Source organism: Nelumbo nucifera, chromosome 1 (assembly GCF_055504915.1).
Source record: "Nelumbo nucifera cultivar China Antique chromosome 1, China Antique-T2T, whole genome shotgun sequence".
Classification (NCBI taxonomy): Eukaryota; Viridiplantae; Streptophyta; class Magnoliopsida; order Proteales; family Nelumbonaceae; genus Nelumbo; species Nelumbo nucifera.
Window position 1 is genome coordinate 42,937,256 of NC_142649.1, and position 144,179 is coordinate 43,081,434.

Consider the following 144,179-nt stretch of genomic DNA (forward strand, 5'->3'; position numbering starts at 1 on the left):
TTGTTAACGCCAAGGTATCGTGAGAGAGTCTTCCATTTTAGGATAGGCCCCTCTCACATCGGTTTATGATGCCCCTATCATCTTATGAAACAATCCAATAGATCTAGTAGCAAATGGATAGCCCAATTTTATGGCAATTTCCTCATTACTGAAGGATCCATCTTCATGTTAATGATGGAAGGCCTTTAGAGAGTTCATCATATGAATCTCTCTATCACATGCACTCATATTTTAGTGGAGGGAACGAAATATTATGCCCTAGTTTTATTTAGGTCAAACCAAAGTGGCTCCCACTGACTTTCTCAAAGCTAGATTTAAATGGGCCCTAAACGGTTAGGGTTCCGCACGATTCCTCTTGGGAAGGAAGCCGATGTGGGGTCCACTAAGCGGGGAGATCATCCAATAATCTTACAGACACCATGGCAATGATGTATATTCAGCCATGGTGTGCGAAAGAGCCACTATCAAAATAATCATGGGCCAAGTACTTATGGTCCATGTACGTAGCACACCATACATCCATACATCACATGCATGAAATAAATTGATCCAATCAATTAGAATATCTATAAAAACCTTAATTAATTATATTAAATCAGTATCATCCCAATAGAGCCCATAATGTCATCATATAAAATTATCTAGGTACGTGGACTGTATTGCAAAAGGCAGTTCGACCCATGTAGCTAATTTAGGGCTGATTCAATATTATCATATTAAAATTAGGTTTTACAAAGGTGGGCTGAATTAAAGCTTGGAGTGGGCCATCAACCCTCTGGCCTAAGTCGAATTAGGGTTAGAAAAAATAACGACATCGAACCAATCAATTTGGTCCAACCAGTTTGGACCAAATTTGGTGTAAATCAGCCCAAGTTTTGGTGTCCAATTCAATATTTAATTCAAGAACAATGATTTGAAAATAAATTAATTCAAGATAATCAAATTATCAAGATACTAATATCAGAGGGTTGCACTGTGATTTTCTTGGATATCCTGCAAACCTGCAAAGAACAGTTAATCGTAGATTGCAGAATCGGTATCTGCAAAATTGCAGATTGCAGAACTTGTTTTTGTGAAAATTTCTTTTCCTCCGTTGCGCACTTCAGTGATCTCCAGATGGAAATGAAATAGAAAAACCTAATCTTTCTATTATTACATCACATCGAATTCCTATACAATTTGTCTAAAAATAAAGAAAAATTATTTACAGACCAGAATTGAATAGAAAAGAAATTGCATGGTGTGCCATTCTTGGCACCATAAAGATTCGACCTCCATCACATGTGCAGCCCAAAATTCAAGAAAAAATTCATAGAACAATTCTATAAATTTTAGAGAATAATAAAGATTTATTTTCCAGATCTTTTACCCATAATCTAGGAACCAATTCCCAGAAAAAATGCTAATTGCGCAAATCGGGTAGAACGCCTTTTTCCCATTTGCGTAGATTCAAATCTGTTCTAATTTGGTTCAAGATTTGAACTTGGCTTTGATACCACTAAAAGGGATGGGAGATCCATCATATGGATGGCCAAACCTTGTAGGAAGGTTGGGCAAAATTTCAAAATTTCTTTACTTCCATCCGAGAATGCTATTTCTAATTTAGAAAACTGCATTTTCAAGGTTCATTCTTGTAACCAAACCAGACCAAATCAGATACCAAAATGAGAGAGGGATAAACCTGATATAGAATCCATGCAAGAATGCTACTTCCAACATAGGTGTTCACGCCCAAAGAGAGTACCAAATCCTCCTTCCACTAAAGATGACATAGCTTAAGGTGAGGCAGGATCAACAGGTAGTTTTTTACCAAGAACTAGTGATTCTTCAACAAGAATTGAATGGGACAGTGAGCACAACTTTTAAATTGTTTCTTCTAGCAAGAAACAATATCAAGATCAAATCTTGATCCAATCCAAGAACTGGAGATCGAATAGGGTGGGGTGGCAAGAGCAGGAAGAGAAAGAGCAGAAGGCAAGAGCAGTCTAACTGTGTTGTCTTTTCTTTGTATTCAGCGAATATGTCTTTGGAGGTTCATCCTACCCTCTTATTTATAGCCTTAAAGAGAAAATTTCCTAATTCCATTAGGAGTTTCTAATCCAAATCTTTTATTTGGATCTGGACTTTTTAATTAATAAGGATGATCCCTTATCTTATCTACAGATAAAAAAACAACCTTCCTAATCAAATAAGGAGTTCTTTTGATTTAAATCTTTATTTGGATATGGACTCTTTAAGTGGATAAGGATAATCCCTTATCTTATCTGCTGATCCAAATCCCAGATCCACCCCTATTTAAATAATCTAATTAACCCAGTTTGAAATGGGCTTTTAGGCCCATTAAGCTTCCAGGCTCACTTCCACTTTAATGTTGGCTAGCTTGGCTAGCTTGGCTTTCTTTATATGGTGTGGGACATTATCATTGATCTACACATCAGCCACATGGGTTCAGCCTAGCCTTTGTTACAAGGCCTGGCCGAATTCACTACTGAATGCAGTGAACCCCTGAGTCCATCACTATGGGTTCTTAATGGGCTCAACATTTACACTAAATGGTCATTGGGTCCAGCCATCTTATAAAGGCCCAAGGACTGTGGGCAGATGCTAGATTAGCCCATCAGGTATAATCCTCAATGGTCTTACACTTAACCTCTCAGTCCCCGACAAGAGAGGACCTCTCCCTCGACTGCAAGGTGCAATGCTGCACTCTCTACTCACATGGATCCCAGGAATTAAAAACTTTTGCAAACATTTTGAAGCCATAATATACATATATGTATGTATGTATGTATGTATATCTCTATATAAATATATTTTGCAAACCAAATTTCAAATACATTTGAAATCCACTGGCGGCAGTTTAGGTTTCTATCAGAGAGATTGCATTTCCTGACAAAGGGGCTGATCTTATCACTATGATCAACCACTTATATGAATTCTCGGACTGTCCCAACATACCTAGGTTTTGACCCCCTCTAAGGATCTCACTGATTGACACATCAAAGACAGCCCAATCTGACACCTAGTGCAGTATCATAATCGAGTCTATGGGTCAAGTGTAACATTCCAGTTTTGCCCATTTATCTCTAAGGTCAGGGAAATACTGGAATTTTGGTCCAGTTCAGGGTTTCAAGAAAACCCACACTGCATGCATTTCTAGTCTCGCCCTGTTAGCTGAGACAAGCCACTCCAACCAACTTGGCAGCACATCAGTGTCAGCCTTGGCAGGATAAATCTCCCCAGATCTATCCAACGGCTGTAAAGATTTTAAACTAACACGAGTCTCATATGTGTCCAATTTAAGGGTATTACAAAAAAACACACTACAATAACATGAATCAAATATGTACTTTATTCATTTACAATAAATGTCATAATGTACATCATACTAATTGGAGATAAGGGCAATACACTGTCTAACATAAATCAACTCCTATTAAAAAACCCAAAATGAAACTTGTAATTTTCCAATGTGGAACATGTTAAAAACTGGTTTTAGTAGGAGAAAGGCTATTTTTCAAAACATGTGTACAGGTGAAAAATCTCATGTAATTGACCAATAAAACCCATTGAATTTAATCTGTAATGAGATTAAAATCCGACAGACAATAATCATAAATGATGAGATGGGAGAAAGTGAGTTGGTGGAGAAGTTGCTAGAGAGAAGGAAGAAGGTACTGGGAGAAAGGGGAAACCAAGAACCCGTTTCTGAGATGAGTATGGGTGTTTTGATGTTAGATGTACACTATAGTTGGTATCGAACGGCCACCAATCCTCCCCCGTTCATACGTTGGATACAAGGGTCGAAGGGCAGTATGACATTGCTATTCAAAATTCAAATCCATCTCAAGGAAAGGTGGGCTTTTCAAAAGTGGAAGACAACCAACCGTGGTTAAAAAAGAGGGGAACCTATGGGCAGACATAGGGATGGGGTCAGAGAGGCTCATTGTGGTGACTGGAGGGGGGAGGGAAAGCAATATGGGGTCGACAGATAGGAAAAAGGTTCCAAGCCCGATGGGATCGAGATTAGAGGGAAACCTATAGAGACTGCCAAAGCAACAATCACTCAATCAGGCTACAGATTTGACTCTACATTGTTGAACCTACCATTGGAATGGAACTGATTTGCAGCAGCGACATCAGCAAAAGAACTATTCTCAGAAGGCTCGAAACCTATAGAAATAATCCCCCTAGATATAGTTGAAGACAGGGAGGGGTATCACCCCAACGTTGTAGTTTCCTATACAAAGCTCATGCCGCCAGGTATGTAATGCTTAGTTGGGTGTGGAGGGACAAAAGAGGTTGGAAAAGGAGGTGGTGTAGGGGAGATGAAAGGGGAGGAAGGTGCAGAGAAGGAGGCAAGATCGACATCATCGTGGGTGAATTCAAATTGTTAGGGTTGGGCAAATTTTTGGGCATTTAGATATCAGGGTTGGAAGAGGAATCAATTAAGTATCTGTAATGAATAGAGAAGAGGGTTTTATTGAAGAAAGGAAACCTCAATGCAAAAAAAAGGGGGATTTCTTTGAAGAAAAACTGGGAGATGTTGAGGTTGTTGTGGGGGCTAAATAACAAGGCAATGTTGAGGTTGTCATGGGGGCTAAATAACAAGGCAGGGAAAGGGGAGGGGGAAAAAGGCTAAGGGTAAGGGGATGGGGAGAGATTTAGGGGGTCTAATTCTTACTCTGCTTGGAATGTCAGGCGTTGGGGTTGGGGAGAAGGAGAATGGTGAATAGTGATATGCCGGGGTGTAAACAGATTGAATTTGAATCAAATTAGGCAAAAATCGAATTTGATTAAATATTCGAATACTCGATTTGATTTGAATTCGGTGAATTAAATATTTTAGATAATTAATAAATATATAAAATAAATATTTTGTTTATATAAAGTATATAAATATATAAATCATTTATATAATTTAATTATTATATATAAAAATTATATAAAACATTTAAATATTTTGTATCTAATCGGTCAAATTCAGATATTTATTGAATCGAATCAGGTCATATCCAAATTCGAATTTGATTAACTATTTGATATGAATGGGATATCTAAATTTCACCGATTAAATATTAGAATTATCCGAATTTGATTTGATTTGATCAAATCTCAAATTCGAAATCAAATTTTCGAATACCATTAACACCCCTAGTGATATGTTGAAAAGATGGAAGTTGGAAGTGGTGTTCCTTCAGGAATCCAAGCTGGAAAGTGGTGAAGGCAGAAATAATAAGTGTTTGGGGTCCAGGGGAAGTTAGGTGGATTAGTAAACCAACAAGAGGAAGCATGAGGGGCCTGGTAACTATGTGGGAATGATCAATTTGTAAGCTGATTGAGTCTCATATTGGGGAGTTTTCTATTTCGATGGTTCTAGAAATGGAGGGGGTGTGAAGGGTTTATTCACAAATGTCTATGGACCGTCGGAAGAGGCAGATAAAGGAAGATTGTGGGAAGATCTTGGTGAGGGAAGAGATTATTCTACTATCCCTTGGATGCTGGGGGAGGAGATTTTAATGTTACAATAAGGTTTTTGGAGGAAAGAAATGATGGTAGAAGAGGAGTTAGGGACATGGGACGGTTTGCAGATTTTATAAACCATTTCGATCTTATATAGATCTGTCGTTTTCCAGAGCTCAATACACTTGGACAAACAATAAAGAATTCCCAACATTAGTTAAGCTTGACAGATCATTGGTTTCCCTTGAATGGGAAAACCTATTTCAAAACCTGAATCAAGTGGCTTTATCAAGACCGGTTTCAGCTCACTCTCCTATTCAGCTTAGTAGTGGTGTCTTTGCTCGCAGGAAGTATACTTTCAAATTGGACACGCCTGGTTCGACGAACAGGATTTCTTTCCCTTGATAAAATCTACTTGGATTGAAACTTAGGTGGGGCCGAGGAACAAGTTCTTTTGTTTTAACTAAAACGTTGGGAGCCATTAAGGAGGTCTTAAGAACTTAGAAGATAGAGAAATGGAACAAATTAGAGGCAGAAAAGAAAATATACTTAGAAACTATAAAAGAAATTGATGTAGCAGAAGAAAAGGTCCCATGCCGCAAAAAGAAAAGAAAAAAAAGGCAGACTGCAAAGTTACTTTTGGACAAGTTAGCTTATAAGGATGAACTATAATGAAGATAAAGTGAAAAGGTGAAATGGCTCAAGGTTGGGCACAAAAATTCCAACTTATTTCATAAAATGGCTAAGGCAAGGAATAGAGTAAACAACATAGAAAGGCTGGAACATGGGGATGAAGTTGGAGATTCCTGACCGGGTATGAAGAGATTAGAAATTGGCTTAAGGTTGGGGATAGAAATTCTAACTTCTTTCAAATATTTGAGGATCTTTAATACAGCTCTTCTAGGAAAATGGATCTGGAGGTTTGTTCTAGAAAGAAAGGTGGAGAAGCTTAGTTATAGACAAGTACAACACAGATAGAGGTGATTGGATAATCACTTCTTTTACAGCTCTGGGCTGATTCATTTGGAAGAAACTTATGGAAATTCTTCCTAAATTTTGTATAGGTTTAAGTCCCAAGCTGGGGAAGGGGGATAAGTTGGCCTTGCGGGCGGAAAGACCCATGGTGTGGAATGTCTTCTCTCTCAAATCAATTCCTGTAGTTATTCCAGATAGATGAGTCCTAGGAGGCAACCATTTCTGACTAATATGATGTAAATGACATCACAATAATTTGGTGCCCTGCTTTTAAAAAAAATTTTCAAGACTAAGAAATTGATAAATTCTCAGAAATGTTGGAACTAATCTCTCTTCAGCCATTGAAGATAGTTGGATTTGGAAGGGGAGTTCAGATGGCTAGTTTTTAGTCAAATCCTTTGCTAGTCATATGTTTAACAACAACTTGGAAGCAAATATGCCTGCAACTAAAATTTGGAACCTAGGTTGCCCCTCAAAAGTCAATGCTTTGGTTTGGGATGCAATCCTTGACAGATGCTTAACCAAAGTTCAACTATCAAAAATAGGTATAACTCCAAGATCTGTTATGTATGTTATTGAAGGGATCAGAGATCCATCATATGGATGGCTGAACCCTATAGGAAGGTTGGATTAAATTTCAAAAATTTATCTCTCTCCCATCTTGGAATCGCATTCCCTATTTTAGAAAACTACATTTTCAATGATCATTCTTGAAACAAAACCAGACAAGATCTGAAACCAATAGGAAGTGAGGGATATACCTGATACGAAGTAGTAGTAACTCCCAATGAAGGTGTTCACGCCCAAGGAGAAGACCAAAACCCGCCTCCACTGAAGATGACACAGTGTGTGGTGAAGCAGGATCAACAGGATGGCTCTTCAGCAAGAACCGGGATTCTTCAGCAAGAACCTAACAAGGGCTGGTGAGCACGACTTCAGATTGTTTCTTCAACCAAGAAACAATATCAAGAACCTTATTTAATCAGTTCCACAAGTGGAGATCGAACTGGGAAGGGGTGGCATGAACAGGGGAGAACTCTATAGATTGTTATGTGTAGAAACTAAGGAATTTGCCCCCTATATAGCCTTCTCAGGATCAGCCTCCTAATCCAACTAGGAGAGAGTTTCTTGATCCAAATCTGATATTTGGATCTGGACTCTTAAATGGATAAGACTTATCTTATCCTTCAGCTAATCCTAATCAGTTCAAAACCGAATTCGCCCCCTTTTAATTAACTAACTTAAGCCCGGTTCGAATTGGGCCTTAGGCCCATTAAGCCATCACTTACTCCTTAACTTACTGCTCAGTTGGCTCTCTTTGTATGGCATGGGACCCTAACATTGATCTACACATTAGCTACATGGATTCAGCCCAACCTTTGTTACAAGGCCTAGCCGAATTCATTGTAGGAGACAATGAACCCCTGAGTCCATCGCCATGGGCTCTTAATAGGCCCAACATTTACACTAAATGGTTCTTGGATTTAGCCACCTTATGAAAACCTAAGAACTGTGGGAAGATGCAAGATTAGCCCATCAGGTATTACCCTCAATGGTCTTACACTTAACCTCTCAGCCCATAATGATCATACACTACCCGACAAGAGAGGACATCTCCCTCGGCTGCACGATATAGTGTTGCACTCTCTACTCACATGGATCCTAGGAATTAAAACCTTTTGCAAACAATTTGAAACCATAATATATAAGTATATATTTATATAAATATATTTTGCAAAACCAAATTTCAAACAGTTGAAATTCACTACCGACAGTTTAGGTTTCCATTAGAGAGAGTGCATTCCCCCATCATTCACTTTGTCCGACAAAGGGGCTGATCCTGTCACTATGATCACCCACTCAGGTGAATTCTTAGACTGTCCCAACATACCCACGTTTTGACCCCCTCTAAGGATCTCACTGATTGGCATATCAAAGACAGCCCAGCCCGACACTTAGTGCAGTACCATAATCGAGTCTAGGTGTCAGGTGTAGCATTTTAGTTTTGCCCATCTATCTCCAAGGTTCAGGGCAATACTGGAATTTGGTCCGGTTCAGGGTTTCAAGAAAACCCACACTACATGTTCCTCAGGTCTCACCCTGGCAGCTGAGACAAGGCACCCCAAACAAATGGCGGCACATCAGTGTCAGCCTTGGCAAGATAAATCTCCCCAGATCTATCCAACGGCCATGAAGATTCTAATCTAACACGAGTCTCATAAGTGTCCAGTTTAAGGGTATTACACAGAAACACACCAAATCACATGAATCAATTATGCACTTTTATTCATTTACAATAAATGACAACAAGTACATCAATCTGATTTGAGCTAAGGGCATACACTGTCTAACAGTTATGTGGGGAAGAACTGGAGGATATCAATCATTTGTTTATCCATTGTCCTTTCTCGACAAAGATCTGGAATCACTACATTGTAGCTCTAGGTTATGTTGGTTCTGTGAAGAAGTTACTGAGATGTTGGGAGTTATACGGTTTATCATATCTGGCTAGAAGTCTGTGGAGCTCTATTCTAGTTGTAATTAGTTCTATATGGACAGAAATAAACAAAAGACTTTTCCATGACATATCCAAGGATCCAGAAGATATTAGTCTTTTCTTTTGGAAAATTACTCTCTTGGGTCTCGTTTGTAAAGGGTATTTAGGGGGCGTTCTTTTTTCGGATTTTGAGAAGGGGACCAAGAATCATATGTTCTTTTTTCAGATTTATGTGGGGACCAGGGAAAGTTTATTTGGGTAAATAACTTTCCCAACTAGGGAGAAAGTTGTCAACACTTGAATGGGACAAAAATTCCCTTTTTACTAATAGATTTTTACGGTTAAAATGGGCATTACCTTATTTACATGAGAAATAAAAGAACATGGGTAAATGCACTTATCTGGGTAAGTATTTCCCAAAAAAAACTTACCTAGGGAACTGCATTTACCCGAGTAAATAATTTACTGAAAAGCAAACAGGGCCTTAGATCTCTCATAGTGGCTAGACTATCCTCTAGGAACTTCTGGAATTTGTAATGGCTTTTGGTCTGTTGGCTCCTTCCCCAAGAGTTATGGTGGGGGGACCCTCTTGTATGTTTATTTTTTATTACTAAAATTACCTTCATTTTTTCAAAAAAATGAATAATGGGGTCTTAGATCTAGCATCTCTTCCAGCTCTTTATTAGTGCTCTTAGTTCATAGTTTTTAGTATGTGTAGTTACTTTCTCTACCAGTTCTCTAGATAGATGGGACCTACCCTTTTATGGAAAGACCTGAGGCAATTTTCTAACCCCATAAAGGAAATTGATCAGCCAATGGTGATTTGCCCCAGAGAAGATGCGGCTTCGAGTCCCAAATACCAAATTGGTTATTGATGTGATGTTGTAGTGTTCATAGAAAAAGTAACAGCCCCTACAGGAGTCTTTTGTTTCTTTCTGTCCATATAGAACTAAGTACAACAGCCGGAATAGAGCCCCACAGACTTCTAGCCAGATATGATAAACCGTATAACTCCCAACATCTCAGTAACTTCTTCACAGAACCAGACATAACCTAGAGCTACAATATAGTGATTCCATATCTTTGTCGAGAAAGGACAGTGGATAAACAAATGATTGGTATACCAAATTTGTAACAAGTTCTTATAATGCAAAATTCTTGTACTAAGTGCCGGTTCATTAAAAAAAAAAAACCTAACACTGTAGAGTCCTTTCGGTCAACTTTGTAGGAGATAAACAAGCTCCTATACTACTATTGTGCCAAATAGTTTTATCATGTTAATTTTTGGGGTGCAACATGGGTGGATTGGGCTGGTTGAGGGTTAACCCAGGCCCAACACTAAAAGTCAAACCTTGGGTTAGGGTTTGGCACAACCTGAGTTAATAATAAACCCAAGCCTAACTTTTGCTTAGTCCAACACAATTATGGTCAGGGTCTCACTCGAGTTGGGTTGAGCTAGACTTGGTTGGGCTTGGGCGGATTAGTCAAGTTTGAAAGAATTTATGAATATCATACCCATTTTAATTGGGCTGTATAGCCCATTTTAAGAATAGAATTGATTAATATATGTACAAATTTCATTTATGTGCATATACATATTCTATACAAATGTACATCCATATATAGTCAGATGAAAAAAGATATTTTTATATAAACAAAATGCACGGATGCATGAATTTATTCGGACAGGCTTAGGTTGGGTTGGACACAAGTTAGCTTATTAGGCTAAGCTCGAGCTACTCACAGACTCAATCCAAGTTTAGTTTAGGCCCAAGTTTTTGACACAGGCTCATCCCAAGCCCTAAATTTCAGGCCCAATCCATGAAAAAACTCAGGTTGTTTCCACCCTAATTAATCTAATAGTTAGTTTCTTTTTTCACTACAATTGAAATGAGACCGGATTCAATCCTCACAAGACCATGCTCACACTGTCTTCATAACCATTTACAATTATGTATTGAAAATATCTCCGTATTTATATGTTTTTATTCATGAGAGATATTCCCAAATCCCTACGCACATCAGCACGATTTTGTGAAGACTGAATCCGAGTCCAATTGAAACTTCTATTCAACCATATTTACATCTTATTAGTTGATCTAATAGTTATCTTCTACTCCAACCACATTTACGTCTTATTAGTTGAATGGCACGTACGTGCAAATTGCACATTTGAAAGGGGAGAGAAGAGATAGTGGAGACCGGAGAGGGAAAATAAATGGACTAAAATATTTTATGGTTGATATCCATGAAATAAATGAACATTTTATATTCAATTGAAGTAAATGTACATTTCACCATTGGTTTGCATGCATTATTGTCAGATTTGTTAGTAGTGACAAGTATGAGCCAAATGGGTGTCTTCTCACAAACCAAACAACCAATTATTCCTTTTCTACTGTCACTACAACTTTTAACTTTGACAGGTTTCATCTTATAAATCTCCTTTTTTTTTGTTTTGTAAAACCCTTTATGCTTTTTTTCATTTGCATTTATTGGTAATGCAAATTTTGCATCAAACTGATGTAAAATTTGCACAACTTCCCACCTACATCAATTCTCTCTCATATAAAATAGGGACCACAGAATCTTACAGCCCCCCGAAAATGTTTTTTTTTTTTTTTCAAACATTTTCTTTGTAATCTAACAATACACACAAGTTGACCAATATTAACCTTTTGTGTCTTTATATAACAAACCCATTGAGGCTACTAATGAACATGCTCCAAGTGTACAACCTAAGTGCAAATATTCAACTATGTTCAAACATCATGCTGCCAAGGAGATAAGAAAGTAGGCAGAAAATAAGTAGTCCTAGGGAAAGAAAGGGAAGATTAGTGTACAACATTCAATGATATTGTGAGCATTTTAAATGACTCACTTGGGTTGGATTGGAGTCGCCACCCATCAGATTAGAAAGTGGAGGTAATAGAATCTTTGGGAATTACATCAAAATTCATTTTGGTTCAATAGTGACTCCAAAACTCAATGCACTGGCTACATCAGTCTGAGGAAGACTCGGATCGAAAAGGGAAGGGGTTAGACATCCCTCTCCTGGGTCCAATAGGTGGGACATACATGGTATGTCCAAACAAGTATAATAAAAAAATACAATATCAATCAAGAAAAAAGAATAATAAAAAAGGAAACTGAAGGATAAACCTACATAAAAGAAAAACCCATTTTTATTTACCTATTTTTTATTTCTATTATAGTTTTTTTTTTTATTTTTTATTTTATTATTAGTTTTATTTATTACTTTTTAATTATACCTTTTATTATTTTTATAATTTATTCATTTTCTATTTATTTATTTTTGTTATTTTCTTATAGAACCCTACTTGTATATTCATTATATCTACGACTCATTTGTTCAAAATTTTCTTGTTACTATTTTTCATTTATTTTTTTTTTCATTTTTTTCACTTCTCTTTAACAATGCCCCCACTTCAATGTCTTATTTTTCATTCTACCCAGATCTGCCAAACCCAACGCCTCAAGTTCTTATTATCTCCTCTTATATTTTTATTCCCCTCTAATTTTTACGTTCATTCCTTTATCTCCTTTTGCTCATCAGAATCAAAGAAAGAACCAAGCGACTTTCTATGCAGTTGAGCGAAGGCTAAAACCCAATGAAATAGTTAATAAAACTGAATGAACTCAACACTCAGATTGTAGCAAAATGCGCAAACATGTAATGATGTAATCTAGAAGCAGGAAAGGGCATTAGGATCTAAAGATTATCAATCCCACTTAAACGATGAAAAACAATACGATTGAGACTCTTTCAACTCACATTGATTCTATGCATCAATAAAGATTAAAGATAATAGAAGAGATTGGCGAACGACCTTGGCCGGCGTGCATCAAGCCAAAGACCTCAGCTAGACTAAGACCGAGGCTATGGGGATGAAGACCTCGACTAGCATAGGGCCAAGTGCCACCGAACCTTGAAGTATGATAACTAAAAAAAAAGGAGAGTGAATAGTGCACAACAAGAAATCTGCTCGACAAAGAAAATATTCGTTAATAAGAAGGCAATACAATCATAAGCCCGACATATCGAGCCGCATACAACAAAAAAAAAAAAAAAGGGGAATGTAACTCTAGGCCAACTGTGCTATCCGCGGGGATCACCTCCTCGAGAGTTGGCTCATTGTCATTCAGGGCGGGCTTCTCAGTTAACGACTCCTTGGTATCAAAAGGATCATACTGCTCTACTGCCACGGTGATCTTAGTGTGCTCACACATCACTCTCCTTTGGCAGTGAGCAAAAGGAGTCTGCCAAGAATCTGTAGCATAGTCATCGAGGGCGATCTAGAACTCCTCGGACTCCTTTTACCTCACTACCGCCTCCTCCTCGGCATGGAGCAGCTTCGCCTCCACCTCCTCGGCCGCCTTTCATGCCTTATCGCAGCCCTCCTTGAGCTCACACATACAACTCTTCAGATGCCATAGCTTCTCGTCCTTGGTCATTGCCTTTTTCCTCAGCTCGGCCATCTCGGCATGTAGATGGGAAAACTTGCCCTCCCAAGCCTCAACCATCTAATGGAGGGCACACATCTGGTCAACCAGTGTCATCACTGCGTAGATAGCCTACAAAAAGAAAACTTAAGTTAACAAGCTCTACAAAGCACACCGAAGAACAGGGAAGGCAGTGCAAAGGACCTTATCGCAATAGACCCTCTGATGGTCGCACTCTCCAACACCCCGTGTAGGATGGGGATGTAAGGATAGGTTAGGGAGCGATCTCTTTGAAAGATGAAGAGAAACCTCGAGAGCGAGGGAAAGTGAAGGTCTTTAGGTAAAGGGCTTAGAAAATGAAAGGGTCGAGGATACTCGAGAGTATCAATAACAGGTGCTTAAGATCAGATGAGTTCTAATGTGAGGAGGATCTCTATTTATGGAGGAGGTCCCTAGATCCTAAAAGGTAGGAGATTAAGATATTCGCTCCGTATCAAGGAAGGGAATATTTGATTCGTTGTCAATCATTGGGTGCGCTATTGAGGTATCACCACGTGTTTCATGAGGATCTTCTCAAGGATTGGCTTTCCTTATCCCTGAGATTCCTCATTACTTACGTGTGCTACTACCTTTTTAGGCGTCGTAACTAATCCTATGTGGCAATAGTGACATCATAGTTCGACGGTCGGTACTTCGTCAGTTCTACGTGGCAGCTTGCAAAGTCCTTTGTTGTCTTGGGTTCGCGTGTGTTTGGGCACATGCGGGCCTTGCCGTTGGCTCGACCTACTGTCCTTTCTATTAGTTATCCAAAGCGGGCTTGCAGGTTATGAGTTCATCGCACGTTGTAGCGGGTGTGGCTTCATCGCACACTTAGGTGTGTTTGGGTTTCTTGGACGAGTCTTTCTGAGGTTTATTTAGGTTCGGGCATTAACTGAACTTGGTGAGCTGCGGGTTTATCATAGCTTTGCTTAATGTTTTGCAGGTTCATTGCAAAGGTGGCGGTGTACCGCAAGTTCATCGCAGCATGGGGGTTGATTGCAAGCGGCTCATACTACATCTTCTGGTTTTGCGGGTTTGGGTAAGATGTACATACCTACATTAACCCCCCTGCTTATTGGTAAGCGGGAGCTTATCGTTAAGCATATTGCCTCTACATCTTCTGGTTTTGCGGTAGTTTCGCTTGTGTGTGTTGGGTCTGGTGTTTCTACCTGCTTTGTGGTTTTGTGTCGATCGCATGCACCCTGTGTTCGTGTTTGGCGACTCGTTATAATCTGAGGCTTAGCCCCCTGTCTTTTGGTGATTTATTTTCCGGCAGCAGTCAGTGTTGCTCGTCAATTGTGTGCTCTAGTAGTAGTAATGAGTGTAGCCTTTTGACGGTGGGCATGAGAGGTGGTTGATGACTAAGCTTCGGTCATAGTTATCAATTCGTTGATTCCAGTGTAAGAGGTCGGGTGTGGGTCGATTGGGTTTCTAGTGTTTAAATGACGGCGCTAGGCGCATTATTACATCTTGGTAAGTGTTTCGTAGCGTCCCATTTTCTTTGGGGCATAATTATGAGCTGTGCTATGTTGCCTTTCACAATGATCCGTCTGGGTGTGCCTGTTCGGTTCCCTCTCACCGGGTCATAGGTTGTTTATAATGTTAGATAGTGTATGCCCTTAGCTCCAATCAGAATGATGTACATTATGACATTTAATGTAAATGAATAAAGTGCATATTTGATTCATTTTATTATGGTGTGTTTCTGTGTAATACACTTAAACTGGACACATATGAGACTCGTCTTAGTTTAGAATCTTCACAGTCGTTAGATAGATCTAGGGAGATTTATCCTACCAAGACTGACACTGATGTGCTACCAAGTTGGTTGGGGTGGCTTGTCTCAGCTGCTAGGGTGAGACCTGAGGTACATGCAGTGTGGGTTTTCTTGAAACCCTGAACCGGACCAGAATTCCAGTATTACCCTGGACCTTGGAGATAGATGGGCAAAACTGGAATGTTACACCTGACCCCTAGACTCGATTATGATACTACACTAGGTGCTGGATTGGGCTGTCTTTGATATGCCAATCAGTGAGATCCTTAGAGGGGGTTAAAACCTAGGTATGTTGGGACAGTCCGAGAATTCATTTGAGTGGGTGATCATAGTGACAAGATCAGCCCCTTTGTCGGACAAAGTGAATGGTCGGGGATGCACTCTCTCTGATGAAAACTAGAACTGCCGACAGTCGATTTCAACCGTTGAAATTTGTTTTGCAAAATATATTTATATAGAGATATACATATATATTATGGTTTCGAAATGTTTGCAAAAAGGTTTTAATTCTCGGGATCCATGTGAGTAGAGAGTGCATCACTGTACCTTATAGCCGAGGGAGAGGTCCTCTCTTGTCGGGTAGTGTTTGATCATTATGGGCTGAGAGGTTAAGTGTAAGACCATTGAGGGTAATACCTGATGGGATAATCTTGCATCTACCCACAATCATTGGGTTTTTATAAGGTGGCTTGACCTAGGGACCATTTAGTGTAAATGTTGGGCCCATTAAGAGCCCATGGTGATGGACTCAGGGGTTCACTGTCTCTTACAGTGAATTCGGCCAGGCCTTGTAATAGAGGCTAGGTTGAACCCATGTGGCTGATGTGTAAATCAATGTTTGGGTCGCACGCAATACAAGGACATCCAACTGGGCAGCAGTTTGGAGGATAAGTGAGCACATAGACTTAATGGGCCTAAAGTCCAATTCGAACTGGCTTAATTAGATTAATTAAAAAATGGGCGGTTCTGGGATTTAGATCAGCAGATAGGATAAGGGATTGTCCCTATCCACTTAGAGAGTCCAGATCCAAATAAAGATTTGGATCAAGAAACTCCTAATTAAATTAGGAGGGCTGATCTTTATCTGCAGATAAGATAAGGGATTATCCTTATCTCTTAAAGAGAGTCTAGATCCAAATACAAGATTTGGATTAGAAAACTCCTAATGGGATTAGGAGAACCTCTCTTTAAGGCTATAAATAGAGGAGCAGGGCAAACCTCCAGTTCATCCTTCATTCTACTGAGTCAAGAGAGAAGATAGCATACATTTGGACTGCCTTTATCTTCTACTCTTGCTCTCTCCTGCTATTGCCGCCATAACAAGTTCCATCTCCGCTCTGGGAGCGATCAAGAAAGGGTTCTTGATATCATCTTTTGGTAGAAAAGGTGATATGAAGTCGTGCTCACTCGCCCTCTATTAGATTCTTGCTAAAGAATCAGGTTCTTGCTGAAGAGCCATCCTGCTGATTCTGATTCATCCTACACCGTGTCATCTTCAGTGGAAGCAGTCTTTGGATTCATCCTTGGGCGTGAACACCTTCATTGGAAGTTACTATTACTTCGTATTAGGTATAACCCTCCACTCCCTTTCGGTTTCAGATCTGGTCTGGTTTAGGTTCAAGATTGATCCTTGAAAATGCAGATTTCTAAAATAGGGAATGTGATTCCCACATGGGAGAGAGAGAAATTTTTGAAATTTTGCCCTACCTTCCTGCAGGGTTCGGCCATCTATATGGTGGATCTCTCATCCCTTCATATAAAAGGGTGCGGTGTGGCTTATTTCTTATCATTGTCTGTGTTTGACCTATCTTTTTTGTTTTGGTTCTCCTCTTCCCTTACGATTTGCGGTTAGTGATGGCTCTTAATCAGAATGATGTGCGGATGGATATCAACGAGTTTGTGGTCTCTAATTCGCCATCTCCGACGGGGTCGGTGCCTAGTAAGGTGGACAACGATCCGGAGCTCACCCTGGTCTATCGGCTGCTTATGCAACATTGTGAGGAAAATTCCATAGCTCCTTTGGGGTATGAAGCTGTTGATGAGGGCAGTAGTGAGGTTTGTGGAGGCAATTATCTGCTTTGGCTGGCTGCCACTGTTCGAACTTCCCTCCGTCATCGTTGGTCCGACACTAAATATGCTTGCAACAGTGATGTCTGAGGTTATGAACCTTCCCCCTGACCAAATGTCATGGTCAGTCCTCACACAGTGGTTGAGGACTTGCGAGAGTTTTTCTGCGATCGGTTTTCAGATTGCAGATATTGAAGAATGCATCATTTTAGTACCGGCGCATGTATTCTGGAGGGCCGGTCTTGGGGAGTTGCCATTAGTTTATGGGTGGTCTCTAAGGGACGTGCACCATCGTCTGGAAGCAGCAGAAGCAAGGCTGGCCGACGCTGGTAGGAGGCTCGCGGACCTCGAGACGTAGTGTGCTCGCCAATACCAACTGGTGGCAGAGCACGAAGCGGAGGTGGGTGAGTTGACAGTGTATGAGGCTCGGAGACCTCTGCTTGGGAATATAAAAGCCATGAGGGATGAGTGGGCCACTCTATGAAACCTATATTTTTTGTTTGTAGTCATGTAAATTAATTTTAAATGAAGTCGATGAGCTTCTTTGCATTCTAGTGTGCTTAATTTACTGTCTTTCACATTGTATTATATTTCTGAGAATGGATTGTGGGTAGCTTTAGTATTGTTTTAATTGTTTGTGGCCGGATGACACCCATGGTATGTCATTGTTTATCCAAATTTGAGCAACGCTCATTTCGGTTTCCCGGTTCAGCTACATTGTTGCCCTCCGCTTGGGTGTTGATAACGTCGCTGCCCTCTTTTGTTGTGTTCTTCGGCCTTGTTAGTCGATCTAGATATGGCTATTACGTCGTTAGTCCTTATTGGACTGTTAGCATTTCAAGGAGGGAATAGCGTGTAGGTAGTGGGCTTCCATGTTTGACAGCTAGATCGATACTGTGTCTACCTCTTTGTCGAGGACATATGATTTAGTTTCCCGTCAGTGTTTGGTGATTGATTAGGACTAAGGGGTTTATTTGGGACAGCCATGTGGCACTCGTTGGTAGTGGCCTTTCAACTATCCCTCTGAAATCATTGCAGTTTAATCGCACGTGTAGGGTGAATTCGATATTCGATATGATTCGATGGCGGTTATTGCCGTGGCATTTCATTTGAATTAAATGTGCTTCACTGGTCCCGCTTTTGGAAGGGTGTTCGGGTAATTTTCCATGGTTACTTTTCCACTAAGCATCGCTTCGGGTATTGCACAAATGTCTTATCGTCTTCTTCGGCACCATTTGGTCTACTGCACGTGTGGAACTCGGAGATCGCTATAAAACGAGGGAGAGTAATCGCGTTTGTTCTTTCTTCAGCTCTTGCTATTGTCTCTGCCTAGTCATTTGTTCCTTGAATTACTACGAAAGACCCTTTCCTTTCCTTATTGTCTCCCGTTTTTGTGTCTGTTACGTCTGCCTCCATGGCCACTCATCAGGGAAATCTAGACTCCTTTTTTGCCAATTTCATTAGGCAAGTCGATACTGCATCATTGTTGGTGGAGAGTGAGGCGACCACGGCCGTTGATGGTGGGAGGGGTTTTTGGCCCCCTGTGCCTGTGTCTCGGGGTGAAGGTGGCTCTTTTGATGTCATTACCGACACGGAATTAATGTTTCTTTGCGACACTATAGATGTTTCTATGTCCTACAAGTGTCAGGAGCCCTGAACCACTAACTATGCTACCTGGATGCAATACATCCTTGAGAACCCCATGTATTGTCGGATGCTTCAAGACACCAGGCTACTTAGATTCGTGGATTGCTACACAAATCTCCAAGGTTAGGAAGGCGTCAAGTATGTAGGGCACCTTCTAAGTCATTGGTGTTCTCGTACCCACACCTTCGTGGGTGCATTTGGGGAGTTCACCATCACAGTGGAGGATGTGGCGGCATTATTAGCATTGTCGGTTAGGGATTCTGGGTCTGTGCAACATTTACAACATGTTGAGTCCGCTCCTACAGAGTTGAAGAGGTTGTGTGAGAAGCTTGTTGGGGAAGTTCTGAAGGGATGAGAGATCCATCATATGGATGGCCGAACCCTACAGGTAGGTTGGGCGAAATTTCAAAAATTTCTCTCTCTCCCATGTGAGAATCACATTCCCTATTTTAGAAAACTACATTTTCAAGGATCAATCTTGAACTCTAAACCAGACCAGATCTGAAACCAAAAGGTAGGAGAGGGATATACCTGATACAGAGTAGTAGTAACTCCCAAAGAAGGTGTTCACGCCCAAGGAGATCTCCAAAGACTGCTCCCACTGAAGATGACACAATGTAGGGTGGAGGAGAATCAACAGGGTGGTCCTTCAGCAAGAACCTGATTCTTCACCAAGAATCTGATGGAGGGCGAGTGAGCACAACTTCAGATAAGTTTTTCTCCAAAAACTGATATCGAAAACCTTTCTTGGTCGCTCTTATAGGTGGAGATCAAACTGGCAATGGCGGCAGCAAAAGGTGGCTGATCCTGTCACTATGATCACCCACTCAGATGAATTCTCGGACTATCCCAACATACCCAGGTTTTGACCCCCTTTAAGGATCTCACTGATTGATATATCAAAGACAGCCCAATCCGACACCTAGTGCAGTATCATAATCGAGTCTAGGGGTCAGGTGTAACATTCCAGTTTTTCCCATCTATATCCAAGGTCCAGGGAAATACTGGAATTCTGGTCTGGTTCAGGGTTTCAAGAAAACCCACACTACATGTACCTCAGGTCTCACCCTGGCAACTGAGACAAGCCACCCCAACCAACTTGGCGGCACATCTGTGTCAGCCTTGGCAGGATAAATCTCCCCAGATCTATCCAACGGCTGTGAAGATTCTAAACTAACACGAGTGTCATATGTGTCCAGTTTAAGGGTATTACATAGAAATACACTATAATAACATGAATCAAATATGTACTTTATTCATTTCCATTAAATGTCATAATGTACATCATTCTGATTGGAGCTAAGGGCATACACTGTCTAACAACTCCCACTTGCACTTAGGTCCAATCGGGTACAAGTCGGAGTCTCAGACTTTCCACGTGTTTCTCAAACACTTTCTGTGTCAATGACTTAGTCAATGGGTCTGCTACATTCTCCGCTGATGCTACCTTCTGAATCAGGACATGCCCTCTTCCAACTATCTCCCGTAGTATATGGTACTTCCTCTCGATGTGCTTTGATTTCGAGTGGGCTCATGGCTCCTTAACCTGAGTGATATCTCCAGCGTTGTCACACAACAGTGGAATGGGTGATGTGCTGGATGGAACTACTCCCAATTCATAAATGAACTTTTTCATCCATACAGCTTCTTTGACAGCTTCACTTGTGGCAATGTATTTGACTTCGGTTGTGGAATCCGCCGTGGTCCCCTGTTTGCTGCTTTTCCAGCAAACAACACACGATCCTATTGTCAAAACATACCCAGATGTAGACTTTCTATCATTTGGATTTGACTGGAAGTCGACATCAATATACCCTTAGATCTGTAGTGAACTACCATCAAATACCAGACAAAACTCTTTTGTCCTTCGAAGGTATTTTAGTATGTTTTTCATAGCAATCCAATGCTCCTGCCCTAGGTTGGCCTAGAATCTGCTTACTACACTCACTGTCTGAGCGATGTCAGGACGAGTGCACAGCATAGCATACATGATGCTCCCCATGGCTAAGGCATAGGGAACGCCCTTCATGCCCTCAATCTCCTCGGGAGTCTTGGGAGACATACCCTTGGAGAGAGTGACTCCATGCCTGAAAGGAACATTTCCTTTCTTGGAGTTCTCCATTCTATATCCCTTGACTATCTTTTCAATGTAAGCAGATTGGGATAATCCTATTATCCTCTTCGATCTATCTCTATAGAGTCGAAGACCTAGTATATAGGAGGCTTCTCCAAGATCTTTCATGGGGAATTGTTGTGAAAGCCACACTTTCACCGTAGTTAACATTCCTACATCATTCCAATGAGTAGAATGTCATCTACATATAGAACCAAGAACGTAACCTTATCCCCACTGGATTTCCTGTAAACACAGGGTTCATCCGGATTCTGCTCAAAGTCAAACCTTTTGACGGCAGAGTGAAACCGGATGTTCCAACTCCTAGCAGCTTGCTTAAGTCCATATATGGATCTATTTAGTTTACATACCATGTGTTCCTGACCTACAGCTATGAAACCTTGCGGTTGCTGCATGTAGATATCTTCACTAAGATCTCCATTCAAGAATGCAGTTTTGACATCCATTTGCCATATCTCGTAATCATGGTATGCTACTACAGCTAGCAAGATCCTAATGGATTTAAGCATGGCCACTGGCGAAAAGGTTTCCTCATAATCGATTCCCTCTTTCTAAGTGTACCCTTTCACCACAAGATGAGCCTTATAAGTCTCAACCTTACCATCGGGGCCCTTCTTCCTCTTATAAATCCATTTGCAACCAATTGCTTTTACCCCAGGGGGTGGATCTACTAGAGTCCAGACTCCATTGGTCTCCATTGAGTCCATCTCAACTCATGGCACCTACCCACTTCAAGGAATCTATGTCCAACATAGCTTCCGTATAAGTCACGGGATTCTCCTTACTGGTCGTAGCTTCCACCAAGTAACTATCCTGGTCATAGCCAAAATGAACTAGAGGCCTGGAAACCCGGATAGATCTTCTAGGTTGGTCATTACCTAGAACTTGTGGGACACCTCCCACTACCCCTGAGCTCTCCTCATCAAGAACAACTTCCTGACGATGATAGTTCAAGATGTAATCATCGTCCAAAAAATGGGCATTTCGACTACAGAACACCTTCTGTTCTCCTGGGTCATAGACTAGGTAACCCACAAAGCCTTTGGGGTAGCCTACGAATAGACAACGACTGGTTTTGGATTCCAATTTGTCTGCACTCGTTCTTTTAACATGTGCCGGACAACCCCAAATCTTCAAGTGTCTCACACTTGGTTTCTTACTGGTCCAAAGCACATAAGGAGTCTTCGGAACTGGTTTGGTTGGAACCCGGTTCAGTACGTATATCGCAGTCTCTAATGCGTAACCCCAAAAGGATGTGGGTAACTCTGAGTGTACGAGAAGTGATCGGACCATATCCAATAAAGTCCGATTCCTCCTCTCTGACACACCGTTTAGCTATGGTGTAGCAGGAGGACCTAGTTGTGATACTATCCCATTAACCTTTAAGTAGTCCATGAATTTGTCAAAGAGATAATCGCCACCTCGATCCGATCGATGGGTCTTAATTTCTCTCCCTAACTGCTTCTCGACCTCTTGTCTGAACTCTTTGAACTTTTCAAATGATTCAGACTTATGTCTCATTAGGTACACGTAACCATACCGAGAGTAATCATCGGTGAATGTTATAAAATAAACGTGTTGGTTACGTGTCCTAACACTCATGGGACCACATACATCAGTGTGTATAAGGTCAAGCGTGCCTGTACATCTTTCAAGCTTACCGTTAAATGGCCATTTCGTCATCTTACCTTGAAGGCAAGGTTCATAGGTTGGAAGATCTTCTACAATTAGAAAATCCAAAGGACCATCCTTTACCAACCTTGTGATATGATCTATGTTAATATGGCCAAGTTGGTAATGCCACAAGCACGTGGGATTAACTGTATCACGGGTTCTTTTCTTGGGGATGTCATCCGACGTAGTTTCGGCTATGTTAGTTTCCAGAGAAGGATGAAGAACATAGAGACCATTCTCAAGTTCTCTGTATGCGAGGAATTTGTTATTTCTTTTAATAGTAATTGTATTACTAAAAAGAACAGAATATCCATCCGCACACAGTTTTGAAACAGATATCAAATTTATTCTCAAATTTTGTACATAAAGACAATCTTTTAGTACAATAATTCCTTCTCTGAAAATTAACTCTACAGTTCCTATAGCTGTAGTTGCAACACTTGTAGAAGTCCCCAAGTAAAGAGTTACTTTTCTGTCACTCAGTCTTCTGCTTATCCTGAACCCCTGCAGTGAGTTACACGCATGATTCGAAGCCCCGGAGTCAATACACCAGGAAGCAGAAGTTACCAACAAATTGGTTTCTATGACACAGGATTCAAAATTACCTTGTCTCTTGGATTCCAGGTACTGAGGACAGTTCCTCTTCTAGTGGTCGGTCACTTTGCAGAAGTGACAAGCATCCGATGCTTTATCTTTCCTCTGCTTCTTAGACTTAGTAGCTTTCTTTTGAGGCTTTCTCTTTGCCTTCATCTTCTTCTTGCCCGATTTGTTGGCTTCAACAAGCATGGCAATGGGTTCATCCTTCTTAATCAGTTCCTCGGCCCTCTGCAACATATTGTTGAGTTCCTGGATGCTAACATTTAACTTGTTCATGTTATAGTTCATGATGAACTGATTGAAGGAAAGAGGCAAAGAATTTAGAATGGAATCTACCTTCGTGACATGGTTAAGCCCGGATCCAAGAGCCTCAAGTTCATTGATATAGCCCATCATCCGAAGACAATGATCCTGAACTTGTTGGTTATTGGACATCTGAGAGGTCATGAACTGTTTCAAGACCTTCTGCCGAGTAGAATGATTCTGCTCTTCATACATCGTCCTTAGACTATCCAAGATATCCTTGGACAATTCGATCTGATCGAACTCTCGCTGTATCGGACTATCAAAGGAGGCAATGATGAAGCAGCGGGCTAGGGAATTGTTTTCTTTCCATTCCTGGTAGTCCCTCCTACGGGCCTCAGAAGCCCTATCACCCGGACGTTCCGGGGTAGGATTCTTAGCTACTTTATCCAACTTCTCTGAAGTGAGGACCAGCATAAGGTTACGGTACCAGTCAACATAGTTTGGGCCCTTTAGTTTGTTGTCGTTCAAAAGTTTAGCAAATTGTCCATTTGCCATTTCTGATAAAAAGCAAACATTAGTCCACAACCTAATTTGATTCATGTTATCTACATAGATATGGCTTTTAATCTATGTTCCATTTCCATTTATTCATCTCCTAGATTTTCCTCTTATCACAATAACGGAGACTGCGAATTATGTCTCTGGAAATGTGGGAAATCACATAGGGTGCATGGAGCCAACTGTTTCAGCTGCATAACCCCACCACCTTTCTGTGAAGGATCATATCCACTCATCATATGAGCTTTCCCTTTGGCCTCTGTCAAACAAGGTTCATTACCATTTTAGGTTAAACCTTTCTGTCCAGTGAGTGCTCACCCATCATATTTATGAACGCCAAGGTATCGTGAGAGAGTCTTCCATTTTAGGATAGGCCCCTCTCACATCGGTCTATGACGCCCCTATCATCTTATGAAACATTCCAACAAATCCAACAGCAAATGGATAGCCCAATTTTATGGTGCGTTTCCTCATTACTGAAGGACCCACCTTCATGCTAATGATGGAAGGCCTTTAGAGAGTTCATTATATGAATCTCCCTATCACATGCACTCATATTTTAGGAGTCAACAAAAGTTATGCCCTAGTTTAATTTAGGTCAAACCAAAGTGGCTCCCATTGACTTTCATAAAGCCAGATTTCGGTGGGCCCTAAACGGCTAGGGTTCCGCACGGTTCCTCTTAGGGGAGGTGTGGGGCCCACCATGAAGGGAGATCATCCAATGATCTTTAGGGACATCATGGCAATGATGTGCATTCAGCCATGGTGTGCTTAAGAGCCACTATCGTATCAGCATGGGCCAAGCACTTATGGCCCATGAACGTTGCACATCACACATCCATACATCACATGCAGGAATAAAATTGATCCAATCAATTAATATTTGTAAAACCCATTATTAAAGCCCATAATTATCCATAATATTACTGTTTAATATTATCTAGGTATATGGGCTGAATAGCAATGAGCAGTTCGGCCCATATAGCTTTTATGCAGTTTGATGGGCTTAAGCAGTTTTAACACATTAAAACTGGGCTTTACAGGTGTGGGCCAAATTAGATCCTGCAATTAACTATCAATCCCTTGACCCAAGAGTGAAAAAATTGGGCTGAGAACAGCCCCCATCGAACCACAGATTCGGTCCAACCAGTTTGGTCCAATCTAGATTGAATGGGTCTAGGGTTTGATTTTTAATTCAAGAATTGATCTGAAATTAAATTATTGATAAAAGACATTCAAGAATCAGTACTAGGGCTGTTCGCAGACTTGCTACCCTACAAAACAAAGATTAGTTCGCAGCTTGCAGTTTCTCAAACTGCAAATCACAGATGGGCCAACCCTAATCTGCGAAAATCCTTACTTCTGCGCAATCAGCTTCGATCTTGATTGAAATAAAATAGAAAAACCCTAATTTTCTATTAATATTACATCAGATCGAATTCCTATACATTCAGTGTAGAAAATAAAAATAAAAAATTAATTACAGACCAGAATGTAAAAGAACTACAAAGCGCAGATTTCTTGTGCCAATCAAGATTACGATCTCCACCATATGAACATCCCATAAATCAAAATAAATATAAAGAATAGCTCTAAATATAAATCAGATTTAAAAGATTTAATTTCAGATCAGTCACCCTTAATCTGAGAACCGATTTCCCAAAAAATCTCTTATCTGCGCAAATCGAGTAGAACGCCTTCTACCCATTTGCGCAGTTTCAGATCTAGCCAATTTCGGTTCAAGATTTTAACCTGGCTCTGATACCACTGAAGGGATTTGAGATCCATCATATGGATGGCCGAACCCTGCAGGTAGGTTGGGCGAAATTTCAAAAATTTCTCTCTCTCCCATGTGGGAATCACATTCCCTATTTTAGAAAACTGCATTTTCAAGGATCAATCTTGAACCCTAAACCAGACCAGATCTGAAACTAAAAGGTATGAGAGGTATATACCTCATACAGAGTAGTAATAACTCCTAATGAAAGTCTTCACGCCTAAGGAGATCTCCAAAGACTGCTCCCACTGAAGATGACATAGTGTAGGGTGGAGCAGAATCAGTAGGGTGGTCCTTCAGCAAGAACCTGATTCTTCACCAAGAATCTGATGGAGGGCGAGTGAGCATGACTTCAGATCAGTTTTTCTCCAAAAACTGATATCAATAACCTTTCTTGATCACTCTTACAGGCGGAGATCGAACTGGCAATGGCGGTAGCAAAATGAGGAGGCAAGAGCAGAAGATGGCATCAATCCAACTACAAATGTCTTCTCTCTTGTATCAGTAATCTGATTGGATGAATTGGGGTTCACCCTCCTCCTCTATTTATAGCCTTAAAGAGAGTTTCTCCTAATCCCATTAGGATTTTCCTAATCCAAATCTTGTATTTGGATCTGGACTCTCTTTAAGAGATAAGGATAATCCCTTATCTTATCTGCAGATAAAGATCAGCCCTCCTAATCTCATTAGGAGTTTCCTAATCCAAATCTTTATTTGGATCTGGACTCTCTGAGTGGATAGGGATAACTCCCTATCCTATCTGCTGATCTAAATCCTAGAACCGCCCCTCTTTAATTAATCATATTAAACCAGTTTGAATTGGGCTTTAGGCCCATTAAGTCCATGTGCTCACTTATCCTCCAAACTACTGCCCAGTTGGGTATCCTTGTATGGCGTGGGACCCAAACATTGATCTACACATCAGCCACATGGATTTAGCCCAACCTTTGTTACAAGGCCTGGCTGAATTCATTGTAAGAGACAATGAACCCCTGAGTCCATCGCCATGGGCTCTTAATGGGCCCAACATTTACACTAAATGGTTCTTGGATCTAGCCACCTTATGAAAACCTAAGAACTGTGGGCAGATGCAAGATTATCCCATCAGGTATTACCCTCAATGGTCTTACACTTAACCTCTTAGCCCAAAATGGTCATATACTACCCGACAAGAGAGGATCTCTCCCTCGGCTCCAAGGTACAATGTTGCACTCTCTACTCACATGGATCCCAGGAATTAAAACCTTTTGCAAACAATTTGAATCCATAATATATAAGTATATATTTATATAAATATATTTTGCAAAACCAAATTTCAAACACATTTGAAATTCACTGCCGGCAATTTAGGTTTCCATCAGAGAGAGTGCATTCCCCGATCATTCACTTTGTTCGACAAAGGGGCTGATCCTATCACAATGATCACCCACTCAGATGAATTCTCGGACTGCCCCAACATACCTAGGTTTTGACCTCCTCTAAGGATCTCACTGATTGGCATATCAAAGATAGCCCAATCCGACACCTAGTGCAGTATCATAATCGAGTCTAGGGGTCAGGTGTAACATTCCAGTTTTGCCCATCTATCTCCAAGGTCTCGGGCGATACTGGAATTCTGGTCCGGTTCAGGGTTACAAGAAAACCCACCCTACATGTACCTCAGGTCTCACCCTGGCAAATGAAACAAGCCACCCCAACCAACTTGGTGGCACATCAGTGTCAGCCTTGGTAGGATAAATCTCCCCAGATCTATCGAACGGCTGTGAAAATTCTAAACTAACACGAGTCTCATATGTGTCCAATTTAAGGGTATTACACAAAAACACACCATAATAACATGAATCAAGTATGTACTTTATTCATTTCCATTAAATGTCATAATGTACATCATTCTGATTGGAGCTAAGGGCATACACTGTCTAACAAGTTCCTCCCAATAAATCGTTGGTGGACCAATCGACATCTCGGGGTAAGATTCCATTGGATTGGACGACACTGTTCAACAACTTAACAACCCCAGTTGCAGGAGGCATGTGAGCTATATTTTTGTGCCTTTTATTTGGATGTTTATCTGTAAGCGGTTTAAGCTCAATGTGAAGCCACGGAGCCTGTGTCCTTTCCGTCTTCATGTCGCTACTCTCAATGGTGACGATTCGGAGGAGAAAGTTTTCGAAGTCTGTAGGGGAAAGCGCTAGCTTCAGGCTAAGAGGCACAAAAGCTTCAAACTGAGTCAGATTAGAATGAAGTTGGCCTCTTTGGACGGCTACATGTGGAGGCCATATGCTCAGACAGTGCGCCACTCTGTGTCGTTCTGCATCGGTGTGCCTATCTTGGAAGGTGGAGATAATCAGTGTGCTCTCGATATGGGAAGTGCTACTATGAGTATGGCACAGTCGATCCTATGGCCTAGTGTTATCGGCTATTTAGATCGCTCAGGTGAGGCACAACTCTTTGTGTACCGTTCGGATCAGGTGCTCCAGCAATCCGGGTATGATGACATGGGCGCCCAATTTTTTAGGTCTGGCATCACAACCATGCTTTCCTTGGGTGTGCTTGGTTTCCATTGGCTAGGTATGGAAGGGTACAAGTGTGTAGGTCTCTCTACTTGTCATATCTCTGCACATTGTTCGGGGGGTTCCAGGAGCTACTGTGGACGAACCCCCATCTGCGTCATGTGTCAACCCCTCCTGAAGGTCACGCTGCTAGACAGGGGGAGTGGAGTTATTGTTCGCCCTGGTCTACTGAAGAGGTCGCCGTCCGAGCATACTGGGAAATGGTCGGCTGCCGATGATGGGGAATGTAACCATTCCCCTCCAATGAAGAGGGATAGGTCTGCGAGAGTGCCCCATTCTTTTCATTATGATAGGCCGCCAGAACCTTTGCTTGCAGCTTCATTGTAGGTTCGTGAGGGTGGCCAGGGGTCTCCGGCCTTGACTGCTGTGGGTGGGACTATGGTGGCCATAAAGTTTATAGGGATGCCGATTACGGTGGGTGCCATTGTTTGTTTCTCTAGCAGGTGGATGAAGAGGAAGGCCTCCCCTCGCCCCAAGCGAGGTCCTGTGGGTGATGATTCAGTAGGTTTTTCTTAATTTGTGCTCTACCATTCCATTTTATGTTGTGTTGGACAAAAAATTTGCTAATTTTGATTGCCCTTTCCTTTTCGTAGTTTGTAGAGAGCGAAGGCGTTCGTGTGGACACGGAGGCTCGGGTGGTGTCTCCGGAGCAAGTGACAGAGGCTCTGGTCACCTCCTCTGTCGAGGCGGGTTTGGTGAGCACTTAAGTGCATGTTTTAAATTTGAATTTGTTATTGTTGTTGTTAGTATATATTGTGAGAACTGATCATAAAACAATCCTTTGTTCTGAGGCAGGTTAACCACGATGGAGCTCAACCTGGCATGGATGTCTTGGGCATCGATGGAGTGGATCAGAAGGTAGATCATAGCTTTGTTTCATTACCTATTCAGTATGTGGCATATGGTCAGTATCGTTAATCTGACTATTTGTATCTGGCTTTGTTGCAGGCACTCCTCTTCAGGCGATTGGCCGAGGAGTTGAGGGCAATGCAGCCTCCCAGCGTCGATTCCGCAGTTGCTGAGGTTACCGTGGGTGACAACATAGTTTCTGTGGATTGGACCAATCAGCTAGCTGTGGACACGGGAGTGGCGATCGATTGTGCAGAATCCTCTAGTGCAGCCACTGGTGATTCTGAAGGCTCCGAAGGTCTGGAGGGTGTGGTTCTTGTCGAGCCTCAGTCCCCTGTTGCAACTTTTGGCATCACCAAGGATGCTTCTACGTGAACTGGGGTAAATGACTTTGTGGGGCGTAAGGTCTTGGCTGAGGCAGAGCGTCACTCAGGGAATGAAGAGGTGGAGCTTGGCTTTGTCTTTCCCTCCAAGGAGTTGTCAAATGAGGAGGAGCTGCTTGAGATACGGTGGGAGCTATTAGAATATTGCGACAATCACAATATCCCATTGTTGCACTTCCCATTGGTGGAGTCGGTACTAGTTTAGGGCAAAGGCCTGCAGTACAACATTTCCAGCGCAGTTTCCGAGTTCACGTTGACTGCGATTCATGCGGGGTGGCTACTAGAAGGGAGGCTGCATCCCGAGATTGTGGGTCATGCCCTTAACACTATTGGTACCCTAATGAGTCGTGTGATGCGTCATCCGTCAGAGGATTTGTCGTGGACTGACTTTGCCTGCTGCTTGGAGGCATGTCGGGTGTTTTCATCGATGGATTTCTTTGACCCAGATCGAGTAATTGGTTGTGATATTAGTGCATGCCTTTTGGAAGGCCAGCCGGGACATACCTTAGAATGACTTGTTCTGTTCCATGAAGGATGTTCGCGGGCGCTGGAAAATTGTTGAGGCAAGCATTGCTAGGGTCACGGACAAGCTCAAGGGTCTAAGGGAGGAGTGTGCGCAACAGGAGCGGATCCTTGATGATTATAAGGTGGAGTTGGAGAACCTGAAGAAATTTGAAGAGTCCAACCACGTGCTAGAGGCCATATCCACAATCCAGGAAAAGTGGGCCAAATGACCATTGCTTGTTTTTTTGTTAGATAGTACATAATTCAATTGTATTCGGTATTAATCAGGTCATATATTGTAGGGAGATTTTTGGCTTTCAGTCCTTTGATCACCAATTGCGTTATGTGTTTTTGGTCCTCATGGTTCTTGTGAGGCTACTAGTGTGCTTATAGGACATATGTAGTGTGGCATTCGCTTAGGCTCAGCCCTCTGGCTGGACTCTGTGAGTGATACTCTGTAATTCGGATATGTAGGAAACTTGATCGTGGTATGCTACTCTCGTGTTCATACTTGTCATGCAATAGAGATGTAGTGGTGATCATAAGTTAACGAATTCCTGGTCGGCTTTATCATAATTGTGGACGAGAATAATGTCGTTTTATCGCGAGTTATTTAGAGAGGCCAAGTGGTGTGGGATATCGCCTTATTGCAAACTATTGATGAATTGTGCTAAGTTTTCCGCGGTCGTTAGTGCAAATGGCATATTATTGTCAATGTTCCATGGGTGAAATTTGGTCTCCCAGATTTTGCTAGGGGAGTGGGTATCTGTGTTTGTGAATTTCGGTGGAGGGGTTCATGCGTTCTGTCAATGGGGCCCCCCAATGATTTCATGGACGTGTGCCCTTCTTGTGTAGGAGTCATGCCAATCATCCTTGTATCGCTCTAGTTTTATCGTGAACTAGGCTCGATCATGATATAAGTAGGTAGCATAGGTAGGACTTTCATCGCAACTATGTTTGAAGGAACAAAGTGTTGTTTTCTAGCGGAGTTTTATTGTCGATGTAGAGACAGATGGGATTTATTTTCCATTAGTTCATCATGATTAGCTAGAGTGTTTGTATGAATTGAGTAGAAATCACCTCTGCCATCGATGAAGCCCCCCAATGGCTACATAGGGGTGTTGTTGTGCCTAAGTTCGCTAGAACTTTAGCTGTGCTTGGAGTTGCTAGGATTTTGTCTATGCCTGGGGTTGCCAGGACTTTGTCTGTGCCTGGGGTACCAAGGCTTTGTCTATGCCTGGGGTTGCTAGGACTTTGTTTATGCCTGAGGTTGCTAGGGCTTTGTCTGTGCCTAGGGTTGCTAGGTCTTTGTCTGTGCTTGGGTTGTCAGGGCTTACTGATGTGCCCGGGGTGTCCAGGGCTTTGTTTGTGCCTAGTATGCTAGGGCTTACTGAGATGCCCGAGGTGTCCAGGGCTTTGTATGTGTGCCTAAGGTGCTAGTGCTTACTGAGGTGCCCAGGGTGTCCAAGGCTTTATATGTGTGCCTAGGGTGTCGGGGCTTACTGAGGTGCCTGGGGTGTCTAGCGCTTTGTTTGTGTGTCTGGGGTGCCAGGGCTTAGTAGAGTGCCTAGGGTGTCCAAGGCTTTGTAGTGTGCCTGGGGTGCCGGGGCCTACTGAGGTGCCTGGGGTGTCCAGGGCTTTGTATGTGTGCCTGGGGTGCCAGGGCTTAGTAGAGTGTCTAGGGTGTCTGGGGCTTTGTAGTGTGCCTGGGGTGCCGGGGCTTACTGAAGTTCCCGGGGTGTCCAGGGCTTTGTAAGTACAACGAAACTGCTTATATGGCTATAAGTAAGATATGTATGTAAGCGAATAAAAGATTGATCATTCATTTTGTCACAAATTATGGTTATTACAGATGCATGTATTCTTAGTTGAAGGGTATGGCAACTTTATCGTAATGATAATGCTAGACTTTATCACCAGCAAATAGTCGAAAGAGATCATGTAAAACATAGTAGATTTATTCATAAAACATGTACATTAGCTTGTGTAGGTATAGAAGTATACAACTAATCAAAGTAAGGTTTCAACTAGTAACCATTTATGGTTTCATCATCTTCACCAGTATCTATAGTTTTTAGTACATAGTAGCTCGAGCAGTGGGCTTCTTTTATCAAATAGGGCCCTTCCCATGTTGGTGCGAACTTTCCTGCAGATTTGCCTTGTCTAATATTGAGAGTTGTCTTCAATACTTTATCCCCTTCTTTGAAGCTTCTAGGCCTTAAGTGTCTATTGAAGTTGTTAGCTAGGGCCTGTTTGTATTTTCTTTCCTTCTACAAGGATGCATCTCTAATTTCATCTACCACTTCAAGTTTGTTTGCAAGTAAGGCATCTAAGTCTTCTGGCCTTATCTTCTTACCCATTGCGAAGGCTATTCTAGTGGATACAACTTTTATCTCAGCTGAGAGTACTACTTCTTGACTATAGACTAAGGAGTAGGGTATCGCATGTGTGCATTTTCTGATAGAGGTGCGATAAGCCAAAAGTGTTTCTGATAGTTTATCTGCTCAATCCCTTTGATTATCGGCCACTGTTTTGCTCAACATTCTTAGTAGTGTCTTGTTTGTGGCCTCTGCCTAACCATTGCCCTGGGGGTAATATGTTGTAGATGTTCCTAATCTCGCCTCATACTTCCCTAGGGGGTCACAGACTTCCTGGTTTTTGATGGACATGCCGTTATCAGTCAGTATCCGCATTGGTACCTTGAATCTATGGACTATGTTTTGTCGCAGGAAGTTTGCTGTGTTGGCTGCACAGATCCGTCATAATGGAATGGCTTCTGCCCACTTAGTGAAGTAGTCTATGGCTACGATGATGAAACAGTACCCCTAGAGGGTGGGTGTATCTTTCCGATGAGGTCTACCCCCCAAGTGTGAAAGGGCCAGGGTGTGATGATTGGATGCAGGCTGTTGGCAGGCTTGTGGATTCTTTCACCGCGGATTTGGCACTTGTCAACATCGGTGCACATTTCACTACGTATCTTCCATCATAGTCGGCCAATAGAAACTGAGGTGTAGGATGTGGTTATGTAGGGCAAGCTGGCCTTGGTGGGATACAGGTTCAGAGCTATGGGCTGCTTCTAATACATCATCAATCTCTTCATTGGCTAAGCATCGCAGTGGTTTTCCTCCTTGTGATTTCCTGTACAGCACCCCATCTTGGAGGTTGAACCTCACCTTAGATAATAGCTTCCTTCGCAACTGGATATCGATGGGGAGTGTGTGTTCCAGCAGGTACTCTATGTACATCCTCCTCTAGTCCTCATCGCAGACTATTAAGCTGTTAGACAGTTTTGTATGCCCTTAGCTTCAATCATTTTGATGTACTTTTGTTGTTTAGTGGAAATAAATAAAGTGCATGTTTGATTCATGTTGTTTGGTTTAATTCTGTGTAAAACCCTAAAACTGGACATTTGTAGAGACTCATGTTAGTTTTAAATGTTCACAGCCGTTGGATATGTCTGGGGAGATTTATCCTGCCAAGGCTGATACTGGTGTGCCACCAAGTGTTGGGATGGCCTGTCTCAGCCATCAGGGTAAGACCCGAGGCACATACAGCATGGGATTACTTGAATCCTTGAACCGGACCAGATTTCCAGTCTTGCCCTGGACCTTGGAGATAGATGGGCAAAACTGGAAAGTTACACCTGACCCCTAGACTCGATTGTGACACTTCACTAGGTGCTGGATCAGGCTGCCTTTGATATGCCAATCAGTGAGATCCTGAGTGGGGATCAAAACCTGGGTATGTTGGGGCAGTTTGAGAATTCATCTGAGTGGGTGGTCATAGTGACAGAATCAGCCACTTTGTCGGACAAAGGGTAATGATCGGGAATGCACTCTCTCTGATGGAAACCAAACTGCCGACAGTTGATTTCAATCGTTGGAATTTTGTTTTTGCAAAATTAATATATTTACATATATATATGTACGGTTTCAAAATGTTTGCAAATGGTTTTAATTCCCGGGATCCATGTGAGAGGAGAGTGCGGCACTGTTCCTTGCAGCCGAGGGAGAGGTCCTCTCTTGTCGGGCAGTGCTTGATCATTAAGGGCTGAGAGGTTAAGTGTAAGACCATTTAGGACAATACCTGATGGGCTAATCTTGCACCTGCCCACAGTCCCTGGGTTTTTATAAGATGGCTTGGCCCAGGGACCACTTAATGTAAGTGTTGGGCCCATAGGGTTCATACGATGGACTCAAGGGGTTCATTGAGATTTTCAGTGAATTTGGCTGGGCCTTGTATTAAAGGCTGGGCCGAACCCATGTGGCTGGTGTGTAGATCAATGCTTGGGTCCCACGCCATACAAAGAAGCCCAACTGGGCAGCAGATTGGAAACTAATTAAACACTGAATACTTAATGGGCCTAAAGCCCATTTCGAAGTGGGCTGATATGATCACCCATCAATGGGGCGAATTTGAGATTGAAGTTGGCAAAAAGGATTGGGCTCTTAGCCTTATCCACTCTTAGAGACCAAATTCAAATCAGATTTGAATCTGGTAACCTCCTGATAAGATCAGGAGTAAGCTAACTCTATCTGGGAAAAGGATTAAGAGTATCCCCTATCCAAATACTGATTTGGATTGGGATAACTCCTAATTAGGAGATTTCTTAATCAAGAAGAAAGGAGGAGATTTCGAATGTACCAAGAGGGAGAGAAATCAGATTTCGATCCAAGGGGTTTTGGTAAGCAAGAAGGGTTCCTGCGATTTGAGATTAGATCTCATACTCTCCAGAAAAGAAAACAGTTCAGCCTTTTCGTTTCTGGAGATCTCCTCCTGCCGCCGCCATCTGCATTGTTGCAAGATTCGATCTTTGCAGAAAAGAAAGTCAAGAAACCAGTTCTTGACATCAGTCTTGCAAGAAAGACTGAAAGAATTCAGTGTTTAGTACATCCAGGGGATTCTTGTGAAGGATCCAGTGTGTAGGACGCACCCTGCTGGTTCTGTTCCATCCACAGCTGTGTCATCTTCAGCGGGGACAGATCTTGGAGCATTCTTTGGGCGTGAACACCAACTTTGGGAGATACTGCTTCTCCGGATCAGGTATAATCCTCCCATTTATCTTTTGGTACAGATCTGGTTTGATTAGGGTTCAAGTAGATCCTTGAATATTGTATTCTAAATTCAGGGAATATGATTCCCAGTTGGGAGAAGGTAGGAAATTTTTGAAATTCGCCCCACCCATTCCGCAACCTTTATGGCGTCCATTAGATGGATCCTACCATTCTTTCATAAGCATCCTCTGATGTCTATCTGTGGGGCACATTTATCACATTCTCTTTGTACCTTAGTAAAGTCCCACTACATCGCAGGCCAATAATACCCTAACCGTTGTAGTTTACGGAATAGAGTACTTGTGACATCCCCGCAATTAGCCTTGTGAACTTCGTCCAGCACCACTTCTGCCTTTGGTTTGCCTAGGCACCTTGTCCTTACACCATCTGATTAATTGTGATATAGCACCCCATTGAACAGTTGGAACTTTGCGATTAGCCTAATGTCTTGCATCCCTGTGGCCTGCCTTTTTAGCTTCTGTATTACTTCATACCTCCAATCGTCTACTGCTATTTGTTCCTCATCTTCCACTCGGTCTCTTAGGGTAAAAGTTGATTGTTTGTCGACCGATTGGATAGTAATCCATATTAGCTCTAGATTGGCTTGCATCTTCGACCCTAAGGATGCTAGTGCATCAACGAACCTATTTTTAGCTCTGTTCTAATGTTTGAAGTCTACATCCAGGTTACGAACTAGCTTTTGGATCAGGGTCCTATATGGTAGGATGGTTATCTCCTTCACTATCGTGCTTCCATCAAGTTGTCCAATCACCAGCTTGGTGTCACCAATTACCTTTATCTTTTTTGCGTTGGCTTCTATGGCTTTTATCAGGCCGATGACTAATGCTTTGTACTCTACTATATTGTGGGAATAGGGGAATTGAAGCTTAAATGAGTAAGCAAAGGTTTGTCCGTCGAGGGAAGTTAAGGTTACTCCAGTGCCAGCCGAAGTGTTCGTGCTGCTCCCATCAAAGGTTAGGGTTCACTCTCTATTTTCAGCTAGTGCAATCATAGGTATGTCTCCAGGAACCTCTTCTGATATGGGAAAGTCAAAGCTTGATGGGAAAGTGGCCAATAGGCCTGTTGCTACTTGGCACTTAATGTCTTTAGGTCGTGTATACTCTATCACATACTCATTGAGTTGCATCATCCACTTGACGATTTTGCCAGAGAGAGGAGCCTCACCTTTTGCCCTAGGATGTAGTGCCTAAATTTTTGTATAGCAAAAACCAAGGCCAGGCACTATTGCTCAATATGGGAATAGTTCATTTCCGTCGGTTTCAAAGTTCTACTGGTGTAATAGATGGGGAGTTCCACTTTGCCCCCATCTTCCTATGCTAGTAGGAATCCTATGGCTTCTGTTCCTGTTGCGATGTATATTCTGAATCTGGCCCGTCTTTGGGCGGTGACATCGTCGGTGCCTTAGCTAGTGTTGCCTTTAATTACTCAAAGGTAATTTGATGCTCCTGAGCCCATCTACATTTAATAGATTTCTTGACTAATTTCATCAATGGCAAAGCTGCATGCGCAAGGCCGGGGATAAACCTTCTTAAATACACGACCTTTCCTAGGAAAGTTTTCAGCTGGGACTCATTCACTAGTGGTGGAAGATCTAAGATGGATTTAACTTTATTTCGTCCGGATATATCCCAGCCTGATCTACCCGATATTCTAGGAACTTTCCGGACTGTACTCCAAATGCGCACTTTAGTGGGTTCAATCTTAACTTGAATTCTCTACATCTCGCGAACACTTTTCTCAAAACTTTTGAATGTTGTTCTCTTCTTCTAGCCTTGACAACTATGTCATCCACGTAACACTTTATTTCCTTGTGAATCATGTCGCGGAAAACACTAGTCATCACTCTCTGATATGTGGCTCCAACATTCTTCAAGCCGAAGGGCATCGTCTTGTAATAGAAGTTCCTTATGGGTGTCCTGAAGGCTGTGTGGGGTGCATCTGCGGGGTCCATGAAAATTTGGTTGTACCCACTCTAGGCATCTAGGAAGGAGAAAAGCTCATGTCCCACGATTGAGTCTATCAACAACTCCATGTTGGAAAGGGGGAACTCGTCTTTCGGATAGACCCTGTTCAGGTCCCTAAAATCGATGCAACATCTGCGACAAGGTGAAGTTAGTACTTGGGTGTTTGACTATTGTTGAGGGACTAGGTGGGAAAGGTACTAACCTCAGTTGCCCGTTCTTCTTCTTTACTGGAACTACAATAGTGAGCTACTAAGGGTGAGCTGATGAAGCCTACTTTCAAGAGTCGTTCTACTTCCTCTTTGATCTTTAGAGTTATTTCCAGCTTAAAGATCCTTTATGGCTGCTTCACTGGCTTGAATTTTGGGTCTATGCATAGAGAATGGCGGACAAGCTCTAAATCAAGTCTTGGCATCTGGTCATATGACCAGGCGAATACATCTTGAAATTCTGTGAGAGAAATGTGGGTTAGACTAGTTTTGGTCTCTAAAGTTTCTATGATAAGGATGTCTCCTTACCTTTTAGAAGTGTGATGAGTTTCCCTCTATCTTTGGCTGCTGGCCTGGTGGATATGTATAAAGGTCTTTTATCTATTCCGTCAGTTGCTAGGTTAATCTCCTCTAATGGTTCCACGACCGTATCGATGGAATCTGTCATGCACCTCGGAGGCGCTTTGACTTCATCGCAGTATTCCAGTGCATTTTCTTTCAATTCCTGAAGTTGTCCAAGTTGTTATTTGGTTTGAATTTTGGAAAATTCGTGTCTATATAGGTCTATGATTTTAATGTTGTACCTTTGTGCCATGTTCAGTAGTTGGATTTTTGCGTGATGGTAAGATCGTAGCGACATCAGTTTGCAATGTGGTGAAATGGTACTGGTTAAGACATTACTTAGAGTCTTCCGTTAGAGAAATGCAAGAAAAATTTTGGAAGAAAAAAAGATATATTTGATTTGGAAAATATAAGTTAAGTTTTGAATCTTCTTTTGAAAAAAATTAAACTTTATTTTTTTTAATACAAGCTGCAATAAGGCTACGTGAAATAAATTGTAAAATCATACCTCAGGGATTGCTTTCTTAGCTACAGGTGGTTCATCATCCTCATTGTCCTCGACGATGGTGTAGTATTCCTTCCTGTCGTCCCCTGTCATCTGGACGCATTTGCTTCTCTCCCGACGTTCCGTTGTTCCTATGGGTTTGTTCTCAAGTGGGTACGGCATCTCTATTCCCTTGACTTTGGCTATCCTTGTTTTGTCGTCTTCTGCTAACTCCGTGAAATAGATGGGGTCTTGGAGGTGCATTTTGGACTTATCGAACAGGGCTCTGGTGGCTGGGATCCTTATCGATCTCCCTCGGTATTTGCCATTGATGCATTGGTGGTATGTTGAAGGGACGAGGGCAAGGTCATTGATTAGTGGATGCCCCAAGAGGGCGTGATAGCAGGTTTTTCTCGGGATTACTTGGAACTCTTGCATTATGGTAAAACGGCCTAATCACAACCTTCAGCTCGATGGACCCTTCGGTGACAGACGGGTTCCTGTTGAAGTTTGTTACCTCTAAAGGCAATCCTTTGATATCCTCTTTTCAAACGTTCATTAATTCTAGTGTATGGACGGAAATGAGGTTAACAAAGCTTCCTGGGTCGACCATCGATCTTCTCATGTCAAAACCTCCTATCTTCTCCATGATATCTATGGGTTTATTGTGATGAGGGTTAGCGTCCAACATGTCCTCCATTGTAAACTCGATGCTGCTACGGTCGTGGTTGTATGGTTGCAGGGGGTGCCGGAATACTTCGGCCAGTGCCTTGATGACCAACTCCTGTATTGTTGTGTTGGCTCCTTGTTTGGTGAAGAACTATCATAGCTCTTCACTTTGCTCCAGTTTTCTATCAGAGCGTCAGCCTGGTACTGTCCGGACGCCCTTACCATGTTGTTGCTGCTTCCTTGGGTATGGGCCAGGAAGGGTCAACTTCCATGTGAGCCTGGTCTTTCTTTACAAACTACTCTAATTTTACTTTCTATGCGAATATCCTTCTCAAGGTGAAACTGTCCATTAGGTCGTGGTGAGGCGTCTGATGGTAGTTGAACCACCTACCTCCGCGCTTGTCTTTCTTTGGGTATACTCCAAGCGGTGGTGGCGAAAGGCTGATGACCCTGTCCTCCACCAACTTATTCATAATCATGATCACCTCCTCCCTTGTGCAGGGGAAAGGAGGGGGTGGTGGTGGGATTCCCTTCCTCTGGGTACTGTCTTGCTAGTATGGCCCTTGTCTAGCTCCTCCGTTATTCTTGGGCTTCCTGTCAATGGTTGAAATCGGCTACCGGCAGTCTTGGTTTCCATTAGTGAGAGTGCATCCCCGACCATTACCTTTGTCCGACAAAGGGGCTGATCCTGTCACTATGATCACCCACTCAGATGAATTCTCGGACTGCCCCAACATACCCAGGTTTTGACCCCCGCTAAGGATCTCACTGATTGGTACATCAAAGACAGCCCGATCCGACACCTAATGCAGTATCATAATCGAGTCTAGGGGTCGGGTGTAACTTTCCAGTTTTGCCCATCAATCTCCAAGGTCCAGGGCAATACTGAAAATCTGGTTCAGTTCATAGATTCAATTAATCCTACACTGTATGTGCCTAGGGTCTCACCCTGGCAGCTGAGACAGGCCACCCCAACCGACTTGGTGGCACCACACTGTCAGCCTTGTCAGGATAGGTCTCCCCAGATCGACCCACTGGCTATGAACATTCTAAACTAACACGAGTCTCATTAAGTGTCCAGTTTAAGGGTATTACACAGAAACATACCAAGGGAACATGAATCAAATATGCACTTTTATTCATTTACAATAAACTCATAAAGTACATCATTCTGATTGAAGCTAAGGGCATACAAAACTAATAAGCATGCACGTACTTTTGTACATAGTAATTCTAGATGATGATAATGATAGTAACTTTGATAATGATGATGATAATGATAGTACTTTTGTACATAGTAATTCTAACAGTCTAACCATCACTAAATAGAGAGAATTAACTTTGATTTCTCAAAAGAACATATTCAAATGACCACATTTATTATCACTAATAAGCATGCACGTACTTTTGTACATAGTAATTCTAGATGATGATAATGATAGTAATAATGTATAAAAAATTTCTATAAATATGTATTTTCTATTTTTTTATTTTATTATTAATACAAAATCCTCCCCTAAAGTTTTTGTAGTTGTATTGTTACAAATACCTCCCCTGAACTTTTGATAAAGAAAAATAAAAACCTCCCTTCCGTCACTAACCCGAACAAAAAGATTTAGCTGATGCATCAATTTTGCAGTGATATATAGAAATTGAAGGTGATGATTCTATAAGATTGTTTTGGGTTTTGTAGTGGTTCTCGAGAGAAAGGTGTGTTGGCTTCACTTCTCTGCTTCTTCTTCCTCCTCTCGCTTATAAAAACCCACAAAGTTGGATCTAAAGAGTCCAAACCCACAAACACCTTCTAGGCTTCTACCACCCTCCTACTCTATTGCCCCCACACCACCTCCTATGTTCTCTGGCAGGCCATGTTGTTTCTGACTATCTAGGATGGAAATATGGAATGGAGAGCACTAATGTTGACAAAGACATTACTATCATATTTGCAAGTGCCCATAAGCAATTTGTTTCTTATCTGTTATCTATGTAGCTCTACCCCCAACTCAATCAAACTCTTTTATTCAACTTAACAACTAAACATATCATTTTTTTCCTTCTCTCAATATCATTTTAAAAAGAATAAATTTTAAGTGCAGCTACGAAAGAAGAAACACATATCCTAGCTAATTGTAGGTTTAATTTCTGCATATAGCCTTCAGTTTTAACTTCAATGGTTTTGATAACTAAACATTAACTGAAATTTCTGCAGTAAACTCACACAAGCTAAAGTGCTTTCTAGTAGCCCTATTACGAAATTGCCGACTGCAAAAAAGTGCTAGGATTTTGAAATCGAAGCTTTTGCTAAGAATGCTTGGAATTTATGAAGGGAGGGGATACCACTAGACAACACAGCGACGTCAAGAAACATGTAACACTGACAACTTGGAGTTGGCCATTATCAAATATTCTCAGCCTCTCAGGCAACCACAGTGCTGAGCCCTAGTCCTGGGTCTTGATAAATGGCTCAGGCGTGCCCCAAAACAGAGAGGACTGGTATCTCTTTTATTTCTCATCTTTTTCTGTCAAATCACCCAGATATTTATAAGGGATTCTAGTGGAGGAGGGCAACTTTTAGGCCCTAATATCAATATAAATAATCTTTTTAACATAATTTCTAACATATCTTAACTTTTTTGAAAAAATATTTCCTCCTCCTCCTAAACTACCGAACAAATCTCCCCCACCTCTGGTCTTTCTCTCTCTCTCTCCCTTCTTCTTCTTCATCTGAGTTGTTCCAAATTCAGAACAAATTCTCACCATTCACAACAGAGAAGAGTAGAGGGGGAGAGGTAAGGTGATTTCTCACAGTGGCCCTTATTGTTGGTGGAGGGTCCATGTATGCGAGTTCAAGAACCAGCGTGGGAGTGTAGAACTCAACAAAACAGATACCTTGTTCCCAATTGCAGGAAAACCCTAACTCCTCCTCTCTCATGCTCAATGCAACCGGAACCCCGCAGAGGTCTTGCAGCTAAGCAAGCACTCGATGCCCAGATTGGTTTTAACTTTTGATCATCATTCCGACATTGGCTCGGTTTGGCATTGTAAGTTCCCGCCAACACAGAGTTCAATTCAATCTCTTATTATTCTCAACGATTCAATTTCATCTTTGATTTTTCTTTTTCTACTTTTTTCACCTTAACAGTGAAAAGGTCTAAGTTCTATCTGTAATCCATCTTAGCTTTAATGTAAGGGTATTCAAGATTCAAGTTCCAATGCTAATACAAGTCAAGATTGTTCGCCATGATTCAATCTTTATCTTTGCATCTATTTACTTTTTAGTTCTCGACAATTTAAAATCTAAAGTCCATGGTTTGCATCTATTCAAGATTCGGCAGGTCTGATGCATGTAGTGTCAAAGGCCCACCAATCGTTGTTGTAGTTCATTACCATCCCTTCATTGGTGCTCGATCGAAGGAGTATCTCAGTCTTGTTATTTTGGAGGTTCGATGGCTCGGAGAAGGAAGGAGGTGAACCGCCCTTATTTGATATTTTTTTTAGAAAAAAATTAGCTTATTCTAGAAATTATATTAAAAAATGTTATGTTTTTGATATTAGGGCCCAAAAGTTTCCCTTATCTGTTAGAACCCCTATTTATAAAAGGAATTTAAACAAAAGCACTTCAACTTGCCATGGAATGATTTGAGCTATAGAGCATACAAAAGAAAAGAAAAGCAACATTCAAGCACTTGGCTTACTTTGCGTTGAACTGAAGACCTAGGGTAGAGCTCAATTTGACTTTACAAGCTCTATTTCAGCCATGGTGGTAAACTATTGGATGGAACTTATCGTTATCCATCTAGTTCAATGACAGAAGGGTAAAATAGGTATTTAAAATATTGATGCATCAGCTAACGTTTTTCGTCTAGGTCAATGACAGAAGAGAGGTTTTTGTCAAGTTTCTCAAAAGTTCAGGAGAGGTATTTGTTACAATGAAACTATAGGGGAGGTTTCTATGATTGTCAGAAACTTCAGATGAGGTTTTTGTATTTACCCTATTATTAATCAGATGCAAATTGCAAAATCCAAATCTAATTACATAAACACCTCATCTAAATAGGTGATAATCATATTGAGTTATAAAAGTTTCAAGTATCATTGACAGGCCTACCTTCTTGGTTAGATTCTTCTTTTGTAATGTTTGATTTTTGTTGGTTTATCTTTTTTTTTTGTTCATTTATTAAAAAAATGTAAGATTTTAATAGAGGGAATTGAAAGAGGTGAAAAGTAATAGCTCAATTTCCAATTTAAACCTCACAATTAAATAGGGACTAAATTCAAAAATGAGTATTTTAGTTAAAAGAAAGTTTCACAATCTTATTCATATTTTTAATAGTAGTGTAAATATAGAATTGTAGATGTGTTCAATTTTTTCTTTAATTTTTGTATTTCTGTGTATAAAATTTTATTTTTTATTTAATATGCCACATTTACTTTTTGTGTAATATGATAATTATTATACATGTGCCTGAAGTTTTTTTTTTTGCAAAATTTATATTTTTTTAATTTTTTATTTTTATATTTTATCAATGTTTGTTATTTATTTATGACATTAAATGTTAACACGTTTGACCCCAAAAGTTGAACTATTGATTTTTGACAAATAGTAAAACGATTTCATTTTTGGTCAATTTTAAATTATGCATTTCATTTTCATTATCAATAAAAATAATTATTATTTATTTCACTTATTTTTTATTTTGATTAACAAAAAATATCATAAATGTGTCTATTTTTTCTACATTTTGTAATTTTCTATATTTCTTTCTATTTTAAAAATTTTATTACCTTACTATGACTTGATAGGTTGGTCAATTTGATTTTGATGGTTGAATTGCTTAGCCACCACATAGAACTAAGTAGTAGCTTTTATTAGTGAAAAATAACTTAAATATAGGATTTAATAAGAAAAAAATGGAGCTAATACCTTAAGCATAAGACTTAATGAGAGGGCATTAAATGAAGTGGATAATAAATTGAATTTACATTTTCAACACTTACAATTAGAGATTGACTAAATAGACAAACACGGGCATTCTAGTAGCCATTAAAATGACATCAAATATATAATAAAATGACTATTATACACTTTTTCAAACAAAGAAATGGAGAGTAATTTTAGTCAAAAAAAATTTCACTCTACATCCGCAGTTTTATATATAGTATAAATAATGGAAGTTTCAAGTATCTTTTACATGCCTACCTGCTTTCTAGATTCTTCTTTTTGTAATGCTTTATCTTTTTGTGTGTCTTTTTTTTTATCAAAAATATAAGGTTTAAATAGAGGGAATTGAATGAAGTGAAAATTATTAATTAAATTTATAATTTAAACCTCACAATTGAATAAGGATCAAATTCAAAAATGAGTAATTTAGTCAAAATAAAGTTCTACAATCTTATTCATATTTTTAATAGTAGTGTAAATATATAATTATAGTTGTGTTCAAATTTTTCTATAATGTTTTCTTTTTGTATTTCTGTGTAAAAAAGATTCTTATATGTCAAACTTACTTTCCGATTAATATGATATTATACATGTGCCTAATGTTTTTTATTTTTGCAAAACATATGTATTTTTCTCATTTTTGTGTATTTTTATATTTTATTATTTATTTATGACATTAAATGTTAACACATTTAACCCAAAAGTTGAACTATTGATCTTTTCCAAACAGTAAAATAATTTCATATTTGGTCAGTTCTAAATTATGTATTTTATGTTCATTATCAATAAAAATAATTCTTGTTTATTACACTATTTTTTTAATTTGGATTAATAAAAATATCATAAATATGTCTAATTTTTTCTATATTTATTTATATGTTAAAAATTTTGTTACCTAACTATGACTTCCTAGGTTGATCAATTCTATTCAAATAGTTGAATTTCTTAGCCAACACTTGGATAAAGAACGGTTTTGTTTTTTAGTTAGTTTCAAAATATATGTGTTTATATTGTTAAAAATATTGACATCATCTAATTAGTAGCATTCATTAGTGAAAAACAACATAAATATGGGATTTAATGAGAGAAAATAATGGGAGGTAATACCTTAATTATAAGACTTAATGAGAGGGGATTAAATCAAGTGGAAAGTAATAATTGAAATTACATTTTCAACCCTTATAATTAGCGATGAACTAAATAAGCAATGAAATAAAGGGTAATTTTAGTCCAAAAAAATTTTCACTTTGCATCCACACTTTTATATATAGTATAGATTTGAACTTATGTTATAAAATTGAGAAATGTAAAGTTGAACTTGGTGAAAAATCTAAGGAAAAAACAAAAAGAAAAGAGAAAATCATTTATATACTTTTTAAGAGAGAAATCATCATCTTAGCTTTTTTTTTTCTTTTTTTTTTTTTTTGATATCTTTTAAAGGGTTATACAATAGGGGATACCCCCCCCCCCCCCCCCCCACCCAGGTGTAGACGGGATTCGATCCCAAGTCTCTGCTATGACCACCTGGAGACCCATAACCCCCCAACCAGTTGATTGACACCACCTTGCAAGAGAGAAATATTTTTGAAATCGTTGAGCCCTAACTTACCATAATTACTATATGTTGAATAGTGTTGCTTTTATTATTTATTATCAGCCTATTGAAAGGTTATAATACATATATGGTACTGGAAAAACTTGTAACCAATCAACTAATAAAAGTAATAATCAATCAGGTTGTATTTATCAATATTCATGAGAGGTTTGGATTGGTCAAAGCTATTTCGGTATCATATCTTTCTAACAGCAAGGATTTTTTTTATGTACATACATTACTTATATGATATTCATATAAACAAATATGGCAACATGGTGGGTTTGAACAGCATTTTTTTTCCTACAATTACTTACATGCTGGGTTCAGCTTGCCCAATGCCTCAACCCTAACCTACCGATGTCAACTTAACATTTTCCAACCTTGTATTTTCTATTATTTTGTATGTATTTGTACTGTAAATATTTGTATTTATACTCCTTCCACAATAGCATTGAAACACTTATTCAATCTCAAATTGAGCTTAATAAAGAAACTCAAATTTCCATTTCATTTTAGGGGGTTCAACTTTTAATCAAGGAGGACCATCCGGCCAGTTTTGGTTGCATCCGTTAAGTTTTCTTTTTGAAAGCAAGAATTTATTTTTTATTTTTAGTCCTTTGGTCCATCTTCTAGCACTATACCCTATTAGTATTAGTGAGGACCTGTGCAATGCACGGACTTTGTCAAATGTAATTGTGGCAAAATGAGTCTTGCAACAATTCCAAATGGATGGGTAAAGGGAAATCGAGCCAATTCAAACATTATATTTTGATTATGTATTATTATATAAGTCAGTGTTAGAATTACTTTTTTGTTAAGTTATAACTAATAATCTTCTTCCATTATTAATTGTATTAATAGATTCATAATAGTATTTTGTTTTATTATTTTTTTTACTAAATTTTATTGTTTTTATTAGAATTTATAGTGTTAATATTTTAAATGGATTTTAAATTCAATAATCTTTCAAATATATTTATTTTTCTTATTAAGTGTACATTTTATTTTTTTGTTATCATATTTATTAAATTTTATCATGGTTTTCAAATGTAATTTTAGTGGATATTAAACTATAAAAATTAATTCCAAAACTAGTAATCTCTTAATAATGTTTTTTCTGTTTTATTAGTAGACTTGTATTTATTAGAATTAAAATGGATGGAAGCTAAGTAGTTGTGATCATGGGCCAAGTTGGGCTGGGTTATATTATAAGGCTATAGCCTAAGTCCAAGCCCGACCTAGGTTTTGGGCCAGAAACATAACCCGCACCAGCCCTGCACGGATCTAGGATGGGCTTACCAATTGTAATAAGAGCTATAGCCTAGCCCGAGTAGCGATAGACCTAATTCCGAGCCAATGAATTTTATAAAAAAATTATTTTATACATTTTGTATTAAAAACACCATATATTATATGTACTATAAGTATCATTTTATAATATTTATATATAAATAATACAATTATGCATAAATAATATAAATATGTGTGGACCAAGTGAGGCTTAGGCTAGGCTTGAAGTGTTGGGCCCAAGCCCAACCCTTCAATTTCCGGTGCTAATACAAGCCAAACTGAAAATGATCACCCCCAAGGCCAAGCGAAATTTAAATTAATAAATACTATTTTTAAAACTAACAGTTTTGTTTAATTTTAATTTTACGAAAGATTTTTCTATATATATTATATTATCAATTAGTTAAGATTAATGAAATTGTTAAGTTTATTTAATTAAGTTATAGTTAATTATGTACTATTTTTAAATAAAATTTTTTTTCATATAAATATAACCTATTAATTATACGTGAGTAATAAATTATCTTTAATTATTAGTAACCTGTATAATACAATCGGTATAATCAAAGAACTTTTCTAGAAAGTAATACCCACCTGTCAGGCTATCACACCCTTGAATCCAAAAATACAACGGATTAGTCTACTTAATTATCCGTTTAAAACTGTGGAATCGGGTCGTATTAAATGGCGGATTGGAAGTCTCCACTTTCTTTTCGATACTGTTTGGAAGACACATTAAACAGGAAAATCTCTTTGACTAAAATACAAAAACCTTTTTCCAATCATAAAAACCTCTCCTATAAATTCATTGTAATAAATACCTCCATAAACTTTTGAGAAACTCAACAAAACCTCCCTTTTATTGACCTAGACGGAACATGTAAGCATTTATAAAATTACCTACCTCCATTCGGTTTGTGGGATGGAGATGGGGATGGGAAAAGGGAATATTCTAAAAATAGGAAAATAGGGGAATATGATGGGAAAAACGTGGGATGCAGGACCCCCAAAAATAAGAATATGGTCAATGCGACCCCACTGAGACCTCTGTGGGAAAAGTTATGTCAGACACAAAGCTCCTTCATCTTCTCCATCTACTTCAGACATGTTCATATCTCCAGTCACTTTTTCTGGCGTTTTTGAGTGGTTGTGGTTGTGGTTGTAAGAAGACCACACTCATTTTCTTCTACATGGCCCATTGGACGATGAGGCCATCAAGATTGATGGCTCGTTGCCTGAGTTGCACTGCAGAATCTCAGTACCAAGAGCAACGTCTTCCATTTTGGGATCTACTGTTGGAAATTATCAGGGGCAGGAATGCCATTGACGTGAACTACAACCTGCCTTCTGTTGTTGATTGAGCCCTGCCACTTACTTATCAAGCAGTTTGAGTTCACTCCTCTATTCGATCCCTGGATCGGGCTGCCACGGGACCCGCATCAGTTGGCGGTGTTAGCGGCTTAGTGTGTTGGGAAGATTGCCAAGAAGAGGTCATTGATGGTAAAGGTGGTTGACCTCGAAGAAAGTTTCCTCTGCAGTTTGGAACCACCTTAGGAGGCAAGTGAGGAAGCCATCTTTGGTGATTGACCTTGAAGAAGAGATTATTGTCAAGGCCTCCAAACTTGGAAGTAGAACGTTGTCAAGAGGAATAAAAAGGTATCCAGTGTTCAGGTTGGTGTTTGTTCTACGAGAGAAGCAATTAGTTCAACTAGTGCTGCTGCTGAGGATTTTGGGTGATGACTAGAAGCAAGTAGTTCAGTTTGTCCGGTTGGTATTCGTTACATTCGATCTCAATCAACAACTAGTTCGACTATTGCAACGAAAATTGCCTCTGCCACAAACCATCTTACACTAATTTAGAGAAAATCAAGTTTAGCAATGAGAATGCATGTTGCCAGATTGTTGAATAAATTCATATCTGGGTGTGTTGAAAACCACATGATTGGTGGTGCAAAGTAGTGAAAGAGGATTCGTGTTTCAGCTGGTGAAAAATCCTCAATTCAGAGGGTTGAGCATGCCGAGATGGGTAGTAAGTGTTGGAGAAAGGTTCCTAGAAGAAAATACTGGATACTAGATAGGGATTGATCAACAGCTGCATCTGTAGAATTTAAATGAAAGCAAGAAAATTAATTAGGTAATTAAATTTCCTCACACCAATTTATTGTGAGTGGTGGTTCACCCAAAGTTGTTTTTTTTTTTTGGCATATGGCAAAGATGACTATATAAATAGAGAGAGAAAGAGTTCTACAAGGATGAAAATCTTAAAATAAGAAAAGCAAACTAGGGGGAAAAACAAAGGTTACAAAAATTTCAAATCTACCTCTAATTATTTTCCCACAAAACAAACATGGGAAAACGAATTTTCCCATTATTTTCTCTTGTATAACCAAACGGTGGAAAGTGAAATTTGCACACTTTCTCATCCCATCCAAATTTTCCCACAAACCAAACGGAACCTTAGAAATCATAAAATACCATATTTGCCCTGAGCAACATCTCCCAATTTCCTTCATTTCCGCTAACGAATAAGCATGAGCTAGCTACAACCATGGCCATTAAACCACTCTCATTCTAATGAAAGAGAGGATCCTCAGCTGAATTCATTCATTTTCATTTGAATGAATTCTTTCTCCCACTTAAGCCCAAACATCTACCGTCCAAAAGGTATATCAGAATACCTTTATCATTGATGTCACATGTTTGCACTTTCAGAATTTCAAAATCTTCAATCCATTTGGCATCATCTCCATTTAATCTGAGCCTATGAAGTTGCTTTCTTCAGGGCTAACCGTTACTCAACAATTTTGCTTCATATTTTTTTTTGAGCTTCAAAAAGACGATTAGGGCTCTGATGATAATTGATAAACTCAACGGGAACTGATCAATTAGTCATTGTAATCAATACTAAACCCAAGGGCTAATTTAACTAGTTTGCTATGCAAAGGAGATTTTATGAGCAAATAACCCAAAAAAATAGACACGATATGGTGTATATCCTTAGTAAAATGGTAACTTGACAAATTAGAAGATGGTTCTCTGTCTCTTGTTAGAGATCACATGGAAAAGTTATAACAAAAGCATTATCTTTACTTTGGACTTCAAATATAAAACTTGTATCAGGAACAAAGAGGCTAATACTCACCAAACAATGAATCTGATGTAGTTGTATAAACTGTTTGGACCCTAGGAAATTGCTTACCTAGGAGTTGTATAAACATTCAAAATTAAAGAGGAATTGAGATAGTGGTTAGGAAAGAATGATATGGTTTGGAATTTGAAGCCATAGTTGCAGGTTTAGTGTCTTCCTTACTCCATTATCTTTTAGAGTTGGAAAAACAATAATAATACAGGGTCATTACTTTTAAGTCAATAAAAACACAAATTGATTCATATGAACTCTTAAATTGTTATAGTGCTTTACTGCTTTAGTCTATTTAGTCTGTAGAAGAGAAGAAACAATTTATGGTGGGCATGACCTTAGGCAGAGACAAATTCAACTAGTTGGCCATTGGGTGAGATATCAGTTCCCATGCTTACTCAGCACAGGAGAATAAAACAAATGCAAAGAAAAACAGGGTAGTGTGGACATGGCAGAGGAGACGAGGATGTAGATTTGTTCTCTCGGCAATAGAGTTCAAGAGGAAGCTTGCGGTCATTGACGTCATTTATAACAGTGGAGAGACAGCAGGCAAGCTTTTTCTTTTTGGGCTTGGACAAGCCAACGAGGAAGTGGTTTGTGTTTTCCGAATGGTTCAGCGAGGAAGAAGAAACATATCTAGGTCTGAGTCTCACTTAGCCAATGAGAAGGAATAACACAAAGACCTACCTTGATCTTGGCAGAAGCGATGGCACCAATGCCGTTGATGTACGGGTGGTTAGTGTCAATGATGTTTTCCATTTGGGTTAGTAACAAAAGGGTAAAATCGATATTTAAAAAAATTATGCATTAGTTAACATTTTTTGTCTAGGTTAGTGATAGAAGGGAGGTTTTTGTTGCGTTTCTCAAAAGTTCAGCTATTTGTTACAATGAAACTATAGGGGAGGTTTTTATGATTGTTAGAAACTTTAGGGGAGGCTTTTGTACTTTACCCTAAAGAAAATGACTATGTGGAATCATGTAGAGTTAAAAAAAAAAAAATCCAAGCAAAAGATAAATGCTACATCATTTTCTTTCCTCCGGGTGGATGGTGGGTAAGCAATTCAACCATTTGGGGTCAAATGGGTTAATAAATAATATTATAATTAAATAATAAAAATTTAAAACAAATAAAACATATAATACAAAAAGGAGAATTGGGCATATCTCTAATATCGTATATTCATTATACTAAACAAAAATAAGTATGAAATGTAAGAAAGCATAAAAAAAAAAGAAACCAACCTATAAATGAAATGATGTCAAAGTTAAATAATAATTTTTTTAAAAATAAAAATACAAAGAATCACAAAAATAAAAAAAAATTAATCTCAACCTAGAAATCAAACCATTTTTCTTTTTGGGTGCTGAGTTAGTGGGTTGGGTCAAATGGATGGATTAATTGATGATATGGTAGTTAAATAATAAATCTTTAAAAAATAAAACAATACAAGTAATCAAAAGAATATATAAAAAATTATATATTAATTATGTCAAATAAGAAATAAGTGTGATAAGTAAAAATTATTTATATAATGTAAATGAAATATGTAATTTAAAACTGATCTGAAAGCAAATTCATTTTCTTATCTAGATGGTGGGTCAATGATCCAACTTTTTAAAGAAACTCATGATGTTATAATTAAATAATAAATATCTAAAAAAAGATAGAACACAAAAAATGAAAAAGTATAGAATTTTGTCGAAAACATTTGAGAACATTTCTAATGTTATATATTCATCATATTAAATAAAAACAATTGTTAAAATAAAAATTATTTTTATTTATGGTAAAAATGGAATACAAAATTTAAGGGTAAATACCATGTACTTTGGGTAGTGACAGATAGGTACTCTGAACTTTCAATTGTAACACTTGGGTACCTTGAACTCTCAAAAATAGACACAGGTCCATCTGTTAGTATTCCATCAGTTAAACATTATATAAGACTAAAAATACCCTTCTCGAGTATCTTTGAGGAAGGAGTTTTGGCCCCTGGAGTCGATATGATTGTAGGTTTAGCTGTGGACACTTTTTGCATCACAAATGGCTCCTCAGGGACCTATTGTGCATCTTGTGGTGCATTTGGCTTAATTCCAACAAATCCCTCTCTTTTTACATTGCTGTAACTGAGATCTGATGTTTAATGTTATATTGTCTCTACCAAAAACTTTAGATAACCATCATCATTCTCCATTCTTTCCTCCGATCTCTGGATCAGCAAGATGTCACGATCATCGTCCAGAAATGCTTCTGTGGGTTCTAGCATGAACTCATGGATGTCATCAACAAAAATACCAAGATATCGACATGAATTTTAGGTTTGATTGGCCCTGTAATGTCGGAACACAGGAGACAGAGGAGAGCGTGAGCCGAGAGAGTGGTCGACATTCTAGGCGTAGCGGGTGTTGATTGGATTCGTAGCTTTTGTACAAAAGTCCTATTGGGAGAAATAAAGAAACACAACCCAGAAAAGAACCCAGAAATCAGAGAAATATTAGAAACCCCCAAATCTTTTTCAGTTCACTGGGTCCATTAGAGCTGAACGCTGGTTTGTTCAACCATAGATTTCCAGAATGCAACCACGAAAGCGGATATGGTTTGTTCAACCATCATCACTACAACAGACTTTCTAGTTTGTTCAAACGATTACACGTTCTCCATTTTCCTCCATTAAAGTGGTTCTGAAGTTCTGGATAGGTTTTTTTTGTTAGTACTTAACTACATGTCAATTATCAGAAAACTTAAGAAGTGCTTTAAGACGATATGTATACTGTAAGGATAGAGTTAGTCAATTAGCTAAACCATAAAGGTAGTTTAAGAAATTTACCTTTTTCAATTTCTATTTTAATTATGTTATATCTAAAATTCAAATAATTAATATAAAGAAAGTTTTCTCACCTGCAACTAGACATGTTCATGGGCCAGGCTCGGGCTTGGCTTTTGCCAAAATTTGAATAGGCCCGAGTGTAAGTCAGGCCCAAAGCCCGGTCTGTGAACAGGTCTACCTGCATCGCACGTAATTATTACTGAACCACAAGAAAAATAAGAAAAAAAAGAAAAGAATACTCCCCAAGGACCCCAACCATTGTGCTTTATCTTAAAGTGGACAAAAACTTCCTGATCAAAAATGTACATTTCTTATTTCTATATAAGAAGCATGTTTATCATTTAGCATACACCATGAAATTTTATTCAGCTTATTTTAATTTGTTTGTATAATATAGCAATAAGAAACGTAGGGGCTTGACAATGACAAGTACAATCATGTGGGAGAATCACAGGCAAATAAGATCTTCCTCCTGCACTTGCAAGGTATTCTGCCAATTTATAATAACTACTGGTTGATGCATGCTAACGATGCGATGCTTAAAATAATACTCTGTTGAAAATGCTTCAGAAGGACCTGATTTTCATTGCCGATTTTTGAAGAGCGAGAATAGAATCTGGAAGCTCTTACAAGGGCTGTGGTCGTGTTTGCACTATGAAGATATCTTTTCCAACAACACATCCTTCCACGTCCTGAGGGCAACCAAACTTCTGCTCCAGGAAGAAACCGACAGCACATAAGCGCTGACCAAGCTGCCGGCGGAAGATTGGGTCCACCGTCAATGGCTTCTTACTGTAGTCTACTGTCAAGCGCATTACTTCTCCATCAGCAGGGCCTGCACCGAGCACCAGCAATTCCTCGCTGAAATTTGCAAATGCCAGTGTACTCACTCGGCCATCGAATTTTCCAGAGGATAGACGCCAAGGGGTTCCTCGAGTGCCTGAAGCTAGGGTTTCACCAAGACCTGGAGCAATTTCAGCCTCAACCAAGTTTTGGTCACGGTCTGTTGGACTTAGTGTGTGGAGCACAAAGGAGAGGTCTGGTGACAGCATTTCCTGCACCAACACTGCCATTGCAGCCTCCCTTTGTGGCACACCAGCAGCTCGACGGCTTAAAACTGCTCTCCGAGTATACAATGAAGCCCATACACGGCCAACAGCAGCTCCAAAAACCGTTGGATTCGAAGAAGCACTGACATTTGGAATTGATTCATATAACCCAGCAGCTGACATCCCAGCCAAGTCCTCTACATTGGCGCTTGAGCGGACTATTAGGCGTGCATTACTAGGAAAGAGTTTTGCTATTTCCACAATGGTTGCTTCAGAGGGACATTGAGCTGAAATCAGTTCCTGTAGTTCTGAACATACTTTGTCCAGAACGCCATCTTCAATTTTTGCTGTCTCTATCTGTTCAATGAGCAATTTGAAAGCTTCCATGGACCCACTTTCCTCTATTGCTGATTCCATTGATCCAAAGGGTATTACCGCCCCAGCAGGTACACGAAATGATGCTGGAACTCCCTGATCACTGTAAACTGATATCAGACAAATCACATCAGCAACCAAATATAAAATAAGAATCAATGAACAGTCACCAGATTACATTTTTTTTTTTTAAATTAGTAAGAGGTTCTAGAATTGAAATAGCCAATTGATAACGTGGAAAAATTACCATTGTGCCACACCTTTTTAACACCTTGAAATTACAAAATTACTCAAACTGCCACCTCCATGTTTTTGGCATAAATCACCAGCTTTTAGCCCTTTTCTTATCAAGACTGGTTACATATTAAAAGTAGCTTGAATAAGAGTATTCTTGTCCTTTTCCATAAAAGCTTAAAACAAGAGTTGCAAATCATGTACAAACTTTGAGCAAGTTATAATTGGATCATACTGTAAGTACATGGATTTAAACATCGCATCCCCTATGACAAGTGACAGTAACACAATGAGATAACACCGCGTTAGCACAGAACCACAGCATAGCTATTTTGCAAATTTATATCAGCCACCTTTTAGCCTTCATCACAGTGAAACCTCATAATAGTGCATCGCATCACAAGTCCTTGTCACTTTCTCACAATGCGATATCGCAATCACCTCCCACCTGGCGATTGGCTATCCATCTCTAAGTTCTTCGTGGCTCTCAGCGCATCCATTGCATGTATGTACTCAACTTCCCCATCGCACTCCCTTATCACATCCTACATTGTGGCAAAAGCTCTGTGATATCTTATCACGCTTAGGATCCGTATTGCCGCACCAGCAGGATTGTCAGTCCCATGTCGCTAGGGAGCCTAAGCTTGTGTAGGCTCTGCCACTACGGAGCCTAAGCTTTCTCTGTTTCCTGATCTCAACTCTCTTTTCCAATCTCAGATATCAGATCTAAGACCTTCTACCATCTTTCAGGTAGACCACTGAGGTTCCTTTCCCCTAGACTCACACCTAGAAGTAATTTTCCAAGATAACTATTGTTTTCTCCTTTTATTGCTTTACAATTATTAGTTTCCCTGTAAATAAGAATCTATACTAAATTCTGTGTGAACCAATGTCCAGGGTATCACCAGACATTGGATGTTCTGATCCCCCCTTTTTATCCATAAAAGCTTAAAACAAGAGTTGCAAATCATGTATAAACTTTGAGCAAGTAATCATCGGACCCTAGAAGTAATTTCCCAAGATAACTATTGGTTTTTCCTTTTACTGTTGAGCAATCATCAGTGTCCTTTTAAATAAAGAACCTATACTAAATTCTGTTTGAATTAATGTCGAGGGTGTCACCAGACATTGGATGGCTTGCATAATGAAACCTTGAAAACATTAATGATTTGAAAATCTGAATGGTGGCATATAACCCACTCAAGAGTCTATCATTTTGTTACCAGAGGATAAAATGTTTATGCATACTTAAGGTATTGTTCCACGAATTAGTTTGTCTTGAACTTAAAGCCCACAAATATGAAAACAGTTAGACAACAATGACAATTATTTAGCAGAGAACTACAGAACAGCAAGAATTAAACACCTTTTATACTCTCAACCCTCCCCATACATCTCTTGTGCATTCTTTGCCTAAGCATTTTTCGTTTATTTTTATTTATAAGTAACAAAGCATTATGGTATTTTCCTTTGTTGCCTGAGTTGATTGATTGGTAATATCACTTTGCTCAACACGAAACAAATATAAATAAAGAACAGAGAATCAAATATATTGAATGGTAAAATCAGAAACAAGTGCATCCATAGGAACATAGGAATTGGTCCAACAGTTCAAAAGCAATGAGAATCTCTTTGGAGACGACCAACAAAATTGGAAAAATACAGATAAAATTAACATGATCCCTGTGCAAGGATGGTATTTGCAAATTAAGAATAGTTTAACAGCAAAAAGATGGCTTGGATGGTTCACTCATGCATAATGAATACTCCTCGATGACACCACCAGACGTACTAAAAGGAATTTTGGATGCTCAAGCATGGTTTAAAATGTCACAACATTTCGGTAATGTCACCCAACAAATGTCGCCTATGTCATTCAACAAAAACAAAGAAAAAAAGTATAATATTTCAAAATATTTCATCCAAATGTCGACAACTCGGCATATATTTGAAATACAGACAGAGAATCAAATTTCAAATCAAACACAAAGAGAGATAGAGAGAGATTAAACGGGAAAAAAGAAGATTTCAGTTTACTTACCTGAAGCTGGAAGAACATCTTCAGGCTTGAATAGGCACAAGAGTGGCTTCTACCCTCGGTCTTGCACTGAAATACCTTCTAGGAACAAGAAGCAGGACGTTGGACATCTAAAGCTCTAAAGAAATTGCTCTTATCTCACTCTCAAGTCTCAGCTCGATTTAGGCATGCAATACTATCCCTATTCCCCACTCACAGTGAATATCCATGAAAAATATGGGAAAAAAAGAAGAAAAATAGAAGATAAGGAGTTGAGGACCCAAGGTCAAGGAGAATGCTTGTCTTCACTTCCTCTTCTATTTCTTCATCTTCATCTTCAGATTCCTGAAATTCTTGCACACTCATCACAATTCACACTGCATCTTTGTGTCTTTGTAGCTCGAAATTTCAGGTTGAGGGTTCGAATGACCAATAAACCCTTAAGTATAAATGTTTATTGCGATCGCAAACAAGATGACCCTTTTCTTCTGGTAAGGTGATTGTTCTATTTTGAAGACCTTCTACTCTTCTAGTTAGTTCCAGTTTTCACTTCTGCTTGATTTGTTTGATGTGTCTGTGTCTGTTGCTCATTAACTCCTTAGTTGTTTCCCCGTGTTGGGTTCCTTGTAATTTGGGGTCTCCCTATTGGGTGGACTTAGTGTAGTTTTTTGTCTCTGTCAGGGGTCTTTTAGTCTATTTTCTTCCCTTATTTAGTGTCTTTCCCTCAGTTGAGTTCCTTTTGTTTTAGTCCTTTTCTGGTGCTTGTGTTTAGCTTTGGTTTCTTTGTCCTTCCCTTTTGTCTGTGTCTGCATGGAGAACCTGTATGAACTACAACAGGCATTCGAACAAGCAGTTCGAGAGGAAGTCAATCTAGGTGTGGACAGATTGGACTTTAGAGGTAGGCCTGTCCTTGCCTGTTTGAAGAATGGTTTCACTGTGTTATTGGGTGCCTCTTCCCTAAAACCATGTTCCAGTTTCATGATTTGTGCAAGGCGCTGCATACAACCTGGAATATTTGTGTGGAGGAAGTTAGGATCTTGCCTCTTCAAAGAGGTTATTTCTGTGAAGGAACTTAGTGATCTTGGCAATGTCATCATGGATGGTCCCTAGTATGTTTTCGAGTAATGGGCTTTACTAAAAGAGTGGAGTGCTGGTCAGGTTCCCTCCTCCATTTCATTTAATGATGCTGAGGTGTGGGTGCAGATCCATGACCTCCCTTATGACTTAATGGACACTGATGTAGGAACTACTATCAAGGAAAAGATTGGTGTTGTCTATGGAGCTCAGGAAAAGGATTTCTTTCTTAGGGTCAAAGTTCAGATTCCATTGGATTGCCCTTTAAAATGTGGCTTGTTTCTTTCACCCACTGTTTGGGCTGTGTTTAGATACAAAAAGATTCCTTATGTTTGTTATCACTGTGGTAAAGTTGGTCATCATTTTCACAACTGTAACTCCGGCCCCATGCTTGCAGTAGATGATTTAGATGTGTTTTTTAGCTCTTGCACCATGGATCATCCTGGGCCCTGGCTGAGAACGCAAGCTGCGGAACAAACTCTGAAAGAGGAATGGAGGCGACCTGTCTTTCGCAACTTTGCTCTGCGCCTAGTGGAAGCCTGGAAAGTATTGGTGGAAGGGGACAAGGTACAATGGACGACAGTTCTGGTCACAGTTCCAGAGGGTTCAATCGCTTCCCGGAGCAGAAGGTACAAGAGATGATTGGGGGAGAAGGTGCAAGAGATGATTGGGGGTGCTGCTGAGAGGGGAGTGGGTGGAGATTTTTCGGAAGTTGGGGGAGATGGGACGGGGGAGGGCAGTAGTAACGATAGCAATCTAGGGGTGACAGCGCTTAATCTTGATAAAGAATATGAGCAGTTGAAATATCTGGACTGGCGATTCCCCTGTATCCATTAGAGAGCTGATTGCCTAGTCAGAAAACTGGGTTCACCTAGGGAAAATAAGTGTGGTGCTCTGGCAAACAACAACAAACAGAGTCAGGTATTCGGATTCGGGAAGGTGAGGGCTCTGTGGGTCATGGGGCGGGTAAGATCTTTCATAAAGATACTGGATCTGATTATGGTGGCTTTGGTAGTTTTAGCCTTTTGTATGACTTTCGTATGGCTTATTTTCTTCCTCTGTTTGTTGCACATTTCTGTGTTTATCATCTTATAGATGGGAACGACTTCACCCTACAGGTGGAGAAGCTACTGGGGTAGAGAAACTTTTCGCTGCTCAGGTCAATTGCTTGCTCTCTCTTGCTTGTCTTATGGGGCGATAGTAGCTGCCCTCAACAGCCACACGGGAGCTGATGAGGCTTTGTAGATGGAACTGTCGAGGGGGAAGCACCCTCTGGCAGTTCATGGTTTAAAGGACTTAGTTTCTAGGTGATGCCCTGACCTTATCTCTCTTAGTGAAACTAAGATCCCTTCTTATCAAACTTCTCGCCTGAGTCAATCTATTAGATTTCCCCATTTTGTTGATGTTCCCCCCAAAGGCTTAGTTGGAGGTTTGTTGGTCATGTGGAAAAGAGCTTTTGATATTTCCATCATGTTTACCCACCCAAAAGGTAAAAGTTTTCCTTCCTGTTTCAACTCCCAGGATGTTAGTCTGCTTGTATGGTGAACCTGATCATGCTAGGCATCAACCTAACCATGCTAGGCATCAACACCTGTTCATAAAACTTGGCTGATTATGGTTCCTCACACCATGATAATGCACATAACCACTATTTAAAGGCCATTTACAGCTTTATTCATGAAATACAACTATTTATGATCCCTATTTGCATTTTATGCATAAAAAGTTTACTTATTTATATTTGTTGGTTTTTTCTCAAACAAAGAGCGATTATATACCAGAAGTTTTGAAGGAAAATTTTGTAGGAAAATGCTAGTTAGTTTAGTGTATTCATTTATACTTCTAAATCAGAATAAAGAGGTTTCTTTGCCCCTAGTAGAGATGTAATTAAGGGAACAACTATGTGATTTCCTGAATGGGATTTACCCAAATATAAAAAAAGAACCCTAGTTATTAGTCTAATTGGGTGAATTATGTTATGTGAGAAATTATACTAAAAAAATCTCCACTAACAACTGGATACAATCCTAACCTTTGGCATTTTTTGCACAAAGTGGCTACTTTGAACCCGCATGCTCATGCTTATCAGCCCAAGATTTACCATTACACCAAGTAACGATTCCTTGATAATTGAAACACAAACTTATTATGGCTAAACAAATCAAACTACTAGGTTGGAACCCTTAGAGAACACATAAAATAATAAATATACTTATCATTATCATCATCCAATTCTCATCCCAGCCATATGGGGTTGGATACATGAATCCTGTTTTGCCATTCTGCTCTGTTTAATTCCATATCCGTTGTTAAAGTATGGGTGCTGCTGATGATCTCCTATGCACATGACCAATCCATCGTAGTCTACTTTCTCTCATTTTATTACCTATTGGAGCTACTCATCGGTTCCTTTGAATGACTTCATTTCTAATCCTATTTGGTATTTTCACTCATCTATCTCAATACAACTGTTTTATATAATTTTCCTTTTAATCTAGGTGGTATTTGCCTATCATATAAAATTCTAGATGCACCCCTCCATTTTGCGCATCCTACTCTAGTTCTATTGGCAACATCCTCCTCAATCTCTCCCTTGTTATGAATTATCAGATGAGTTATCTCTTGGTTTTCAATCCTAAGTTTAACCTGATCTGTGTGCTATTATTATTAAACTTATATATCATATATTCTGTTTTAACCCAGATAAAGGAGGAGGGTTGCATTAGGTTGGTAGTCAGCAAACCTATGATCAGGCTTGAGCTTAGCTTTTTGCCAAAAATTGAATGAGCTCAGCCCGAAGCAGTGTAAATGTTCATGGACCAAGCCCAAAGCACAACCCGTGAACAATCTAGCAGCCGATACTAAAACTTTTGCCAAACTCTCGTGATCATGGATCTTGAAAATGACCAAATTGTCCTTACTGTCTAAAATTACAAAAATAATAAATAAATAAATAAATAACCAGGAATTTCCAATAGTAAACTTTTTGTCAGTTGCATCATGTATAGAAAATATATTCTAGGAACTTGACTTTATTACTTGTTTCAATCCTCTTTTACTCTAGTAGGGAGACAAGATACTTGAGGACTACTACTTCGAGACAATGGGATTACATGAAGAACTAACCAATGTTTTGAAAGCATAAGGAACAAAGAAATGCATAAAGGAAAAAAGAATATTATACATAAAATATGAATACCTGAACTTTGAAAAAAAAATTATATCTTAAAAGCCTATTAGGTTAATTAAAATACATAAGCATAACATATAAAACATATTCAAAGTGAAAATGTGGAAGTGAAGGACAAAAAATGGAGGTCAGGAATTAGAGATGTCAAATGAAGAATGAACTGGAACTATTGTTAAGAATGGAGCAAACATTATAGACTGAAAATCATGATCATTATAGTTGTCAAGGCAATTCCTAGGTGACAAGGTGCCCTTGGAGGCTCGCCTCACCTAACCGCCAAGCAGTTTTGTACATTGTGTATAAAATACTTTTATATTCTTAATTTTTTGAGATTAAAATGGTAAAATAGACATTATTAAACTAAAATGTTCATTTTGTGTGTTTATATACTAATTTCGTTTTATTATTTTCTTATTTGCTAGGGTTTAATTAGGGGTGCAAATGGATCGGATCATAATCCGATCCAATCCGAGATCCAATCCTATTTGGTCAAATTTGGATCACCCCTGGTCGGATCAGATCCTATGATCAAATCAGAAATCGCATTCAGATCACTCCCTATCTGATCCAAGAAGATCCGATCCGATGTGTTCTATATTTATAAATATATTATTTATTTTTTATAAAAAACATGTATATATATGATGAAAATAATTAAAAAATACTTGTATTTTTTGTTTTTTTCTTTATTTAAATTAGTATATTTTATTTTTTCTTTTAATAATTTATTAATTTTTAAAGAAAACAAGTCGGATCAAATCAGATCCGAAGATCCGATAGGAATCAAATTCAGATCGAGTCCTATCAAATCCGGTTGGATCTTCGGATCGGATCGGATCCGACGTGAATAGTGTCGGATTGGATTCGAATATACCCTGATTTGAATCCGGTCCGATGCGTTTGCATCCCTAGGTTTAATCAACACAAACATTGCTAAATGTTGTATTTAACCCTCAAAAGACTTCAAAACCTGAACCAATAAGTAAGGAAGAACTCAAAATTTTGTCTAATCAACACATTATCTTCCTCCTCATGCACCTCCTTTCACTTTTTCCTTTTTGCTTTTCCTATAACAAAATAGGGGTTCAGCCCCCATATTTCTTTTCTTTCTTCTTTTTCTTATGAATATGTTGATCTTTCATACTTAAACATGAAGTTTATACTCTTCTTATGAAAATTATGGATAATTATTAAGGAAATATGTATGGAATCTAGGGAACTACCTTAGGATATATGTTTTGTAGTTAAAAAAAAATCCATTGCCATGGCAACTAGGCAACAAGGCACCCCCCATCCTCTAGCCTCGCCTTGGTGCCTTTTTTTTTGATAGATAATGATAATGAAAACTTTATTAATTAAAGAACTAAGTATACATCATACAATTCCCCACTAAGAGGCACGAGGTGCAGCCTCCAGACTACATCATAAAGCTTACAATTGAGTCCAAAAGAGCTGATTCCTATGTACTCCTTGTTTAGCTATGAAGTCTGCTAGCCCATTTCCCGATCTTCTTCCCATTGAACTGTGACTGAAATATTTGAAGTTAGCCACTTAAATCTTCTCAAAGCCCCCCTGTACGGCCAGGCTGCCATCTCTGGTTCTTTTAGCCATCAAATAACCAATTTGGAATCACCTTCAATCATTAAATGCTCCACTACCAACTCTTTTGCAATTTCTGCTCCTTGTAACACAGCTTGGAGTTCTGCATTTACTGAATCTCCCCACCCTATAGGACCAGAAAATAGAGCTACAATCTGACCCTCATCATTTCTAAAGACTCCCCCTACTACCATCAAAATTTAGTTTAATGATGCCTGCATTAGGAGGCTTCCAATCCACCACCGGCTTGCTTCTAACTGTGGAACTTTTAGCTAGTTGTTCCCAATTCCTCCTTATGTCATCAAAAGTGTAGGAAGAGAACAGATCAAAGGATTTTACCCAACTTATGGCCCTACATAAGATACTTTCTAACACACATGTTTGATCCCTCTCTTTGTCATTAAAGATTTTAGCATTTTGCTCCTCCCACACAGTCCACACCAAAGCAGCTCTAACACACCTCCACAAAACTCTTCCTCTTCTCTTTGGCCACCTAAAAGTTTTAGGATCAAAAGGATTGCAAATCTGCACCAGTTCTGTCCACCTGCACCCAAAAAGATCAAAAAGCTTTTCCCAAAGGCCTACAACAAAGGGGCAAGTGATTAGTATATGGTAGCAACTTTCCTCATTTGCTTTACATAGGGTGCACCAGTTAGGAAGATACAAAGACTAGGTCTTCTTTTTTGCAAAGCATCCAAAGTGTTGATTTTCCCGAGGGAAACTTCCCAACAAAGGGCTCCCACTTTAGGAGGGACAGGTTTGGACCAAACTTCCTTGCTATGAAAAGGTTGAGGCAATGGAGAGGAGCACAAGGAAGCACAAGAAAAGGTTCCCAAAGGTAAAGGCTTCCAAATACGGGAATCTACCGAAAGAGGGTCCAAGCAAATGGGATCAATAGTTTTAAGGAGCAAAGCAACCTGGTCAAGCTCAGAATCTCTCAAATCCCTTCTAAAACCGAGATTCCAGTTTATACCAAAAGAAAAGGATGAGGATACAAACCATTGAATTGGCTCGTTTTTAAAACACAAGATGGAATACAAGGAGGGAAAAAGGTCCTTGAGGGCATAGTCACCAATCCAAACATTCATAGTATTCAGGAAAATGGGAAGAATACAATGAATAGCCTTCCATGGGGATTTCAGCGTAGTATGCCGAGATACACCAGCATCCCAACCATTGTTTGCAACACCATGCACACTCCTTACCACTTTATGCCAAAGCCTCTCCCTTTCTAGAGGCCACCTCCACAGCCTCGCCTTGGTGCCTTGAAAACTATGATGATGATCATCATCATCATTCAAGCCTTATCCCAACTATATGGGGCTGGCTACATTAATCCTATTTCACCATTCTGTTTTGTTTAGAGAAAAAAATCAAGATACAGATGATTTAAAGAGGTGGATGGTGGCAACAGAAGATTTTTCCATGCATTGGAAAATGGAAAAAGAAAGAAAAATTACATATCGAAGTTGGTAATAAATGGAGTATTAGTAGAAAATAGAGTATCGATAGAAGGTGATGTGGACAGAAAGACAAATTACATGCAGTACCTCAAGTATACAGCAATAAACTCAAGAAATACTAAGCTGAAGACAACAAACAAGTTGGATGTTTAGGGATTTCAGACCTAAACCTGAAGTAAAACTCCTCCTGGAACAGTTCTGCTACAATAACAATGGCAACAAGCTGGCCTCCCGCTCGGACACACAGCGATAGAGGGATTGGAAGGTGACAAAAATGGGTCAACTCCTCAAAACCCAAGCTCCCAATACTTGAAACCCTAACTGGGGCTGAGCTACAACTCAAACGAGAGAAAGAACCAAAAAGGCCCCTACAGAAACAGCCCCCATCTCTTTTATAAGACTAACTGGCTTACTGGACAAGCCATTTAAAATATTTACACATAAACCCCTAGAATGCTTCCCTCTCACAAACAACTCCTTAAGAACAAAACTAACTTCAAATGAGCCCTCAAAAGATAACTTTTGTTACAAAAAGACCCAAGAGACCCAAAACCCAACAGATATGCACTCAACTGCCCCTGACCAAAAATCCGACTTATAAAATGACAAAAATACCCCTCGTCCCAAACTGTCAACAGAGCTACCCAAAAATAACAATTTGGGATCTTACTACAAAAAAAAAAAAACATGCAAAACAGAATACATTCACACATTTTTTTTCATTTTTTTGTTTTTTTTTTTTTTTTTTTGCCTCATCAGAAGGGCTGGATTGGCCTATGCTTGAGGGAGACCAAATCAAGAAGTTGGAAAAGGAGTTTGAAATGGAAGAGATTGTTGAGAAACCATAAAAGAGGGCCATAAAAAAGGACCTAATTGTCGGAAAACCATAAAAGATGACCTAATTAGGAAACCACAATGCAATAGGTATGAGGTCTTGATGGTTTCCTAATGTCTTTTTGTCAAGATTGTTAGGAAACCACACTACCTATTTGAGGTAGTTATAGAATTCTTTGATAGAGGTTTTGTTAACCATAGAGACACTGCTACTTAGAGCTTATCAGAGCATGCCACCTAGAGATTATAAGCCAATTAGCTTGGTGGGGTGTTTGTATATGATACATGCAAAGGTCCTATAGCTGAGGTTAAAGCAAGCTCTACCAACCATCATGACACAATTTCAAGTGCTTTTGTAATGAACAGACATCATAGAATAGATTTTGTTTGTAAATGAATGTTTTCAAGAATTGAAAAGATTTGGTCAATGGGGTTTTTGTATGCAAGTTAGATTTGGAGAAAGCTTATGACTTGGTAGAGTGGGATTTCTTGGATGAGGTAATGGAGAGGTGTGGCTTTGGGGAAAGGTGAATGAAGCAGAAAAGGGTTGATCAAACCCAAACTGGGGGGGAAGATTATACAGTGGGCATCAAGAGTCATGATTAGTAGCTCTTTTGTGTCAGCCACCACCACCACCACAAAGTTCACTTTCCTTTGGTAAATGATGACAAAGACAAGAATGGTGAATCTAGTATGACAAACATCCACAACAGCCTCTCAAAACTCTCATCCACTGGTTGTAGTCCAAAACTCAGGAATATCGTGCAGAACCCACTTTCCAGCATCTCCAGCACATGGTGTGACTTGCTGAATTTGATGTAATTAGAAAAGTTTTCAACCAAGAAAATGTAGGCCATACTTCTTTAACCTTCTTTATTCTGAAACTAGATTGAATCTGATATAGATTTTCTAGTTTCTGATTCCAGAATAGAATAGATTTTGATGATTTGGATTGGATTTTGACGATGACGATAATGATAAATTGGATTATTATTAGATTGAACCAAAATTCGGTCCATTGACAGAACCATCCATAAAGAGTATTCCAAGCAAAAACACCTTTATCACACAAGCACAGGTTTTCTGCAACATTCTCCCTAGTAAAAAATCATGCTTAAAAATTCATGCTCTTAACTCTTATACAAGTTTATACTGGAACTAACCAGAGCATTGAGCAGGAATTGGTTGGGAGCAGAAACAGGGTACTTGGAGTTGCAAACTTGAAAAGTCCCCAGCTTAAGAGCAACTTGCAAGAAATACATAAAATAATCATCTAAGCCTTGTCCCAACCATATGGGAATGGATACATGAATCTTGTTTCACCATTCCATTTTGTTCAGTGCCATATCCATCAAATAATTATGGGCACTTAAATCATTTTTAATTACTTTCACCCAAGTCATTTCAGTTTTCCCCTAGCTCTTTTAGCCCCTTCGACTTGCAACAGATAACTTTTCCTAATAGGTACTGTAGATTGTCTTCTGTGCACGTGAACAAACCATCTCAATCTACTCTCTTCATTTTATCACATATTGGAGCTACTCCTATGTTCCTTTGTTGACTTCATTTCTAACCCTGTCCTTTATGCTATGCATCCTTGTGTGTATTTATCCAATGGAGGTGAGTAATGGGAAAGAGACTCGGAGCAAGAAGTGTAGCTTAACTATTTTGGTGAATGATCAGCAACGTTTGTGTATACTTACTCTATAAAAGTAGAGTTTTGCTTATCTAGGCATAAGTAGATGGTAGCTCATAGTGCAGAAATAAAGTGCATTTAGTGTATCTCATAGAATCAAAGTAGAGTTTTGTGTCATGCATAACATGCAAATTTAAGTTGAGAGAGAGAAAGTGAACTGAGAAAGAAATTATGTTGGTAAGTTCCACATAAGAAGGAAATTAATTCTTCCATCACTACATCCTGTCCAATTTGGAACTGTACTCCATATCTTTTTGGAATGTGGTTCTAGGGCAACTCTACTTTCAAAGGGGTTTATGTTTAAACCATGCCCTCTTGACACAAATTTGCTTATTGAGGTGTGCAAATAATGGAACTGGCTAAGAGGATTACTCTAGCTTAACCCAAATAATACGGACAGGGTTCTGATTATCTTGGAAGTAGATATATAGTTTGAGGAGGTTACCTTTCTCAGAAGCTAGTGCCAATGAAGCTAAGCGACCGCAAGCGGCAGACTTTGCCCCAGAAGTGCGAGTATCTGCATCCACAAGTGGGAGAACTCTGGCAGCAGAAGCACCCTGAAAGAAAAAAAGAAGAATCCATCAGCAAATCCAAGTTTCTTATCAATACCAAATGAATAAGTTTATATTAACTTGTACCTGATTTAAATAAGGCACTGTGACTGGAGACCAGGAATGAAAATGGGATCCTGGTGCTTCAGTTGTGGATGCTGTCCCATTACTTGACATATTACTTACAGGTAGGTCCTGTATGGTGTCATTTAACAAAGATAGTGATAAATCAACACCAGTGGAGGATGCTTCCAACCTGAGAGGTTGAACCAACACAAGGAACATCAGGACACAACTAACAGTTTTGCAACTTCATAATTTAACTTAAACCAAAAGTGAGTACTAAATTGTAATATATCAGAATAACATAACCTCACAGATTTTCCTTTAAGCTTCCGAATGTCAGAAATTTTATCATCATCTTCACATGTCACAAACACAACCTTTTCCTGCATATTACCAAATTATGAACTCTTCTCAATTTTCATTTCCATTAAAGGAATCTAGTTTGCATAGAAGGGATAATGCAAGACTTACTTGCCGGGCCCTAACACCAAGATGTGACAAGTGAGGGAGTTCCTGTAGAAGAACCACCCCTACTATGTTACTCCCAGCAGCTGTAACCTGACAAATGCATAGTGTGCAAGTTCTACAAAATCAGTGACAACAAAATTCCAGCACCTGAAGATCTAGGATTACAGAAAAGAAAAGAAAAGAACATCATAAATATTTAGAACCTCTTCATCCCCATCAGCTTTGTTGACAACAAGAATAACAGGTCCAGTAGTAGACGATGGCAATGATCCAGGGACAATGTTCTCCACCTGGAGTGCACCACATAAGTCACAAGTTATGTATAGAAGGGTGAGCTAACATAAAGGGAATCCATATATTATGGAGTTGGAAGAAAAATGTTGTGAATGAAAGCCAAGCTACACAAACAGAGCATTGTCCAGGAATTAGGAAGGCTTTCAGCCCCCAAAGTTTAGGCTCTTTTTCACTCCACCACTTTAGGAATTCTTTCTTTTTTTTTTCTTTGTTGATCACTAGATTAGAATGGTCTTCATCCTTTATCACAAAGCATTTGTCACTTCCATAGACGTACAATCCAATACTTAAGAAAATCATTCAAAATAAATAACTATTCCATATTCCTTTTTTATAGGTAATGCACTGTCCCAACCTCCCAGTTAACATAACAAATAACAAATAATTCACATACTATGGAATCATGAATAATTCAATAAGTAGAGAATATTTTGTCATTTTTATTGTTGAAATTGAAAAAGGATCAACACTATGTGGCTCTCTGCTGCAGGCATGTATTTTCATGTGTTTTTTCTCTCTAACTTATTCTTGTGTTGCATCTTAAGCACCGATATGCGGGGCTGTATCTGTGCTTTTTTTATGTTTTATTTTTTTTTTCAAAACCGGTTCAGAGGGGTCGGTTTAAGTCCCAGCTACCCTCTGAACTATGGCCTGACCCGATACACCCCCTGTAAGGCCATATCGGGAAAGCCCCAATACGATACGTATCGGCCAATACGGGCCAATACGTAACGATATTTTGAACCTTGGTTCCAATGCCAGGTTCTGATATGTAAATCTTCTTGAATCCATTCAAAAACTTGAGTGCATCATGGTTTTGCTTCAGCAAAATATTTAGATTTTCCATTTCCTATCAAAAATACCTCCAATTTGTTCCACTGTGCACAGTTGGGTCCATTTAGCTTGATAGTAGTCACATGTACTTGAAAGAAATCTGATAACATTAATTGGAAGCTTTTATCTCCATTCTGCACAAGAACTACTGTGAACAGATCACCTGTATAGTTTCTGGTCGATCTACACCAGAACAATATTATTTCAGTCACCAACAGGTCCAACACTTCATGCAACTCACTAATTCACTTGACAACTATTGAGTGATCATTTGAACTGCTATATTCCAGTCTGCAATCACCCAGAAAATCTTCTCACACATCACTAACCTGTACTCCAACAACCAAATCACACCAATTAATTCCTCAACCGTTCATAGGTTTTATCACCCAAAAAACTCAACACTGTCTACTATTCACAGTTCTATTCTACCTATACTGATCACAGTATCCTCTCTGGTTGAACCTAGTAGGAAGCAGCACCCATCAATTACAAAGAGGAGAAAGCTGATTGAAGTCTGAGCAGAACAGACTCAATGTGAATCATACTCCTATGAGAACCAGGTTAACCAGCTAGAGAGAGAGAGAGAGATGATCCACTTGATCTAACCCACTTGCTCTGATACCATTTGATCCTTTCAGCCAAGGTTCAAAGTATCAACATGATACACTTGATACAGGGCATATCATATTGTATTCTTGGATGCCGATACACCTGTTATAGGTGTTTTCAGGAACTCCTTTTATTAATATATATATGTATATATATATTATATATATATATATAAAAGGCGCATCAGTTAAAGTACCGATACACCTCTGCCGATAAACAGAGGTGTATCAATACTTTGAACCATGCTTTCAGCAAGATTAGATTTGAAGAACCCTGTAGAATATGTGCGAAAAAGAAGAGGGAGAAAGGAGAAAGAAAGGACAATAATAGAAGAAAGAGCATATCATGGGATTCAATTGATTAATCCCCTCAACCTCTATCTTCTTTATATAAGTGGTGGTTGCTCTAGTTAACAAGGGACTACAACTTACATAAAAAGAAAATGATATCAGTACCCCTAATTAGTAATCTTTCTTAAACTAACAGTTCTACTCCTACCAAACATCACAAACATAAAAATAAATAAACATAGGCATGAATTCATATACTCCTAAACAGATTACTTGCCCAAATTCAACCTCATGCTACTTTGCATGTTTGCATGTATTAAATGTATTATAATAATTATTTCCTAGGATTCACTATGCTATTAAATGTTGCTTGGTGTGAGTATAATAGGACAAGGCAACAAAGAGGTCTACCTAAAAGACAGTAGATGGCTTTGGGAGAGGAGGAAGGAGGAAAGGGAGTAGTAGAATGTGTGAGAGGCTAGGATTTCAACCCAGCAGAGCTGCGCAAAGATCTCTGAAAGACTGAGGTGAGGAGGGCTTCGGGCCTCTTCTATTTATAGATATAAGGCACGTAAAAGGAGGGAAACTTTCCCAAGTGTGGGAAAGTTTGTTATTCAGTTAGATCTAAAATAGACAAGTCAAATGGGGTGTCACCACGTGTCCACACAGAGATACCTGAGTCTGTATTCTTGCCCTTCTCCACGGGATCTGCATGTGAGCACTAGTGCAGCTACTGCCCTCTTTTAGAAGCTAACCTGATTATGCCTTAGTTATTTCTTGAGAACACCAAAGTGTTCGTGTGACATCGCAAGATAGGTTGTGGAGGAGTTGCTCTGCCATGGTGTTGCAATATGGTGTTAAGGGTGCTATCGCAGCAGAAGAGACCGCTATGATGCTGTATCAAATCGTGGGACAAGAGTGTAGTGACAAGTTTCTTAAGACCAAGACACTTGTGCTGCGATGACAGGCCATTATTTCGTATTGCAATGGTCAAAGTGACTGTAAGCGATTTTGCAGTTAGTAAAGATATATCTTGATGTACACTATTACAGCAGTCCTTGTTGTACAATGCCATATTCTTATTATTTTATTTGTTCTTTTTATCTTTCAGCCCTGTAAGGGCATTCTTGTAACTGTACATATCTTCTATCTCTTTAATATAAAAGAGACTCTTTGGGGTGGGGGTCGACTATTCTTGACACCCCTAAATCTGTTTTCTTCTTGCTCTCAATTCAGTTCACATGGTATCAGAGCGTGTTGCCCTTTGATCTTCCTTCTCTCTTATCCACCTTGTTTTCGTGATCTATTGAGAACCTACATCTTTGCCAAGTGGTCCTGGACTGTTTTGATCTCTCCAGGAACCCCTTTTCTGTTTTCTGCACATCCAGAGAGAGAGATTTTATTGGATCTCTCTCGTTTGACTTCCATTTGCAGCAAGATTTGAAAGGAGTTGTCGCCTAGCCCTTCTCAACATACTCTGAAATTTTTACGGAGATCCATGAAGTTTTGAAAGAGATATGGACTCTTCTTCTAGGCGGCTGCACCCAGACTTTCCTTTTCTGGACTGTGTTCAGTTTTCCTTTGTTTTGGATCTTGAACAATCTCCGGTGAAAGTAAGGGGTTTCTATCTCAGTTTTTTTACTCTTTTGGATTGATTACAGCCTATTTCACTCGTTTTTAGATCAAGTTTTACTTCAGTTTAGTTCCTTTAAACTTCAGCCGAACCCTATTTTGTGCTACTTTCTTGCTGTAATGGCTTCAGACAGAGGTGATATCATTCCTGTGAAGATGAATTGACAGAACTATGGGATGTGGAAGTTCCACTTCGACTTTTATGTTGAAGGAAAGGGTTTAGAAGGATATCTGAATGGAATGGTCACCAAACCAGCTGAGAACCGAGGCCAAGGCTTTACAACAATGGAAGTTGGATAACGGTAAACTTGTTTCTTGGATTCTGAGTTCTATTGACTATCATATATCTGTACCCATGAAGAGAATGAAAACAGCATATGAGATGTACATGTATTTAGAAAAAGTTTATCAACAGTCCAACGTATCTAAACAATATCAGATAGAATCAGAAATATTTTCTTATAGCCAAGGAGATAGGAGGATACAGGAGTATTATTCTGGTTTTCTTGATTTATGGGCTGAATATGAGATTGTTCACATTGAACCCTCAGATCCAATAGTGTGTGAAATATCTTCATAAGCACTTTGAGAAGAGAAAGGTGACTCAATTCTTGATGAGACTTAGACCTGAATATGAGATAATCAGGTCCAACATTCTGAGTGGGGGAACACTTCCAAATATGGATTCTGTTTTAAGGGAACTTCTAAGGGAAGAGACTAGACTTCTCACTGCAGCCGGGTTTGATGGGAAGATGGCTGAAGTTGGGGCTGAAATAGCTTTTGTTGCTCATGGGGGTAAGAAGCCAACCTCCAAGGACTTCTCCAAAACCCAGTGCTATGAGTGTAAGGGTTTTGGACATATTGCATCGCACTGTAAGAAGAAGAATGTGTGTACCTATTGCAAGCAACATGGTCATATCATTCCAGACTGTCCAATCCAACCAGCTAAGGGCTCTCAGAAAAAGACTCAGCCCTGGGCCTATCAGGTAACAGATGGACAAGCAACAAACACTATATCTACCAAGGGTGAGCCTTCAGTGAAAGGTGATTCAACAAGTGTCATGGATGAAGAAAGGGTTCAGCAACTGGTATCTTCTGCTATTTCCTCTGCTTTCTCTGCTATTGGCTTGTTTGGTAAATTCTCTACATATTGTTCTTCCCCTTCATGCGCTTGGATTATAGATTTAGGTGCCACCGACTATATGACAGGAGCCTACCTCAATTACCCAATCCCTTCCACTAAAACTCACCATAAACATATTATTACTGCTAATGGTGAAAAGTTAGACATCATTGATAGTAATGATCTATCCCTTCAACTGTCACCAACCAGATCCTTCCCTCTCTCCAAAACCCTCTTAGTACCCAACCTTACTAATTTGATTTCTATTGGCCAACTTATTGATGAAGGAAATGTTCTCATTTTTTCTCATGATGATTGCTTGATACGGGACCAGTACACTGGGAAGGTGAAAGGGAAGGGGCGTAGGCTGGGCCGCCTGTTTAAGCTAGAGTTCGAGAAATCTCAATCAGGGGCATCCTCAACTTTACTTAGTTCTTCTTTGTCTGATTCTGTGTTGTTATAGAAATAATGTTTGGGATTTATGGCATAAACGATTAGGTCATCCATATTCCCAAAAATTAAAATTTTTGTTTGACTCTGGTTTGATTAAGAATAAAATTCCTCCTGTTCATACTTTTGATATTTGTTGCACTACGTGTTGTTTGAGTAAAAGTCATGTTTTACCATTTCTTCATACATCTAAACATGATGCTAAACCTTTTGAGATAATACAGAGTGATGTTTGGTCTGCTTCTATTACTTCACGATTGGGGTACAGATATTTCGTATTATTTATAGATGATTGTACCAGATATACTTGGATTTATTTTCTACGACACAAATCAGAAGTCTTTGGTGCATTTAAATTGTTTCATACTATGGTGCAAAATCAATTCAAGTGCAATGTGACTATCCTATGCTCAGATTCAGGGGGAGAATATAGAGATGGAGACTTCCTGGCATACTTGAGGAGTTATGGAATTCAATCTCAGCGTAGCTTCCCAAACACTCCACAACAGAATGGTGTGGCTGAACGGAAGAATGGACATATTCTCAGTGTTGTGCAGACATTACTACAGGAGTCTCATTCTCCAACTTCGTTTTGGGTAGAAGCAGCCAGTACAGTCGTGTATTTGATCAATTTTCTTCCGTCCTCTATTCTAGGCAACACTTCTCCCTTCCAAAAAATTTTTGGTTATCCCCCAGATTTCTCTAGCCTTCATGTTTTTGGTTGTCTTTGTTTTGTTCATCTTCCTGTTCGTGAACAATCTAAATTAATTGCTCAGTCTGCTATGTGTGCCTTTGTGGGATATAGTCCTGACCACAAAGGATTTTTGTGCTATGATCCTACTATTCGTCGTATTCAGATTTCTCGGAATGTTGTGTTTCTTGAACATATTTCCTTCTTTGTTGGGGTTGCTAGATTGTCTGCTCCTTCCATCTCTATTTTGCGGGACTTTGATTCAAATGACACTACTACTTTCTCAACTGAGAGAGATCTTCTTGTCTTCAGCCGCAAGCGGCTACGTGTCCCGGCTCCTGTGCCTACAACTCCCCTTCCACCCGGTCTAGAGCATCCATCTCAGATATCCTCTATAAGTGATACCTTGACCCAAGATCCTCCTATTTCAGATAGTAGTTTGGTTATTCCACTTCGTCGTTCTACCCATATTTCTAGACCTCCTGACCGCTATGGTTTTCCTTCAAACCATAGTTCCTTTTCTGTTGTACTTTTTCCACAGATATCCCTAGATCTTATTAGCAAGCCATTAGAAGTTCTCAGTGGAAAGAAGCTATGGATGCTGAAATTCAAGCCCTCCATGAGAATGATACTTGGGATCTTGTGCCAGCTCCTCCAGATGCTTCTATTGATGGAAAACGTTGGGTCTATACAATCAAACTGAAGTCAGATGGTTCTCTTAATCAATATAAGGCCCGGTTAGTTGCCCAAGGATACAGTCAAGTATATGGGATTGATTATGAAGAAACATTTGCCCCAGTTGCTAAGATCACCACAATTCGGACTCTTATGGCCATATCTACTGTTTATTCCTAGACTATTTACCAATTAGATGTGAAGAATGCTTTTCTTCATGGTGAACTAAAGGAGACAGTCTACATGAAACCTCCACCTGGATATTGCAGTGATCCTTCACATGTTTGTCGCCTGAAGAAGTCTTTATATGGTCTGAAGCAAGCACCCAGGGCTTGGTTTGAGCGCTTTCGAGATGTTGTTGTTGCAACTGGGTATATTCAAAGTTCCTCTGACTACTCCCTCTTTGTTAAGAGAAGACCCCAAGGTATCACTATTCTCCTATTGTATGTTGATGGCATGCTTCTAACGAGGGATGATCATGATGGCATTTGTGAACTGAAGTCCTTACTTCATAACTCATTTCACATGAAGGACTTGGGTCCTCTCACATACTTCTTGAGTTTGGAGGTTCATCGTAGCAATCGAGGGTATTTTATTTGTCAACAAAAATACGCCTCCGATCTCGTCAAACTAGTTGGAATCACTGATGAGAAACATGTTGATACCCCCCTGGAGCTGAACGTCAAGCTATCTAAATCCGAAGGCCTCATCCTTCCTAATGCTACCTTGTACCATCAGCATATTGGCTCTTTGATCTATCTTACTATGACCAAGCCTGATATTTCACATGCTATTCAGGTCGTCAGTCAATTTGTCTCTGCCCCGCGACAACCTCATATGACTGTTGTTCGCCACATCATTCGTTATGTTAGAGACACAACCTCTCAAGGACCGTTTTTCTCTTCCTAATCATCCATACAGTTGAGGGTTTATGCTGATACTGATTGGGCTAGTTGCCCTGACACTCGTTGATCCACTACTGGGTGGTGCATCTTCATGGGTAACTCTCTCATCTCCTAGAAGTGCAAGAAACAGCAAACTGTCTCTAAGTCTTCTACTGAAGCCAAGTATAGAGCTATGTCTTCTGCATGTAGCGAGATTGTTTGGCTGAAGTCCCTTTTCATGGATCTTGGTATTTCTCTTCCTACTCCTATCCCTCTGTATGCCAATAACACCAGCGCTATCAAGATCGCATCTAATCCTGTCTTTCAAGAGAGGACTAAACATATAGAGGTGGATTGTCACTTTATTAGAGACCTCCTTGTTGCAGGCTCTATATCTCTTCCTCATGTAGCCTCTCACATGCAGATTGCTGACATCTTCACCAAGGCCATGACTAAAAGTCGACATCTCATTCTTGTGGGTAAACTGATGCTGATGTCTATGCATCAGTTTGAGGGGGAGTGTGAAGATATATCTTAATGTACACTATTAGAGTAGTCCTTGTTGTACAATGCCGTATTATTATTATTTTATTTGTTCTTTTTATCTTTCAGCCCTGTAAGGGCATTCTTGTAACTATACATATCTTTTATCTCTTTAATATAAAAGAGACTCTTTGGGTGGGGGTTGACTATTCTTGACACCCCTAAATCTGTTTCCTTCTTGCTCTCAATTCAGTTCACACAAGCAAGGTTTGAAGTATAGATACAGGGCGATATGCCGCTAGGGCATACCGGTCCTTTTTTTCTAAGTTTTAATTTTTATAAAAACTGGTTCAGAGGGGTCGGTTTAAGTCCCGGCTACCCTCTGAACCAGCCCCTGACCCGATACAACCCCTGTAGGGGCGTATGGGGAAGGCCCCAATACGTAACAATTTTTTGAACCTTGAGTACAAGGCAGAATCGCAATCTTGTGGATTTGAGTCTATACTATGATGTGGATGCACTTTGGTGATTTGCTTGCATAGCTTCCATCACTTTTTTTTTTTTTTTGATCAATAACTGCAGATTCATTAAGATTGAAAATTATGTGTACAGAAAAAATACAAAGACTAGGAGATAAACTCTCTTATCTCCCCCTGAATTATATTTTTACAGTTGTGCCCAGAATATATTCTCTTCCCACCCCTTGCTTTGCCAACACAACTGCAAAGCAGTTTACATTTCTCTTAATCCATTGTACTCTCACCTCCATATCTTTGGTCAACCATTTAAACTTTTTTCTTTTCTCCATTGTAGTGCCACAGCTTCATTTCTTTACTTGTTAACCATCCCACTACTAGCTTCATTTCACCCCTCCAATTTCTGACAAACCAGGATTCCCTATACTGCTGCCATCAAAGTTAAGTTTGATGAATCCTATATCCGGTGGAGACCACAATGAATTGATCGTGTTCTTTTTGTGGGAAGATTCCATCACTTCCTTCCAATTCCTAAGTAGATCATCTATTGCGACAAATGAGAATGTTTCCAAGGACTTTAGCCAATGTGTTGCTCTAATTGTGATAGACTCAAATATAGCCTCCCTACTTCTCTCCTTCCCTGAGAAAATTCTTGAATTTCTTTCCTCGCAAACCACCCACAGTATGGTAGCCCTTATGCATCACCACATGATTCTTCCCCCGCTTCTTTGTCCATTCATAGGTTGTAGGAGCAAAGAAGCTAGGAACATCAACCAGTGGATTCCACCTGCACCCAAATAAAGAAACCATTCCCACATATAGGCAACAAAGGGACAAGAAATCAGTAAGTGGTAGCAGGTTTCACCATTAGCCTTACACAGAATGCACCAATTGGGGGATAGACACCAATTTGATCCTCTTGAGAACAACTTCCCAACAAAAAGCTGCGATTCTAGGTGGGACAGGTTTTCACCATATCTCTTTAGCAGGGAAAGGGTGGAAAGAGGCACAAGAAAACAAGCCCAAGGAAGAACAGGTCCAAATATGACCATCAACATAAGAGGGTCAAAGAATACTTCTTCCAGGGTGTGAAGTAAAGTGAGCATGTTAGGCATGTCAGAATCTCTTAATCCCCTTCTAAAGCCCAAATCCCAATTGAAACCATTATTAGAGTTCAAAGGAACCAAAAAATTGGAGATACACTGATTATGCTTAGATGACAAAGCAAAGATCATACCTGACATAGGGGAGAAAAGAAGGTAGCACTGCATTGATAGCTTTCCTGTGAAGAAACTCCCTGATGTACCATTTTATTGTAGTCCTTATTATATTGTTTTCTTATTTATTATTATTTTCACTTCAGCCCTGCAAGGGCCTCTCTGTAAATTCTCTAAATTGTGTTGCCCTACAAGGGCCTCTCTGTAATTTCTGTAATTTCACTTTCTATATAAAGGACCCTTGGGGTAGGATCGAATCATCCATTCTTCATCCCCAGAATTTTGTATTTTGCTCTGGGTCTGTTAACATGGTATCAGAGTAGGCTGTTCTTTCCTTGCTCATCCGTTGGGCATATTAGGGTTTCTGTTCTCAGGGTGTTTTTGGCTGGTGTTAGGGCTCCTCGAACCCCTGTTCCTCTTGAAGGCTTCTGTCTGGAAGGATTTCTGACCATTTGTGTCACCCAGAACCTTCTTCTTTCCCTCAGAAAATCAGCAGAAACTGACAAGTCTTGGAGGAGTTCCGGTCTTCTCTCTTGGGCGGCAGTTGTTTTCTTCCTCTGACTGTGTACTGATTTCTCCTGGGCGGCAGCAGCCTTTCTCTCTGTGGTTCAGTTTCGAACAGTCACAGATTAAGGAGTCTCAACAGTCTGGCTGCTTCCTCAACAGCAGCAGTATTCGAACCTGGTTTCTGCTTCTGACTGAGGAACTTCAACAGACATCAAGTCCTCTCTTCAAAACTGATCTGGAAAACTTCTCATTTCATGTTGGTGCATCACACTATTGTCATAATCAACTGTTATCAGTCCTTGGAACCCTAGTTTATGTGCTGCCCTAAGGTATTTTCTTCTCTTGGTTACCAGTCCTTGGAATCCTAGTTTGTGCTGCCCTAATTCTGTGGTGCTATTGGAGGTTTTTTCATTCTTCTCTAAAGTTTCCTGCTGAAGTTGCCTTGGATTTGTCTGTATTTCATGCCTCAGCCCTCATTTTACTTTTTTGAAGAATACTATGTTCAGCTCAAGTAATTTTTTCTGCCTTGTTCATTGCTGATTAGAGTACTTTTCCAACATCAGTACTGCTATTCTAGATTTTTTTTTTTTTTTTTGCTCGTTTATGATGGCTGAAAAGGTTGAATTTCTCCCTGTAAATTTGATGGAACTAACTACAATATGTGGAAGTTCCATTTTGATTTCTATGTTGAGGGAAAGGGACTTGAAGGTTACTTGAATGGGACTGTAAGTAAACCTGATGAGGCTGAGGTTGATGGTAAAGCCTATATACAATGGAAGCTTGACAACGGAAAGTTAGTCTCCTGGATTTTGAGATCCATTGTGCCCCACATTAGTGTTCCTATGAGAAGACTAAGGACTACCTATGAGATGTATGCCTACTTGAAAAAGGTTTATCACCAGTCCAATGTGTCACGGCAATACTAGATTGAATCTGAAATCTTTGCTTATTGCCAGGGGGACAAAAAGATACAAGAATACTATTCAGGCTTTATTGATCTCTGGGCTGAATATGAACTTGTTCATACTGAACCCTCTGATCCCGTTGAATGTGTTAAGTATTTGCAGAAACATTTTGAAAATAGGAAAGTTAACAATTTCTAATGAGGCTAAAACCTGAGTATGAAATAATCGGGTCAAATATTTTGAGTAGAGGAACTCTTCCAGACTTAGAATCTGTGATGGGAGAGTTGTTGAGGGAAGAAACTAGATTCCTAATTGCTGCAAACATAGAAGGGAAACATCCTGAGATACTATTTTTCTTGCACGAGGGAATAAGAAATATGGTGGAAAGGACCCTTCTAAAACTCAATGCTATGAATATAAAGGATATGGACATATAGCCTCTCATTGCAAAAAGAAGAATGTCTGCACATATTGCAAACAACATGGACATATCATTCCAGATTGCCCAATTCATCCACCCAAGGGACCCATGAAGAAGAATCAACCACGAGCTTATCAAGCATCTGAGGGACGAGTGTCTGTACCCCTATTGCCAAGGGAGAATCCTCTGCTTCCATGAATAAAGAAGAGATACAACAACTGGTATCTTCTGCCATCTCATCTGCCTTTTCTGCTATTGGCCTATTTGGTGAGTTCTCTAGTTATTGCTCTTCTTCCATTTGGATAATTGATTCTGGTGCTACAAATCATATGACTCGGGCCTATCCTAAACCTTCAAACAGATTGTCTGAAACCGACCATAGACACATTGTCATTGCTAATGGTGAGAAACTTGACATCATTGGAAGTGATGACTTGTGTATCAAACTTTCTCCCTCAAATTCCTTGTCCCTTGCTAAAACCTTCCTTCTTCCTAAACTTAATACCAACCTTATTTCAGTTGGTCAATTGGTTGATGAAGGTCATATTCTAACCTTTTCTTCTGATGGTTGTTTTATTCAGGACCAGTGCACTAAAATGGTGAAAGGGAAGAGGTGTAGGATGGACCGCTTGTTTGCATTGGAGTTTGAGAAATCTCCATCAGCATCATCCTCTGCTTTTTTGAGCTCTTCTACATTGAGTCCTGTTTTGAGTCAGAGAAACTATGTTTGGGATTTATGGCATAAACACTTGGGCCACCCAAATTCTGGTAAACTTAAATACCTGTTTGAGTCTAGTTTTATTAAAACTAAAACTCCTTCTATGAAATCCTTTGATACATCTTGTGTTTCTTGTTGTTTGAGTAACAATCATATTTTACCGTTCACTCACTGAGCTAAACATGCTACTTCACCTTTTGAAATTATTCATAGTGATGTTTGGACTTCTTCTGTTGTTTCTCGGATGGGATACAAGTATTTTGTGCTATTTATTGATGATTGTACCAGGTACACTTAGATCTACTTTCTCAAACACAAATCAGAAGTTTTTCCAACCTTTAGGTTGTTTCATAACATGGTTCAAGTTCATTTCCAAGTGAATGTGCAAATCTTACGCTCGGACTCAGGGGGAGAATACAGTGACAGAGAATTTTTGGCTTACCTGAAACATCATGGCATACAAGTTCAACGATGCTGCCTAGACACTCCTCAGCAAAATGGTGTGGTAGAAAGAAAGAACGGTCACATTCTCAGTGTTTTCAAGACTCTCCTACAAGAATCACATGTGCCTCCCACATTCTGGGTTGAGGCCGCTAGCACTATAGTATATTTGATCAATTGTATCCCATCATTTGTGCTTGCTAACATTTCTCCTCATCAAAAGATGTTTGGATCCCCCCCAGATCTTTCCCATTTTCATGCCTTTGGGTGTCTATGCTTTGTTCATCTTCCTCCTCGTGAACATTCAAAGCTTTTAGCTTAGTCTGTCATGTGTGCTTTTGTGGGGTATAGCCCGAACCACAAGGGATTCACTTGTTACAATCCCTCAACACGTCGAATTCTTATCTCTCGAAATGTGATTTATCTCGAGCATATCTCCTTTTTTTCAGGAATTGCCAAGTTATTTGCACCCTCTTTCAGTTTTGCATGATTTTGAACAATAGGACTCTCCATCATCCACTGTTGAGAAGGAACTTCTCATCTTTTCTCGCAAGTGGGTTCATGGTCCAACTCCTATGCCTACAACTCCTCTTCCTCTTGGTCCAGATCCCTCGCCCATCACAAACAACCCTGTAAGTGATGCCCCAGCTTTAGATTCCTCAATTATTCCTCTTGTTCCTTTACGTTGTTCTAATCGTATCTCTAGACCACCTAACTGCTATGGTTTTCCTTCAAACCATAGCTCCTCTGCTGTTTTGACCTCTACAAATATTCCTTGTTCTTACCAGCAGGCTAGTAGCAGCCCTCAGTGGCAAGAAGCCATGGATGCAAAGATTCAAGCTTTACATGAGAATGACACCTGGGACCTTGTCCCAACACCTTCAAATGGCTCTATTATTGGGAGCAAATGGAACCTTGTCTGTGTTCTTTTAGCTCTCTCTGCTGCTCACTCTTGGACAATCTTTGGATGTGAAAAATGCCTTTTTTACACGGGCATCTAAAGGAAACAGTATATATGAAACCTCCTCCAGGGTACTATAGTGATCCCTCCCTCGTTTGTCGACTAAAGAAGTCCCTCTATGGGCTCAAGCAAGCCCCTTGAGCTTGGTTTGAAAAATTTAGAGATGTTGTGCAAGCCGGATATAGCCAAAGCGCATCGAACTACTCTCTCTTTGTTCAGAAAAGACCCCAGGACCTTACCATTCTCTTACTGTATGTGGATGACATACCATTGACTAGAGATGATATAGAAGGAATCTAGGACCTCAAGTCTCTTCTCCATAGTTCCTTCCACATGAAGGATCTTAGCCCTCTTAACTATTTCTTGGAACTTGAAGTCCAACAGAACTCCCGAGGTTATTTTGTCTGCCTATACAAGAATACCTCTGATCTTGTTAAGTTGGCCAAATCAGAAGGCTCCATGCTTCTTAATGCTTCCCTCTATAAACAACTTGTAGGGTCTCTCATCTATCTGACCATGACTTGTCCTAACATCTCACATGTAATTCAAGTTGTTAGTCAATTTGTCTCTGCACCTCGTCAACCTCATTTGACTACTGCGCATTGAATCATCCACTATATTCGAGGTTCTTTATCACAGGGTCTTTTGTTCACTTCATCTTCTTCTCTCCAACTGAATGCCTATGGTGATGTAGATTGGGTTGGATGCCCCGACACACGACGCTCCACTACCGGGTGGTGTGTCTTCATGGGTGAGTCTCTAATATCATGGAAGTGTAAGAAACAACAGACTATTTCCAAGTCCTCTACGGAAGTAGAGTACAGGGCAATGTCATCTGTTTGTAGTGAAGTTGTTTGGTTTCAATCTTTATTTCAAGAGTTAGAACATTTCTCTCCTACGTCCATTCCTTTGTATGCGGATAACACTAGTACTATTAAGATTGCTTCTAATCCTGTCTTTCATGAAAGGACAAAACATATTGAGGTGGACTGCCACTTTATCCATGATCTGTTTCTTGCAAACTCTATCTCTCTCCCTCATGTTGCCTTTGATATGCAAGTTGTTGACATCTTCACAAAGGCCATGATGAGATCCAGACACTTATTTCTAGTAAGCAAACTGATGCTTGAGGGGGAGTGTGAAGAAACACCTTGATGTACCATTTTATTGTAACCTTTATTGTATTGATTTCTTATTTATTATTATTTTCACTTCAGCCCTGCAAGGGCCTCTCTATAAATTCTCTAAACTGTGTTACCCTACGAGGGCCTCTCTATAATTTCACTTTCTATATAAAGGACCCTTGGGGTAGGGTCAAATCATCCATTCTTCATCCCAAGAATTTTGTATTTTGCTCTGGGTCCGTTGACATTTCCAAGGGGAGGTTTGAGTTGCCCTAGCCAATACTCCAACGTCCCACCCATTGCCCAAGAGCCTGTGAATGCTGACAATCACTTTATAACCACAATTTTTCCCTCTCTAGAGGTATCCTCCAAAGCCACTTCCCCAATAGAGCTAAGTTCCTTCTCAGTACATTCCCTAGTCCTAAGCCCCCTAAAGTTTTACCTCTTTCCACTACTTCCCCACTGACCCTATGGTCCCTTTTTTCTTCTTCCGTCTTCCATAAAAAATCTCTCATCAATTTTTTTAGCCTTTGACCAACACCTTATGGGATCTTAGAGACTGAAAAAAAGTATACTGGAAGGTTTTCTAGGGTCAACTTAATCAGTGTAATCCTTCCCCCTAGTGACAAGTACCCTTTTATCCAACAAGCAAGCATAGTTTTCAAGGTGCCTAGGCAAACCTAGGCGACAGGGGAGCACTTAGTCTCCTGGTCACCTAGGCGGGCACCTAGGTGTCGCTTAATGTCTAAAAAAAATAAAATAAAAATGGGATGAACCCCTATTTTTATTGTTGAAATAGAAACAACATAAGGGCACAACCCCTATCTTTCTTCCAGAAAAAAGAAATAGACCACTGTTTCTTGTTCCAAAAAATAGGGATTTTTTGGAAAGAAGAGGAAGAAGAAGAAGAAGAAGAAGAAGAAGAAGAAGAGGAGAGGAGGAGGAGGAGGAAAGAAGAAGGGGCAGAGCCCTTGTTTTTGTTCCAAAAAAAGGAAAAGAAGGGGTAGTAACCCTATTTTTGTTCCAAAAAAAGAAAAAGAAGAAGGGAGGGAGCCTTGTTTTTTGTTCTAAAAGAAGAAAAAGAAGAAGGGGCGGAGCCCCTAATTTTTGTTCCAAAAGAAGAAGAAGAAGAAGAATAAGAACGAAAAGCATACCTTATACATTTTGTGATTGATTTCCCTTTCTTCAAAGACATACAACTTGGAACCTTGACGAGGATATCCCTTGAACTCGTCTTAGGATATCATTTCTCTCGAACTCATCTTCAAATATTTTATCTATCATAAACCTTAAGAAAATAAGAAATTAATTAAAAAACTTATTATATTATGAAAGAAATAAAAATAATGATTCGGTGCATCATGTCTATGTTTATATTACAGACCTAAAATATAAAAAAAAATATTAAATGTTCAAAACTTACAACAGGTTATATATTATATGGCGTTTGGGTAAGACAAGACTCAAAAAGTGTCTACATGTCACCTTGACAACTATGCAAGCAAGTTTCTTAGTAAACCTTTCAACGACGGGGTTCTAGAAGCTTGACTCCTTTGGATTAGCTCTTGGGGGTAAACCTAAATAGTTGAGTGTCCATTGCACGACACTACAACCCAAGATTGATGCACACTCTGGCAGTCCCCTTGCTTCCATATTTATACCAGCTATGTAACTCTTGTCAAAATTAATCTTTAGGTTTGACATTCTCCCAAAGTGTTGTACCGTCATCTTCAGGTTTCTAACCCTCTCTAAATCCTCCCCATCACAAAAAAGTAGGGTATCATCTGCAAATTGCAAATTGCAAAAGTAGTGTCGACTAAATAAGGGTAGAATGGCCATTTAAGTTTTATCAGTATGGTGATATGTCTTTGAGTTAGATGATGTGTCCCATACTTAAGTAGGGGCACAAGAGTCATTTGTATGTAATTTAGAAAGGCTAATACACCCTGGCCGAATGTAGAGAACTGATTTTCTCTTCAGTTCGAACCAGGTTTTCTCTCCTCATTCTTCTTCCTTCTTTCCTCTCTTTTCTCTTCTTCCTTCTTTTTTTTTTTCTTCCTTGATTAATCTGAAGACAACAGGTTTACAGATCTGAACTTTACCATGGTACCAGAGCTATATTAGATTGGTTCGGATCTGTACAGTCTCTGTGCGCCCTAGTTGAGGTTTTTGCAGATTTCTCTTAGGGTTTTTGGAGTTTGTCAAAAAGGCTGAAAAGGAGTGGTCGTTTTCTCCTTCTAGAGGTTTTAATGCCTCTAGTTGAGTGTGATGTGTTCGTTTCAGGTGACTGGTAGGGCACCCTCTGATGGACTGACAAGGGTTGCTACAGTAAACTCGTGATCTGTGTTCAGGCATGTGGTTCAGACAGGTGGTCGAAGGTATGTGGAGTGCTGTGTGATGTTCTTCTGTGTGCTGGTCTCTTGTGAGGTGCCGAAAGAGGAGACTGTTTAACTACCATTGCTGAAATCTGTGACAGTGGATGTTCCAGCAATGGTCAGCCGCAAGTGTTGTGGAACAATGGTGATTGCTCAACTATAGGAGTGTAGTGTGGTGGGTGTTGATGAGTTCAGGTAACATAGTAGTGTGAATAAAAAAAATAATAATATTTTTTTTTCAGCAGCCATGGGAGACAGCAGTGAATACAAATCTGTTATGGTCCCTCCTGACTACTTGAATGTGCAAATGACCTCCATCAAACTGAATGGAGAAAATTACGTCCCTTGGGCCAAATCTGTTTAAGTGTTTCTCAGAGCTAAGAAGAAAGTGAAACATGTGAGAGAAGAAAAACCTCTAGTTGAATCGGAAGAATACAGTGATTGGGAACAAGAAGATGCATAGATTATGACTTGGTTATGGAACAGCATGGAACCCAAGATTAGTGTGAACTTTATGTTCTTAGACACAGTTAAGGAGATTTGGGATCATGCAAAGAAACTTTACTCGGGGCAAGACAATACCACTAGGATATACCAATTCTATCAAGAGTACTTTAATCTGCAGCAGGGTAATTAGAGTCTTGAGGAGTACTATGCTAGTCTGAGGAATCTTAGGAATGAGCTGAATGTGTATCACCCTCTCACATCAGATGTCAAAGCTCAACAACAGCATAGAGAACAGCTTGATTTTACCAGATTTTTGGTGGGTTTGAAATCTGAATATGAACTGGTGAGAGCCCAAATTCTGGGTGGGTCTTCCCTCCCCTATCTTGAAGAGGTGTTTGCCCGTCTCCGGAGGACTTCCATTGGACATCCGGAAAACCCTACCATATCGGACAGGTCTGCTTTTGCAATGACAAGGGGGGAGAGGTCGTGGTGGTAGAGGTGTTGCTCATCAGAGTCAGCCAGGCCGTGGTAGTAGAGGTGGGCACATGTACAGTCATGGTGGTGGGCGTGTTGGAGACCAAAATTCAGGGGGAGCTCGTGGTAGAGGACGTAATAATGGTCCGAGGTGTACACATTGTGGTATGGATGGACACACTATAAATTTTTGCTATGATCTGCACGGTCCACCTTCATCTTGGGCAAATCATGCAGTGGCTAGTGGTGGTATGGAACAAGGGAATCAACAAACCAGTCAGACACCTACATCTACAGATGCCTCTGGACAAGAGATGATGAGTATTTCACGTACTGAATATGAGCGGTTAATCTAGGCAATTTCTCAGCCAAGTACAGCTACGCTTGCCCACTCAGGTATGGCTTGTCTAACATCCAAACCCTCCCATTGGATCATTGATTCTGGAGATTCCAATCATATGACTAGGACTCCAAGTGTTCCAGGTGTGTTCTCGTCACTTTCTTCATCTTCTACTACCCATATTGTCACCCTTGCTAATGGTTCAACTTCCCCTATAAGTGGCATTGATGATGTTAACACTAGTTCACTATCTTTGTCCTCAGTTCTATATGTTCCCGAATTTCCTTTTAACCTTATATCTGTTAGTAAATTAACCAAGTCTCTTAATTGCTCTATCACTTTTTACCCTTCATCTTGTGTATTTCAATATCTCAAGACGGGGATGAAGATTGGTGGAAGGCATGAAACCAGTGGACTGTATTACCTTGATGGTGGTGGTGGTGGTGGTGGTGGTTCATCAACTGCTCTTCAGTCATCTGTCTCTAGTGGTGGTGGTTCATCTCTCTCCCCTCTCCAGTGGCATTGCAGACTTGGTCATCTGTCTCTTAAAGCTTTGAAGCAACTTGTTCCATCATTGAGTCGTCTTTCTACTTTAGATTGTGAGTCATGTTAGTATGGGAAACGTCATCGGGTTTCCTTTAGTCCTAGATTTGAGAGTTGTTTGTCGAGTCATTTTCCTTTGGTCCATTCGGACATTTCGGGTCCAAATAAAATAGTGTCACACAATGGATACAAATACTTTGTTATTTTTGTTGATGATTATTCAATGATGACATGGCTTTATCTTATGAAGGAAAGAAGTAAATTATTTTCTATTTTCCAAAAGTTTCATGCTGAAATCCGCACTCAATTTGGTGTCCATCTTAAAATTCTACGTTTAGATAATGGCTGAGAATATTTTTATACACCATTTCAGCAATATTTAGAACAACACGGTATTATTCATCAAACCTCTTGCTCTTACACCCCTCAACAAAACGGGGTAGCTGAAAGGAAAAACCGCCATCTCTTAGAAACCACTCGGTCCCTGTTGCACTAAATGAATGTTCCCAAATGGTTCTAGAGTGATGTTGTGCTTACATCCTCCTTGATGGTCAGTCTCCCTTCTCGGTTTTGTTTCCTACATTGCTCCTTTTTCCTCTTACCCCCCAGGTTTTTGGATGTGTTTGCTTTGTTCATAACCTTGGCCCTGGACTAGACAAGTTGGATGCACAATCTACAAAGTGTGTCTTTCTTGGCTACTCTAGGACCCAAAAATGGTACAAGTGTTACAGTCCCAGTTCTCGACATTGTTTTGTGTGTCTCGATGTAACCTTCTTTGAGTCGGTTCCTTTCTTTTCTGGGTCGGATGTCTCTTCTCCTTCCACTCTCCTTCCGTTTCCAGTTCCTATTCCGGACCCCATTCCTCTTGTTCCAGCTATGACTAAGTCTTCGCCTCCGGTGCCAATTCCTCCTACACGACCACCTATCCATCAAGTGTATATGCATCAACATGCTCCAGCCCCTCCAACTTCTTCATTGTCGACGGATCCAGCAGTAGTGTCCGCAGCACCCTCACACCCAGTGTCTGATCTTGACCTTCCCATTGCCCTACGGAAAGGTAAACGCAGTTGAACCCTTCATCCTATCTTCAATTATGTTTTTGTTTCTCACCTCTCTCCTTCCCATCGACAATTCATTTCATTGTTATCTTCTAACTTTGTTCCTAAGAATGTCCAGGAAGCCCTTATCTCTTCGGGGTGGCGTCAGGCAATGGAAGAAGAACTCTCTGCTCTGGCTCATAATCATACGTGGGATCTCACCACTCTTCCCCCTAGTAAGCATGCTGTTGGATGTAAGTGGGTTTACACAATCAAGTATTTGCCTGATAATAGTGTTGAGAGATTGAAAGCTCGGTTGGTGACAAAGGGTTATTCATAGTTATATGGTATTGACTACACAGAGACCTTCTCTCCTGTTGCCAAGATTGGTTATGTTTGTGTTTTGATCTCCCTTGCTGCTATGTATGATTGGTCGTTGTTTCAGCTTGATATCAAGAATGCTTTCTTGCATGGTGACCTTATTGAGGAGGTATATATGGGGCAACCACCTGGGTTTGTTGCTCAGGGGGAGGATGGTAAAGTGTGTAAGCTCAAGAAAGCTATTTATGGACTTAAGATAGTCCCCTCGAGCATGGTTTGGGAGGTCCAGTGAAGTAGTGAAAAAGTTTGGCATGAAGCAGTGTCAAGTCGACCATTCTGTATTTAGTTATGATTCTGATGTTGGGAAGATTTTGTTGGTGGTATATGTGGATGATATTGTTATTACTGGCAGTGATAGGTTCGGGATTGATAGGTTGAAGACCTTTTTGCATGATCACTTTCAGGCAAAGGATCTTGGCAAACTAAAATATTTCTTAGGGATAAAGGTTGCAAGGTCCAAACATGGTATTAATTTGTGCCAGAGGAAGTATGTCCTTGATCTACTGGAGGAGACAGGGTTGTTGGGTGCCAAACCAGTTGAAACACCTATGGAATTGAATGTTAAGTTGAGTAGTGATACGGGTGAGGAGTTTGAAGATCCATGAAGGTACAGAAGGTTAGTGGGTAAGCTAAACTACCTAACTATCACTCAACCAGATATTTCATTTGCAGTTGGTGTGGTGAGCCAGTTTATGCAGAATCCTCGGATCCCTCATTGGGATGCAGTTCTAAAGATTGTAAGGTACTTGAAAGGTGCTCCAGGTCGTGGTTTGCTATACAAGAGAAGAGGAAAACTTGAGATAGAAGGGTACACCGGTGCTGATTGGGCTGGTTCTGTATCTGACAGGAAGTCAACTACAGGTTATTGTACCTTTATTGGGGGTAACTTGGTGACATGGAAGAGTAAGAAACAAACAGTGGTGGCAAGAAGCAGTGTAGAAGCAGAATACAGAGCCATTGGCACATACAACCTGTGAACTGGTGTGGTTGAAGAACCTTCTACTAGTGTTTTAAAAGGCGTGGGAAGCGTACGCCTGGAGGCACACCTCCAGGCGAGGTGCTCCCAAAACGCCCTGAAGCGTATGCTAGAGGTGCTGACACCTCTGAGGCATACGCCTCATGCGCCTCATGCACATCTGATATAAAAAGACAGAAAAAAAAAAAGAAAAAAGAAAAAAAAAGGAAAAGAAAGGGAAGGGAAAGAAAAAGAAAGAGGAGAAAAAAAAAAAAGAGAGAAAAGGAAAGGAAAGGGAAGGGAAGAAAAGACAAGGGGAAAGAAAGTGGTTTGCCCCGTGCCCCTTGCCCCTTTGGCTGGGGGGCTTTGTCCCCCAGAACCCCCCCCCCCCCATCCCTTTTTCGATGCAGCCCCAATTTGTTTTTTTTTTATTTAGGGGGGTCTTGCTCCGCTTTGACAAGACCCCCCCCCCCTTTGAACTAATGTTATGCATCTTTGTTCTTCTTAATGTAAAAGATTTTTATTAAAAATAAAGAAAAAATGAGATCCCCCCTTCCTCTTCATCCTCCTCCTAACCCCCCTCCTCTTAAGGAGGCGTAAGCCTCCTTGTGTTCAGGAGGCTTACGCGTCTTGTGTTCTGAACTACGCCTCATGCCTCTAGGTAGTGGAACGCCTCGCATCACGCCTCCGCGTTTTAAAACATTGCCTTCTACAGGAAATGGGGTACTCAATTGGCACACCGATGAAGCTTTATTGTGACAACCAAGCTTCTGTCCACATTTCCTCCAATCCAGTCTTTCATGAGAGAACAAAACATATAGAAGTTGATTGTCACTTTGTGAGAGAGAAGGTTCTTAGTGGAGTAATAAGTACAGCTTATGTTAACACAGGAAGCCAATGGGCAGATCTGTTCACCAAAGGGTTGAGTCGGGCAAGAGTGGATTACATATGTAAGAAGCTGGGACTATATGATATATACTCTCCAGCTTGAGGGGGAATGTTAGTGTCGACTAAACAAGGGTAGAATGGTCATTTAAGTTTTATCAGTATGGTGATATGTCTTTGAGTTAGATGATGTGTCCCATACTTAAGTAGGGGCACAAGAGTCATTTGAATGTAACTTAGAAAGGCTAATACACCCCGGCCGAATGTAGAGAACTGATTTTCTCTTCAGTTTGAACCAGGTTTTCTCTCCTCATTCTCCTTCCTTCTTTCCTCTCTTTTCTCTTCTTCCTTCTTTCCTCTCTTTTCTCTTCTTCCTTCTTTTTCTTTTTCTTCCTTGATTAATCTGAAGACAACAGGTTTACAGATCTGAACTTTATCAATGACAATTTTGGAGGCAACCCAAAACCCACTTGCACCATTTCTCCCCAAAGCTTGTTCCAACACCTCTAATAGGAAAGGCTAGTCAACCAAATTGTAAGCTTTCCCCAAATCCAATTTGCAAATGTTACCTTTTTTCCTATTCTCTTTAATTCCTCCACAGATTCATTTGCAATCAAGATCTGATCAGTGATCTGCCTATTTTGAAAGAAAGCTCCTTGGTTTGGAGAGATGATAGAAGGGAGAGCTTCTTTAAGTCTACGGAACAAGACCTTAGCAATTATTTTGTAAAGGCTACTAACCAAGCTTATCGGTCTAAAGTCCCTTGGGTGAGCTGCTCCAGACTTTTTATTACACTCCTCTCATGAAACTTAACAAAGACCTCTAGCAAGTCATTTTTGAGAATGCCCCAACAGTCTTGGTAAAAGGCCATAGTAAAACCATCTAACCCTAGAGCTTTGGTTCTATCCATAGAGAATATTGCCTCCTTAATTTCCCCTAGGTCAAAATTCCTCTCCAACCTTAACTTTAAATCTTCCGATAAACAAGGCCAATCCAAACCTTCAACTCACACTCTTGCACAAAGGGGCTTTCATCACAATTCCCATGATGCCTAAATCTATGGACTTACACTTGGCATCCTTGTTTGGATTATTGTTATAGGAAAAATCATAATTTTAAACATAAAAATGTCAACATGGGTCACATCCAATAAATTATAATCTTGTTTGTCACAAAATAAAAACCTAGGTGGCACTGCCTAAGTGCTTGGGCAATGAGGTGGTACCAAGCCACCTAATTCTTGCCTTGCCACCTTGATAACTATACAACACGTTATGACTAAAATTTACCAATCTAGGTAAAGGCATGAAGAAATTATTGATTCCCCATGTTTTAATGTTGGGGACATCCTTGTAGTTTTTGAAAATAAAAATGAGAAAACCTATAAAATTTAGATTTAGATAAAATGTACCCAACCCATAACTCTTAACCTCCAATTGTATTTTGGAACATCAAGAGAACCTTTTCTCAAATTTCATGGTAAGTTGGTGACAAGCTGTAACACTTCTTATTCTGTATAATTGCAAAATTTAAAAAGTACCTGTACAAGGGATCCAACAGCAGTTCCTGGAACAAGAACATCCCAACCTTGAGATCCTAGTGCAATACGTACAGCTTTTAATAGAATTGTACAAAGTTTTGAGACCTGAAAGATTACACTACAGATAGCATTTGCAAGTAGAACAGTTAGATCAGGGTGCTAGCTTTAGAGTACTGACAAATCTGCATGACCTAAAACAGAACAAAAACAATATATTGAAATGAAATATGTTAGGTTCATGTACCTTGCACGAATCTCAGCTTCAGTATATGTCCTTACACTGTTTGCAGCAATTCCAAGACCTCTCCCTAGTATCTGCAAGGGTCAGGAAGAAACTCTTATCAGAAACCAGGTTATATTCTTAATAATTTGAAGTAAGCTAGTTTGCACCTAGCACATGTACTGCACATTAGCTAGGACAGAATTTTTTTTTTATAGATACTAGCTAGGACAGAATCACCAAGAAGTACATATATAGATTATGGTAGCTCCAAGTTCAATTCATGCCAATCCACCAGCAATTCAAAGGTCTGAAAGAATGAAGAAGAAAAAAGAAGAGCAAAATATTCAAGAAAATTCTAGGGACTAGTTTTGCAGAATTTGCCAGGAAGGTAAGCAGGATGCCATACCTTCAGAAGTGTTTGACTCTCTTAAAACTTCATATGCAACATCCTTTTCATTTCATAAACAGATTCTTATGTTTAATAGTGACCACGTCAGCAGAAGACCAGAATCCAGCAACATGGGTGATGATGGATAGCCGGATTTTATCTGAATTTAACATTTGATTTTGGACTTCGGAAGTGGATACAAAAAGAGTAGCTAGACCATCCTTTGGTGCCTTTGGCTACAATATGGTGAATTAAGTTTTACAAAGTTCTAAGCCAATTTAGTTCAGGATCTTTTCTTAGTTCTCCCCTCCCCCTTTCTTTGAAAAGAAGGTAAGAATTCCATAGCCAGCTCTAAGAACTAACAAATTCAAAGAAAGGGTCCCTAGATCCCCCATATAGTGAGAAACGGTAGAACCAAAATGAGTGAAACTCTTAATCATAAACTTGCAAAAAGAGTCAACTATCAACCAACTAAAGTTTCTATAGAAAAAAAAAAGGAATGAAAAGGACATTTCTGAGAATTTCAACAACTGATAGCCAAGTTCTTGGGTTGATTTATTTTCGAAAACCATAGACTTTCGCTCCATCCAAACAGTTCAAATATGTACTACTGGAATAAAGCTCCAGGTTATTTCTCTATTTAGGCCCCCAAGATGCTATCCTTCCAAGGACTTTCTAACAGTTCTAGAGATCACCCAGTTTATGTTTGAGGGTTTAAGAAAAAAATGAGCAAATTTTTGCACTGCTGTGGCAATGAATGAAGGGGCCATCAGCTGACTTCATGTCATGATTGCAGAACATGCAGCCAGTAAAGGGGATGTCCAAGACTCTTTTGAACAGTAATCAATTTTGCCCTTACTTAATTTTGTGGGATTCATGATATTTGGGCAATATTTTACTATTATTTTATTTTTCCTGGTGTCTAATAAAGGATTTGGTAGGTTCAGTAAAGATTCTAGAAGATTTTGAGCAGAGATTTTTATACTTTAACATGGTGCTATGATACTGATGCAAATACTGAATAGTATCAATCAGTAGTTTTTTTTCGGTTGGAATAATATTTCTGACAAATCATTATCCACTATAAAAGTTGGAGAATAAGACTTGCAAACCTGGACTCTCTGAGGGAAAATCTGAAGAAGAACTTCAGAATATTCTTCAGTTAGCCTCCTTGCTCTATCAAGAGTGGCCTTGAGTCTCAATGCCCAAATAATCTTGCCATCTTCACTGCCTGACCAGAGACAATAGAACCAGGAACATGAAAACATACCCAAGGAAGTATTAACACCACTTGATATCAACTAAGAAATTAAAAGATGGATTAGAAGTAAAAAAAAAATGATGGAAAATACCTTCTCTTTCAGATAGACCTTTCTGTTTCCATGCACTGAGTTCATTCTCAATAGCAATACATTCTTCTGGCTTCCAGCCAGACAGTCCCAACTGGCGAATACCAACAACAAGGGCATACAGTGGATCATTCCAAGAACTTACATTCTTTGACCCTGCACTCTGTGCAAGCCAAGATGACCCTCCCATGGCTTCAAGTGCATTGAGGAACCTATTCAGAGAAATCACATCCCAAAATGCTTTATTCCCATGTAAATCTCACCAATCATTTTAAAAATAGAACACTTACTAACAACAGAACTATATAACAAATTTAGATGAATGTCCAGATTGTGCAATGCACTTTGATACAAATATTGACTTAGCAGAATCCAACTTAGATCTGTTAGTAGATAAGACCTGTGGTTTAGTGGGTTGGTCGCTGTGCCTCACTCTATTGCATTTCCTTTGTCTCTCTTTAACAGTCAGAATGTAGGCCCAGCTTTTTTTCTATATACCATAATGCATTTAAGTTTCATCCTTAGAGTCAAAAAAGAGAATGTAGACCATCCATAAATGATGTAGACATAGTCCTTAATCAGAAATTTCCAGCACATATAGTAAGGGTTCCTAGTTTCATGTGATCCTAGGAGTTAGAAATGTATGAACATCAAATAATAATTTTGTCTTTTGTACATGCATATAGACATGTGAACCGGTCATTGCATATTATTTTGATAGAAAACTGAAAACTTTATTAAATATAATAAGATATGTAAAGGACTGTACATGCAGTCTGCTCCCTATACATCCTAACACCTCTGAGCTAAAATTGCTGGGTTCTAAGTACAATACTGCCCTTTGCACCCCTGACCTTGCAAAGGAGTCTACAAATCTCATTTATTGATCTCCTAATCCACTGGAATGAGAAGCTCCTTGTGGCAATAAAAGATTTGGCTTCTCTTAATGGCTGTTAATATTTCCATGGACCTGATAAATCTCCTTGTATCTAGCCTACAATGACCTGTGAATCCCCTTATATTTTCACCATGTTGTTCAGTTGGGCCTAGTTGTTTTTATTCTTATTTTAAGTTATTTAGTTGGGAAGTTGTTGGGCTTTAGGCCCATTAGTTTATGTTTTTAAGTTGTGATTGTTCAGCTACATTAGTAGCCGCCCTACTAAGGGCATCCTTGTAATATCTCATCCTTTAAGTTAAGTATAAATTATAATGAGGAGTTGGCGGATAGGGTTAATCTAAGAATCCTGGTTGACTTCCTACTCTTTTCTCCTCCTCTTTTCTTCTCTACTGCTGAAATCTTCATCTTCCTCTTCTTTCCCTTCACAAGGAATTCAACTAAATCTGCAATCAGTGATTTCTACTTGGTATCAGAGCAGGTCGAAGGTTCCTTGAGTTGTTTTCTCATGCAGCCCTAGATTGGCTGACTGCATAGTGATTTAAGAGGCTGATCGAAGATCTCAGGTAAGCCCATTTTTGGATTTTTTGGTGGATCTGTTTGCCATGTAGCTGATCTAGGGTTTCTCATCAAAATCAGGAAAAACTGGAGAAAGGAGAAGAGTCTTGTTTCTGTTGGACTCTTCAATTTTGACCTAGGAAGTGGCACCCTAATTTTTAGGGTTCCTTGGAGCTTTCTATAAGGGGCGGTTCAAGTCCTGCTTGATTTGGAGGCTTCTAGAGAGAGCGGCTGCCTCTTCTCTCTCTTCTCTCGTCCCACAGAAAAGGAATCTTTTGTGGGAAGATAGTCTAGGACACTAGAAAGATGTTAGTTCCAGAAGTGTTTCGTTTGATCTTCTTGCATATTTCAGTTATTTTCTTTACACATTTTGAGAAGCATGGAGGGTTACGGAGTTGAAAATAAGCCCAGGAGTGAAATGGGACCAGTGGGAGGAGGTGTTGGAGACCTTTTCGGGACTGGAACCATTACTACAATTAGGTTGGATGGTGCAAATTACTTAGAATGGTCACAATCTGCAAAGATGGCCATTGGTGCTCGTGGGAAATTAGGGTATATCACTGGTGAAGAAGTGAAACCCAAAACTAGCAACTCCCAATGGGTAGAGGAGAATTATATGGTGATGACTTGGTTGTGTAATTCCATGTTGCCCCATATAAGTAAAAAATTTTTATGGGCAAATACAGCTAAGGAAATATGGGATGGGGTTGCAAAAACCTATTCACAGAGGGAGAATGTTGCTAGGGCTTATCAGTTGAGAAATCAGATTATTTCTACAAGGCAGGAAGATAGACCGGTTGCAACCTATTTTTCAGCCCTTAAAACCCTATGGCAGGAAATTGACCATTTAGAGACATTTGCTTGGGAAACCACTAAGGATGCAACTACCTATCAGAAACATCTAGAGAAGTATAGGGCGTTTGAATTTCTTGCTGGCCTTAATCCTGAGTATGATATTGCAAGACAGCATCTTTCTAGGGACAGTGTTACCCCTCTCCCAGGCATATGCCTTTGTGTCAGGGGAGGAGAGCAGGAGAGATGTGATGATGAAAAATCCTGTTTTTGATCAGTCTACCATGGTGAGTAATGTGAAACCTAAACAAAGTGGAGATCAAGGTGGCAGTGAAATCAAGAAGGAAAATAAAAGATATTTGATCTGTGACTACTGTAAGAAGCCTAAACACACAAGAGATACTTGCTGGAAACTTCACCCACATCTTGTGCCGACTAGATTGAAAAATAAGAAGAGAAATGCTCACATGGCAGTTACTGGTGACATTCCGGCCCCTCCTACTACAGCTTCCGCAGTAAGGGTCGAATTTGAGAGGTATGGGCAACTTCTGAACCAGCGGGATACAGCCAGTTCCAGTTCAGCAACAAGCGAACAGCAAGGTACAGGTGGTACTGGTGGAGTCCACTTTACTTCCTTTGCTCACACAGGTAGTTTCATATTCCTCCCAGGGTGTTTTGGTGTATCTGCTTTGCACATATCATTGGTCCTCACTGCTCGAAATTTGATCCCAAGTCAAAGAAGTGCATCTTCCTTGGATATGCAGAAAATCAGAAAGGGTACTACTGCTATGGTCCAGTCTCTAAGAGTCGGTATGTTACCATGGATGTCACCTTTTTTGAATCCACATACTTCTTCTCAAAGAATCCTTCTCAGAGGGAGTGTTTTGGGGAAGTGAGTCAGCAGTCTATTCCTCTCCCAGTTCCAGTCCCTGTGTCTACTCCTGTGCTTGACCCTCCTGTGTCACCTACCTTACCACCTCCTTTGCGTCCTACTTCTCAGCATTACTTACAACAGAGACTTCACAAGGAGGTTGATTCCACTACAATAGAACTCACATCATTTCCTGTTGGTTCCTTGGAGACTCCAGATTCAGCTGACATGGATTCAAGTATTCCTCTTGGTCCCGCTACTGTTTCAGTTCCCATTGATTCTACTAACCCTATTACAGATAACCTCAATCTTCCTATTGCTCTCAGAAAAGGGAAGAGAAAGTGTATTGCTCATTGTATTTCACAGTACTTATCCTACAGTGGACTTTCTCCTTCCTACAGTGCTTTTCTTTCCTCTCTTGACTCTGTGTCCATACCCAAGGGTGTTAGTGAGGCTCTCTCCAAATCTAAGTGGAAGACAGCTATGCAGGAAGAGATGGAAGACTTGATTAAGAATCAGACATGGGACATTGTGGATCTGCCAGAGGGCAAGGAGACAGTTGGATACAGATGGGTTTACACAGTAAAATATAAGGCAGATGGAAGTATAGAAAGGTACACGGCAAGACTTGTTGCAAAAGGGTACACACAGACCTATGGCATTGATTACTTAGAGACCTTTGCACCAATTGCAAAGATGACCTCTATTCGGATACTTCTTTCTCTTGTTGCCTCATACTCTTGGCCCTTGTTTCAACTTGATGTGAAGAATGCTTTCCTAAATGGGGATCTGCAAGAGGAAGTGTATATGAATCTTCCTGTTGGCTTCTACAGTGATGCTAAAAAGGGAAAGGTTTGCAGGCTTAAGAAATCAATTTATGGCTTGAAACAATCTCCCAGAGCATGGTTTGACAGATTCAAAAAGGCCTTGATTGCTTTTGGCTACACTCAGACTCAATCCGATCATACCTTGTTTGTGAAGTGAAGGGGGTCATTGGTGTCAATCCTAATTGTTTATGTGGATGATATTGTTGTCACGGGGAATGACCTAAGTGAGATTGATTGTCTGAAAAGGAATCTACATGAAGAATTTGAAATTAAGGATCATGGAGAACTGAGATACTTCTTAGGCATTGAAGTTGCAAGATCAAAACATGGAATTTTTATCTCTCAATGGAAGTATGCCTTGGATCTTTTTCAAGAAACAGGGAAGCTTGGAACGAAGGCAATCAGTACCCCTATTGATTAGAACCATAGAGTCAATGCATCAGAAGGTGAGCCAGTAAAGGACATTGGGAGATATTAGAGACTTGTGGGTCGGCTGCTATACTTGTGTATGACAAGACTAGACATTTCCTATGCAGTAAGTGTGGTAAGTCAAAACATGCATGATCCACGAGTCCAACATTGGGAGGCAGTTGATAGGATTCTTGCTTATCTGAAGGGACACCCGGGCAGAGGCATATTGTTTACCGATCATGGACAGTTGAAACTAGAGGCTTATACAGATGCAGATTGGGTAGGATGCCTTAATGACAGGAGATCAACTTCAGGAGCGTGCACCCTTGTTGGGGGTAACCTTGTCTCATGGAAGAGTAAGAAACAAACAGTGGTGGCAAGATCAAGTGTTGAAGTTGAATACAGGGCCATGGCACATGGAGTTTCAGAACTTCTCTGGATCCGTTCCCTATTAGAAGAAATTGGTGTACAGGCAGAAGAACCTATGATATTGTACTGTAATAACCAAGCAGCAATTAATATTGCCCATAACCCAGTTCAGCATGACCGAACTAAGCACATTGAAATGGATAGACATTTTATCAGAGAAAGAGTGACTTCTGGAGAAGTTTGTCTTCCATACATTGCTTATGATCTGTAGCTCGCTGATGTTCTCACAAAAGGTGTTGCAAAGAACAATCTGGAGCATGATCTACACAAGTTGGGAATGTATGATATTTACTCCCAACTTGAGGGGGAGTGTTGAGTTGGGCCTAGTTGTATTTTAAGTTATTTAGTTAGGAAGTGTTGGGCTTTAGGCCCATTATTTTATGTTTTTAAGTTGCGACTGTTCAGCTACATTAGTAGCTGCCCTACTAAGGGCATCCTTGTAATATCTCATCCTTTAAGTTAAGTATAAATTATAATGAGGGGTTGGCGGCTAGGGTTAATCTAAGAATCCTCGTTGACCTCCAAATCTTTTCTCCTCCTCTTCTTCTCTACTACTGAAATCTTCATCTTCCTATCCCTTCACAAGGAATTCAACTAAATCTGCAATCAATGATTTCTACTCATGTAAAAGAAAAGATCTCTAGCCATTTTAGGTCAGTCCAGTAGGATGTCACCTCCATGGTTTCTAAACTCTCCTCCAATACCAGACAGATTATCCAATGAACAGCCATCAAAGTTTAGTTTCACTGCTCCAATAGAAGGATGCCCATTCTTGGGCCACAAAAATGAATGCACCACAGTTTGTCTTTATCATCACCATTCTTTGGGAAGTCACTTCTCTTTGCTCCACTAACACTACCTCCTGAACTGAGGGTAGATCCCTACTACCTAAAATCTGAACTCTAATGGGGTCATACATGGGATTCAAGCCCAACAGGAAAGCAAACAGTCATTGCTGAAACACGAGTTTATTGTAGGCCTTGGCATCCTCATCATTCTTCCATTCAATACTCTGGTAGTGATCACACTATATTATCTTGGTCCCACCTCTCATGTTCAGAAATCCCAACCTTTGGTTCCTGAAATTTACCTTTGATATAACCTACTTTCCCCCTAGCGGTAGTGTATTACTTGATTCCCTTGGACCATTCTAAGTAATTGAGACCATCCAAAGGAACAATAGTCATGGGAAAAGTTATACTGTCCAAACCTTCATTCAGTCTGCCTTGATTAGAAGTAATACTAGAGGTAGCAGAATTGTCAAAAGCCAATGGGACTGATTAGACCACTCCATTCAACCCAAAATACATCAAACAAAAAGCAAACCACTCCAGAAACACTAATTATTAAGGCCTACAGAAAGGAGGAAGTGACCTGTACTTCAGTCGCACCACCAACAACCTCAATTTAATCACTTTTCACAAAAGACCGACTGCTACACCTTCCCTGAAGCAAAGCAGCCATCAGAAAACTCCTAAACACTGACTACAAAGTCCACATAAGTACCATACATGCACAAAACACATTCAACTAACAATAAAAATGGCCATACTAGACTCAAAAGGTGTTTACCTTACTGCAACTGGATCACACAATCCACTAGTGGGGTTGAAAGTCTTCAAACAACCCTTAACACTATTCAGCCGCCACAACAAATGTTTCTCTTGGTGCTACAACCAAGAAAAAAAGAGAAAAAAAATGTCCAGGTGACTCAGAACAGGTCTATTGGAGTTTCTTTAGTCTTCAGTCCAAAAAAAGGTAAGTTCAATAGAGAAACCACGATCAGACTGCTTCTAGTGCCCATAGAATTGCTCTAATACCAAATTATCCAAGTAGAAATCAATTAAAAAGGTAGAAGAGAGAAGGGAAGAGAGAAGGAAAAAAATATTTGAGGCTAAAAACTCTAGGCTGGCAGTGCCTAGAGTGTTATTTATAATAGGGAAAAAGTACATAAAAGTAAAATGACAAAACTGCCTTTGCAGCACATACAAGCAGAATTACAACACCAACATTGGGCAATAGCCTTTTATACCATATTTATAACATCAACATGCATTCCAATCCTAACATTTAAAACCATGACAATAGCCAAATCAAAGAATTATGAGACATCAATCATTCATTAGTTTCTTGAAACATCTTTCATTGACACAAGTATGATGCATGTGCCTAAATTATGAGCATGAACCTCCAAGGTTGACTATTGATGCATTTTCTTTACCCTCACCTTGTAAGCTTCTAAGTTACTTTTAGAACAGTTCTAAAACCCCAACCAGTACCAGAACTTACTGGAAGGAAACATTATGGTACCACCCAATACTCTTTATTTCTAGTCAATCCAAGATCAATGATTTAAAAGGCGCGCCTAGGTGCACAGGTGAGGCGCATTTTAGGGTATGCGCCTCACCTAGGTCCTAGGTGCAGCCCTTTCAAAAGGTGCACACCTGGTGCGCCTAGGCGTGCACCTTTTGAAAATTTGACGCTTTTTTGCTTCTTTTGAACCTAGTAGACTAGTACCATAGCAGCTTCAAGAACCCCCTATTTGCTAATGTTGTTCATTCATTCATCCTACTAAAATATCTTCATAAAAAGCAATTAAAATTATAAAATCAATATTTTTTGTGTGAGAACTAAGAATTTAAGACCATAACATGGACTTGTTTGGGCTTGCCTTGAGGGGCATGGCACAAAGGCGGCTCGTAGAATCAGGAATGTAATATGTTTTACATCACATTAGCTACTTGAAGTAATGCAATTGAGGAAAAAAAGAGATTGTGGGTTTTACATGCTTGAAAATGTTTTATATGTTTGATTTAATTTTTAAATTCTCATTTGAATATGCTTTACAAGTTATGTTTATTATTTTAATTTTAGATAATAGGTTTTTTAAAACATTTATTTTAATATTTAAGTTCACATTTTTTATTAATATTATGTTTAATATTTTTTTGAATTCTTTGACTTTTTTATTTTTTAGCATTTTTTGTATTTTTGTGCCTTGCTTCAAAAAGGTGCACACCCTCGCCTTGCACCTTGCGCTTTTAAAACACTGTCCAAGACAAGCGATTCACTGAACTACTAACATGATATTATCAATTTTTTGTGATGCTAATACCATTTTTTTGGAATAAGTTAAGGTCATTTTATTAAAGAGAAAACATACTAATTGATACCAATTCAAATTAATATTTAGGAGATTTTCTTTTCCATATAGGTATCATAATTGTAAGCTTAAAAGAGATCTGAAGTAATCAAGATTAAAAATACATACTTAAAACTAACCTAAGATCAGCAGATTTTAGAGTTTTGCTCAGAAGTCTCAAAGTACTACCATTTTTTTTTTTATGGGTCTCAAAGTACTACTGGTTTATCAATTAGAATCACTACAAAATGCACTAAAATGTTAAGATACCAGCAAATACTTGTTACCATGGCAAACCATATTGGTAAACTGAAAAATCAAGAAACAACAATACGGTATCAGCAAAATAACTCACACTTTAGTTCCTAGATTTAATTGAAAATCCTCTCCAAGATGCATATAATAAAACACAAATACAGTAAAGAGGAAAAAGTGCACAAATTAACTTTATTTTATTGACAATATGTACTAACTACATTCTCTAAGGGATAATTTGACACAGGGTCTTTCAAATGTTTCAACTGATTTTCAGGGAGCATAACCAGTGATTTAGATGGCAAAAGTTGGTCCCTTTTCAAAGAAGCAACATCTAAATACTGTAAGTTTTGCAAAAACCAGAAAAAAGGGCCTCAAGAGGTCCTCCCTGAAATGTTGTAGCAGATTTTTTTACTGTGCAACATTTCCAAGAAGCTAGACCGAATTAGCCCTTAACTCCAAGGGGAAGACAAGAATCTCAGTGAGTATCTAGACGAACATTACCTGCTTAAAAGAACAAAAGAATAGTCCTCTAGGCCAATCTCACAAAGACGCCACTGCAGATAAAAGTTATTCAGAAACAATTCCTTAAAAATCTATTGTATAAAACATAAAATAAAATTACTATTAATAATCAGAAAAACCTTACTTTTTGACGCATTGCTATTGCAGCATCAGGGGCATCATTGCGAAGACCACTTTCAAGACCTTTCACAATTACTGCTCTTAGACCCATCAAGGATTTCAAGGTTGTCATTAATAGATCAATGCCACCACTTTTAATAAAATTAGTTGATTCATCCAACCTATCCAGGTTCTGCAAAAGAAGCAATTCCTAACATATTATTATCCAATACCATTGTTAGAACAAAATATGCTGCAAGAGACTGAACATACAGAAGACATTAAAACTACAAAAAATCAATCATCAGTATTATTGCCAACAGAATGGCAGGAATATTTTGGAGGAAAGTTGATGGTGAAGATGAAATTCTATGCTCTTTTTCTTACCAGTGTCATTAACAAAGTATGTAAGTGCATGCTGACTTTTAAAATAATAAAATTAACCATAATAGCATTGGAAAGCAGCATTTACCTTCTTGCACTCCAAAAATAAACCAAGGGCAGATAGACCCTTTTCATCCAAAGATTCCCCGATTGATTCAAGTTGTTCAGCAAGGCTGCAATATCCACTATTACAATTAGAAAGGAAAACTAACAAAACCAAACAATTTCCTAGTTTCCTTCATCCATAAGTTGGCTCAAATTTTGTATAACCAGTACAAACTAAATAATTGTTAATCAACATAAAGAATGAAAACAGGAGAAACAAGGAACAACTAGAGGACAATGAGATTATGTATTTGTATTTTAACCAAGGAACTGCATTTAAGCACATCCAGCAGACTAGGAAACTTTACTGTTTTCACCTTGGAAACCAAATAATAAAATACTTTCACTTTTCAGTTTAATTTTATCTCTCTTTTTCTTCCAAACTTTTCTCCTCCCATCTTAATGCAGGTATTTAGCCCAAGCATCATATTGAAAGGATTCCCAAACTTTTTCCCTTTGTTAATTTTGTAAACCTTTTCTTCTTTGCCTATGGATGCTTCCTTTAGGGTTGCAGGCAATCATGTTGAATAAATTTCAAAATCATTGGCATCCAAGCTATGCAATCAAGTGTATACAAAACTATACCACAAAACTTGGACACTGACAAGAAATGGCAATATTTGGAAACCATGCTTGGCAGACAGTTCATACACATCCACTGCATGTCCATTTTCCTTTATTCATTGACTTAAGACATAAAGACAGCATGGAAAGTTCATAATATTTCTATATAATCACACATTTCTAGGCTTCTAGTTTGTTGTGATAATGAAAGGTCAAAACCATTTCTCTTAGCACACCTTCCAGCATTAAAGAAATCTTTGAGCTCACGATGGAATATCTTGAATTGCTCCAAAAATGCTTCACTATACTCCCCAGGGGTCCTGGTAATTCTAGCAAGCATTGCCTCTGTGGCAATCAAATCCTCTGGACCAGCATTTCGGTGAAGCTTATTTTGTATAGTATGCTTGATTTCTTGCTGGAATTAAGCAAAAATATGAAAAAATAAATCAACAGACACTATTTAACTAAAATTGCAATCTATTGACTAGCATTCCATGAGATGAAACCTTCAGATCATGAGGGATGTCGCCCCGATGAGCAATGTCTCTTATTCGAGTAAGAGGAACAGAAGCAGTGAATTCTGACTTAAATGATGGTAAACATGGATGAATCTTCGAAATGACAAGTTTTTCCTGTAAATGTATCAAGGAAAAAGATTTTTAATTTGAACAACATATACAAAAACAAAAGAAACACATAATAAGAAAAACTGAAGGTTGAAGAAGAAAAGGACAGAAGAAAGAACTAAGAAACAATTCTGACCATATTCAGAAAATAAATACCAGAAAGAAGATAGAATGTCTATTTATAGGACCCTAACATAAAGAATGCCTAAAAAAGGAATGCAGATCTACTTGAAAATGAATAAGTTTACAAAAAAAGTAGAGCAAAAAAATGAATATAGAACTTGGAGTCTTGGATAGTCTCAACACTCAACTATGGAACCCCTTTACAGTCCCTTTGAACACTCATAACCTGATGACTCTTACCTGGAAAATTGCCATTTTTCCCAAAACCTTTCCAATCCCAGCCAATCCCTTCATTTAGTCCTAAAATCATCCTTAAACCCCATTCTAGATAATTAATACCATCCTAATTTCACCCTTAGTCAGCCACCCTACATCAGTTTGGTATCAGAGCAGTTGTCCTACTAGAGCTGCAACTTGGGCTGGGATATCTCAAGCCCAACACGAAAAAGTTGGGTTGGGTTGGGTAGGGTCGAAATTCGGGTTACGTTTAGAGTTGAAAAATATGAACCTGACTTAGATTTGGGTTGGGTTAGGGTAGAGGACTTGGGTAACCTCACCCAACCCAAACCCAACATGTCTTCATTTTTGTATGTATGCATGTACATATGCAACTAAGAAGAGATTTCAAGGAAGGTGACCAGAAGTCACCCAAGAGAAGAAAAAGAAACAACTTTGGGTTGGGTTAAGGTAGAGGACTTGGGCAACCTCACCCAACCCAAGCCCGACATGTCTTCATGTTTGTATGTATGCATGTACAATCCCCTGAAGAAGAGCTTGAAGTTCAGCCTTTATTGAATCTCCAACCCCTATAGGCCCTGAAAACATAGCCAGCACTTTGTTTTCTGAGTTTCTGAAGACACCCCCTATGCCTGCCAGTCCCAGGTCCCCTATGGAGCTGCCATCAAAGTTCAGCTTTATTTTGTTTGAGAGGGAAGTATTAAGATGATTTGTTCTTTATTATTGGTTGTTTTTTATTCTTATTATATTTATGAAGTGTTGGCAAGAGGTACTTATGCCAACTTCAGTGTCATCATCACCATCATCATCCATGCCTTATCCCAAGTAAGAAACATGTCGGAAATGTCTGAAATATCGTATGGAAATATTGTAAAAATTACAGACATGGTGGAAACATCGTAAACTATGCAAAATATAGAATTATATTTTATGAAATGATAAAAGAAGCATAGGCATACTTTTTTAAATTATTATCTTGTTCCAAATCATTAAACAAAACTAACAAACTTAGGTTATAGACAAAGAACACGTTCTAAAGTTGCCTTGTAAACCTCAATATTCAAAGCTTCATGATAGAATGAGTTAAAGCAAAATTTAAACTCAGAAAATGTAAATGGTTGTAATAGGTCAACCAAATAATCAATTACACATACAAAAACTAATATTTAACTTCATATTTGAAATGAACATTGAACTAGCTCAAAGTGGTAATCATGTAAGTTAGGCAAGCAATAAAATTGTTACTCTACATATTTACAATGTTGTCACCAACTCATGTTATAATACTATCTCCTGTACTCCACACAGTGTTGGTAGTGTTTACTAGGGAATACATTGATTCTAGTAAACTTTCATACTGCTACCCATGGAAGTGGAAATGGAAATATGTTGTGGAAACTATCTATTGTACTCCACATAGTGCTGGTAGTGTTCATTGGAGAATATGTTGATTCCGGTAAAATTTCGTGTCGCTACCCATGGAAATGGAAATATGTCGTGAAAGGAAATTAGGGAGAGTTTAAACCATGATCCCAACTATATGGGGTCAGCTACTTATGTCAATTTCAGTGTAATGAGAAAAAATATAAATAGAAGAGTAGGCACATGCCCCATTACTTGTTGCCTCCCTTCAATCTTTCCCTCTTCTATCCTCTTCCTTTCTTCTCTACTTCCTTTCTTACTCTCTTACTCTTTCCATTTCTTTCATAACACTAAATCTACTAGAACAAACCTAGAATTTCCGATTCCAAGTTATCTAAATAAAAGATGATCATTGGAATCATTTTTACATCCCATACAATCAAAAGGTCAGTATACACATGGAAAAATAAGTCAAATACCATTGAAAGTCCAAATTTCAAAGCAGTGGAATGACATACTGAGACACTTCCATAGCAAGAAAAAGCAAATTGACAGATTCTTGATATGTTGAGAAAAAACCTGGGCTGATGTATCTTTCCCATAAGAAATTCTTTCCAGTTCACGAAATATGAACATGGAGATCTCAGCATGCATGTTTGGCCGACGATGACCTCCATCTTCAAAGCACGGAATCTGCCCCGTGTTTATCCACTGATAGAAAACCAAAGTATTAATTTTAAGACCACGAATAAGTGGGCTTGCACAAGGATGGTGGTGATACAAATACACACAATAAAAGACAACCTTCAGATAGATTGCAGAGTATATGAGAGCCTCGAAGCGGTCCCCATTTTTCAGGCTTTCTACCAGCAACTTGCGGACAACTTCCAACTGCACAAGTATAGGACAGTCAAAGAAAGAAGAGAGAGATAGATAGATAGATAGAGAGAGAGAGAGAGAGAGAGAGATTCAGGGGAGCAAGACAATCATATCTTTTGTGTGATGAGCCTTTATTTATGCACAATTACTGTGAAAGTTTTACACACCATTTTCTATATGTACTTTTGTGTAGGCATCCTTTGTGTAAGACCTAGATCTATATGTATGATATTTGAACACGCTCCTAAAATCTTTGACAACTAATAGAAATACTTGCCTTGTCACAAAGAAAAGTAAGCAAAGTAAGCATAGAAAACAACAACAAACAAAATACACAAGACTAAGCAAAGACAGCAAAGGATATAAGCTTAAACAATAAATACTTACTATTGCTTATGCAAATAAAAGACACTAAAAACTGCTAAACATACCACAGCAATGAGCAAACAAGAAGGGGCTAGAGAAACAGATGATGGGATACAAAAAGGTTGCAATTATCCTAAATAAGGAGAGCACTTGGAAAAGCTAATAAAGGAAATATAGATGAGGAAGTATTTAAGTTTTGACACCTACTGCTTTTACGTATTCTTTTTTGCAACTCCCACTGATTGGTTTTCAGTACTATAATCTAAAAAAATGGAAATAGTAATAGCATTCCAGCATATCATTACAAGTCAATGGACACAATCATATCAACGTGACACATATTCCTGCATTAAAAAAATAGTGTGAAAATGAAAACTATTAAGCTTGAGGGAGACTGTCAAGAAACCCCTAGGGAGTCCAGCACCACCCAAAGGGAGATGTCAAAGATCCTGTTAGGCGTGGCCAGTCGAGTCCTGCGCTAGCTCTGTCTAGCTCATCTCCTCTAACAATCGGCATGCAGCAACTCTCATCACAACAGGAGGAAGTGTTGGAAGATCCGGTGGTTGTTGAAGATGTCACAGAACGTGCAGTGGGGCCTGATTGTGATTCTCTAGAAAGAGAGGTTAGTACTGATATGTCTGAGGGGCTTCCAGTTGAGAAGGCAGTGGCTGAGACTTTCCCAGTGGGAACAATCTGGGGGCCAGGATGGTGAAGTGGGGGTGGAAAATAGGAAGATGAAGGCTGTAGAGGAGGCAGGAAGAGGTGGTAAGAAGAAGTTAGTCTATAACAGGAAAAGATGAGTAGAGGGTCTTAACACTGGATTGGAAGGGAAGAGGGAGGAGAAGTTGAGAATAGGAGTGGCTCTACGGAGGAACAACAGGGAGGATAAAGTAACAGAAGGGACAAGAAGGGAAGGGGATCAAGGGGTTTTGGAAGAGGCATGTAAGGGAGGTGTGGATTTAAATACTTTAGTCAAGAAGGAGGTGTCAAGGGGTAAATTGTTGGGTTTAATCTTCTAGGGAGGGAAAGATTTTGCAAGAAGAGCCTTTGAACAGTTCAAGAAAGCCAGGAGCAAAGAGAAGAGCAAGAGAGAGGATGTCCTATCGAAGAGCAGTGGCTAGGATGAAAAAGGGAGAGAGGAGAAGGTTATAGGAGAGGATATGCGAGAAATTGGGCCTCTATTTGTTTGTAGGGGTCAGACAGGGTTTTGAGGATGAGGATTTTGAGCTGGAACACTAGGGATCTGAGGGAGAAGAAAAGAAGAGCAGTGGCCAGGAACTTAATCAGAAGATTCAAACCAAAGGTTGACCTTCTCCAGGAAACAAAGTTAGAGACTTTCAACATGAACCTAAAGGAAGAGATCTGGGGGCAAAGGTCGCGGGGAGTAGCTGGATGCTGAGGGGCTTTCAGTGTGGGAGGGGGGGGTTAATTAGTTAATTTAATCGAACTATAAATATAATAGTTTGATAACCCAATATACATCTCATTGGTTCTGGTGCTCCCTGAGTTTGAAATGATAAGGAGATCAGATTTGGGAGCAAATTTTTGGAATGTACTTGAAATCTAGAATTGTAACAGCCAATAGTATGTCTCTTGCTGGTTTGTAGTTGTTGTATTTTTGTCAAGGTGCCATCTTGTCATCCTTTTTGTAATCTATTTTCTATTAATAATTTTTTTTTGTTACTCTTCAAAAAGGTTTAGTTGATATTTAAATTTCATTCCTTTTTGTAAATTCATCCAGCGAGATTAAGATCATATATAATAATGATACACATTCTGTCTCTTCTTGTTATTCCACTATGTCATTATGTGGTATTTAGTAATGCAAACTGATTATATTAGAGGAAAATCAAGACAATCATGTAGGAGAAATGGACGACTTTGCAAAAAAGGGGAAAAGTGAAACAGAAAAAGAATGGTAGGAAAGGTATTTCACCCACAAACAGAATCCTAACTATTTTAGAAGAAAATCAAGGCAAATATGTTTTATTGCATGGTTAAACTATCAACATTGAAAAGTGCACCAATAGGTCAATTTTGAGAAGCACACAATGGATACCCATGCAATCCTATAGTGGATTCTATCCTTCCCTTGATTATTTCTTCAGACTTGAGTATCCGGATGGATTTAATAGATTTGAGAGTGATGAGGTTGTTTCCCTTCTCGATTCTCTTATATATTTTTCCTTTCCCCAATAGGTATTGATCAGATAGTTTAGTCCATAGACTCCCTAGGTAGTTTTCTTGTTCCTCCTTTTACAAGATTTTGTATTTGTCCCCTAAATTCCCCTTGCCTTCAAACAAAACTCTCTAGAATGGTCCTATTACACAAAAATAAAAAATAAAAGCTTTATGCCAGGAAGCTGTTCTGGAGATAATCAACACTTGTGATGCTTCAATGAAGACAAAAAGCTTGGTGTCTCTTATCTCATGTGTGCAACCATGTATTCTTTGTTTTAAGTGCTTAAACCGTCAACTAACTAATCTTTCATGTCCTTATAAGATAGTGATATGGAACAACTTTCACATCTTAGGATCTCTTGGTATCTCCCATAAGATATTGTAGATCTATTCTCCTCTCAATTGACTCTCCTCAGTAGTAATAAGATACCAAAATATATATATATATATATATATATATATATATATATCTTATTGAGATACTAGTGTGCAAGTTGGGTGGTTTGGGTTGGGTTGAGGGTCACCCAGGCTAACCCTAAGACATAGACAGTGGCTTCAATTCTGCCCCAACAAGAGGTTAATCCTGAGTTTACCAACTCAGGCCCAACGCGAGCTTAACCCAACACAACTTGGGGCAGGCTTAGGCTCAATCAGGCTCAGGAAAGCTTGATTGGACCAGAGCAAGTTGGTCAGATTTGAATGGTTTTTCAATGTATTTTTTACATTCACCTTTTATTGGACTTTTTTAATCAATAACTGTAATGATTTATTTAAAAATCAAATCAGAATACAATCAAACATTGAAATTGGGAGAGATAAGCTCTCTTAATTCTCACCCTAAATCTTACTTCAAGTTACAACCGAGCCCAAAAAAGAAGACTTCTACCACTCTTGTCATCCTCGGTGATCACCCAAATCCAGCTTCTCTTTTTAGAAGAGTAAATGAAAATTCATTAAATCAGAAAAGATGAGTAAAATCCAAATGGTGACAAGGTATCACCACTACTCACACAACAACTAACTCTTAAAAAGAAAATAAATTAATCCAAATTACAACAGCTGAATCTCTAGAACATTCCAAAAACTCTTCCCAATTTCAGATCTGCTGATTTGATCAAATTCTGGTAGCACCCAAACCCAATCCGCTACTAGCTTCCCAACCAGAGCAACTAGTGTTTCAGTGTTCTTTGATCTGTCATCAAATAGTTTTCTATTTCTTTCATTCCAAAGAACCCAGCACACCGCAAAAGGAATGCAGCTCCAAACTATCCTTGATTTCCTGATCCTGTTAAAGCTTGGCCAGGAAGAGAAGACTTCTGCCGTAGAGCTTGGCTGGGAAACACTCTCCCCAAATAAAGAGAAGTAGAAGCTCCAAATGACCTTTGCTGTCTTGCAAGAGTAGAACAGATGAAAGACAGTTTCTTCACCCTCCCAACATAATACGCAGACATTTGCCAAGTAAATCCCTCTGCTATTTAGCGGGTCAGCAGTAAGTATGCTGTCCAAAGCAGCTAACCAAGTGAAAGCTTCCACTCTGGGAGGAACTGGGTTCCCCCAAATCCCCTCCAATTGATCTGAGTTCAGCTGATCCTTCACCAACGCCATGTAGAAAGACACCCTATCCCTGGACTCTTTCCACCACAACCCATCCCTCAAAGAGGGAGAGACTTCAACTTTCTGAAGTGTTTCCAGCAGCTGAACACATTCTGCGACCTCCCGGTCCAGCAATGGTCTTCTAAACTTGGGACACCATACAATCTGGTCACCCCTCAGTTCAAAGCAATGGGCTACCTTGATTTGATGTTCAGTCAACTTGTACAGCTCCGGGCATACCACACAAAGTTTTCCTGCTGCACACCACTCATCCTCCCAAAAAATCTTATCCTTGACCCATCACCTACCTTAAATCTAACTGAAGATTTAAACATTTGATTGAAATGCATTATTCCCTTCCATACACTCACCCCATAAGAATTTGAAACCTCCCTTGATTCCCATCCAAACCTCACCAACCCATATTTGTCAGCTACTACTCCCCTCCAAAGAGACCCTCTCTCCTTCTCCAACCCAAACCTCCACAGCCATTTACCCAAAAGGACCTCGTTGAAAGCCTTTACCCTCCTAATTCCCAAACCCCAAAATCCATCTTTCTCCCTATTCCTTTCTTACCTTAGTCAAACACCTTCTTCCTGACGTCACATACCTTTTAAATTTTGAGCAATTGAAACCTAGAAGCCTTCTTTTGTCCTCTTCACCCTTCCTAAACAGATTGGCCTTCCTACTATCATTAATGTCAACATTCATGACCTGGGCCCCACTTGATTCTCCATTGAGCCCGGCAATCTTAATCATCTCTTTAAAATCCACCAACTTCTTCTTATTAAGGTCGTCCACGTGTCCCACCTCCCCTTTCTCCATGTCATCTTCGCAACCCACTAAAACAACCGAACCCTCCCTTTCAGTTAAGCTAGCCTACTTCAGTTGAGCCCCACACAATCCCTAACTCTTCAATTTCTTACAAGCTCCAACTTCATCATGATCCATCCAGCCTTCCCCATTCTTTTTCTTAAAATACCAAAAATACCCTCATCTTCTGAACACTACCTGTCCGTTTGGCTTCTCACTCACATCGTCTGAACACTAAGCTCTCTTGTAGCTGAACTCCCTCCACTCTTCAAATTCATCCACCCCCCTTAAAGGGTAGGTCCCTTCAACGACAAGTCTTAATTCATACCTCTCCCTAGCAAAGCAGAGAGATAACAACGTTTGCACCATCTAGATCTCTGCAACTTCCACCAGAATCTGCGCAACATTCAAGTTCTGCCATGAAATCGTTTTTGCCTCCACAAATCTAAACCTTCCACAAGCATCCCCACAGCTTTGAACGTAGGAAAAATCCAAGAATGTAAAAGGAATACCAAAAATTATAATCCAGACCAAGCTCGACAAACCCACATCTCTGATAGCACCAACAAGGGGAAACCACCTCCCAATTCTAATATCCGGATGTCGCACATTATTTTGTTCTCACTCCAGAATAAGGTTCACCTCCACCACACTAACAAACGTAGAGAGGAAGAATCCAACATTTAGTTTCCTTACCTACAAAGATTTTCTTGGGCACCATACAGCAACAGCCCACTCCCTAACCTCTTCCACATCTGAATGAGAATTAACAAATCAACCACCAAACTCCTCTCCAACACCCTACGATTAACATGAACATCATTTGTTGGGTTCACAAACACCTCCATCCCAACTCAATGTTAGTGCTTATAGTTTCTAAAAAGCATAGTTGTCAAGGTAACACCTAGGCAACAAGGCACCCTTGGAGGCTCACCTTGCCTAATCACCAAGCAGTTTTGTACAGTTTGTTATAAAATACTTTTATATTCTTAATTTTTTGAGGTTATAATTATAAAATAGACATTATTAAACTAAAATAGTCATTCTGTGTGTTTATATAGTAGTTTCTTTTTATTATTTTCTTATTTGTTAGGACTAAATCAACACAAAAAATGCTAAATGCTGTATTGAACCCTCAAAGACTTAAACAGCTGAACCAATAAGTAAGGAAGAACTTAAAATGTTGTCTAATCAACACATTTTCTTCTTCCACATCTTCTTCTTCTTATTCTTCCACCTTTTTTTCTTCTTTTCCTATAACAAAAAAGGGGGGTTCAGGCCCAATATTTTTTAAATTTTCTTTTCTTCCTTCTTTTTCTTCTCATGAATATATTGGAATATGTTGATTTTCTATAATTTAACATGAAGTTTATACTTTTCTTACGAAAATCATGGATAATTATTAAGGAAATATGGTTATGGAACCTAGGGAACTACCCTAGGATATATGTTTTTTACTTAAAAAAAATCCATTGCCTAGGCACCCCCCTGTCACCTAGCCTCACCTTGGTGCCTTGAAAACCATGCTAAAAAACCCTTAACCCTTGGAAGCAATGAAATAGTGAAAGGCCAATGAATAGAAAGGAACATCTAAATTTGCATATTTACACCCCACTGTGAGTAATAAGGTTAATGAAGATAAATTATCATGGAACCTTTGTACACCTTCCATTACCACCAAAATCTCAGCCCTTGAGGAAACCCCTTTACCAACTAGGCCTGAAAAAACTGCATATGTTTTGCCCTCCTCATTTCTGAAAACACCTCCAAAGCCCGATGGCCCTAGGTTACCCGCACTGTTTCCATCAAAATGATTTTCTTTCTCCATCTAATTAATGATATCATTCTAAAGTCTTAATGGTCCCGAAAAAAGGTCATCATCATTGCAGCTGCATGGTCATGTTCTTGCGAGACATTCTGTGTCCAGTTGTCCTGATGTGATATTCTTTGAACATGCCTTAACATAAAGCACATTTCTCCGAATCAAACTGTGATGAAGAACCAGCGTGAAAAGCAGCAGTTGGATCTGGTGTGGGATTCTGAGTAGGTTGTCGATCTGAACCAAGATAGGAGATATCAAACCTACGTCTACACTTCCAAACACCATGACCAGGGATGTTGCACAATTGACATATAATATTGCTACATCCACGACCTCTTCTGGAACCATCATTTTGGTTCCCACGACCGGCTCTGCCTCTACCGCAGATCCAAATAATTAACCATCATTTCGGGGTACTGCACATTTCTTTGGGGCAATTTAGTTACTTGGAGAAGCAAGAAGCAAAGTGTAGTTGCTAGAAGCAATGTTGAGGCTGAATTCAGATCAATGGCTCAAGGAGTGTGTGAGGTTCTTTGGCTAAAGAGGGTGCTAGTAGATCTTAAGAGACCAGTGAGTTTTCCTATGAAATTGTATTGTGATAACAAAGCAGCTATCAACATTGCTCATAATCTGGTTCTACATGACAGGACTAAACATGTTGAGATTGACAGACACTTTATAAAGGAGAAACTTGAAGAAGGAATAATTTGCACTCCGTTTGTACCAACCACGCAGCAAGTTGTAGATGTTTTGACTAAGGGCTTGTTGAGATAGCCATTTGAATTTCAAGTTAGCAAGTTGGGCATGATAGATATCTTTGCACCAATTTGACAAGATATGATTTGCGGCAAATTAAGAAAGATATGATTTGCTGCAAATTTAGAAAGATTTGATTTGATTGATTATAGATTTGAATAAATTTAGGAAAGATTAGATTTGAATAAAATTAGGAAAGTCATATCCTAGGATTAAGGGAAAGATTTAATCAATCCCTAATTGAGAGAGATTCTAGGAGTAATTGAGAGAGATCCTAGGAGTTTGTCTCTCCTATCTTTTCTTATTTAAGTTGTATGCTCAACATGTTTTATCAACACATTATCAATACAGAAGTATTTCTTCTTCTCTCCCTCTTCATTTCTTCTTCTCTTCCTCTTTATTTTTCCACATGGTATCAGAGCTTTAGGGTCCGATCATGAATTTTAAGGCCGCCATGGTTGGCTCTGTTTCAGCCTCTTCGGATGCTACTAGTGGTGTGACATCTTTGAAGGGAGGTATTCAATCAACAGCCATCTCTCTCTCTGAGAATTCTCTTCAGATTACCATTCACAAATTGAATGGAAAGAATTATCTTGAGTGGTCTCAGTCCGTGCGGTTGGTGATCGACGGCAAAGGGAAACTCGGCTATTTGAATGGCAAAGTAAAACCGCCAGCCACTGATGATCCAAAGTACAGGCAGTGGCGTTCTGAAAATTCTATGGTTACTGCCTGGCTGATCAACTCTATGGATCCTGTGGTTGGAAAACCATTCATGTTCCTGCCGACTGCTCGTGATGTGTGGGAAGCTGTTAGGGAAACCTATTCAGATCTGGACAATCATTCACAATTGTTCGAACTGAATGCCCAAATGTGGAAGATGCAGCAAGGTAAGCATGAAGAAACTGATTATTATAATGAGATGATGGTTGTTTGGCGGGAGCTGGATTTATTTGAAGAAGAATGGGAAAGTCCGAGTGACAGTGCTCGGTACAAAAAGAAGATAGAAAGAGGTCGGGTCTTTCTCTTCTTGGCTGGTTTGAATAAAGAACTCGATGAGGTTCGGGGACGTATCTTAGGGCGAAAGCCCTTGCCTACTATAAGAGAAGTTTTTTCAGAAGTGCGTAGAGAAGAAGCACGGCGGCAAGTGATGTTGAAGAATGTTAATGAAACGAAAACTGAGAATGAAGGGTCCGCTCTTGTGGCCCAAGGTGCAGACGTAGACGGAGATAAACGAGGAGGAAAGCAAAGGCCTTGGTGTGATCATTGTAAAAATCTATGGCATACTCGGGAAACCTGCTGGAAGCTACACGGGAAACCAGCAGGTTGGAAGAAAAAATCAGACAGTGACAACAAGTCAGGGGGAGATGTCCGCGCGCTTCAAGTAAGCAATTCGGATCCAGGGCAGCAATCATCCTCAGAGTCTCTTCCTTTCACAAAAGAACAAATAGAGCACTTATATAAAATGTTTCAATCTCAATCATTAAGAAACTCTAACCCATCCTGCTCTCTAGCCCAGTCAGGTAATTTTTTCACTGCAGCCATTGCTTGTACCAAATCTAATGGCTCTTGGATATTAGATTCAGGTGCCACTGATCATATGACCGGCACTTCACAATTCTTCTCTTCATATACACCATGTGCAAGGAATCAAAAGGTTAAAATTGCATATGGTTCCTTTGCTACTGTTGCTGGGAAAGGAACTATGTCTATTTCTCCTTCTCTAAACCTTAAAGATGTTCTACATGTTCCTAACCTATCATACAATCTATTATCTGTCAGAAAACTAACCCTTGATCATAATTGTCGGGTTAATTTTTTGTCTTCTTGTTGTGAATTTCAGGATTTAACCTCGGGGAAGATGATTGAGGGTGCTAAACTGGATGGCGGCCTCTACCTCTTTTATAAAGGATCAACCTTTGGAAGGCAAGACCGACAGACTTGTTTCAGCTCTATCTCGGTTTCTAGTGACAGTGAAGTTTTGTTATGGCATTATTGGTTAGGACATCCTAGCTTTCAATATTTAAAGCATCTATTTCCCAAGTTATTCATGAATAAAAATCATTCATGTTTTAAGTGTGAATCTTGTGAATTAGCAAAACATCATCGTGTTGTTTTTCCATCCCAACCATATAAAAAATCAAAACCATTTACCATGATTCACAGTGATGTTTGGGGTCCTTCTAGAGTAACAACTCTTTCTGGAAAGTGTTGGTTCATTACTTTTATTGATGATCATACTAGGGTCACTTGGGTTTTCCTTTTAAAAGAGAAATCAGATGCTGAAACTGTGTTTAAAACTTTCTATAACATGGTTCAAACACAATTTCAGACTCAGATTAAAATTTTTCGCAGTGATAATGGAAAGGAATTTTTTAACAATGTGTTAGGGAATTTTTTTGCTGAGAAAGGAATTGTACACCAAAGTTCGTGTAATAATACACCTCAACAAAATGGGGTGGCTGAAAGGAAAAACAAACATCTCCTTGAAGTTGCTAGAGCCCTAAGCTTTCAAACTAAGGTTCCTAAGTATCTTTGGGGAGAAGCCGTTTTAACAGCCACTTATTTGATTAACAGACTGCCTACATGAATTTTGGATTTTAAAACACCCATACAGGTTTTCATTGACTGTTTTCCAAACTCTCGGCTAGTGACAAACATTCCCTTAAAAATTTTTGAAAGTGTGGCCTTTGTTCATAACCATGATCCTAAACGTTCAAAACTTGATCCAAAAGCACATAAATGTATTTTTGTAGGCTATCCCACTAATCAAAGAGGTTACAAATGCTTGATCCAGTTTTGAAAAGGATGTTTGTGACTATAGATGTCACATTCTTTGAAGGAACCTCCTACTACAGACACTCCCATCTTCAGGGGGGAGAGCAACACTAGTGAAGATGGTCTTTTAATTGGTTCTGATTTAATGTTTGAATTTGTCCATAACGATGTTCCTCACAACCAGTCACCGAAAGAAAGTAAGGCAGAAAATACAAAATCAATGGAAACAAATGAATTAAATATTAAAAATGAACAACCTTCGGTGATGTCATCTCAAAATAAAAAAGCTGAAACAACAGAGATGTGTGCGAAACAGTATAAAGGCCTTGTATATTCAAGGGAACATCTAGCACTGAAAAGGAGAGGCACTATTCCGCAGCATCAACAAGAATCTGATCTGAGGGTGGATCATGAAATTCATGATAATTCTCCAAAAATACCTGAAAATATTCCTCCAGGTAATTCTAATTCTTCCAGTCAGCTTGATCTTCCCATTGCTCTTAGGAAAGGTGTTAGGTCTTGTACAAAACATCCTTTGTCAAATTTTGTATCTTACAAAAATATTTCACCTTCATATTGTGCCTTTATTTCACAAGTGTCTAGTGTTTCCATTCCTAACAGTATCCAGGAGGCTCTAAATGTTCTTGAGTGGAAAGAAACTGTTTTTGAGGAGATGAGAGCTTTGGAAAAGAATTCTACTTGGGAGAAAGTGGATCTGCCGGATGGAAAGACAGTTGTTGGTTGTAAATGGGTGTTCACTCTGAAGTACAACTCAGATGGATCCTTGGAGAGATATAAGGCTCACCTAGTAGCTAAAGGCTTTACTCAGACGTATGGAGTGGACTACTCTGAGACCTTTTCTCCAGTGGCGAAACTAAATACAGTTCGAGTACTCTTATCTGTTGCAGCTAACCTTGACTGGCCACTGAATCGGCTGGATGTGAAGAATGCCTTTTTGAATGGAGACTTGGAAGAAGAAGTATATATGGAGCCTCCACCTGGTTTCACTGAAAAGTTTGGAACTAAGGTATGCAAGCTAAAAAAGTCTCTATATGGACTTAAACAGTCTCCAGAGCCTGGTTTGAAAGATTCACAAGGTTCGTTAAAAGTCAAGGATATAGTCAAGGACAATCTGATCATACTCTTTTCACAAAAAGATCCACCGAAGACAAGGTATCACTTCTGATTGTCTATGTTGATGGCATAATCTTGACTAGAGATGATATTGAAGAGATGAGCAAACTAAGCAAAGCTTAGCCAAGGAATTCGAGATTAAAGACTTAGGCTAGCTAAGGTACTTTCTTGGAATGGATGTGGCTAGATCAAAGAAGGGCATTGTGGTTTCGCAACGAAAATATATTCTAGACCTCTTGAAAGAAACCGGAATGAGTGGATGCAAACCTTCAGACACTCCGATAGAAGTTAAGGCTAAACTCGGAGAAGTTAAAGATGGGGTTCCAGTATATGCAGGTAGATACCAAAGGCTGGTAGGAAGATTGATTTACTTGTCACATACACGTCCTGACATTGCCTTCGCTGTGAGCATGGTGAGTCAATTTATGCACTCCCCGTACGAAGAACATCTTGAAGCTGTGTATCGAATTCTTAAGTATCTAAAAGGCACACCAGGAAAAGGACCCTTCAAGAAAAATGAGAAGAGAGGGGTTGAAGTGTATATAGATGCGGATTGGGCAGGCTCAATCACTGATAGAAGGTCAACTTCGGGGTACTGCACATTTCTTTGGGGCAATTTAGTTACTTGGAGAAGCAAGAAGCAAAGTGTAGTTGCTAGAAGCAGTGTTGAGGCTGAATTCAGATCAATGGCTCAAGGAGTGTGTGAGATTCTTTGGCTAAAGAGGGTGCTAGCAGATCTTAAGAGACCAGTGAGTTTTCCTATGAAATTGTATTATGATAACAAGGCAGCTATCAGCATTGCTCATAATCCGGTTCTACATGACAGGACTAAACATGTTGAGATTGACAGACACTTTATAAAGGAGAAACTTGAAGAATGAATAATTTGCACTCCGTTTGTACCAACCACGCAGCAAGTTGCAGATGTTTTGACTAAGGGCTTATTGAAACAGCCATTTGAACTTCAAGTTAGTAAGTTAGGCATGATAGATATCTTTGCACCAACTTGAGGGGGAGTGTCGACAAGATATGATTTGCGGCAAATTAAGAAATATATGAGTTGCTGCAAATTTAGAAAGATTTGATTTGATTGATTACAGATTTGAATAAATTTAGGAAAGATTAGATTTGAATAAAATTAGGAAAGTCATATCCTAGGATTAAGGGAAAGATTTAATCAATCCCTAATTGAGAGAGATCCTAGGAGTTTGGCTCTCCAATCTTTTCTTATCTAAGTTGTATGCTCAACATGTTTTATCAACACATTATCAATACAGAAGTATTTCTTCTTCTCTCCCTCTTCATTTCTTCTTCTCTTCCTCTTTATTTTTCCACAATGTATAATAGGCTGACAATAGTGTGTCCAAATACACAAAAGAATTTTTCAAGTTCTTTGTAAACTCATTGAAAGTGATAAGGCCCTTCTAGATAGGCATGTAAATGTGCTATGATCCAAAATTTGGAGTGATCTTGCTCATTTCGCTTACTTGGCTTTGTCATTCTCTAGAAAGCAGGCCCCAAAAGAATTTTATCAAAAAAAAAAAAAAGAAAACAAGATTCAAATAAAGAAAGGTACTAGACTGCATTTGCACATAATCTTAGAGGAATAGGTTCTTCATTTATAGTGGCATTGCAAATTTACCAAGAAAGGTTATTCTGTAAGAACTTGCAAATGCTGACATCCACATTACCAGATGGGACTCCAGTGACTGTGGAACCATGTTATGGAACCTGCTACCGTTTATGTTGTGTGGGTTCTTTGCAAAAGTAGTATATTTGATAGAAAGAGCCCTCTCATACAGTTTGGTAATTATGAAGATTGAGCGGCAATAAGTTTAGTGGTTATAAATATGCTGAAGGTTTTGGAAGGGTTAAAGCAAACAGGAATAGATCTTTTCTCGTTCTTCTTTTGTTGTCTAGAGCAGTATACTTGCAAGGCTACTGTAATTACACAGGATTCCCCCCCCCCCTGATTTTGCAATTATTAATACAAGTGCCTTCACTACTTGTGAAGAAAAAAAGAAAGAAAAGAACAGTTTACTCAGAGAACAAGGCATTTACTATGATGGCAGAAGGGTATGATACAGGAAGGACTTTGACCGCACCCATCCTCCCAGTGAATTTTGATGAACACCAGTTGCTTAGTTACCACTTCTATGATACCAGTTTATCAAATTTTTAGGTACCATGCCTTTTCGATATCATAGTCTAGTCGGACGCAGAGAATAAAGGGAGATATTTGCTAAAATATGAAAAATTAAAAAAAAAAAAAAAAGTAACTGAAGAGCAACAAGAGTTTAGAGTAGAAAATATTGCCATAAAACTAGATGAAAGTAATACTCATTCAAATCGTTAAGTAAACATGAAAACCTGACTTTCCAGAATAAACTGAAAAGGAAATACTAAACATTATCAGAAACATGAACACCTTCATAAGTATTAAACAATTAAATACCACTGATTGACTGAATGCTGAGATGGGGCAAAATAATAGAGCTTACCTTCCGCCACCAATTCCTGGCACTCCGATCACCTTCAACAAACTTCAATGCCAACCCTTCAAGGCCTTCAGTGTTCCACGTTCTCTCAGTTTCTCTGTTTGTATGCTCATTTGATCGCATAAAAGATGCAGCTTTCCCTTGCCACTGCTCAACAAAAGGGCTTGGCTCTCCTTCCGGAACAGTCTCAGCATCAACAACCGCAGACCCATTGTCACTCGTATCCTCCTTCTCTGTCGCACCCAATGGCAATAAATTCACAGCCTCTCCGGTCTTATTCCAGTGACAGATCATCTCGAACCTCCCTCCCTCTGGCAGCTTCAAGCTACGATTATCGCCATTTTCCCAAATGATACTCTTATCCTTCCTCAGAATCACGAATTTGTATTCTACCTCTTCACCCCCTTTCATCTCCAAGTCGCACACCCATCCATTCTCCGTCCAATCCAAATTCACTTTCTTCTTCCAGGATCCCAACTCCTTCGACGAACCCAGCATCGCAACATGCTCTCCGAATTCAACTTGGTGATTCAAACGAACACTCAGCAGCACTTTCCCACGTCTCTTCCTCGACTCCATCTTCTTCTCTTCTTTCCTGCAACTCAATTGGTCGGTTTCTCTTACTTTGAGAGAAAGGAAACAGAGGAACACAAAAAACTGGGAAAATCGTAAGGAATGAAGCAGAAGTACCTTTCCTCCACAGACGAAACACCGCAAGTAATCCGAGATGAGCAACTCAGGGGACTGGTAGATTTCTCCACAAACCCTAAATAATGAAAAGAAAATGAGATTCTACGCTTGCGACGGAAGCTGCTGGGGAGCTTGTTTCGCCATTGACGGAGTAATTGCCTCTGGAAAGTATCGTCGTTGCAGGTGGAGCAGTGGAAGAGACGAAGAGAAGCCATGACCTCTTATTGCAGGTTCAGTTCAATAATCAAACCCCTACAAAGATATCAAATAAGAGCATTGCTTGCAGAAGACGGGATTTTGATTCGAATTCCAAAATCTGGAGTTTTCAGCATTACGGTGTCGGTGACGCTGAGCTCAAAATATCGGTGGCAGAGGTGATTTCATGTGACGATGAGCCTTTCTCCAACTTTTGCCACGTGCAAAAGAGCCCTTCATTTAACATAAATTTCATGATTCCGTCCCAGTTGATTAGTTGAGTTGCTAACTTGACAGGCCTACACGGCACGTCTAGGGAAACGCCAATAGGTGCTCCCATTTTAAAATTTCGGCTGCTAGGATATGTGATTAATGATTTAATGCACTCCGGTTCGGTTTTGCAATTATTTGAAAAATTTGTAAATCATCAATTTTCTTCAATTATGGACGATCTAGACATTTAAAGCTTCCGACCTAACTGATGGAGGGTAATTTGACCCGACCCCTTGAGATGATGACACGTGGACTTGACTCAGCACGAGCAACAGCCCTGCACCACAGCCTGACTGCGACTAAGTAACGAACCCGCAGGACAGATTGCTAAGTCATAGTTCGCTATAGGGGAGCTCGCTACAACGCGAGCTCAAGGTCCCCCGAGCTACTCAAAGGGAATACTACAAGGCTATCCCAGCTCGTGAGGTAAGGTAACCAACTCGCTCCAACACTTAGGCAGAAAGACTACCCCGAAGACGATCTTGAGAAGGGTCACCTCGAAGTACCCCTAGGAGCTGGCTGCGAAGTAGCTCGCGACAGGATAGCTCGCTACGCAACAAGGTAGCTCATGACTAAGCAACGCGACGCTCTCAGGAAGCTTCTATTTGACAAGACCATACCCGTCAGACTGCACCACGTCTCCAGACTAACGGCGCAGTCCCTGCCCATTCAACAGATTGCACCCACGTCTCTCGACAGATGGTAGCGTGCATGTCTTCCCGGGACGTGTCACTCACCCGATTGGGCAGTACCCTACAACGATTACCTGTGTAGCCCTAGCAGATAACGGTTGCGACAGAAGCCCAGTGGCGGTTACACCCGATTTAACAAGAACGCCTATATAAGAGCCCCTTAGTCGAAGGGGAGGGGATCTGATCTGATTTTGGATCTTAAATCATCTTACTTGCTCTCGAGCTAATGTTGAACACTCAGTGATCTAGCGCGACCTACACTCTTAGCCTCTTTACTCTCTTTACTATTTTCCTCAGCGTTCTAACTTAAGCACCGGAGTATTCCCACCGGGCAAATCCCCCGGGAATTCTTCACCGTCTTCTTCTCAGGTGTCGTCCGTTGCCAGGTAGGAGCCAGTCAGCAGCCAGCTAGGAGTGCCCGGATTGTGCAGCATCATTTGGCACCGTCTGTGGGAAACGCTTCAAAAAGCCTTCCTCTAAGCTTCTACAGTTTCTTTTTGAAAAACTCAGCATTCATGGCTTCCTCCAGCAACGTTGGATGTGGTACCAGCCAGAACGCTTCTGGGGAGCAACCCCAACTTCCTACTGTCTGTAATGGACAGTTCACCGTCCCCCTCTCCGTGGACGGGATTCCTAGTCTGAACGTGCCTCTCACAGTGGCACCCATGGTCGCTCCACTCCCTTCCACGGTGGGAGCAACTTTTGCTAAACCTTCGGTTGTGCACCCAGTGGCCAACCCGAACCAATTGGAAGACTTAATGCAATGCATACGAGCCATGCAAGCTCAAATGCAACAGTTCCAACAGTTCTAGCTCTACCAACAACAAATGTTGCATCAGGTTTCCCTGTACTAGTACCAGTAGCAGTTTCCCTCTTCACCTCAAGCCCAGCCGCCGCTTCCCCCTAGGCACCCGGCCATGAAGCAGACCAAGCCCTCCCATCGGAGCGAATGACCTCGTCGGGGAGAGGCCTCCCAGGCCCAGGATCCTGCCAAGAGCCAAGCCTCTTCCCATGGTAGGAAGGAGAGGCCAGCCACCCCTGCCTCGCAGCCTGTGGGCAGGTCGGGGGCCTCCCAACCAATCAAGCCCACCTCGCCCCAGCGTTCGCAATTCGAGCTCCCGCTCGCAGAGAACCCATTTGAGGTCCTAGCCGCAGACTACAGGCAGGGCCCTTCAGTTCAGAGCCACTACCAACAGTCCGAGCCCATCAAGCTCGGTGACACTGAAGCATCGAGCACCAATGCCGAGCCAGCAAAGCAGCAACGAAGACACTGGCAAGCACACCGGATTGCTACCCGGGTCTCTCCCGAGCTCAGAGGAAAAGAGGAGGTAAGCTCAGGTGAAGTGAAAACTACCCCTCTCCTCTCAGTTTCTTCCCCACTGTCTCCAGAACTCCTTGTTGTCTCCATGCCAAGGGACTTCAAGCTTCCTCCACTAGACAAGTATGATGGATCATTCGATCCGAATGATCATGTGGACGCCTTTCAGTCCCAGATGCACCTGGCGAGAGCCAGCGAGTCCTGCATGTGCGTGGCCTTTTCCACCACCTTCAAAGGGGTAGCCCAAACCTAGTACCGAAACCTCGCGCCCAGTTCGATAAGAAGCTGGGCACAGTTCATGCAAGTTTTCACCTTCCACTTCGTCACCAACAAAAGGTGTCCGAGAACTCAGGAAAGCCTCCTCGGCATAGTTCAAAAGGAAGGGGAGTCCATTCGGAGTTACATCAAGCGGTTCAACGATGCTTGTTTGCAGATACCCGACCTAGATCTCGCAGTTCGCCTCACCGCAGCCAAGCGAGGTATCACCCACAAAGATCGGTTGTCAATCAGCCCAAAACTGTGACCAAGTTCCTCAAGCTCGCAGATCGGTTCATAGGGACGGAGGAAGAGATCAACCAGAAGGGCGAGAAGGCCCTTTCGAAGAGAAAGAGGGAACCAGAGCCCCCATCTCAGGGCGACAGTAGGAAGAAGAAGGACCCAGCTCGGGGGGGCAAGGCCGGTTCAGCCTTTCCGAGATCCAACAGCAGAAAGGGACTACACGCCCCTCATGGCGATCAAGGATGCTCCGTACGTAAAGTGGCCACCTCGGCTGAAGGCCGACCCTAATGCCAGAAATAAAAATTTGTATTGTTGTTTTCATAAAGATCACGGTCACAGTACCGAGAACTGTAAAAACCTCCGCGACGAGATAGAGGAACTCATCCATCGCGGATATCTGAGAAATTTTGTACAAAATAATAGTAATAATAATAAAGCAAGTCCGCAAGGGGAGCAAAGTTGAGATGCTCCCGAGTCCAGCAGGCAAGCGGAACAGCCACAGAAGCAGCCCCCCGAAGAGAGACCAATTCGAGGGACCATCCACGTCATAGTTGGAGGTTCGATTGTGGCGGGCTGCACCTCAGCTGCAGCTCGTGCATCAGCTCGCGAGGCCATCAGGGAAGAGCAGAACCCCTCAAAGCGGCCAAGGATGGAAAACCCCATCTTCTTCACAGAAGACGATGCACGCGGGGTCCACTACCCCCATGATGACGCGCTCGTCATAAAGGTGAAGATCAACGACTTCGAAGTCAGGCGCATCCTCGTCGACTCAGGCAGCTCAGTGGACATCCTCTTCAAAGCAGCCTTCGACCAACTTCAACTCCAAGAGAGCGACCTGAAGCCCGCGAACACTCCCCTGGTAGGCTTCAACGGAGAGGAAGTCAGACCCCTGGGAAGGATTACAGTACTCGTGGAGGTCGACACTTGGCCTAGCATAGTGAGGCTCAACCACGATTTCTTAGTGGTCACAACCCCCTCCCCGTATAACGCCATAGTAGGTCGGCCGATTACCCATGCCTTACGGGCTGTGGTGTCCACCTACTACTTGGCCATGAAGTTCCCTACGGACTTCGGAATCGGGATAGTGCGAGGTGACCAGCTTGAGTCTCGCAAGTGCTACGTCGCCGCCCTCAAAGGGAAAGCCAAGGTGGTGGATGACCTCGAACTGGAGCGACCTACGGAGCAGAGCGAGGAGCGAGTTGCGCCCACCGAAGAGACCGTCTCCATCCTAGCCTCGACGGAGGACCCAGCCTGAACACTTCAAATCGGTGCTTCCCTTGAAGAGCCTCTGCGATCTAAGCTGGTACGCTTTTTATTTGAAAATTTAGATGTTTTTGCATGGTCAACAGCAAAAATGCCTGGCATAGACCTTAGCATTATAACTCATAAATTTAATACTGATCTTGTAGTTAGGCCCGTTAGACAGAAGAAACGCAACCTAGCCCTAGAGCGATGGAGGCCAGTCGACGAGGAGGTCGGGAAGCTCCTTGCAGCCGATTTCATCAGGGAAGCCCATTACCCGAGTTGGGTGGCCAACCCCGTTCTGGTGAAAAAGGGTAACGGTAAATGGCGCATGTGCATTGACTACACCGACCTGAACTGAGCTTGCCAAAAGGACTACTTCCCACTTCCCAGGATTGACCGTCTGGTGGACGTGACCTCGGGACATGAGTTGCTGAGCTTTCTAGACGCCTACTCGGGCTACAACCAGATCAAGATGTACCCGACAGATGAAGAAAAAACTGTCTTCATAACCGAGCTTGGCCTGTACTGCTACAAGGTCATGTCCTTTGGGCTAAAAAATGTCGGGGCAACCTTTCAAAGACTTGTAAATAAACTGTTTGAGTCATTGATTGGCCAAAAAGTAGAATGTTATGTAAACGACATGGTCGTCAAAACCCAGTTTTCGTGCAACTTAATACAAGACTTGCATTTAGATTTTGAAATCCTGCGTAGATTTAATATGAAGTTGAACCCAAATAAGTGTGTCTTTGGCGTCACCTCGGGTAAATTCCTGGGATACATTGTAAACCGGCGCGGCATTGAGGCCAACCCGGACAAAATAAAGGCCATCCTAGATATGAGACCACCTCGGAAAATGAAGGTGGTTCAGAGGTTGAACGGAAGAATAGCCGCTCTGAGCCGCTTCATGTCCAAGTCGGCAGACCGCTGCCTACCTTTCTTCAAGGCAATTAAAAGCAAAGGGTTTGAATGGACCCAAGATTGTTAGCTCGCATTTGACGAGCTCAAAAAGTACCTCGCTAGCATACCGGTCTTAACCCGGCCCGAAGAGGGCGATGTTTTAGAGTTGTACCTCTCGGCAAGTGACGAAGTGGTCACCTCGGTACTAATAAAAGAAGTAGATCAGGTCCAACGACCTATCTACTATGTTAGCAAAGTGTTGCAGGGAGCAGAGACAAGATATCCGGAGATAGAAAAATTGGCCTATGCACTGGTTATTGCAGCCCGAAAGCTTCGTCTGTACTTTTAGGCTCATACTGTTATCATCCTCACCAACAAACCTCTGAGGCAAGTCCTACTCAAGCCCAAGGTCTCTAGTCAACTGACGAAGTGGGCCGTTGAGCTCAGCGAGCACAATCTCCAATACAAGCCACGAACTGCTATTAAGGTCCAAGCCTTAGCAGACTTTGTCGTGGAGTGCACTTTCAGCTCCGAAGTCCCCAGGCCAGTCGAGCATGAGGCCCCCAGTTCGGGCGAGCCCGGAGCTCCCAGGCTGGTTGAGTCCGAGCACCGTGAGGTAGCAGCCAGTGTGGCATCTCTCCTAGTTATGTCAAGTGCGAACTGGGATGAGGAGCCCCGGATCCTTCACGTAGATGACTCCTCGAACCAACAGGGCAGCGGAGCCGGAATAGTTCTGCATGGCCCAAGTGGCACAAAACTGGAGTACGCACTACGCTTTGAGTTCACGGCATCCAATAATGAAGCGGAGTATGAAGCATTGATAGCCGGGCTAGCTCTAGCCAAAGAAGTGAAAGCCAAGCATATCGTCATCTGCAGCGACTCCCAGCTCATGGTCAATCAAATCACAGGCGAATACGAAGCTCGCGAACTGACTATGATAGCCTACTTAGCCAAAGTAAGAGAGGTTCTGCTCAACTTCCAGTCACACTTCATCAGACAAGTCTCGAGGTCGGAGAACACTGAGGCCGACGCCCTGTCCCGGTTACCTAGCACCAGTGATAACACCATGAAAACCGTGTACATCGAGAACCTGCCTCGGCCTAGCATTCTCGGGGGGGGGGGTGCAGAGGAGGTCGTTCCTGTCAGTCAAGCAGAGTTGATATGGATTGACCCGCTCGCAAGCTTCTTGCTACACAGGACCCTCCCTACAGATCGCAATGCCGCCAGAAGGGTAGAGCGTCAGGCGGCCAAATACGTGATGATAGACGAACGACTGTACTGAAGATCCTACACGCTCCCCTACCTGCGCTGCTTGCGACCTTCAGAAGCCGAGCTCATACTCCGCAACACTCATGAGGGCCTGTGCAGCGGACACTTAGGGGGCAGGGCCCTCGCCCAAAAAACACTACGATAGGGGTACTACTGATCAACAATGAAAGCGGACGCTATTGAGCTCGTCAGAAAGTGTGACAAGTGCCAGAAGCATGCCAATATCCACCACCAGCCTGTTGTCGACCTCGAATATCTCACCAGCCTGTGGCCTTTCGCACAATGGAGGATCGATATACTTGGACCGTTTCCACCAGCGACAGGCCAAAGGAAGTTCCTAGTGGTAGCAGTGAACTATTTCACCTAATGGGTAGAAGTTGAACCTCTCGTAACGATCACATCCCAAAACATCCAGAACTTCTTTTGGAAGAACATAGTGTGCCGCTTCGGGTTACCTCGGGTACTGATTTCTGATAACGGTAAGCAGTTCGAGGACATTAAATTCCAGAACTGGTGCCAAGACATGGGGATCCGACAGAACTTCACTTCAGCCGCACACCCTCAAGCAAACGGTTAAGAAGAAGTCACGAATAGAGCTATCCTCCGCGGACTGAAGGCACGGTTAGACTGAGCTAAAGGACTATGGACGGATGAGATACCCAGTGTCCTATGAGCCTACCAAACCACAGAGAAGACCGCCACAGGAGAGACTCCCTTCAACCTCACCTACGGTACCGAAGCAGTCATCCCAGCTGAGATCAAAGTTCCCTCGCTACGACTGGAAGCATATGACGACAAGGCAAATGAAGACGAGCTACGTACCAACCTCGACCTATTCGACGAAGTAAGAGACCTCGCATATATCAGGACCGCAACTTACCAGCAAAGAGTAGCTCGGTACTATAACGTCAGGGTCAAGAAGTGGAACCTCCGCGTCGTCGACCTAGTCCTTCGTAAAGTTATGGTACCTGAGCCCGGCGTTGGCAAGCTCGGACTGAATTGGGAAGGACCCTATCGAGTGAAATGGGTGCTCAGGGAAGGAACATACGAGCTTGAAACCCTTGAAGGGAAACAAGTACCTCGAGCATGGAATATTGTCAACTTAAGACAATATTACCTATAACTACTGAGTAGACCACGAGTCACTCTCAGAGCCTAAGGGCCAAAATGCCGAGCTAACACGACCTCGGCACAATAAGACCCAGTCGCCTCTATGGCATGGACGAACTACTGAGTAGACCATGTGTCACTCTTAGAGCCTAAGAGCCAAAGTGCCGAGTTAACACGACCTCGGCGCAATAAGACCTAGTCGCCTCTATGGCATGGGCGAACTACTAAGTAGACCATGTGCCACTCTTAGAGCCTAAGGGCCAAAATTCCGATCTAACACGACCTCGGCGCAATAAGACCCAATCGCTTCCATGGCATGGGCAAACTCCAAGGGCAGACTATAAGTCACCCCCTCAGCCTAAGGGCTAAAACACCGAGCTAACTAAGACCTCGGCACCATGAAAGACTTAGTCGCTTCATTGGTAAAGGCGAAGTATGAAGTACCAGAGACGTAAGCAGCTCGGGTATGAACCCTATGAAGCATAGCTCATCTCAGTACATCGGTTGAATCAAATAAGGAACAACCTACAAACATGCAGTTTGGGCATACACAGTAACTACTTCGAGGTATACTATAAAAATGCCTCAAAATGCTAATGGATAGCTCGGGGTAATAATTACCGAAAAATCCTATTTCGGGTATATAGCTCTAATAGCTCGAGTGATGAGATCACTTTCGCAAAAAAATAAAAGAGCACACCATACTTAGCAGAAAAGGGAAAAATTTCATTACTATTTCATAAATAAAAACCGAGCTAAAAAGCTCGGGAAAGTTCAACAAGAAGTAAAAAAGGGCACAACTGCCCAAGAAGAAGATTTTTGAAAACCAGGTTCTGGCACCCGGGAACCACCAGAAGTCAATCAGAAGAATAGAAAAACAGAAGCGCCGCCAGCCTCAAGGGTCTACCTCCTCCACCTCGTCCTCGTCCTCCGGGGAGTCAGGCTCCTCCTCCTCCACCTGGTCCGCCGTCTCGGGAGCCAGGCCCTTCATTGTGGTGCCATTGAGGTTGAGCCCAGAGAACTTCTTTCGGACCAACCAGTGGCAGAGCTTGAATCCAGAGTGGTACGAGCTCGAGCCATACTCCACTTGGAGGTCGTGATACTCCTGGGAGTCCTTGAAGTCCCAGACCGCCTTAGCCCGCTCGGCCTCCACCATGGTGTTGAAGTTCCGAGTTCGGTCCAGAACTGTAGACTCCAAGTCTCGAACCTGCTGGCGAAGGAGCTCCCTATCCGTTGCCACCCTCAATGACTCCTCCCTGTAGTGCGCGCTCTCCTCAGAAAGCCTGACGATCTGCGTCTCCTGGTCATGGGCAAGCAGCTCCTGGGCCTCGCTCCCCTTGCGAGCCTGAAGGATCTCACCTCGGGCCTGGTCGAGCTTGCCCTGGAGCTTCTAGACGTTGGCCCTCTGATTGCGAGCGTCACCAGAGTGGATGTTGGTTTGGAGGGCCATGGCGTGGATGGTGGAGTTCACCTGCCAACAAGAGACTAAGGTCAGAAAACAGGAAAAGAAAGGAAAGAACGAGAAGAAAGAGAAAAGACCACTTACCACCATACAGTGGGAAGCGGCGAGCGCGGAGAGCGCCTTGGGCTCCATCTCCCCCCACCTAGCAATCTCCTCATGGCAGATTGCCCTTCGGCTCTTCCGCCCAGCCACGAGGTAGTCATTGACACCCTCCCAGTTCCCTACCGGGAGCTCTCCCTCCTCGAGGCCGCCTTCTCAGGCAACTCCTTCAGATGGGACCTGTGGAACCTCAGGCGGTGGAGAAACAAAGTCTGGCTCAGCAGGCTTGAACTCAGTGCCCCCATAAGTGGAAGCTCGGTCAGGACGCGAACTCTTCACCTTACGCTTGGCTGCCAAAAAAAAACCACAAGGTATATATGGCTGCCAAAAAAAAACCACAAGGTATATACATATATGTACATATATGTATATATTTACAAGGCACTACGCGACCTAAAGGGCAACTACCCGGACTCAGGCCAGCCTGTGCGAGCTTCTCCTTGGTCAAGTAGTCCGAACAGTGAAAGCCTTCTGCTGCCCAGGACTGCAGCGTTTTTCAAACTTCAGGGTCCAACTCAACCCCCGAATCCTGGATGGCAGCCCTCCAGGTAGTTGGGAAGGGCCACCCCTCGGGGTTACGGACCACAAAATAATCCCGCTTCCAAGCCAGGACCCTGTTCGGCAGCTCGTGCAAGAGCTTGAAGCCGCGACGGGGAGAAAAGTAGTAGGAACGCCTTTCCGGAGGCGCTCCGGGAGAAGCATTCTTGATGCAGAGAATGGTAGAAAAGATATCAAGATCAAGGTGAAGAGAATACTCATAGCACAGAGAAATAGTTCCAACTACATTCCGGATGGCATTGGGATGGAGCTGGTCAATGGTGATGTTGAAATGATTCAACACCTCCACTATTAGAGGGTGCAGAGGAAGACGCAGGCCAGCCTCGAATTGTTCCTGTAAAATCACTATGTCATTGGAACCATGCTCCCAGGGAAAGTTACCGGAGGGGAGACTGTAGATGAGGTCCCCAGGAAGGTTAAAGTAGTGAACTAGAGATCTAAGTCTCTCCATCGTCATAGAGGAGGGACCGAAGGTGTTGGGCTCTCTGCCCCGAGCCTCCGAACCCTGCTCCCAAGCTCTCCCTGAGCTCGAGGGGGCGTCGTCCTGGTTACCGTCCTGGGGATAAACGTGGTACGGATACCCAAACATGATTGATAGAATGATTAGACTCACCAAAAAAGATGAAACGGTGTGAACAGAAGAAGAGCTCGGGCAGACTAGATGGATGCGCGACCTCAGAATCCGAAGACAAAGCAAGTTAGCATGAAAGAAAATGAGGCCTAGCGGGCCCTCCTATTTATAGCCACTGTGCCCCTAGATCAACGACCTAGTTTGAGACAGATCTGACGATTCGCAGTCAAGCTGATCGCACGTATTCTGAAACCAAAATGTGACTGGCTGCACGTCTCCAATGATTGAAGTAATGACGGTTGCACGACATCCGGAGTTAAGAGCCGCTTCAACGCGTTTCTCGGCATTCGAAAAGTCAGAAATCCCCGGTTCCCGCGCACACATTTAATGCAAGCAATCAATCAAGTTTGAACTTCGGTCAAATCCACCCATCACACTTCATGAACTCCTCACGCTAAGGTAGCACTCTTAGCCCAAGGAGTGGGGGGCAATTGATGGAGGGTGATTTGACCCGACCCCTTGAGACGATGACGTGTGGAACTGACTCAGCACGAGCAACAGCTTAGCACCATAGCCTAACTGCGACTAAGTAACAAGTCCGCAAGACAACTCGCTACGTTATAGCTCGCTACAACACGAGCTCAAGGTCCCCCGAGCTACTGAAAGGGAATACTCGAAGACTATCCCAGCTCGCTAGCTAGGGTAATCAGCTCGCTCCAACACTTAGGCATAAAGACTGCCCCGAAGACAATCTTGAGAAGGGTCACCTCGAAGTACCCCTAGGAGCTTATTGCGAAGTAGCTCGCGATAGGATAGCTCGCTACGCGACAGGGTAGCTCGTGACTAAGCAACGCGACGCCCTCAGGAAGCTTCTATCTGACAAGACCATACCCGTCAGACTGCGCCACGTCTCCAGACTGACGGCGCAGTCCCTGCCCATTCAATAGACTGCACCCACATCTCTCGACAGATGGTGGCGTGCCCGTCTTCTTGGGACGTGTCACTCACCCGATTGGGTACTACCCTGCAACGGTTACCTACACAGCCCTGGCAGATAACGACTGTGACAGAAGCCCAATGGCGGTTACACCCGATTTGACAAGAACGCTTATATAAGAGCCCCTTAGTCGAAGGAGAGGGGATCTTATATGATTTTGGATCTTAAATAATCTTACTTGCTCTCGAGCTAATGTTGAACACTCAGTGATCTAGCGCGACCTACACTCTTATCCTCTTTACTCTCTTTACTATTTCCCTTAGCGTTCTAACTTAAGCATCGGAGTATTCCCACCGGGCAAGTCCCCTAGGAATTCTTCACCATCTTGTTCTCAGGTGTCGTCTGTTGCTAGATAGGAGCCAGTCAGCAGCCAGCTAGGAGTGCCCGGATTGCGCAACATCACTAACCATCAAGCTCGGATTTATTATTACCAAAAAAAAATATCGGATTTATTGGTCAATGAATCTTTTAATTCAAATTTCAGTTTTCACATCTTTTGTCCAAGTGGTTTGAAAAAATAGTGATTGATCTCTGCTTAGAGAATTGATGAGAAATACTATCATTAACGCCAAGTCAGATCTGGTAAGAAACACCATTTTTCTATTCGATCTATTAATCTAGATGTTAAAATGGTGAGAAACACTTTTTTTTCCCCTGAATCTTGCAATTCACTGATGAAAGTATTGATCTGTTCTCCTTTCATTTGTATCATTAATAACCAAATCCATCTACATTCACCTAAACCCTAAGTATGCATTTGATATAGCTTCAGTACTTGATTTGTCTTCAAAATCTAATAAACATTTTTCTGAGATTTATTAACAATTACGTATAGGTACCATTAAGGGAAATTTTAACAGTGTTGATCAATGACTATTCAGAGGCGGAGCTACCCCCCATGCTTTGGAAATCCCCACAATCCTTATTGATGATTCATTTATACTTAAATAATAACTTTTGCCCCTCTTCCCAATCTATGTTCATTAGTATTTGACCCCTTAATAGAAAATCCTAGCTCCGCTCTTGCAATTACTTGCAGCCTTTTTCCCTTGTCTTGTAAAACCCTAATCCATTTTTCTTCATTTTGCAGAGATGAAGAAATTAGAAAATCTTATCGATGGGCATAAATCTATCACCCCAATAAATGCTAATCTCCACAGATGAAGATATTGCTACAGAAGATGTTCAACAGATTCGTGAAGCATTTGAAATCTGAATAGAAATGAGTATTGAAAAAACAAAGAAAACTATAGCAAATAAAACCCTAGCCTGGGCGGACACCATTAACGAAAGTTTGCAAAACAAATAGGTGCGGTGGAGAAGCCATTTACATAAAATCATTTCAAGATAAAAACAACCAATGTGCTTGTGTGAATTAGTTTCGATAATAACTCCATTTTGAAGGTCAAGTATATAAAATTTCAAGGTCAAAACAACAAGATTGTTGTTGCTTCAATTTTCATTTGTGGAATAACAAATACTGAACCTTGACATAAAATTTCTACCAAAAAATAAAAACCTTTACATAAATATTTTCTCCATGCAATTGTTCATTAACGGCGTCCGCCTGATTTGCTTTGTAATGGTTTTCTCTGTTCTTTTCCCGATTTTCCATAATCGGAAATGTCAACTGGGTTTTTATACTTCATACCTCAGCCTATACAAACATTGAGTGCAGAAAATCTCACGATATCTACATTTGGCAGCCTCACTCTACCACGTGGAGGATAAGCATCAAATCTCGTTCTGACCTACTAGCTGACTGTCCAATCAGAGTACGAAATATCTCAAAGGGTATTTTAGTAAATAAACATACTTCAATGATTAAAAGCATCCCGTTTATTTACGGGCAGTGGGTCACACAGACTAACAGCCTTTCGGATATGCCTTTTCTGACTTCGTGAATGGTTACAATCTCCACACTCGGACTCCTACATACGACAAAACACGTCTGGGTCTGTTTTATGCTATGTTATCCTTTTTGGCTTTTTCTACGTCTAATATAGATTTTTGCCACTTGGCAAAAATAATTTATCAATGAGTCAATTATTCGAATTGGGGTAATTCGAATCCGATCCTATGATACAAATCTTAGATGCCGTCAATTATTTGAATATGATCTAATCCAATCCAAAAAAACATAACAGTTTATGTAAAGAAAAACAAATAATAAAATTATTTCTTCATCGTAAATACATATATCTTGTTATAAAAAATTAAATAATATAAAATATTTACAAAAGTTCAACATAAACATATACGCACAACACATATAGAGGGGTGATTTGAATTCGATCTATCTGATTTGATCCAATCAGAAACTTAACCAGGGGAGGGGATAATTGAATCCAATGAACTAGGATTGGATTCAAATTCAGATTGGATCATGATCCAATCTGCTTTCACCCCTAATAATTTCACATAGATATTAAGACCTATTCTATAATTTGTATATTATTAAAGACACCCCTAACTGTGTCCAACATGTTGTTACTTGGCTGTCCAACACTTTGCTCCATACAACTTAGCTGGCTTTCTAGGGGTTTTATAGAATTTTCCTTTTAATCTAAGTGGTCCTATAACATAAACACACCCCTCCATTTTGCCATCATACTCTAATTATTTGGGTGTCATCCTCCTCAATCTCTCTCTTGTTATGAATTATTGAACTAAGGTACCATAAATGATCATATTGAGTTATCTCTTGGTCTCAAATCCTAAGGGGATCTTGATTATTTGTACTCCTATTATTACTAAATTTACATGTCTCTTTTTTAAGTTTACTTATTTTAAAATCTCTTGGTTCTAAGGCATTTATCCATAAACTTAAATTTGCATTTAATCCTTCATCAGTTTCATCAATTAACATGACGTCATTTGCAAACAACATACACCATGAAACTTCTTCCTAAATATGTTTAGTCAATTCATCTAGGATCAGTGCAAATAAGAAAGGGCTAAGTGCTAAACATTGTTGAAGACCCAAAGTAACTAAAAAATGTGAACTCTCTCCCATTGGTATTCTAACATTGGTTGTTGCCCTCTCACACATATCTTTAATTAGTCCTACATACATATTTTAAACCCCTTTCTTTTCTAAGACCCACCATATTATCTCTCAACAACTCTATGATATGCCTTTTCTAGATCAACGAATACTATATGAAGATCTTTTTTCTTCTCTTTAAACTTAGCTTCCATGGTTGATCTCCCTGGCACAAAACCAAATTAGTTCTCTAATACACTTGTTTCAAATCATAATATTTGCTCAATTATTCTCTCCAAGAGTTTTATAATGTGGTTCATAAGTTTAATTCCCCAATGGTTATTACAACTCGATATATCACCTTTGTTCTTAAATATAGGTACCATGTTGTTTCTCTAATCATCAAACATTTATTTTTCTTTCATTATTTTATTAAATAGCTTGGTTAACCATAACAAGCTTATCTCTCCAATACCTTTTCATGTTTGTATTAGACTCCCATTAGATCTTAATGCCTTCCCTTTCTTCAACTTATTTAGTGCCTCTTTTACCTCAGTAGGTCTATTTTACAAAGGTATGTATTATTTTTAACACTACTAGTCAATGTTTTTGAACCATCACTTAGCCATGATTCAAGGTTTAAATCTCTTCAAACCTGGTGATTGGTAAAAAACTATTGACTTAATCAAAAACCACCCAGCCTAGGTGGCTGAACCATTGACCCATTCGACTCGGTGATCGAGTCATAGGTTGCACACTAAAGTGTAGGCAAACTTCCATCTTTGTTTGATTTCCTCATTTCTACCAAGATTCTTTGATTTTCATCATTAATGCACCTAACATGATTTAAATCTCTATCTTTCCTTTCTTTTAGTTTTGCTACTTTATACATTCCTTTCTTTGATTTCATTCACTTTCTTTTTAACTTCATTTTTTATAATTTTATATTTTTCTCAATTTTTTACATTTCTCAGTTATTTTTTTCTATTATTTTATATTTTTTATTTACTATCATTGCAAATTGACATTTTCATTATTATTTTCTTATGATTATTCCAGTCAAACAAATGTTCAGATAAAAAATGCCATTTTACACTTCCATATAAGAGAATTAATAATAAGTAAAGAAATTGTAAATAGAGTGGGTGTCTTAATAATATTCAAACTATAGGGTACGTCTTACTAAAATACATGAAACTAATGAGAGAAAACAAAACTACCCAAGCACCCCTCTACCCCATTAGTCCATGGAATATATGTAATAATGCTCCCAAGAGAAATGTCTAGTCAAGTTAATCAAACAACATTGTCCCTTGTTTGGTAGCTAGCCAATCTGCCACCTGATTCCCTTCCCTCCAGATGTGAATATTTTATATGTAGACTATGACTGCTTGATTCTTTCTACACACCTTGAGAATGCAATCACATCTCCAAGGTGGGGCTTCACAACTTGTTACATAGCCAATTGTAGTCTTCGAGTCTCCTTCAGTCCAAATCCAATATCTTGTGTTGTCGATCTCCTAGTAGTTTATGAGCCTAAGAGCCACCCAAGCCTCTACATTGATGAAAATGATGTGCCAAGGTTACTTGCATATACCGCTGCCAAGATCTTTCCTTTACAGCCCCTAGTGATAAATCCATGTATCATAGCTTTTCCCCCAATAGTTGAAGTTCCATGTTTCCCCCAATAGTTGATCTTTGTTTTGTTTTAGCAACCAACCTATAGTTTTTGGATTCAAGAATAGAGCTTGTGGTTCTTCTATAAGCAAATTAAAACATGTTATATATTTGATTGTTGCACACCAAGTGTTCAATGGAAAGCTAAGGATTGAAAGTTCATTCTAATTTGGCATAAGTTTGTGGTTTCTAGCAAGTGGTGCAACAAAACCTAACTTCCACATTTTGAAATTGAAACAAGAGTGAGTTAACTATGAGTTAAAGCATCTCACATAACTCACCCAACTTATTGGAAGACGAATATTATCTATCTACAACATTTACTCCACATATTAGACATGCATCATCCCACATAACACATGGATGGCTTGTTCCACGATATCATACACACCTTGGCTGATTATAACAAACAAGCAGTGTTATCACATATATATGCAACAACCCCAAAACTATTTGACACCTCTTCCAATCATGTAAAAGAGAAAAAATACTTAACATCGATCCTTTTCCTCTCTAAAACTAAATTGACTACCAACAATAGCTTGGCCCTTGCAAGGAAACTAAAGCTCGATCAATATGCGTATGTTGAAGTCGATGGTCAGTCTAGAGGCAACTTTCTTTTATCAAAACTTCTGAAATCTGATTAGTCAAGATATCTTCAACATGGTGCTTCATTTTTTCAACTCTAATTATATACCAACATTGTATTAATCTCCAAAAATCAAACTCCAATAGATCCTTCTAGCTACAAATCAATCAGCCTTTGTATTGTGGTTTACAAGATCACTTCCAAGTGGATGGTTTGTGGCTACAACCAATTCTTCAAGAGCTCATTTCCCCCTTTCAATTTGGTTTCCTAAAGTACAGACAAATAATAGACAATGTTCTATTAGACTCCGCTTGGTTTGTGGGATGGGGATGAGAAAAAGGGAATATTTCAAAAATATTCCTTTTTCTCTCATTTGTTTTGAGTGAAATAGAGGGATGGGATGAGAAAAATGTGGGATGTCAGATCCCAAAATCGTGGATTTGGGGTCGCACCAAAACTGTGTGACCCCGGTGGAAAAATTTGAGAAATCACTGTTATAGGTACCAGTGACGTTGAATAGAGGAGGGAGAGAACTAGTGCCTTCCCCGTTACCATCGGCGATCTGTGCGAGGGGTAGAGGAGGCAGCGGTGGCAAGAAAACCAGTGCGAGGGGCAGCGGCGGCGGCACCCCCTCTCAGCCACTCCCTTCCTCCCTCTCTCTCTTCTTCTTCTTACATTCGTCGTCTAGTACCTCCCCTTCCCCATTCGAACCTAGAAGCAAAGCAGCAGCGGCGACACCCCCTCTCAGCCACTCCCTTCCATTGTTTGGTTTTATAGACATGTTCAAGAACTTGAAACTGAGGAGTAGAGGAAAATCAGATGGGAAGTTACCGTTCATGGCATTGTTAGAGATGTCCATGTACTGTAACGAGCGAAGGTTGGTGATAGGCTTGGCGCTCCCTGAAATATTACAACTTGAGAGGTCGAGGGATGTGAGCTTCTCCAACCCAGAAGGCAAAACTTTGAGATTGTTATGCAACAGTTTGAGTACTTCCAGGCTCAAGAATTCCAAAAGATGCACTTTGGTGAACCTGTTGTGCGAGAGATTGAGCTTCTGAATCGACGACAAAGAGGAACCTAAAGCGTTTCTCAACATGGGCTCAAAACCAATACTGCCTCCGAGTCGATTCATCATGAGATTGACTTCAACAAGGCTCGGCATAGACCAAAACCTAGATGGAACAGACCCTTTCAATGAATTGTCGGAGAGATCAATATATTGCAACTGCATCACATTCCGAAGGAAATTCCATAAAACAGATCATTCAGATTTCTCGAGGGAAGCCTTATTTCCTTAATTGGAGGATTCAAGCAATCCTCATCTCCAGATTCCAACAGTGAGACGTCAAATCTGGTTACGGAATGAAAGGCTTTTGAGATCAACTCCTTGTTAGTAGTATTGCAACTAGATTGCACGAAAACTACAAGAAGAGATAGAACGAGCACAACCTGGAAGAAGAGCTCCATTATAGAATCTTACTTGTTTAATTTCTTAGTATCGTTTCAAGTTTCAAAAGCCATGGATTTGCTTGCATAGGGAGAGAGAGAGAGAGAGAGAGAGAGAGTAGAGTAGACGAAGGCACGAAGCTTTTGCTCTTCCCACAAGAGCTGTACTTGTTGGTTGTTGCATATATTCCTTGAATATTTTTATATAATAGTAATTGACTAGAGAACTAGCGCTTTCCGCCGGCGAACTACTGTTTGTCTTGCTCTTGGTGAAACAGTGCTTTTCTCATTATTTTCCCATATATAAAACCAAACAAAGGAAGTGTGAATTTTTACACTTTCCCATTCCATCCCATCCCATCTTTTCCCATCCCACCCAAATCTTTCCACAAATCAAACAAAGCCTTAGTGAAAGAAACATTTCACTTGATGGGATCTCAAAGAAAAGGAAAGGATTGGATAGCTCTTAAGTTGGCCATGTCCAAAGCTTTTGGTAGAATGGGCTGGAATTTTCTTAAAGATGTCCTTTAGAGGATGATTTTTCCTAGCAAATGGTGTCAAATGATTTATCGATGTATTGTCACTCCTACATTATCAATTAAATTAATGGGATAAGTTCATGATCATTTAATTTCCATTTGCAAAGAGGTCTCCAACAAGGAGATACAATATCCTTATATTTGTTTACCACATGGATGGAAGTTCTTACTCAGCTTTTACAACAAGCAATTGATGGAAGTCAAATAGAAGGTGTTAAGTTTTGTTATGAAGGTACACCTATATCCATCTTCTGATTTACTAATGACAGCATATTATTTTGTAAAGCTAACATCAATTAGTTTAGAACTCTTTGCTAAATTCTAGAAAGAGTTCAATCTATTCAGGTGAAAATAAATAAACCATGGAAAGTCAAGTACCATATATAGTAGAAATGTGCTAAAGCACCATCAAGAAATTTTCTCACAAATTTTACAAATAAGAAAGCCTTTGAAGGGCACAAGGTATCTAGGCTCTAAAATGGGTGTGAATTCTTGAACAAGGAACTATTAGATTTAGTCTTATTGCATGGAGTTATAAACTACTCTCCTAAGTAGGGGTGAGCATTCAGTTTATTTGGTTAAAAACCGAACCGAATAAATCAAAATTTTAAAAATCAAACTAAAAAAATAAAAACCGAATCAAAACCAAAATTTAGAAAAATCAAAATAACCAAAACTGAAAATTTTGATTCGGTTTTCAGTTAAAGCCGAATTTTAATAATATATACTCTATTATATATATATTATAACATATAATATATATTATATATTATAAAATATATATTATGAAATCAAATTTCAGTATATTATATATGAATATATAAATATATAATATAGTATATATTATATGTTACATAATATTACATATAATAATAAAAAATTTGGTTAATTCAGTTAACTCAAATTCTAATTCTAAAAACCAAAACCGAAAATCGAATTAGTCAAAAACCAAATTAACCGAATCGATTTAACCAAAAACCAAAAAAAAACAAACCGAAATTTTTGGTTCATTTTTTTTGGTTTTAACCGAATAGTTCTCACCCCTAGTCCTAAGAAGGCAAGACTACACTTGTCAAATCAGTTATGCAATCCATCCCCCTTTTACTTTTTGAGTACAACAATCTTGCCTAACAATGTTAAATCTCAAATTAAAAAGTCAACAAGGAACTTTTGGTGGCAAAGTAATAAACATAATTCCAATCATACAATTTCTTGGAACAAAAGTTTTTTCTTCCAAAAGATATTGGTAGGTTGGGATTTAGGAGTTTGCGAATGAATCATAACATGTTCGGTAAACAATTATGGAGATTTCTTTCTCATCCTAGTTGGTTGTGGAGCAAATTATAAAACAGAAATATTTCCCCAACAACAACCCTTTCTTGGCCAAGGTATCTCAAAGAAGTTCTCTATGAGGGAAGAAAGTTCACAAGCTACTATCAGAATTGAAGCCTAATCTATTATAGTTGGTTAAGGATGGTACTTCTATTCATGCATCTCATGACCTTTGGATCCCATCAACTAGTGGCTGTCTTCCTCAACTAAACCATCCTCTACCTAACAACTTCAAGCAGCTAAAAGTTGTAGGTCTACTTCACCATGACAGATCGTATGTGGAATCTAGATCGTTTGCAATTTCAAGCATCATCAATGAGTCATATTTTTGCAATTACTCCACATACAGAGTTGAATTCAAATAAGCATTGTGAAAATGCAACAAAACAGAGGTATACATAGTAAAGTTAGCCTATAGAACATTTCTTAACTCCTTGCCATCCTCATCTTAACCACATTTGAATTGGAACCAATTTTGGATGCTCAAGATACCTTACAAATTTCAGATCCTAACATGGAAGGCTTTATGGGATAGACTTCTAACAAAGAATAAATGCACCAGGTGGCTGGCAACACCAGACCATTGTTGTTGTCTATGTGAACCGTAGCAAGAGACTTTCATCCATTTAAGTGTCCATTTGCCAGGGCAGTTTGGTGCCAGGCACAAACAGGCCTTAACCCAGAGTTATTGCGACCTAAGCCCCAACATCAAACAATACAAGACTGGCTCAATCACCTTAAAATATCATTGAACAAACAAGAAATAGATAGGTTGTTTGGTAGGTTTTGCATTCTTTTATACCTCATTTTGGAGGCAAAAAATTAAAAAAGAAACCTTTGAGATCATTCAACCATCACATTTAAATGTTATTAAAAAGGTTGCAATCTATCTCCCTGATGAAAACATGCAAGCACATTCAAATCAGCCAACCATGTCATGTTTTAATTTACATTAGTGGTGTTGGGACACGTTGGCCTTACCCAAGAGGGAGGTGAATTGGGTAGCTTAAAATTTTAAACTCTTGATTTAGTTAAGCTTAAAACCTTCCCCAAAATTGAAGCTAAGCCTTCTTGTTAGTTTGAAATAAGATGTGGATCCAACAGTTGATCAAGAGTGTGTTTCAATGGTTAACCTTACTATTGAGTGTACATCCACAACTTCAAAACAAATAAACAATATAACAACTAAGGCTATAGAGGTTAGTAGTTAAACAAGTATATAACAATAAACACAAAGAACTGCTTGAAAGTAAATAAGAGTTGAAATTAAATATAATAGGGAAATAAACAAGCCGCTATAAGGTTATTGTTGACCCTATATGTTTTGATGATAATAAACACATTGAGATTACTAATCAAAAATCTAAGTGTGTAGAAATCTTTAGTAAGCTTCTCTGGGATAAATGAGTTTTGAAACTAGAATACTATAAATGATGAAGTGGAAGCTCTACTAGCTTGGCTACTTATGCTACAAAGATCACCTACACTATCCTCATCATCTCTTTAGTTGAGGAAGCTCCAAGCATATCAAGTATCAAGGCTAATGAAGAACTTAATGGCTTTAGAGCTGGTCAAGAACAATCTATTACTACATACCAACAAGGAGAAGACTACATCAAGTTGTACAAAATTGTTTTATTTTTAGGGTCTTGATGTAATCAGTTATATGGTGCACTCTATAGATGCTCAACAAGACAAAACTAATTCAGTCTACCTTAGAAACCATAATCCTTATTGGATTTGGTTCCATTGATTTCCTAAGCTTGAACAAGTGATAAAAATCAGGAAAATATATGTTGAATGTTGATAGAAAAGTTTCTAAGCCTTTGAACTTAATTTTCTGAGGTTTCTAGGTGTTGGGTTGTCTGTTAGGCAAATTGGTCCTGACTGTGAAAAGTAGTCGACTACCCAAAAAGATGTGTTGACTAATTGTGGCAATCAAGGCATGCATAGCCAGGACTATGAAGATTAGTTGATTACCCCAAAAGGATGTGTCGACTAACTATGATAGCCAAGTCATGCAAAATACCTTGTTTGAGCAGATGTGTCGACTACTTAGGAATGTACAATCGACCACTTAGACAGGCTGAGTTCAAAGCTTACCAGTCCTCTCTTCGTATTGTAGTTAACTAACAAATTGCATAGTCAACTACTATGAAGAAAATTGACTGTTTAAAGGCTCCGAAGACTACTACTATTATTGGAAAGCTTCTATCGTGCTAGGAAATTTTGAATCATTAGTAAAGAGAGTAAAATCCCTTCAATGGATAAAAATGGTTGTAGACACCCCATTTTTGTGCTCTTCAGTATTTCCGCAATACTTTGAGCTTCAAGCATGCCTCAGCTAACCTCTAAGCAGGCCCGGGGGCATTCTTCAATTTTTTACAAAAATTTTGGAACCGACTCTGATTGTCCAATTGAAGTCATCTTCATCTTGAACCTCATCTCAAATCAAATAAGAAATCCAAAACCAAAAGCAAAGGTACATATAGCCTAAAAATCCAAATCCAACGACACAAAGATCACCTGAATCTAACACCATTTACCCCTTTCATCTTAAGACTTGAAGTCGAAACCAATTTTGATCTTCCAACCGGAGTCATTTTGATCCTGAACCTCATTTCATGTCAAATCATAAATCTAAAACCATAGGTATGTAAGCACAAAAGTCCAAATCTGACAATACCAAGATCACCCGAATCCGACTCTATTTACCCCTTCATCTTAAGACCCGAAGATGGAACTGATTTTGATCGTCCAATCAGAGTCATTTTGATCCTGAATCTCATTTCATGTCAAATCAGAAATCCTAAACCATAGATACGTAGAGCCCAAAAATCTAAATCCAATGACCTCAAGATCGCCCAAATCCCACACCGTTTACCCCTTCATCTCAAGACCTGAAGCCAAAACCGATTTCAATCGTCTGATCGGAGTTGTTTTGATCCTAAACCTCATTTCATGTCAAATTAGAAACCCAACACATTAGATATGTAGACCCGAAAATTACAAACCCCACGACACCAAGATCACCCGAATCTAATACTATTTACCCTTTCTTCTCAAGACCTGAAGCCGGAGCTGATTCCAGTCACCCAATCGGGGTCATTTTGATCTTAAACCTCATCTCACGTAAGAATAGAAATATGAGACCATAGGTACATAAACCCCAAATTTCCAAACCTGACGACACCAAGATCACCTGAATTTGACATTGTTTACCCCTTCATCTTAAGACCAGAAGCCAAAGTTGATTCCGATTGTCTGATTAGGGTCATTTTGATCCTAAACCTCATCTAGCATCAAATCAGAAATCTGAGACTATAGGTACGTAAGCCCCGAAAATCCAAACCCGATGACACCAAGATCACCCAAATCCAACACTATTTATCCTTCATCTCAAGACCCGAAGCCGGAACCGATTCCGACCGTTCTATCATGATCATTTTTATCCTGAACCATATCCCACATAAAATATGAAATCCAACCTTGTCGATGGATATATCTCAAAATTCTGAGTCCAATGATACCAAAATCGTCCAATTCCAATACTATTAACCCCTCCATCTTGAGACCCGAAGCTAGACTTGATTTTGGCCCTCCGTTTGGAATCCTCTTCACTACAACTTCGAACCTTGAGACCCACATGACTAGATCTTTATC

At 40.1% G+C, this 144,179-nt stretch overlaps 1 protein-coding gene and 1 non-coding gene across 2 annotated transcripts; one reads left to right on the forward strand and one right to left on the reverse strand.

The window, feature by feature from the left end:
* Window positions 1-53,047: 53,047 nt before the first annotated feature.
* On the reverse strand, window positions 53,048-121,183 carry LOC104587978 (chloroplastidic phosphoglucan, water dikinase (ATGWD3)). Its single transcript, XM_010245763.3, has 19 exons — window positions 120,764-121,183; window positions 120,077-120,668; window positions 106,061-106,147; window positions 105,836-105,967; window positions 103,415-103,540; window positions 103,145-103,323; window positions 102,328-102,412; window positions 101,881-102,048; window positions 101,736-101,788; window positions 93,055-93,263; window positions 92,815-92,933; window positions 91,336-91,406; window positions 91,092-91,209; window positions 67,580-67,666; window positions 67,380-67,466; window positions 67,215-67,291; window positions 66,930-67,098; window positions 66,737-66,848; window positions 53,048-54,294 (listed from the first exon to the last, which is right to left on the reverse strand). The coding sequence occupies exons 1-19, from the start codon at window positions 120,976-120,978 to the stop codon at window positions 53,387-53,389; spliced, it is 3,594 nt and encodes a 1,197-aa protein (XP_010244065.1). The 5' UTR covers window positions 120,979-121,183; the 3' UTR covers window positions 53,048-53,386.
* LOC148803187 (U6 spliceosomal RNA) lies at window positions 56,045-56,147 on the forward strand. The gene has a single exon (XR_016081782.1). It is a non-coding gene; the product is annotated as a U6 spliceosomal RNA (small nuclear RNA).
* Window positions 121,184-144,179: the final 22,996 nt, after the last annotated feature.

What these genes read in the sequence shown, in the direction of transcription:
- LOC104587978 (XM_010245763.3), bottom strand. Translation starts at nt 120,978, where the DNA reads ATGGCTTCTCTTCGTCTCTTCCACTGCTCCACCTGCAACGACGATACT. An exon ending in AGGTCTATCTGAAAGAGAAG is followed by an intron (nt 92,934 to 93,054) that starts GTATTTTCCATC and finishes GTCTCTGGTCAG; the next exon opens with GCAGTGAAGATGGCAAGATT. An exon ending in CTGTTGGATCCCTTGTACAG is followed by an intron (nt 67,667 to 91,091) that starts GTACTTTTTAAA and finishes GGTGCACTCCAG; the next exon opens with GTGGAGAACATTGTCCCTGG.